The 127,375-nt window shown below is 47.1% G+C and overlaps 11 protein-coding genes and 1 long non-coding RNA gene across 33 annotated transcripts in view; 6 read left to right on the forward strand and 6 right to left on the reverse strand.

The window, feature by feature from the left end:
- Positions 1 to 1,226, forward strand: part of Resp18 (regulated endocrine specific protein 18) — a 5,737-nt gene extending 4,511 nt beyond the window's left edge. Inside the window, exon 5 of the mRNA XM_027941929.2 lies at positions 1,176 to 1,226. Within this exon, the coding sequence (XP_027797730.1) occupies positions 1,176 to 1,226 (51 nt within the window). The remainder of the gene's footprint in view (positions 1 to 1,175) is intronic.
- A 13,433-nt stretch (positions 1,227 to 14,659) lies between these two features.
- Ptprn (protein tyrosine phosphatase receptor type N) lies at positions 14,660 to 33,301 on the forward strand. Of its 2 annotated transcripts, XM_027941850.2 has the most exons (23): positions 14,660 to 14,780; positions 16,209 to 16,259; positions 16,471 to 16,584; positions 20,551 to 20,647; positions 21,629 to 21,887; positions 21,972 to 22,326; positions 22,730 to 22,864; positions 23,459 to 23,493; positions 24,134 to 24,408; positions 24,604 to 24,690; positions 25,032 to 25,111; positions 25,308 to 25,372; positions 25,987 to 26,205; positions 26,646 to 26,846; positions 26,946 to 27,093; positions 27,256 to 27,329; positions 27,559 to 27,636; positions 27,746 to 27,865; positions 28,896 to 29,062; positions 31,451 to 31,504; positions 32,114 to 32,178; positions 32,385 to 32,458; positions 32,686 to 33,301. In XM_027941850.2, exons 1-23 carry the CDS (start codon positions 14,666 to 14,668, stop codon positions 32,755 to 32,757), a joined length of 2,940 nt encoding a protein of 979 aa, XP_027797651.1. In that variant the 5' UTR covers positions 14,660 to 14,665; the 3' UTR covers positions 32,758 to 33,301. The 2 variants fall into 2 exon arrangements, with proteins under 2 accessions (XP_027797651.1, XP_027797650.1); XM_027941849.2 differs by lacking the exon at positions 24,604 to 24,690 and having other exon boundaries at positions 14,666 to 14,780.
- A 1,568-nt stretch (positions 33,302 to 34,869) lies between these two features.
- Dnajb2 (DnaJ heat shock protein family (Hsp40) member B2) lies at positions 34,870 to 42,083 on the reverse strand. Of its 2 annotated transcripts, XM_027941715.2 has the most exons (10): positions 41,990 to 42,083; positions 41,542 to 41,641; positions 40,896 to 41,005; positions 39,715 to 39,768; positions 39,428 to 39,550; positions 38,476 to 38,568; positions 38,160 to 38,262; positions 37,950 to 38,020; positions 36,897 to 37,103; positions 34,870 to 35,765 (listed from the first exon to the last, which is right to left on the reverse strand). In XM_027941715.2, exons 2-10 carry the CDS (start codon positions 41,604 to 41,606, stop codon positions 35,755 to 35,757), a joined length of 837 nt encoding a protein of 278 aa, XP_027797516.1. In that variant the 5' UTR covers positions 41,607 to 41,641; positions 41,990 to 42,083; the 3' UTR covers positions 34,870 to 35,754. The 2 variants fall into 2 exon arrangements, with proteins under 2 accessions (XP_027797516.1, XP_027797515.1); XM_027941714.2 differs by having other exon boundaries at positions 34,870 to 37,103.
- Positions 42,084 to 48,946: 6,863 nt separating this feature from the next.
- LOC114097738 (tubulin alpha-1D chain) lies at positions 48,947 to 53,620 on the reverse strand. Its single transcript, XM_027941728.2, has 4 exons — positions 53,603 to 53,620; positions 51,172 to 51,394; positions 50,698 to 50,846; positions 48,947 to 49,984 (listed from the first exon to the last, which is right to left on the reverse strand). The coding sequence occupies exons 1-4, from the start codon at positions 53,603 to 53,605 to the stop codon at positions 49,001 to 49,003; spliced, it is 1,359 nt and encodes a 452-aa protein (XP_027797529.1). The 5' UTR covers positions 53,606 to 53,620; the 3' UTR covers positions 48,947 to 49,000.
- A 6,730-nt stretch (positions 53,621 to 60,350) lies between these two features.
- Tuba4a (tubulin alpha 4a) lies at positions 60,351 to 64,015 on the forward strand. The gene is made up of 4 exons (XM_027942074.2): positions 60,351 to 60,459; positions 62,110 to 62,332; positions 62,629 to 62,777; positions 62,973 to 64,015. Exons 1-4 carry the CDS (start codon positions 60,457 to 60,459, stop codon positions 63,942 to 63,944), a joined length of 1,347 nt encoding a protein of 448 aa, XP_027797875.1. The 5' UTR covers positions 60,351 to 60,456; the 3' UTR covers positions 63,945 to 64,015.
- A 1,422-nt stretch (positions 64,016 to 65,437) lies between these two features.
- Positions 65,438 to 68,894, reverse strand: Stk16 (serine/threonine kinase 16). 3 transcript variants are annotated; one of them, XM_027942075.2, is made up of 8 exons: positions 68,788 to 68,893; positions 68,235 to 68,474; positions 67,466 to 67,685; positions 67,074 to 67,207; positions 66,783 to 66,903; positions 66,564 to 66,659; positions 66,018 to 66,139; positions 65,438 to 65,912 (listed from the first exon to the last, which is right to left on the reverse strand). In XM_027942075.2, the coding sequence occupies exons 2-8, from the start codon at positions 68,318 to 68,320 to the stop codon at positions 65,774 to 65,776; spliced, it is 918 nt and encodes a 305-aa protein (XP_027797876.1). In that variant the 5' UTR covers positions 68,321 to 68,474; positions 68,788 to 68,893; the 3' UTR covers positions 65,438 to 65,773. The 3 variants fall into 3 exon arrangements, with proteins under 3 accessions (XP_027797876.1, XP_027797877.1, XP_027797878.1); XM_027942076.2 differs by lacking the exon at positions 68,788 to 68,893 and adding an exon at positions 68,638 to 68,781; XM_027942077.2 differs by lacking the exon at positions 66,564 to 66,659 and having other exon boundaries at positions 68,788 to 68,894.
- Positions 68,895 to 68,913: 19 nt separating this feature from the next.
- Glb1l (galactosidase beta 1 like) lies at positions 68,914 to 79,343 on the forward strand. 4 transcript variants are annotated; one of them, XM_027942073.2, is made up of 18 exons: positions 68,914 to 69,073; positions 69,631 to 69,726; positions 70,282 to 70,420; positions 70,559 to 70,725; positions 70,966 to 71,116; positions 71,293 to 71,353; positions 75,873 to 75,967; positions 76,063 to 76,237; positions 76,326 to 76,384; positions 76,487 to 76,608; positions 76,700 to 76,740; positions 76,940 to 77,058; positions 77,351 to 77,425; positions 77,543 to 77,632; positions 77,767 to 77,880; positions 78,186 to 78,317; positions 78,536 to 78,751; positions 78,935 to 79,343. In XM_027942073.2, the coding sequence occupies exons 3-18, from the start codon at positions 70,352 to 70,354 to the stop codon at positions 79,196 to 79,198; spliced, it is 1,950 nt and encodes a 649-aa protein (XP_027797874.1). In that variant the 5' UTR covers positions 68,914 to 69,073; positions 69,631 to 69,726; positions 70,282 to 70,351; the 3' UTR covers positions 79,199 to 79,343. The 4 variants fall into 4 exon arrangements, with proteins under 4 accessions (XP_027797874.1, XP_071475700.1, XP_071475701.1 ...); XM_071619599.1 differs by having other exon boundaries at positions 70,294 to 70,420; XM_071619600.1 differs by having other exon boundaries at positions 68,920 to 68,957.
- Ankzf1 (ankyrin repeat and zinc finger peptidyl tRNA hydrolase 1) lies at positions 79,304 to 87,082 on the reverse strand. Of its 4 annotated transcripts, none has more exons than XM_027942072.2 (14): positions 87,034 to 87,082; positions 86,479 to 86,662; positions 83,828 to 83,940; positions 83,493 to 83,595; positions 83,196 to 83,383; positions 82,672 to 82,784; positions 82,433 to 82,580; positions 81,958 to 82,186; positions 81,606 to 81,767; positions 80,617 to 81,100; positions 80,347 to 80,458; positions 80,047 to 80,214; positions 79,832 to 79,917; positions 79,304 to 79,631 (listed from the first exon to the last, which is right to left on the reverse strand). In XM_027942072.2, exons 2-14 carry the CDS (start codon positions 86,630 to 86,632, stop codon positions 79,508 to 79,510), a joined length of 2,184 nt encoding a protein of 727 aa, XP_027797873.2. In that variant the 5' UTR covers positions 86,633 to 86,662; positions 87,034 to 87,082; the 3' UTR covers positions 79,304 to 79,507. The 4 variants fall into 4 exon arrangements, with proteins under 4 accessions (XP_027797873.2, XP_027797871.2, XP_027797870.2 ...); XM_027942070.2 differs by having other exon boundaries at positions 81,612 to 81,767; positions 86,928 to 87,056; XM_027942069.2 differs by having other exon boundaries at positions 86,928 to 87,055.
- A 180-nt stretch (positions 87,083 to 87,262) lies between these two features.
- Positions 87,263 to 96,954, forward strand: Atg9a (autophagy related 9A). Of its 8 annotated transcripts, none has more exons than XM_027942063.2 (16): positions 87,263 to 87,444; positions 88,369 to 88,426; positions 88,819 to 88,950; positions 89,071 to 89,114; positions 89,633 to 89,697; positions 90,454 to 90,615; positions 90,811 to 90,952; positions 91,793 to 92,541; positions 92,624 to 92,777; positions 92,882 to 93,061; positions 93,463 to 93,711; positions 93,904 to 94,082; positions 94,293 to 94,410; positions 95,126 to 95,348; positions 95,508 to 95,653; positions 95,920 to 96,954. In XM_027942063.2, exons 3-16 carry the CDS (start codon positions 88,848 to 88,850, stop codon positions 95,923 to 95,925), a joined length of 2,520 nt encoding a protein of 839 aa, XP_027797864.1. In that variant the 5' UTR covers positions 87,263 to 87,444; positions 88,369 to 88,426; positions 88,819 to 88,847; the 3' UTR covers positions 95,926 to 96,954. The 8 variants fall into 8 exon arrangements, with proteins under 8 accessions (XP_027797864.1, XP_027797861.1, XP_027797863.1 ...); XM_027942060.2 differs by having other exon boundaries at positions 88,372 to 88,426; XM_027942062.2 differs by having other exon boundaries at positions 87,263 to 87,429.
- A 177-nt stretch (positions 96,955 to 97,131) lies between these two features.
- Positions 97,132 to 104,275, forward strand: Abcb6 (ATP binding cassette subfamily B member 6 (LAN blood group)). Of its 3 annotated transcripts, XM_027941812.2 has the most exons (19): positions 97,154 to 98,181; positions 98,479 to 98,616; positions 98,977 to 99,157; positions 99,350 to 99,451; positions 99,632 to 99,815; positions 100,344 to 100,465; positions 100,961 to 101,070; positions 101,238 to 101,303; positions 101,463 to 101,588; positions 101,747 to 101,823; positions 101,909 to 101,972; positions 102,051 to 102,136; positions 102,334 to 102,391; positions 102,596 to 102,700; positions 102,987 to 103,161; positions 103,282 to 103,394; positions 103,626 to 103,720; positions 103,806 to 103,874; positions 103,999 to 104,275. In XM_027941812.2, exons 1-19 carry the CDS (start codon positions 97,633 to 97,635, stop codon positions 104,108 to 104,110), a joined length of 2,532 nt encoding a protein of 843 aa, XP_027797613.1. In that variant the 5' UTR covers positions 97,154 to 97,632; the 3' UTR covers positions 104,111 to 104,275. The 3 variants fall into 3 exon arrangements, with proteins under 3 accessions (XP_071475704.1, XP_027797613.1, XP_071475703.1); XM_071619602.1 differs by lacking the exon at positions 98,479 to 98,616 and having other exon boundaries at positions 97,155 to 98,181; XM_071619603.1 differs by lacking the exons at positions 103,626 to 103,720; positions 103,806 to 103,874; positions 103,999 to 104,275 and having other exon boundaries at positions 97,132 to 98,181; positions 103,262 to 103,394.
- On the reverse strand, positions 101,208 to 102,057 carry LOC117794697 (uncharacterized). The gene is made up of 2 exons (XR_004618547.2): positions 101,842 to 102,057; positions 101,208 to 101,600 (listed from the first exon to the last, which is right to left on the reverse strand). It is a non-coding gene; the product is annotated as an uncharacterized lncRNA (long non-coding RNA).
- A 115-nt stretch (positions 104,276 to 104,390) lies between the features above and the next one.
- Positions 104,391 to 107,208, reverse strand: Zfand2b (zinc finger AN1-type containing 2B). Of its 3 annotated transcripts, none has more exons than XM_027941857.2 (10): positions 107,145 to 107,208; positions 106,946 to 107,018; positions 106,573 to 106,667; positions 106,218 to 106,349; positions 105,936 to 106,087; positions 105,670 to 105,765; positions 105,533 to 105,593; positions 105,379 to 105,446; positions 105,017 to 105,089; positions 104,391 to 104,695 (listed from the first exon to the last, which is right to left on the reverse strand). In XM_027941857.2, the coding sequence occupies exons 2-10, from the start codon at positions 106,998 to 107,000 to the stop codon at positions 104,639 to 104,641; spliced, it is 789 nt and encodes a 262-aa protein (XP_027797658.1). In that variant the 5' UTR covers positions 107,001 to 107,018; positions 107,145 to 107,208; the 3' UTR covers positions 104,391 to 104,638. The 3 variants fall into 3 exon arrangements, with proteins under 3 accessions (XP_027797658.1, XP_027797659.1, XP_027797660.1); XM_027941858.2 differs by having other exon boundaries at positions 104,391 to 104,799; XM_027941859.2 differs by lacking the exon at positions 105,670 to 105,765.
- Positions 107,209 to 127,375: the final 20,167 nt, after the last annotated feature.

Genomic DNA, 127,375 nt, shown 5'->3' on the forward strand with positions numbered 1-127,375 from the left:
GTCCCTGCCTTGCTCTACTCTGTGGCCTGGGCAAGTCACCTGAGTAAGGCTCGGAGATATCTCCTTGTCAAAGATCCTTAGGATCTTTGAACTCTTCAGAATCTATACTGGAAACCACTCATCTAGTATTCCCACCTATATTTATAGATGAGAAATTGGGGCCCAGGATGGTTACAAGACTTAGTCAAGATTGCATAATGTTCATGGCAGGGCCAGGACTGGACCCAGGTCTCATGATTTCCAGTTCTTTCCCCTACATAGGTCCTGCTCTTCCTCTCAAGGACTGTAGCAGGGGTGAGGCTGTTCCAAACATCAGACGCCTCCATATTGCTTTCTTTGGACTAAGACTTAAACTATCAGAAGGTGAAATCCAGAAGATATAAAGGAGAGACATCCCAGGCAGAAATCATTGCAACCACAGATGCCCTAAGATTAGAATACTAAGGTATATCAGAGGAACAGAGAAAAGTCACTATCATAAGATGAAGTTGGAGAAGAAGGCCCAGGACTGATCACTTGAGGTCTCATGAATCACAGTGAAAGGTTTGGATATTATTCTAAGTACAGTAGGAAGTTAACTGGGGTATTTTAAGGAGAGGAATATTGTAACCTTACATATGATTTTAAAAGGCCACTCTAGTGATGTTGGAGAATCAGTGTTGAGAAGAGTAAGAATGAAAATGGAGAGGCCAGCTGACCTGGTCCAGGGAGATGGAGGTTGCTTGGACTTGGGTGGTCACAGTGGATCCAGGCACCATCCCTCCACTGGCCACACCCTTCATCTAGAGGCCACCTGCATTTCAGCCCTTCATGTTCTCCCAGGAAACCAGCTTCTACTCCCATAAAGTGGCAGCTGGGCTTCTTAAACCTGGATTGGTTGCCAGGGCAACATAATCAGAGATAAGTGACAAGGATCTACCTGTGGGGAATTGGTTGCCGTGGTACTTTCAAGAATGCAAACAAAGTGCTGCCATTCTTCTCCAGCCCCCAACCTGAGGGAGAATCACAGCAGGAAGAGGAACTATATGTGGGAGCCAAGGATCAAGCTGTCACTTGCTGGGCTGAGTCATTGCAAAAAAGAATTACTTAAATCCTACTTTATTGAAGCATTTGGAAAAGGAGGACATGTGAGAGGGACTAACACTCCAGGTTAATCCCTGTTTCTTCTCTTTCAGGAATACTCTGGGCCACTTCCTACTGCAGGCCACAGCCTTGTTGCTGATTGAGACCTCATATGAAGCTTTCCTTCCTCAGTGCCCTCACCATTGCCCTTCAGAGGGGCAGTTCTTTGATGACCCAAATATCATTAAATTATGTGATTCTTTCTGTGAGCTTGTCTTGAAGGAGAATTGGGGGGGAGGTGGAACTGGCCAAAGACTCTCAAGAGAGAGAAGTGGGGGTAAGTCCTTGAGGCTGGTAGAAGGCTGGCTTCTGTCTGGTTTTCCTTCCATTGGTTATTCCTGAAATAGGGAAGGTGGGACACAGCTGGAATGACAGCCTTCCCCACTTACATCCTAGCCAAGATGTGTGGTCCGGTTGTCCAAGTTATGGGGAAATGGGCTCCATATTTGCCACCAGTCATCCTTCCATCCCTCATGCCACACAGGCCTAGACCTGCAGTCTTATGAAGATCTTCACCTCCAGCCCTGACAGAGCTTTCCCATCCATTCTGCCCCCAAGGGTTAACCGAGCAGTGCTGAGATCAAAGTATGTACACATTTAACATTTAAGGGTAATTGCTGGTTTGCTTCTGATAGTTTAACATCTTAAAAAGGAGTGGGAGGACTGGGGATGTGGTCCAGTGGTAGAGCATTTGTCTAGCATGTTCTAGGCCCTAGGTTCAATCCTCAGAATCAATCAATCAATTTTTTCAATAAAAGGGAGTGTAAGCCAGGCATAGAAGTTCATGCCTATAATTCCGGCTACTTGGGAGGCTGAGGCAGAAGGATTATAAATTTTAGGTCAACCTAGGCAACATAGAAAGACCATGTCTCAAAAGAGAAAAGGCTGGAGGTATAGCTCAGCAGTAAAGTGCCTCTGGGTTGAATCCCTAGTACCAAAGCAAAATAGAACAGAAAAGAGAGTGGGAAATCTGATGACCCATGCTCAGCCCAACCGAACACGAGAAGGTTCTATTTGCAGAGCTTTATTTTCCTCAAAGCACTTTTATATTCATTGGATACTCATAGATGTAAGCAAACAGGCAGGTATCAAGATTGGACTGCTCTAAGGAATTGGGACATGGCCACACCACATCTCACCCAGTTAAACAATCCAGAGAAATTTACTGACTAGTTCTTGGTAACACAGAGTCTCAGTCATACCGCTGTGCCTACCCTCACTTCAAGGACATAGCTAAACCCAAAACTACTAGACCAGTCATATCCCTTTGTTCCCAGTTCTCATCAAATCAACTAACGATAGCCACTCATCCGTATTTCCCCCTTACAACTTTCTTTCTCATTCATTCTTGCATTTTGGTAAGCCTATGCTCCACTGTGCCTGATTCTATGAGTGTATTCGGTTCCTGTCCTCATAAAAAGATTGTTAAGAATAGTCAGGAAGGGCCATTTGATCCTATCAGCCTGGTTCCATACTCTCACCTGGCTATACGCTCCACCACCAGCATGTGCCAGGTTCCCAGAGCCACATAGATGGCCACAGCAAAGACGCAGGACATCACCAACCAGGTGAAGTCCCAGCTGGAAGAAAAAGAAAACCAGAAGTTCCCTGTTTTTAAGGCTGTGTCCTTCAAGAGCCAGGTGGTGGCAGGCACAAACTTTTTCATCAAGGTGAACACTGGTGGTAAAAACTTCATGCACTTGTGGGTGTTCAGGAGTCTCCCCCATGAGAAAAGCCCTTGACCCTGCTCACCTACAAGACCAACAAGGCCAAGCACAACGAGCTGAACTACTCCTTTCTTTCTTTTTTCTTATTGCTCAAAGAAGCTTCATTGTTTTATTTAGTTTCTGACTCTGGGCTTGTGCTTTCAACACTTTCACAACAATTTTCTGTTCCTCAATAAAGAAAGCACTCTTAATCCTGTCGCGGACACATTTAGCACACATGGAACCATCATAGGCCCTGCTGACATGTTTTTTGTTTGTTTGTTTGTTTGTTTTAGACAATCCCATAAGGATTTTACGTCTCACAGCATGAACCCCTCAAAGTCTGCCTGGGCACACACCACATGCAGATTTTGGTGCTTTCCCAACTTTCTTTGTATAAAGGTAAACAATTATATTAGCAGGGGTTTGGGTCAGCCTGGTTTTGTTAGAGGCTGTATAGACACCGTCCCCAGAAGAGTGAACTGACCTATTTCCAGTGTTCATTCTGAAGAGGGCCCTTTGTCCACATTACAGATCCTTACAGGTACTCTCTGTTGTCTACAGCATGTGTTTGGGACCATGAAAGGAACGCCATCTCTGTGCTGTGCCATCGCGGGGAACAGGGACAGTACGGGATTAAGCAGCTCCTGTTACCTGGCGGTTCCAAGTTTCATTGTACAGATATTTTTTTTCTTTCCAATTAATGATCTTAATTACTTTCAAGGAGAACCATACATATCTATTTTAAAATATGTATATTTAATGCCTTTATTTTAAAGAAAAAGAAAGAATAGTCAGAAAGGGCTGGGGTTGGGATTCAGCAGTAGTGCACTTGCCTGCATGTGCAAGGCCCTGAGTTCAACCCCAAGTACCACCCCCCCAACACAGAAACCTCAAAGAATAATCAAAGAAGTTAACCATATATACCATAGTGCCATTCAGGTAATCACAGGGTGGAGTTTCCCTGCCTCATATCCCCCGGCTCACATCTCTCCATCCACAGCTGACGATGGACAGTGCTACCACCTCCCCATCTCATGCCCTGGAACACCCTGCTTCTCATCCTGCAAGTTTTCTAGAAAGCCAGGTGTGTGCCTCTCTATGCTCCAAACAACCCTGAAGTCCCTGGGATTTAATACCCCCAGAGGCAACTCTCAACCAGTAAAGAACAAAATTTAGTGCAATTGAATCACATTGGACTGTTATCCAGCCCTCCACAGACAATTCTGAGGGGTATTCAATATGATTCTTCCAAGGGTCCACAGTGATACTCAGCCCCATTGCCCACTGCTGTAACCTGTTCAACCTCACACTTAATTTCATTGACTTTTCTTCTTTCTTTGCCTCAAAGGAAAGTGATTTCTGGGATCATCTCCCACACAAATTACCTGAATCCAACTTCTTATTTATTTTGGCTCAACCCAAACTAAACCTATTACATGCTAGACACTCTTCTAGACACTGGGGATACAGTTGTGGAATAAGGCAAAATGTTCACTGCCATGGAGTTTATTTATAAATCATTTTCTAACCATCTGTTATCAGGGAAAAATTCAAGCAATTTATCCGGCCCGGGGAGCATTCAGGTTCTTGTCTTATCAATTTCCTCAGTGCCATGGTGCTTTACCCCATTCTGTCAACTATTTGTACCAGCAATTCAGTCCTAATTGTGTTTCCCAAATGTGCCCAGAGGGTGTATGCTCCAGGGGCCCAGTATATGCCATTCTCTCTACATTACAAGTGCCCCCTCCCCAACAAACTTTGTCAATCTTATCCTAAAAATCTAAGTTCTCCTCTGTGACCTCTAAATGGCCTTCCCCACATCTCCATCACTGGAGCAAAGTGACAGTTTGCCATCTACAAGGCATGGAGAGGGACTTGGAACAGATTCTCCCTGTCTGCCCTGCTGACCCCTTGATTTCATATTGCCAGCATCCAGAACTGTGAGATCACAAATTTCTGTGGCTTAAGCTCAGTCTATGGCATTTTATTAAGGCAGCCCTAGAAAACTAATACAAGTGACTGGATTTCGTTGGAGAGAATTTAGATATATTCTACCTGGGAGAATAATGGTGCCACTGTACTCATGGTAGGTCTGGAACCTGAGGCTTTGCATTTTAAAGAAATTTTAGATGATACTGATACTATTAGTCCAAGGACCACACTTTGAGAACCACCATCTTAGAAAAAAATGCACACATAGGTACACAGAAGACATGTATAAAGATGTTCAAAACTGTGTTATACACAATAGTCCCAAACTGGAAGCCTATATATATCTATCAACAGTAAAAGAGAGGACCAGGTGATACAGCACTTGCTTAGCATGTGCAAGACCAGGGGTTCGATGGCTCCATAAAATTGGATAAAAAAAACATTTTAAAAAGAATACATAGTATATAATCCCATTTATATACAGATTTAAAATAGGCAAACTACCTCTTCTGGACCATATTCAGGAGTTTGGGGACTGAATAAAAATCTCTTTTTGGCCTTTATCCAGTTTTTTCCATTCAAGAAGAGATGCCACAGAGAATAAACATGGCAACACCCTGAGGCGCAGCACGACCCAGACAGCACTGCTGAATATATGAATTAGTCTTTGACAAGGGGTTGTTGTTCCATTAATTTAGGCAAGTCATTTGACTTGGAAGAAATATGATGCAAATAGGTCACATGTTCTAGTTGGTATCAGGTGGGATGAGTCAAACTAAATTAAATGAATAACTACTAAACTTGAATTGACAGCAATGAAAAAAAAATGCTGTTATCTTAAAACCATCAAAGCCCCAGAACCTTGGAGGTTGGCACTGTAAATCTTAGAAAAAACAATCAATTGGATGATGTGTCATAGTTTTCTCTTCCCAATAGGAATTCAGCCTTTTCCCTAGGTCCCAGTGCTAAGGCATTCATAGATATGGAGCTCCTTAATTGGATGGCAATGTGGCCTCAAGTATACCCAGTGGATCTTCCACCAAGTCTTCCCCAAAAGGATCCACAGCCATTTACAAAGTTAATCATACAGGGGCAAAGGATATACACAAATGCTTCAGGCTACTAGAAACCTGTTCTGAATGGAGATTCATCCACAAAAATATAAGATACCACTCTGAACACCATCAAGGTGAGAATCTATGGATGTCAGGTAATAAATGGAGTTGTGGTCACAGTCTGCCTTATGATAGTTTACTTGAATTGTGGACCCATCCTGTAGTCATGTCCTGTCTCCGAATGTATGGTGGGAATAGACATACTTAGTAGTTGGCAGAATCTTGTCTTTGATTATCTTACCTGTGAAATAAGGGTTATTTTAGCAGAAATCCCCACTGAAAGTACCTGGAACTACCTCCCTGATATGGTTGGATATGGCTTTTCCCCCAGAAGTTCTTGTGAAAGAGAGTTAGTCCCCATTTTGGTGGCGTTAAGGTGATGTAACCTTAAAGAAGTGGAGACTAGTGTCAGATAATTATGTCATTGGGGTTCAACACTCATGAATGGATTAATGCTGTTCCTTGGGAGTCAGGTTTAGTAGGAGTGGATTGGTTCCTACAAGAACAAGTTGTTATAAAAAGAACAAGCCTGGCCCCTGCCTGGTCTCTTGCATCCTCTCTTCCCATGTGAACACTTCCATATATACTTCCACCGTTGGGCTGCCATCCACTCAGAGGTCTTCCTTGGAGCCAAGCTGGTACAAGTTCTTTAACCTCTTGAACTATATAGGTCTGTTTTCTTTATAAAGTACCCAGCCTTGGGTATTTTGTAATAGCAATACAAAATGGACTATAACATTCTCCCTTCCAAAAATATGCACCAAAAGCAGTCCTGCATCCTAGAGGAATTTCAGAAATTAATACCACTATCAAGGACTTGAGGGCTGGGATTGTAGCTTAGTGGCAGAGCGCTTGCCTAGCATGTTTAAAGCACTGGGTTCAATCCTTAGCACCACGTATAAAATAAACCAATAAAATAAAGGCATTCTGTCCTCTACAAGTACAAAAAAAATTCTTTTTTTAAAAAAAAGAACTTGAAAGATACAGAGGTAACTATTCTTGTCACATCCTCATTTAATTTGCCCATATATGCTTTGAAATAGACAGATGAATCTTGGAGAATAATTATAGATTATAATAACCTTGGCTAGTGCAAACTGGAAATATGCTGTAAAAATAAAGGATACACTGATTTTGATTTCAAAAACTTATTATGAAAAAAGAAATGCAAAATATCTCAAGAAGTTCTTATACTGAGAATACACTGAACTAATATTTTGATATTATTTGGGTTAAATATAACATTTAAATTAATTTCAACTATTTCTTCATACTTTTTAAATGAGTTATTAGAAAAATTAAAATTACATGTATAATTACAACTATAGTTCCATTAGACAACACTGATTTAGAAAACATTCTTTCTTTCTCATTTTTATTAGGAAAAACAGAAGCACTTTGCACTCATATGACAGAGAAAAACACCATGTCCCAAAAATGTCTTTTTTGAAGTCTATATCAACCCTCCTGTTCTCTGTAAAATTGTGATCTGGAAAGATTGCTTTTACTTTGATATCTAAAATGGGTTGAATGTTTGTGTCACCCCACCCCTGACAAATTCATATGTTGAAATCCAAACTATGTATTAGGAAGTGAGCCTTTGGGAGGTAAATGGGTCCTGAGGGACTAGTGCCTTTATAAAAGATCTAAAAGGCTCTCTTTCTCTCTTTCCATTCTGTGAGAATAACAACAAGAAGTTGTCTGTCTGCAACCTGGAAGGGAGCCCTCACCAAAATCTCAACCAGCTGGTACCCTGATCCTGGACTTCCAGCCTCTGGAACTGTAAGAAACAAAATTCTATTACTTAGATGCCTTTTAATTTATAGTAATTTTCATAGCAGCCTGAAGTAAGACAATATCCCACATAAAATGACACTGGTTCATTACTTTGATGATATTGTGCTAACTGGATATGCTAAGCAGGATGTAGCGAGGACTCTAGATACCATGAGACACATGCATAGAAGAAGAACTTCAGGGAATTTCAGAGTCCTGCCACATTAATGAAGTTTCTAGAGGTCCAGTTGTCTGTGACATGTTGAGATCCCTCTCTAAAGTGAGATACATTGAGTGGGGGTGTACTTCAGTGGTAAAGTGTTTGCCCTGGGTTTGAACCCCGGTATCATAATCAATCAGTAAAGTGAAATAAGTTACTTCATGTTAGACAATTATCACGATTAAAAAGAGAAACAATACTCTTTGGAAAAGAGAGGTCCTCAGTGGTATTTGAGGAAATATATAGCACATTTGTGCTCAGACTGATTTACCAGTAAACCAACACACTTTTCATGTGGCCTGAAGCAAGAAAATGTTTGCAGTGGTTCCAAGTTTTAATGCAACCAGTATTTTTATTTAATTATTATGAATCAGTGATCCCAGTAGTATTGGAAGTGTCTACAGCAGACCAAGATGTTATATGAATCCTCTGGCAAAACCTAGTCAGATTATTATAGTGTACTCCTAATATTTTGGAGTGAGAGCATTCCTCTTTATTCTACCAGCTGTTCTCCATTTGAAAATCAGCTCCTAGTTTTCTACCATGCTCTTGTTTTAGACTAAACACCTGGTAATGGGACAATGAGTAATTAAGAACTTGGTATTATCTGACCCACAAGTCATAGAATTGGAGGTTCATCACAGCCTTCCCTTATTAAATGGAAATGGTACATATGAGAGGGGGCCCAAGAAGATATGGATGGAACAAGTTGCATGAGCAGGTAACTCAGACTCCTACTGCTTCATCACCTCTCCCACAATCTTATTTATGGCCTCCTGGGGAATTTCTTATGACCAGATGACAGGGGAAGAAACAACACAGGCCTAATTTAGAGACATCTGCACAAAATGCAGGCATCAGCCAGAAGTAGAAGACTGCTATATTATGGCCCAGTGCAGAAGTGTCTGTGAATTACATTGATGAAGAGAAATCTTCTTTGTGGGAATTTTTGTTGATATATCTGGCTTTCTACTTAGAACTGAAGAAGAGAAGATCTCTGAGGCATGGATCTATACTGTACAAAGCTTATGGCTAATAGGTTGGTTGACTGATCAGGGATTTGAATAGAACACATTTGAAGATCTGCAACAACAAGGTCTTGGATGGATCACTGGGAATGGACCCAGAGTATGACTACTGTCATGATTTCCTGAGTAAATGACCATCAGAGGTGCAGAGTGTGGAGAAGACTGTCAATAGTCAAAAGTATAAAATTATCTGTTTTGCACATACCAGTCATCTTTCCCCAGCAACTCTGGTACTTTCTTAATGAGCCCATGTACTAATGGATATGGTGTCAGGGGTTAACAACATGACTTCCCTCCCCAAGAATTATCTGGTTATAGCTACCCCTGGATACTAATTTGCCAACAGCAGAGAACAATGTTGATTTCCCAGAATTGCATATAAGCAACCTGGTAATATATTTTCATCCTGAATTCATTCCACCAGGAAAAGGAATAGGGGATTTATATTCTAGATATGGATTTGTCTTTCCTGTACATAGTACTAACTTATCATTAGTGAATTTGCAGAATGTTTTTATCATCCCTAAGAAAAGCAAGAAGTGAAAGTCAAAGTGGCCCCTCTCACTATAATACCTCAGAACCTCTGAAGGAATGCTTGCATCCCGTCTCTTGAATGATGACTTTTCAAGATCCTACTGCCCAAGGGAAAAAGGCTTTCACCACATTCATGGTAATATTAAATTGGAAGCTGAGATTAACTAACACCTGGCCACTTGGTGTTCCTCATATCACCAAACCCACAGGCTGATAGGGATGCCATTATATTAACCACAGTAATTGACTCCAATTACCAGGTTGGGAAGCTGTGTTACTGCTATAAAATGAAGGCAAAGATGATTACTACCGAAACCAAAGGAATTCACTTGGGCTCTATATTTTCTTTCCCCATAGTACTGGCTCAATAGAAAATTGTGGAAACCAAATAAAGTTATAGATGTCAAATATCAGATCTTGCAGAAATAAGGATTTATTTCTCAGCCCACTAGTTTAAAAATCCCATCTAGTCCCTTTGACCAGGGTAAGAAGACCATAATAACCCAAGACCAGGGGTAATCAAAATTTCACCAACAGTTAGTGATACACTCTTAGGTTATAACACCATAGTGAAAAACAAAGAAACTCAGTCCACAAAAGAATGGATAATGGTTACCCTCAGAAAAAGGCCATGTCTGGGGAACCAATCAGGCTTCTAGGGTGCTGGAAAAGTTCTAGAGCTTGACCTGAGTCACATGGGGTTTTGTGGTAATGTATTAAGCTTTTGTTTGTTTGTTTTGCACATTCATCTTTTATTTTTCACAATTTACAAAGTTTCAAAAAGTGGAAAAAATGGGGTAAAGTGACAAAGATGGCAGAGGGAATTTTCAAGAGTGAAAAGAAGACTTCCCTGAGTATATGTGAGAGTTTTAAAGGGTTTTTGTTGTTTCTTTTTTAGAACTTTGAGTTTTGAATAAAACTTGTAGAGCCCTTTTTCTAAAGGAAAAGTGACCTGTCTCTTCAACAAGACAATGCCAAATAAAACTCAAAAGTAAAATTTTATGAAAAATGAAAAACAGCATCCTAAAATATCAAACAAACTGAAACAAACCTAATTACATGTCAAATTGGTAGTTGTGACTGGTCAAACAAAAGAGTCATTTCAAATGACTTTAGAACACAGTATTTTGACACTATATCCGTAGGGGTTATATTTAATGACAAAGACAAACTGCCAAAAAACTTAAGCATTCACTGATTAGTAGAGTAACATTTGTATGGTTAGGTGTAAATCATTGCATATTGTAGGATTAAACATACAAGAGTTATGTTAAAGTCAGTAGGAACCCAAATCTTCAGTGTAGGATTAAAAAAAATTCATAAAAAATCCAGAGTTCATTAAGAATCATGGTGAAATTTTGTAAATATGTGTGTGTGTGTGCACGTGCACACACACACACATGCATGTCTGTGTGTCTATCTGTGTCTATGTCTTAATATTCCATCTCTGGTCTTTGAAAGGGACTGGAAGCAGCAGTCCCTCACCCCATCCACCCAGATTATGGTTTCTAAAATCAGCCCTTAATAAAATCTATAATGTCTCTTTGGAGGAATGGCTGCTTTCATGTCCGGACAGGGAATAAAAAAATATGAACCTGATGCATTTTGGAGTGGCAAAAATCAAGGTGGATTTTAATGATTAATGGGAAGTTTCAAAAGGACATCAGAGCAGGGCATGGTGGCACACACCTGTATGTCCAGTGACTTGGGAGGCTGAAGCAGGAGGATCACAAGTTCCAGGCTAGCCTCAGCAATTTAGTGAAACTCAGTCTCAAAATAAAAAATAAAAAAGGGATGGGGAGAAAAGGACTTAAAAACAGTATACTACAGGAACACAGCCACATCAGTTTACTGCAGCACAATTCACAATAGCTAAACTGTGGAACCAACCTAGATGCCCTTCAGTAGATGAATGGATAAAGAAAATGCAGGTAAATGGATGGAGTTGGAGAATATAATGCTAAGTGAAGTTAGCTAATCCCAAAAAACCAAAAGCCAAATGTTTTATCTGATATAAGGAGGCTAATTTATAGTGGGATTGGGAGGGGGGAGCATGGGAAGATTAAACAACTCTAGACAGGGCAAAGGGGAGGGAGGGGGAAGGAGGGGGTAAGAGGGTAAAAAAATGGTGAAGTGAGATGGACATTACTACCCTAAGTACATATATGAAGAAGACACAAATGTGTGAATATACATTGTATACAAGCAGAGATATGAAAAATTGAGCCCTATATATGTTATATGAATTGTAATGCATTCTGCTGTCATATATAACAAATTAGAATTTTTAAAAAAGATTTAAGGAAAAAAAAAGGGCTTGGGAGATAGCTCAGAGAGCATCCCTCGATTCAATTCCTATACCAAAAAAAAAAAAAAAAAGGAGCCATCTTAAAAGAACTTTCACTGGCTTATTCTAGTATAATTTTAATATTGAAAATAATTGCTGTGATTGATTCATATCAAATATATAAATAATAATATTCAATAAAAAATCATGAAAGTATTTTTTAAAACTTACTATCCACTCTTAGGGGTAACTATTATAGCAACTTATTACTCTGAAAATGGGTGAAAAGTAAAAGCTAAGAATATGTTCTACATTTCCAGTTGGGATTACATTTCAGATAAGTTAAGCCTAGTTAATAATGCCAATCCCTTTATGAAATATCAGCTAATAAATGTAAAAGGAAGGAAAGAGTAAGAAAAATCACTATTTTGCTACCTCTGGTGAAATAATTTAGTCAAAACTGATCAACTAGGTGAAAAAGTTGATGGGGAACTAGGTATTCTCATGTGAAACTATTATCCCATGGATTATATGCTTGTTACGTTAGGAAAACATAATTTAATAGAGATCTGGCTGGTTCTACCTCAAATCAGTGATCAATTTCAGCATCACTAATAGTGGGACAGGCAGACAACATGCACCTTTGGAAACGATGCAACTGAAGGTGTTTTTCTTAAAAAAAAAAAAAAAAGTGTTTAACCTGATCCAATCAAGGTTTCAGATGTAACTTCTAGTTTACAGAAAATCCAGGGGATATGAATGTTATACACATGGGGAATATAGGGAAATAAGCCATGAAGAAACAATCAAACCAATTAAAAGGTGAGGAGTTCTAAAGAAAAAGTGACCTGTCTCTTCAATAAGACAGTGTCAAAAATGTGGGAGGGGATCAGTATCAATGCTAATTTAAAGAGAATCAAGAAACGTATCTAACCAGGCAAGGTGGCACATGCCTTGATCCCAGTGATTCATGAGGCTAAGACAGGAGGATCGAAAGTTCTAGACTAGCCTCAGTAAATTAGCAAGGCCATAAGAAACTCAGTGAAAACCTGTCTCAAAATTTAAAAGTTGGGGAGCAGGGCTAGAGATGTAGCTCAGTGATGAAGCCCTTCTGTATTCAATCCCAGTATCAAAGTGAGAGAGAGGGAAAGAGAAAGAAGGAAGAGGAGGAGTAGGAGGAGGAAAGAAAAGAAAGAAATCTAGATGCAATTATGGCCTTTGATTGACTCCCATTTTGAGCAAAATAGCTGAAAAAGGAATTTTGGAGAAATTTAAATGTGATTGAGTATTAAATAATATTAAGAGAGTTACTGTGGTTATGTGAGAAAATGTCCTTGTTTCCTAGAGATACATATTGAAATATTTATAATGGAATTATGATGTCTATAATTTGCTTAAATACTAAGAAGAAGCAAATATGGCAAAATGCCAATAACCGTTAAGTCTAGATGAGATGGTATGAGTATTCACTATGCACACATCTCTCTCTCTCTCTCTCTTTCTCATATTTTACTAGAAAGCAAGACAGTAAAATGATCAAATTTGAACCCTAGAAAGCTCACTCCCTAGCTTATTGGGAGATAAGAATGGAAGCAGAAGACCAGTGGGATGATTACTGCAAAATCCACCATGAGTGAGAACAGAGGTCTAGGTAGGGTAGTCAGGGGGAAGAGAGGTGAGCTGATATGAGATACACTTTGCCATACTAACCATAAAATTGTTGATAGGCTCCAGATGGAAGAGTCAGAGAGTCAACACTAATAACAAAAATTACTACCTACAGGGGTGCAGATAGATAGGAGAATAACTTCTGATGCTCTATAGCACAGAAAGATAACTACGGTTGACAAACTAATTAACTATTTCAAAGTAAACTAAGAGAAGATTCTGAATGTTCCTAATACAAGGAAATAATAAATGTTTAAGGTGAGCTGGGGTTGTGGCTCAGTGGTAGCGTGCTTGCACGTGGGGGGCACTGGGTTCGATCCCCAGCACCACATGAAACTAAATAAATAAAATCAAGGTATAAAAAATGTTTAAGGTGATAGGTATGATCATTAACCGCTGTGTACATGTATTGAAATGTCACACTGTAGTCCATAAATATGTTCAATTACTATTTATCAATTAAAAGTAAATAAATGTTTTAAAACAAAGGAAAAAGTTCAAAAGACAATAAATACATTGTAAGCATTGTAAGGAGAGAAAAAAAGATAATATTTTATGTTGTATTCAGTACGTGCCCGTCCAGTCCTTGTTCCCAGTGATCCACATGAATTTAATTCATATAATTCTCACCGTCACATTGTGAAGTACTTACTAGTATTAGCCTCTCTGATTTACGCTGCTTGAGCACAGACAGATAAGCAACTTGCCCAAGGTTATACCCCTAGTAGGTGGCACCATTGGAATTGGAATCCAAGCACGCACGCCTAACCATCCCTGGCCTTAAGAATGACGCCAGAACCATTAATAAAGACACACGTAAGAGTTCCTTTCTATTCACTTTTATGCTCCTTGTTTTAGGATTTATATTCCCAGACCCACGTAGCTTCCCTGGCCCCCACAGAACTATAACCCATTTCGCCAATCTTGGGCGCAAGAGAGAGAGGTGGATGTGGTCCTTGAAGAGGAGCATAGTTAGGTCAAAAGGGGATAAGCCAAGTGGGAATGCTACTATTTGGTGGAGGAGGTGAAGGTTGCTTAGGTACCCCGCTAAGACAGGGCTCTTACGTCACGTATGACGCAAATAAGCGTAAGAGCCGGGGGTGGAGATGTCGTCACCACCCGCCTGCGGTTGGCCGAGTTGCCTTGAGAGGGGCAAGTAGACCCCGCCTTGGAGGTGGGTGGGAAGTGGCAGGCCCCGCCTTGGCTCCGCTGGAAGGCTCCCGCCAGCGTCGCTGTGACTCTGGCGGGGGATCCAGCGCTTGGAGCCTGGAAGGATGCGGCGCCCGCGGCGGCCTGGGGGTCCCGGGGGATCCGGGGGCCTCCGGCTGCTCGTCTGCCTCCTGCTGCTGAGCAGCCACCCGGGAGGCTGCAGCGCCATTAGTGCCCACGGTCAGGAGGAAACTTGGGGGGTGGGGGCAATATGGGGCTGGGAGCAAAACTCGGTGCGGGGGTGGGGTGAGGGAAAGTGTCGTGAAGGTAAGAAGCCCAGGTAGAATATGTGTATGGGATGGGGTGGAGGAGGCACAGCGCGACGAGGACACGAGAGGGACGAAAGGGGCGTAGGCCTGGAGGTGGGGCTGGGAATGTGCGGGCGGGACCTAAGAGAAGTGGGCTCAGGAGAAAATTGCTGGTTCAGGAGGAGAAATGGACGTGCATGGGGGTAGAGGGGCTTAAAGACGGGCTACAGGACCTCAGGAGCAAGTCTTGCCGAGGCACCAGGGAGGTGGTGACCTGTGGTGAAAAATGGGGGAGGGGGGGCAGGGAGGTAGGAAGAGGGAGAGGTAACGGTGATCTCTGGGCGATAAGAGCTGGGGCCCGTAGGCAACCCCTAGAGGATTGGGCTGGGGAAAAGGTCAGGATTTCTCTTTAAGTCTAGAGAGACCGGTTGCTGAGATCTAATCTCCTATAAGAGGGGCCAGCTGGGAGAGGGAGCAGAAGAGGATGAAGAGGGGAGGGTCGTTCTCTGTACCCCTCCCCACAGCCAGGCCTGGTGCTGACTCACATCTGTGCGGACAGAGGCTGTCAGCGCTGACTCACGGGCCGGGGGTGGGGGTGGGAAGGTGGCGCATGGGGGAAGGGGCGCAGCCTCGCCATCTGGCCCCCTCTTTCCCCACCCGGGCTTGGAGACCAACGCAGGGGTTCTTCCTGTGACGCTGTGGGTTAACAAGATGGAGCGGAGGGGTCAGGTCCTCTGGAGACTCCTCTCCCGTCAACCCCTCCCTCTCCCGCAATTCCCTCCTGACAAGCCCTTCCGCAGCTCCAGGCTTCAGCACCACGGACAGCGCAGCGGCACGGGTCTGGAACCGCTAGCCAGGAACACTCTGACCCTCTCCCTCCACGCGGGGGAGGTGCATTAGACTTTCCGCCTTGTCTGAGTTCCAGGCTATTAAACTTAGGAGGCTTTCGAAGATTTGGGGAAGTAAATTTTCCTTCTGGATTTGGCCAAAAACTCTCCCATAGTAATTTTATGAAAACAACATGATCCTCTAACACGACTGTCCCCGCCCCCGCCCTTGCCTTGGGCAAGTTGCTTTTCTGTCTGTGCTCAAGCAGCGTAAAGCAGAAAGGCTGCTGCTTCTCAACTCTCAGTAAAGCGACTGGAGGCTCTTAAGGATTCGGACTTTAAAATCCAGAGCCGGATCTCATGCTTTCTTCTGTTCAGGATTCTAGGCCTCTTCCCTACTCTCCTCCCAGATTAAAGGCTTTTTTAGAATGAAAGAATGGGCCCCGTCTGGTTTTCCTGTTTCCCTGCCTTTCCATCCATCCTACCATTCTGTGTGGGGGTGTCTGAGCTTCTGCTTACCTGTCCCTCTACAGGCTGTCTATTTGATCGTAGACTCTGCTCTCACCTCGAAGTATGCATTCAGGGTGAGTAAGACCCAGGCATAGGACTCACAAGACAGAGAGGTACAACAAAAAACAAGTGGGAGTCCCAGAAGGGAGGAGAGGGACAGTCTTGGGATAAGGAGCCCTGACCTTAAGGAACAAGAGAGAAGGTGGAGAAAGTGCTATTCATTGGCAACCTGGACTTTGATAGGTCTCTTGTTCAAGATTTCTGATACCACTTTTGTCCTCTCAGATGGCTTGTTTGGACAGTGCCAGGTGGGAGTGGGGCAGGCACGGCCCCTTTTGCAAGTCACCTCCCCAGTTCTCCAACGCTTACAAGGTGTGCTCCGACAGCTCATGTCTCAAGGTAAGATCTGGATGCACTGGAGGAGAGAGATTCAAGCTTGGTTAGATATGAGTAGGGAAGTAAGGGACCACCTGACCCAAAGACTTCTCTTTCTGAAATATTCTTGTCATGCCAACTTCTGGAAACTCACCTTCCTAGATCTTGCTGGAGAAGGGGACAAGAAAAGGATGTGATAAAATCCTAAAGACTGGCTGTTCACATCTGAACTCTGGACTCTAAAAGCACTGGAAGAAGCCAGCATCTGTCTCTTTAGGTCCAGTTTTACTCCCTGGGACTGTCTGAGTGTTCTCCACAGATTCTAAGGTCCTTAGGCAAGAGAACACCCCACTCATTCAATTGATTCATTCAGCACGTATCTATTGAGTATTTACTATGTGAGGGGGGGGGCAGGATGGGGGCATAGTTCTAGATGTTGGGGATGTAACAGGGAATAAAACAAAGATCTCTGTCTATTGGGGTTTATGTTTGGGGGGAAGAAACACTATATTAGTTAGAAAATAAATAGTATGCTAGAAGGTAATAAATGGATATTAGGGTAGGCTAGAAAGTGCCATAGAACATTACAGCAGAATAAAGGGACCTGAAATGGTGAATTAGAAAGCTGCACTATACATTTTTGAATATATGTAAATTTTGAACAGACTGTAAGGAGAAGGGAGAGTTTGCCAGGAGGTTATTCAAGGAAAGAGTGTTTCAGGCAGACCAAACAGCTAGGTCAAAAGCCCTAAGGCAGGAGCAAATTTTAGGAACACCATGGATGCCACTATAACTGATAGAAAAGTGATGGAAAGGAAAAATAGAAGTCACATTTGGGTAAGAAATGGGGGAAGGAATGTAGTCATTGTAGGGACTCAAGGGAATGTATGGCATTGGTTCCACTCTGAGTACAAGAGAAAACCATTGCAGGGTTTTAGCACAGTTGTGCATGATCTAACTTCTATTTTAAAAGGATTATTCTTGCTTCTGTGTTGAGAATACACAGAATGTAGAGAGAGTCAAGGTTTGAAGCAGGAAGTCCAGTGAAAGCTGCCATAATAACTCGGGTAAGAGATGAGTGTAGTTTGGACTAGGGCGATGATAAAATACTAGATATGGCTGTAAAAAGAGAAGTCAGAAATGACATCCACATTGTATTGCCCAGACAACTGAATCAGTGGAGATGTCATTAACTATGATGGGGGAAATTGCACACACACACACACAAAAAAAAACTTTAGGTAAAGTTGGGGGATGTTTAGTTTTTGATATGTTGAGTTTAACATGTCTGTGCAGGTAGGATGGAATTCAAACCTGTGAGATAGGATTTTGAGAGAGAGGACCAGAATAGAGTTATAAATTTGGGATTCTTTGGCATAGAGATGGCAAATATATCTATAAGGTAGATGGCTTAACCAAAGGATTGAGTATATATGAAGAAGAAGACTAAGGATAAAGCCCTGGAGAATTCTTTTTTTGTGTGTGAGAGTGGAGTGTACAGGGATTGAACTCAGGGGTACTCTGTGACTGAACCACATCCCCAGCCATATTTTGTATTTTTTAAATATCTTTATTTATTTATTTTTATGTGGTCTGAGGATTGAATCCAGTGCCTCACATGTGTGAGGCAGGTGCTCTACCACTGAGCTACAGCCCCAGCCCCCCTATTTTGTATTTTATTTAGAGAGAGAGTGTCACTGAGTTGCTTAGTGCCTCATTTTTGCTGAGGCTGGCTTTGAACTCAAGATCCTCCTGCCTCAGCCTCCCGAGCCACTGGAATTACAGGCGGGCACTGCACCTGGCAAGCCCTGGAGAATTCTAATAACCTTTTCCCTGAATTACATCATGAAGTGTCCCATAATACAAGGCCCGAATTCTGAAGGGAGAGGGAAGATGGAAGGAGGGAGTAGTCTCAATGTTCCCATTCATAGTTTAAATGTATGACACATTTTGATTAAACTTAAAACATTTGATATTCTAGTGCAAATATAAATGGCAAATTAGAAAGCTGCAGTGTACATTTTTGAATATATGTAAATTTTGAACAGACTGTAAGGAGAAAGAAGAGTTTGCCAGGACTTTAAGGCCAAAAATACATTCTCCAAGTCAACTGCTCTGTGTGTATGGCTCTGCAGGTCCAGTCCTCAGACTCAGACGGCTGTATCATCTGGAATCTGTTAGGACCTAGGTGGATGGCCAGTTTCCAGGCAGACTTTGTTAACTGTTAGAGTCCAACATGTACAACATGGGGGTACTGTGACCCAGACTCAACCACAGAAGGAAAGAGACTTTGAAGCTGAGCTTATTTAGGTTAAGAAAGAAGGAGGAGGAAGAGGGTGAAAGGGGAGGAGGAGGAGGAGCAGGAGAAGAAGAGACTTAGAATCGGAAGCTAGTGAGGTAGGAGGAGTGTTCAATGTCCCAGATGCCAAGTGAAAATCTACCAAAGAGGGAGAGATCAACATTGTCAAATGATGATGACAGGTTAAGAAAAATGAGATCTGGGAACTGGCCATTGGATTTAGATAAGCATAATTCACTGCTGACAATTCACTTTGGCGAAGTAGTAGTAAAATCCTGAATAGAGGGGCTGGGGCTGGGGCTTAGTGGTAGAGCGCTTGCCTTGCACACGTGAGGCACAGGGTTCAAGGCCCAGCACCACATATAAATAAATAAATAAATGAAATAAAGGTATTGTGTTCATCTACAACTAAAAAAAAAATTTAAAAATAAAATAAAATCCTGAATAGAGTAGATTGAGAGGGAATGGGAGGAAAGAAATTGGATAGAGTGTTGTAGATAAGTCTTTCAAGGAATCTTGCTACAAAGAAATGGGATCATAACTGAAGGGAAATGTGATGCTAAATAGTAGTTTTTTTAGATGGAAAAATATTGCATCATGTTTTTATGCTGATGGCAACAATTCAGTAGAAAATGGAGAAGAGGATGATGTAGGAAATAGGGGAGAATTTCGGGAGGGGTGTTCTTGAGTAGGTAAGAGGGAACAGAATCTAGTGCTCAACTGGAAGAATTAAATTTAAATAGGAGCACAGGTAGTTAATCAAATATTAAAAGGCAAGAAGGCAGATAGAGATGTTGGTAGATCCCAGAATATTTGTGAAGAGCACCACAGATTATAAACCCAGAACATGGAAGAAAAAATGGGGGTAGAGAGTGGGAGATTATTCTTTAAGAATGGGTGGCTGGTCTTTCCTGAGAGCAGAGTTTCATGGGGTTAAAGGGTCAAACAGAAGATCTGCTTCAGGGTAAGATGATGATTATAACAAATATGAGAATGATAATGATGACAACCCTGATGAGGAGAGGATGTAGAGGTTTAAAGCAAGTGTCCACTGATTTAGAGTTTTCTAAGCACTTTCATTTCCATGGTCACACTTGATCCTCACAATCACATTGTGAGCTATGTGATATTCCCATATGGAAACTGAGGTTCAGGAAAATAATAATAATAGCTATAATAATAGCGTTGTTGCAAGTTCATTATGTGACAGGCACTATTCTATTTAATATATGTTATTTTAGTTAATACAAAAATCTTAGGAGAGGGCCAGGATTGTGGCTCAGGGGTAACGTGCTTGCCTAGCATGCGTGAGGCACTGGGTTCAGTTCTCAGCACCACATACAAATAAATAAAATAAAGGTCCATCAACAACTAAAAATTATATATATACATATCTTAGGTGGTATAAATGCCCATCTTATGGAGGAGAGAATTGAGATAATTGAGGCTCAGCAATCTTCCCAAAATCACTGAATTTCTCAGTGGCAGAGGCAGATTCAAACCCAAGCAGTCTGACTGCAAAAGCTGGACCTGAGGGTGAGAAAAAGCAGCTCATATCACCCTGTGGGTCTCCAGCCTCCTCCACTGCCTCTCTGCTCTGCCAAACTCAATGCACTGCAGTGTAGGTGTTGTGCTTTTTGTGACTGGGCCCCCAGACTCCTCACCCACTCTCACCTATCATTGCCCAACAGGATTATCCTGGCATGATGACCTCACACAGTATGTGATCTCCCAGGAAATGGAGCGCATCCCCAGGCTTCGCCCCCCAGAGCCCCGGCCAAGGGACAGGTAGGCAGCCTTTCTCAGCAACCTTAGTGTATTGAGGCTGGAGGTGTGTGGTCTTCTTGATGGTGAAAAGGGAGGGGAAGGGAAGAAGAGGGTACCAAGGTCATCAGACTGAAACACAGATAAAAGAGATTCAGGAATGGTCACTCTCTGACATGCTCACATGCCTAGTAGGAGCTGGGTGCACCCTGGGGATCAAAAAAAAAAGTATTAAAAATACACTCAAAAACATTATTTGGAAGTGTTAGACCCTGTCTCAAAAAAAAAAAAAAAAAAAACCCAAAATTAGAAGGGCTGGGGTTGTAGTTCAGCAAAAGAGTGCCCTTGCTTTCTATTCCTAGTACCACCAAAAAAGTCATTATTTGATATTTTATAAGACTCATAAAAGAGTTATCTTAGGTAGATTAGAATTTTGTTGAAGTCACTTAACATTCAGTTTCATCACTATGTGGAATTGTTTATGGCAGGAGCTATCACCATTTTTCCATGGCTAGGACCTCTAAGGCAGTGTCCAGACCCAGCAAAGCGGAAGAAAAGCAATGAGGTTCACTGAGCTCAGAAGAAAGCATGCGGCAGGGGTGGGGGTGACAGGGCAGTCTTGAATGTTTGAACATACACAAGGAGAACCAGCACACAAGGACAACTAGGCACACTGCAGCCACAGTTCATCTTTAGAGGCTCAAGCTGCTTTTCCTGCTCCCATTCTGCCCTCGTCCAATCCTAGCCATATGCTTCCCTGGCCCCAGCAGCTCTGTTTGGGGACCTAGGCATGCTTACCAAGGAGGCAGATACCTCAACCCAGGCTTGTCTCTCTGACTTTCCCCATGTCCTTCTGGTGCATCTCCTGTCCCCTGAGGTCACCTCATTTCTTAAGAGGTCAGGCTTACTCTACTTGTCTGACCCCCTGCCCCCATCTCTTCCTCGTAAGCTCTCTATCCCCTTGCTGCATAAACCATCACACACACACTTTGCTTTCCTCCCCAGATCTGGCTTGGTGCCCAGGAGACCTGGTCCTGCTGGGGAGCTGCTTTCACAGGGCACCCCCACTGGTTCTTCCCCTGCTGCCCAGGGGCTTCCTCGACCTCCCATGGGTGGGGGTGGAGCTGGGGCAGGCTCCCCACTGTCCCCTCTGCAGGCTGAGTTGCTGCCTCCTCTCTTGGAGCATCTTCTGCTGCCCCCACAGGCTCCCCACCCTGCCCTGAGTTATGAACCTACCTTGTTGCAGCCCTACCTGTTCCACCAGGTGAGCCCTTGACTCCGGCCCTTCCCCACCTTCCATCCCTCCGTTCTGACTTTTTCCCTTACTGGTATCTCTGAATTTCCTCAGTTTGGCTCCCGTGATGGCTCCCGGAGCCCAGAGAGCTCATCAGGAATGGTCAGTGTTGGCCCCCTGCCCAAGGCCGAAGCTCCTCCCCTCTTCAGCAGAACTGCATCCAAGGGCATGTTTGGGGCCCATTCTGGTCACTCCTATGGGGACCTTCCTGGGCCCTCACCTGCTCAGCTTTTCCAGGATTCAGCATTGCTTTACTTGGCCCAGGACTTGCCAGTGCCCAACAGGGCTAGGACACCAAGGCTACCAGAGCAAGGGGGCAGCAGTCGGGCAGAAGACTCTTCAGAGGGGTATGAGCAGGAAGGACGAGTGGATCGTGGGGAGAAGCCTCCTTCCCCAGCAGTGCAGCCAGGTAACAGACCTCAGCATTCACCTCCCTGACTAAGGAAGCTGCTTTGGGAGAACCATGGGGTGCCTTCCTGACTACCCATACATCTGTTGAAGTGTCCCCAAAATCATCCATACATTTAACTAGTGTCTACTGACAAAGTGATCTCTGTAGGCACTAGCATAGATGGGAGTACTGTGGGGTGCGAACTGGATAATAATCTTCAGATGAAGAACTGAAATGCCCATAGAGGGCCTGGAGTTTGGTATTGGCTCCAGAGAGGTCTTTTCCCCAAAGTGTGTACAAGGGCTGGGAAGGGGATGGTATCAGTGTCCTATTATTTAAGAAAAATCACTTAAATGTGCTAGTCCACCCTCCCAGTCAGTTCATTCCATCATCTGCCCTAAGCTCTGTGTCTGGCCCCCAGCGGATATAGCCCTGCAGAGACTGGCCGCTGTCTTGGCGGGCTATGGAGTGGAGCTGCGTCAACTGACCCCTGAGCAGCTTTCCACGCTCTCGACCCTGCTGCAGCTGCTTCCCAAGGCCACAGGAAGAAATCCAGGTGAGTGTCCAAGCAGAGAGACCAGCGACTCCCAAATCCAAGGAGGCTTCTAGCCTCACCTGTCAAGACCACAGGGAGAAGCCCAAAGGGAAAGAGTCAGAGTCAAGGTCAGGGGAAGAGAGATTTTTTTGAGACACAGAGTAATTTCCAGCAAACAGCAGAGAGCAAGTGGTAGGGTGATGAAATGAGGAGTTTGATCAAGAAAAGACTAAAGGGTGGAAGTAATGGAAGAGAAGATATGGGCAGGGGGACTGGGGGAGACATGAAGAAGGGTGGGTCAATGCTAATGAGGACACGAGGAGTGCGTGGCCTGTGAGTAGAGGCCAAAAATTGATGGGTAGAGGGAGAACTGAACAAAGAATAGCTTAGAGAGATATGGCCAATGATGAATGGAGAAGTTAAGAAAGCAGTGCCTTATAAGGCAGAACCAAAGAGGAATGAGGCCATCAATAGAGTCTTGGTCACTAAAACAAGATCAAGGCCACGGCAGATAGAACAGGCTCAGGGGCTCCAGCCCCTTCTCCCACCTGTGTTGTTGTGTAGATGTTGTTCTTGGCCCTTTTCCGCAGACTCTTGTTTTTCCTATCTCTACAGGAGGGATTGTAAATGTTGGAGCTGATGTCAAGAAAGTAAGTTCCCAGCACCTCCCTGACCTGTAAATTTCCCATGGCAGTACACTCCCTTGTTGAAACCTAAATCTCAGAATCAGGACTTAGAATCTGTATCCTCCAGTCCCTCATCTTGGGCCCAGAGAGCTCACATTGTCTGTAGTTTTATATCAAGCTGTTGGCAGAGCTGGAATTAGAAACCAGAATTCTTGATTCATTCCTCTTTCACTAAAATCCTTTCAGACTATTCTCTGGGGATTCCTGCAGCAAGAGAAGAGTTGAGAGAAGGCAGGCTCCTGACCATCTGTAGCTGGAGGAGCTCTGTTCTCTCCATTTTAGGTGTCAGACTTCCAAGATATTGTAGCTGAACAAAAAGTCTTAAAAACATTGCCTGCTGTTCATCTTCTAACCTCACCCCAGCTTTTCTGGCTCCAGAAGTTCCTCCCACTCCTCCAACTCCATCCCATGGATAATTACAGATCATGTTTACTCATTCAATCTTTTATTCATTCATTCATCCACTTGGCTCACATTTCTGGATGCGCTGCACCAGGCCCTGGCTTAAGCTCCACTGTGGAAAGCTCAGAGTCCAGGGTGTGGCCCCCCTCCCACAAACCCCTCCACTGTAGGTAGTCCACACCTTCATTCTCTCTTCTAACAGACAATGGAGGAGCAGGTGCAGGGTGGAGACAGAGCAGAACCTCCACCCCCCACCCCCTTCCTGCCTGGGTACCCCACTGCCAGCCCTATCTCCAATAAAGACCAGCAGCTGCTGAGCCCTGCCTCCTCTGAGTCCCCCAAAGCTGTGAGTCTCCCCGCTACACCTGTCCTGCTGGAGAAGAAAAGTTCATTGGGCCAAATCCAGCCCACAGTGGTGGGACAACCTTTAGCTCGGCCATCAGCAGAGGAGTATGGCTACATCGTCACTGACCAGAAGTAAGGGCTCCAGCTCAGAGAAACCTTTCAGTCCCTTGGGGTTGGGCTGGCCCATCTGGCGGGAAGCAAAAGCAGAAATCCAAATGTGAAAGACAGGGAGGTGGAAGCAGCTCTGCATCCTTGGAGGTGGCTTGTTTTAAGAAAGTGACTGAGAATATCCCCACTTTCCTTCCTCTGCCTGCTACCCGCCTCCAGACCCCTGAGCCTGGCTGCAGGAGTGAAGCTGCTGGAGATCCTGGCTGAGCATGTGCACATGTCCTCAGGCAGCTTCATCAACATCAGGTGGGGCGGCTATCTTAATGGGGCAGTGGCAGGGGTCTAGAAGACAGCTTGAGCCCTGCAGTGGCTGGAGGAAAGGAAGACAAGTTCTGGGGTCAGACTCAGGGGAGGAAAGGAAGACAAGTTCTGGGGTTAGAGATGCTCCCAGCTGTACTGAAGGTACAGCCACACCTATCCTTGCTGCTGGTTCCATTCATTATCTGCCTGCCATCAGACACCACTGTGGGGGCATCCCTGACCTGCTCCAGCCCCATCCTTTAATGGGGAGAGAGCCAGAGTTGGCCTCTCTGTTAGAGCCTGGTGTCTAGGGTAGGTAAGGCAGTAACATAGCACCTACTTGGCAGTGTGGTGGGACCGGCCCTCACCTTCCGCATCCGGCACAATGAACAGAACCTGTCTTTGGCGGATGTGACCCAGCAAGCTGGTAAATACCACCCACAACCTCAAGCCCAGGCTTGACCCTCGACCCAGTATCCTAATATCCAGGCCCGGGGCTGATGCTCCCTTTAAATATCCCTGGCCCACATGCCATCTAGGCCCTACCTGCCACCTGGCATAGTATGACATGGGATGGAGACCATATAGGACTGGAGAGAGCCTGACCTGTGTCCTCTCTGCAGGGCTGGTGAAGTCTGAACTGGAAGCACAGACAGGGCTCCAGATCTTACAGACAGGAGTGGGACAGGTAGGCACTATCCCAGGGGGCTGATGTTGTCCACAAGAGATGGAGGCAAACTTGACAGTACAACTGAGCAGAAACCTCATTTATCTGGCTGGCCAGCCCCCCACCCCCCTTTTGCCAACCAGCCCCTCCCCGTGCATTTCCTTTTATGGCCAGCAGATGGCCCCAGTGGCCCCTCCTCCCTGTGGGACCAGCCTTTTAAAGAAAGGCCTATGCTTGGAAGAACTGAGATGCCCTTGGTCTCCTGCAACAAAGTCTCTCAATTCTAAGGGGAAACTTGGCACAGAAGAAACACAATACTCAAAATATGTTTGTAGTCAACATCTAACACTTATGCCTCACACTCCAGTATTCCATTCTGCTAGTTCCTTCCCCACTTCTTCCTGTCTGTCTTTATATGGAAATCTTTCTGAAGGAAGTCACCCCCAGTGTCTCTGGCACTTGAGTTGTCTGATGGGGATGAGAAGGAGCACCTGAGCCATTCTGACCTCACAGCTTTGCCCCAGGAAATGTCCTAGCAAGGATCAGGACAGGGGCATGGGTGACAAGCAGCACCTAAGTCCACCCCCCAACCCACACCACTACCTCCCTTCCTGATTCTGACTTTGTTCCTACAGAGGGAGGAGGCGGCCGCAGTCCTTCCCCGACCAGCCCACAGCACCTCTCCCATGCGTTCAGTGCTGCTTACTCTGGTGGCCCTGGCAGGTGTTGCTGGGCTACTAGTGGCTTTGGCAGTGGCTCTGTGTATGCGCCAGCACTCGAGACAGCGGGACAAGGAGCGCCTGGCAGCCCTGGGGCCTGAGGGAGCCCATGGTGACACTACTTTTGAGTACCAGGTGTGCAATCCCAGAAGGTTGTCAAGGGGAGGAAGAGCAAGGGGCTGAGGAGTCTGGGTCTTGCTTGGAGTGAAGGTGGGAGTGCAATGGCGAGCGAGTTGTCATCCCTAGGAATGTCCAGGCAGAGACTGAAGAGGGTCCAGCAGATGTTGTGAGGGAATTTCTGAATGAATGGGAATTCCCACATGCAGCAGATATTTCCAGAAGTTCATTCCAATGCTATGATTCTGAGGGTCTAGGATTTCACCCTGTAATATCTGAGGTTGTTATAAACCACACGCAAGCAGAAAACTCTGACAAGGATGAGGGCCAGGGTAGAAGATTCTACCTCAGAGGAGTTGGGTTCAAGGGTGTGCCTAGAGACCTAGACTTGAACCTAGGCCCCTGTTGAAAGGCTTCAGAGGACCCACAGGCCTCACCTGATTCTTCTTCCTCTGCAGGACCTATGTCGCCAGCACATGGCCACAAAGTCCCTGTTCAACCGGGCCGAGGGTCCACCAGAGCCTTCGAGGGTGAGCAGTGTGTCCTCCCAGTTCAGTGATGCGGCTCAGGCCAGCCCCAGCTCCCACAGCAGCACACCATCCTGGTGCGAGGAGCCTGCCCAGGCCAACATGGACATCTCCACGGGACACATGATTCTGGTCAGGACAGGGCTTGGGTCCTGAAAGGGGAGGGAACAGGATGGTGGGAGAATTAGGACTGGCGGTGTAGGCCAGAGCCTCGCTGTGGTGCCCCTGCAGGCATACATGGAGGACCACCTGCGGAACCGGGACCGCCTGGCCAAGGAGTGGCAAGCCCTGTGTGCCTACCAAGCAGAGCCGAACACCTGCGCCACTGCCCAGGGAGAGGGCAACATCAAAAAGAACCGCCATCCGGACTTCCTGCCCTGTAAGTGAGCCCTGACTAGGCTGGCCCCTGCTCTCTGCTGGGACCTCTGAAGGGCTGTGAGGAAAGTGCTGGGCTCCTACTCCTGGCTTAGGCTGAGTGGCAGAGGTGCCAGGACCCCAGTGACCAGAGGGTCATCTGGGGTGGGATGTCGGGTCTGTGCAGATGATCATGCCCGCATCAAGCTGAAGGTGGAGAGCAGCCCTTCTCGAAGTGATTACATCAACGCCAGCCCCATTGTGAGTGGCCCTGACTCCATCCTCCTCCTCTGCCCCATTTGTGTCCTGCCTTTCTTGACTTCATTCTCTGTGGTCACCTCCCACCTCACCCAAGTCCCTGGAATTGTGGGGCTGATATTCTAGTATGGAAATAAGGGCTTCTCTGTCTTCCCTGGCCCGGTCTCTTTGACCAAGCCTCTCCATAGTAGCAGTGCCCATTCTGGCTCTTGATGTATCTTCCTGCCCTCAGATTGAACATGACCCGCGGATGCCAGCCTACATAGCTACACAGGGTCCGCTGTCCCATACCATCGCTGACTTCTGGCAGGTGGGCTCTTGGAATGACCTCTGGGGATCAGGGGACTTTGTGGTCAGTAAGGGCCAGTCATGTTACAGTGGGAGGTTAGAGTGCAGTTTATTTGGGTCTCTGTCCACAGATGGTATGGGAGAGTGGCTGCACTGTCATCGTCATGCTGACTCCACTGGTGGAGGATGGTGTCAAGCAGTGTGACCGCTACTGGCCAGATGAGGGCTCCTCTCTGTATCACGTATATGAGGTCAGCAGGGTCCCCACACCAAGGAGAAGACAAGAGTGGAGTGGGGCAGATGAATGATGGCCTGCCTAGTCATTCATGTATTTATATGAATATATGTGCATAGACACATATATGTACATATATATATATATATATATGCACACACATACCTACATATACATATATGTCTGCCTGTATGTCCTGTCTAGGGTCAAAAAAGTGTTTATAGGGACTTAGAATAAAAGTATAGAAATAAAACCACTGAAACTGAGATAAGAAGCTAAGAGCCATGATTATGTGCGACAGAGAAAATAAGTATACCCAAAATCAGAGAGTAAGACCTACTTTAATTGAGTCTAACTGAGCTCTGAGTTTCCCAATGGCCAAAGCAAAGAAAGAAATATCACCAGTCACACATGTTGCTTACGTAAAATAGAAAAAAAAAATGTGTTCTCATTGGGTGAGAAGATAGATAGGTATGGGGGGAGGAGACAGAGACAAAGCAGGGGAAGGCAGTAGAGATTCCAGACAAATGGGAGACAGTGATCCCCTGTAAGACAAGGGATCTTAAGAACACAATAGAAGTTGCTCATGGCCAGATAATCCCGGATAGTACTTTTTTCATTATCAATGAGCACTCTATAGTCTTTGTTCTTTATAAGCCTTTTGTCGGTCCTGCTCATGGGTAAAGGAAAAAATTGAATAGAAATATTATGAAATTTCATCAAAGTTTGTGATCGACTAGCAAACTTTGGAAGACCTGTGAGAAGGAGCAAGGAGAGGCTCCAACCTCTAGAAGTTAATAGTAATAGTTGTTCTGGATGGAAAAGTCACCAGTTGTCCTGAGCAGTAGATAAACGACATAGGCTGCCAGGGTTCTTGAGGACAGCTAGGACAGGTGGGGCGGTGTGGAGTGGTGCATTGCCTGAAGAATTTCTGGAGCGAGGTGGGGACCCCCCCCCCCCGCCCCGAGGCCCGGGTTGCGAGGGATGCGTGCGCAGCCTGGAGGCGGGAGCGTTCCTGCGGCGCTCAGGTCCCACGGTCCGGGCAGGTGAACCTGGTGTCGGAGCACATCTGGTGCGAAGACTTCCTGGTGCGGAGCTTCTACCTGAAGAACGTGCAGACCCAGGAGACGCGGACGCTCACGCAGTTCCACTTCCTCAGCTGGCCGGCAGAGGGCACTCCGGCCTCCACCCGGCCGCTGCTGGACTTCCGCAGGTGAAAAGCTCGACAAGGGGCTGGACTCCCTCGTGTCCCCTTCGCCCTCCAGCTCCTCCTGGTGCCCCAGGTCTAATTTGGAGCCTCGGCCCTTGACCCCTGCCGCCCGCCCACCACCCTCTCGCCCAAAGCCATCCCCAGCCCGTGACTGGTCTCAGTCTGGCCAGCTGTGTGCTTCTCCCACCCTCTCTTTCTCCCTGCCTCTCTGTGGCTGCCTCCTAATTTCCCAGCTTTCCTGCAAAAGGGCAAACGTTGTTTGTAGCTGCCCTCCCTGTCTCCGCTCCTCCACTGGACTTTGCTTCCTGCCCTGCCACCCTGCAAATTTCTCCCACCTTCCTTCTTTCCATCCCTCCCTCGTGGCCACTATCGATTCTGTGATCTGCAGCTAGTATTCTCACTCTAGATGCATAGTTACAAGGGGAGCCGAAAAGCAGCTGAAAGCCAAGGGCAAGAGTACAGAAAGGACTGAGACTGTCAGAGGGAGGGCAGTAGGGTGTCTGCCTTGGGAACTCCTTGGAGCAGGGGCAGAAGCTAACTGAGGAGGGCTGGGGTCGTAGTTCGGTGGTAGAGCACTTGCCTTAGCATGTGTGAGGTCCTGGGTTCAATCCCCAGAATGGGGGAGAGGGAGAGAAGCTGAGGGACTCAACCTGTTGTGACACTGGAACCAAGACCAGGCCAGAACTCCAGCGTCCCCTGCCCTTCCCCAGCCAGGCAGGTGGCTGGGAAGCAGGGCCTCTCTGCCCTGCAGTTATTGTGTGTTGCCAGTCTCTTGCCAGGCTGGCCTGGGTCTCTGGGCAGAGAATCAGAGCTAGGGTGGGGACCTGGGTATACTTTTTGAACATGAGGACAACTAGAGTCCCTGGATGGGAGCATATCTAAAAAGCAATGCCAGGGTGTTGGAGCTATTTCCATTTTTGACCTTTAAAAATCCTGATCAGGCTGAGGGTGTAGCTCAGCTGTGGAGTGCTTGCATAGCATGTGTGAGGCTCTGGGTTGCATCCCAGCACTGCCAAAAAAGTTAAAAATCCTGATAGGACCTTACATCGATCTGTTTTAGGGCTGCGTATATAAGCTAAAGGTTTGTAAGCTAGGCTAGAATTATGCAAATTCGGTTGGAATGAGACATCCGGAACAAATTAATCATTTTGGTGAAGGCCCACCAGAGGGAAGGCAAATTAATAAAGGAAGTCCTAGAAAGTGACCCTGGGCAAGTTTCTTGGCCTCCCTCTATTCTCTTACCTGTGAAATGAGGCTGATGACACATACTTTAGGGGACTATTACAAGATTTAATAGGATCAAACATGTAAAATCTAGTTGTACAAAGCAAGGACTCAGTTAATTCCAGATACTATTTATGATCATTATTATGAACCAGCTGAAAACAATCATTGTGACCCCCATTCAACCCCAGCCTTCTGATGCACCCACCAGTATGCTAGAAAGCCACATGGACTCCTGTAAAACCATTCAAAGTCCCCTGGTCCCTTAGCTGGAGGATCATTAAGTCCCAAGTTCCTCCTGAAACAATCTGACCCCTAAGAAGTTCCTCCCTATCCTGAGGGTATTAGGAGTCTGCCAGTGACTCTCAAAGACAGAAGGTTATAAGGGATGATGGAAGATTAGATAAGGCCACTGAGGGAGGGAGAAACCCCTGCTCTTTGCTGAACTGTGGTCAAGGGTAGAGAGAAGCATCCAAAGTCCAAGTGGACCCTAAGCCTGAATATAACCCAGACATAGAATGCCCGGGCAGAGGTGAGGTTGATTCAGGGAGACAGGCGGCAACCCAGTGTTCAGAGATGAGTGGTTTTCCTCCCTTGGCCAGAGGAAGTGTGTGCCCAGTGTGACCTGATGTCACTGCTGGTGATGACCATTAGGAGTCTGAATGAGGAGGGGTGTGGTCTGGGTATTTGTAGAGGATGAGCAGAATAATGCCCTAGAAGTTACCCCTTGGATTCTGGCAGAGGCAGCTATTAATGTTATTGTGTGTTGTCATGATTAGTAGCTATCATTTATTGAGCACCCACTGTGTGCCATATCTTGCACTTAGTCCTTTACATAGATTTCTTATGTCATAAGAACCCTAAGGAAAAGATTACTATTATTATATCACCCACTTTACAGGTAAGAAATTTGAGGTTCAAAGAGGTTAAATCCAGGAACATAGCTTGGGCACATAGCTCCTAAGTGACAAGTCAACCCCAGTGCCACCCACACAAATTCTTGATTCTTTGCCTCCAGCCCTGACTTCTTTCTCCAACCCTCTTCCCACTGCCCTGGCCATGGGGGGGCGGGGGGGGGGAGGCAGACGATAAGGCCAACAGGTATGTTCTGGGCTCCCTTCCTCACTGCTGGTGCCCAGTGGTGCTCACAGCCATTTCTCATTGCAGGAAGGTGAACAAGTGCTACCGGGGCCGCTCCTGCCCCATCATCGTGCATTGCAGGTTGGTGGGGACAAAAAGTGCAGGGCAGCCCAGGCTTGGAGAGTCCCCAGGCTGGAGTCTTCCTGAGTCCCATCCTTCTTTGGCCTTGCTCCCTCTGTACATCTCCCATGCACATTGCCGGCCCGTCCCCTGAAGACTGGCACACTCTAGTCCACAGACTAAATCTGGCACAGCCTGTTTTTAGTCTTTTTGTTTAGTGGCCCGTGAGCTAAGAATGGTTGAAGGGGAAAAAAAAGAATGTGACAGAGACTCTCTGTGACCCTTTCCACAGAAAGTTGGCCAAACAAAAGCCTGGCCCCTGGTTAGGGAGGGCTGTTCCCCCCACCCGCTGGTGTTTCCTCCACAGGACTGACCTATGGCTCTCCTTTTGGGTTGTCCCAGTGCCCAGGGATACCCCACAGTTCACAGGCTCCTCTCTCTTGGCCCAAGCCCCAGGGCCCAGGCACTATGACCTTTCTCTCATCCGTGGCTCACTAGCGCCCTCCCCGGGCCCACCCTAATGGATCAACCAGTGTTGTCTCCAACCCAAACTTCCAGGCCTCCTCCACCCCTCTCCCCCATTCTGCTGGGCCCCTCTGTTAAGCCTGTCAACAATTCCTCCTGTTACAGTGATGGTGCAGGGAGGACTGGCACCTACATCCTCATTGACATGGTACTGAACCGCATGGCAAAAGGTAAGGACCATCCCCACAGTGCTCGAAGCTCTAGGGCGGTGGCTTGAGGCTCCCCAGCACCAGGTGCCTGGGAGCTTATGGAGGAGCAGTCTTGTCAGGCTTTGCCCCATCCTCCACACCACCCCCCACCTCTGGATGCCCCGGGATTTCTTTGCCCTAGCCTCCTCTGGACACCCCTGCAGCCTGGTGTTCTACCCTTTTTCCAGGAGTGAAAGAGATTGACATTGCTGCCACCCTGGAACATGTCCGTGACCAGCGACCTGGCCTTGTCCGCTCTAAGGTGACTGTGCCTTCCTGCCCTGACTCTAGCTGCCACCCTTCCCTAGCAGCCATGTCAGCCACCCTGGGGACAGCAGCAGCAGCCTGCTTCTCCCTTCTACCTCTGGACTTCCCTAGGAGGCTCTCCTCCCAAGAAACCTGCCCAGTACCCCCATCTGTGGAAAACCCCTCAGGGCAAAAACATAGACCAGGTCTCCCCATGACTCTCCTGTCATTGCCCTTCCCTAGGACCAGTTTGAATTTGCCCTGACAGCTGTGGCAGAGGAGGTGAACGCCATCCTCAAGGCCCTACCCCAGTGAGACTCCCACGCCCCCTAGTGGGCAGCCCAGCCTCCGTTCCTTCTGCCTGTGTGAGCATCTATCTGTATATCTACTCCTCAGCCCTAGCCCACCACCTTGGTCCCTCTGGGCCCACCCAGCCCTTCCAAGAGCAGTGTGCAAGGGAGGAGAAGTGGGAAGGGCAGGCCTGTCCAGCTTCACACATGCCAGAGTTGGGGTAGCTCCTGGGGGAGCTGGCAGTGGCCAGGAGGAGAGGAGAGGCCGTGGGCAGCAAGCCTACCCAGAGCCTTCTCCTGCCTGAATTCCCTGGCCCCTCTTTGTGGTTCTGGATGCTCCCGACACCTCCGTGTATTTCCCTGGCCTGCTGTGTGGACAGAGCAGGGTGGGGTGCACCAGCTTTCCCAGCCCTGCTACTGCTGGCCTGCCACCTTGACCCCCACAAGAGGACTCTCCTCCCTGCCCCCAGGCCTCCTCTCTCTACCCTCCCACCATGTGCCAATCAACCTCTCTCCCTCTGGCACAAGAGAGCATTTCTAGAAAAATCTACTTTTGTATCAATGTGAATAAAGTTAGTGTTGTCTGTGCAGCTGCAACCCTGACTCCTTCGTGTTTCTGTTTGCTCTGCTTCCAGACCAGCCTCAGCCCTGGTCCCAGCTGAGCCCTTTCCATCTCTCCTTAGAGGATGGGACACTGCAGCCTGGAGGCTCGCTTCCCTCCATCTGATCAGTGGTGTGTTAGGCGTACATAACCACCAGGCAGTCCTTGTTTACCCTGTTTCTAGGTGGCTGGCAGTCTCCAAGGTGTCTCACGTTTATTAACTTGATCTTCACAAGCCACCACCCAGGATTAGCCTCTTTCGAAGATGAAGAGGCTGCAGCATGGCCCTGGCCCAGGTGGTACATCCTTGTAAGTGGTAGAGTTAGGACCAGACCCAGCAGCTTGATTTCCCTGCTGTCTTCCCTCTCAAGTCTGGGCAGCTGTTTTGTGCACTTTGTCCTGGGGAATAACTTTCATATGGTGCAGGACTGAGGTTAGGCCCTGTGAAGGTCACTCTATAGCAAACTCTGACAGTGGTGCCAGGAAGACCTCTTTACCTAGGGGGGTGGGGTGAGGGGGGATTCTTCTCCCTTTCTGTCCCACCCCAGCTTCCAGGTACCTCCCTTATGAAGCATTCCTTCTCCCAGCAGTCCTCACCTGTGTGCCAAGAGGTGCCCTTGGACAATGATGGTGGACACAGAGCCTGAGGCCTGGGCCACATAGGAGTTAGGACCACTTACCCATGTAGAGGCTCAGTCTCCCAGAGCAAATACCATCTGCCAGAGTGGGAAGTGAAGGGACCAGCCAGCACAACACAGGCCCCTGCTGTCCGTCCACTCTGCCAAGGTACAATCCAATGTGCTCAACATCTCAGGGCGGAAGCAGGGAAAACAGCCACTTTCAAAAACTTCTGGCAGACTCTTTCAGGATAGAGGCTACTTCTTTAAGAAAATACATCATAGGCCCTTCGGCTATCGAAGTTAAAGCTAAGAGCCTCTCCCAGAATGCATGGAGGTGGGTCCCACTGCCCTGCACCACAATGCAAAGGTGCTTGTGCCATGGCTGGAGAATGGGGAGGGTAGCCAGCTCTCTGCTCCCTGGACCCAGGTGGCTTGGGGCCTGAGCTCTGCATGGGAGGACTCTTACTCTTCTAGACACCCTGGCTCACACCTCTGCTGTGAGGCAAGGACCCTGCTGAGGGGCTTAGTAAAGGGACCTGGAGGTCTGGCTTAAAGTTTTCACCAAAGTCCTCAGCTTCCTGAGGCTCTCATGCTTCCAGTCTTAACTTAATCTGGTCCTAACTGTGCCTGTGCTGTGCAGTATTGGTGGGTGGCTCCCTTGTAAGAGGAATATCCACCATGGGGAAAACTGATTGTGGGACCTCAAGAGGAAAGGGCCAAGAATGTAAGCATTTCTCAGGGCCCCACCACAAACTGGGGAGGGCAATTTGGTCAACCTGGAGGAGACTTCTGCTGCCAACTGGCAAGGCTTGCACCTGCAGCTGTTTGGGCAAAAAGGAGGTGAGGCCTGAGGTGTCACCCATTCGTCCCACAGGGTTCCTCATGAGCCACCTAGGAAAGAAGGAACACAGCATACTACCAAGCTCTCAAAACAGCTTTATTGACTTCCAGTTTCCCTCCTGTCTTGAGCTCAGCCCAGCTGGCTTTGATAGGTCTCTGAGGCTCAGTGCTACAAGGGCTGATGACACCCCACTCCAGCAGTCCCCTCCCTAGCCTTGGGCTCCCCAGGCAGGGAGGAGGAGAGGCAGCTCATCTGTGATGTTGGAGAGAAAGAATGGGTAGCAGGGTCAGAGGCCAAAGAAAGCCATTCAAGCAGCAGCATGCCTGGCGTTCCTGTCACATGCTGCTAGGGTGGCCTCCCCTTCCAAGCTCTGCCAGCCCACGCCCATCAGCCTTCCATGGCCATGCCCTGCTTCCTCAGTCTGCTGCCCCCCTGGCTTGTTCCTCAGACCCCAGTCTGCCTGCAGAAAAAGAACCTCTTTCAGACATTACAGGTCCTTGACCTGCCCACTCCGACCCCGGGGCCAGCAAGATGTCAGGGGAACTGAGGCTCAGGTCATTCCCCCTTCATCCACATTCTAGCCTGCCAGGAACAAATCAAAAGACAAGATCTCCCAGTCTAGAGCGAGTGACAAGCTGGCCAGCCCCAGAACTACATACTCCAAGAAGCACAGATCTGTAACCACGCACCACCTCCCCTGGCTATGTTGAGCAGGAAGGTGGTCGGGTGCACTGCATTCTAGGACTAGTAGTCCCCAAAAGACAGCAGCAAACACTCAAGTTAGAGAGTTCACAGGCTAAGACTACTGATGCCTCCCACCCGACCCCCACCCACTACCCAGGCCCCAGTTCTACACTCAGGATGGGTGAGGGAGAGGAATGGAGTGTCCCCTCCCAATGCTTGGGGGAGGATGCTGTCCTGTTGGAACTGTGCAGCGACTGTGGATCCTGGACATCCAGCTCAGAACACATCTGGGGAGAGAGCGGGGGCGGGTAACAGGAGAGAGGGTCAGCAGCAAGCTGTGGAGGATGGAGCCAAGCATGCACACCTGGGCTGGCCCTGTGGCCTTTCCCTGAGCCCTGATGCATGGTGGGAAAGTAGTATGGGATCCAGTCCCCACCTAGGCCTCCCCCTGGGTCACCTGGCCCTACCCCACCTCTCCAGGGTTAGCCAGCCTCACCTCTGCCTAGTCCCAGGGCCGGGGCAGGCTGAGGCAGCAAGAGGAAGGGAGGAGGAGTGGACTCCGGTTCCAAATCTGGATAGCTGAGAGGCTCCCGCCCCACCCCGCTAGCCTCCCCAGAAGACCTCATGGCCCCACTGGCCCCAGCATCTTCCTGGGCACACTGAGGCTTCTCGGGGAAGGAAGAAGAAGGGAGTCCTAGCCAGACGGCAGTGAAAGCAAGCGATGTGGCCCGCAGGGAGTTGCAGAAAGCAGAGTAGGAGAAAGGAGAGCAGCACAGAAGGGAAGCACAGAGACAGTCAGAGCTCAACACTGCACAGAAACCAGCGGGGGCTGCAGCTGGACACAGAGCGGAGACGCCGCTCAGCCTGCACTGCTCCCCAGGGTAGCTGCCAACTCGGCTCAGAGCACCCCAGGCCAAGTCCTCCTTCCTTGACACAGTTGGCAACACAGGTGGCAGAAAACCTGGGCACAAAAGGCCCAACCCAAACTACTAATGCCACTCAGAAACTCCCCATTCAGCAAGTGAATCTGGGCTCATCCTCAGCCCCTTCCACAGCCCTGATGCCCCGACCCTGGGCTTCACCCAGGGACCTATCAGCCCCAGGCTGAGCAAATAAATTCCAAATCCACAACACCAGAGTGCAGCAGGCCTGGGAGGGAAATGTGGAGGGACATGGGCTGCTTTAACTCAGGCCATGCTCCACTCAGCTCTCCTGACAGCCGGACCTCAAGTCAAGACCTGAGTCAAGTCAGGCTGGGCCTGGTGTTCAAAGGATGTGGCAGCGAGAGGCCTTCTCCTCTGGAGACGGGCTACGTTTGGTTGCCTCACCCTTTGCACCCTCATGGGTCCCCCCCACACCCAGATCTTGGTGCTGGACCTTGGGTTGCCCCTGCCGTTGTTGCTGCACCCCCCGCCCACCTGCCGGCTTCTGCCCAGCTGCTTCCATCTCTGATAGACTGTAGGCCATGGCAAGCTGCAGGTCCTCATCATCCTCAGAGAGGTCACTCTCAGAGGGACGTGATACAGGGGTTGGCCGGACCTGCATGCCCCCCGACCTGGAGGTGACTGACTGTTGCTGCTCCCGACGGCTCAGCTCCAAGCCCAAGGCCAGGTCATCTGGGACACCTGCAAGAGTCACCACCAACATGAGGTTCCAGACTCGGGGCCCATCCCTCCACACGGTGAGGACTGGGCACCATGCATCAGCCCCTAGGGCTCGCCTTGAGCAAGTTATGAAACTTCCCTGGGCCTCCCTTTTCTCACCTATGCAATGAGAATGCAATCAAGCCTACATATGCAAATCATTCCAGTGATTAATTAAGACAACAAGCATGGGGTTACAATGGGGAGGAGGGGAGCAGGGTTGGTGGCGTCTGCTCTGGGAATCCTGCACCCAGAGTTTGGTTACTGGTTCCTTTTATCCCTTGCTTGACAGGAAGGAATCTTGCACAAGGAGCTACTTGAAAGTCAGGCTCATTAACCATGCTGTGACTTGGTCTCCTCAAATAAAATTAGGCAAATACCACCTGCTCTGCTTGTTCTCATGGATGCTTTAAGAATACAGGAGAGGGCTGGGGTTGTAGCTCAGTGGTATAGTGCTTGTCTAAGCACGTGTGAAGCACTAGGTTTGATCCTCAGCACTACAAATGAAATAAAAGTATTGTGTTCATCTACAACTAAAAATATTTTTTTAAAAAATACAGGAGATACTGGATATGTGCTAATGCTTTAAAACTATAAAGTTCTCTGTAAATGTAAGGCACTCCACTAATGTGATAGTGATTAGCTGTATTGCTGAGATCTGTTTACTCTTTCCCCCTCTCATGGCCATCTCTGATCCTGAAAATCTGGCCTGTGGCTGACATTAGGGCCCAGCCCGCACAGGAGTTCAGAGAAGAGCCATATGGGGAGGGGGCTGTAGGGGCTGAGCTGATCTTCCTGCAAGTTCTGGGTGGTGGAGCCACTCCTCACCATTGATGGAGACTGACTTCAGCTGCCCATCCTCCTCCACTTCTACCCGTTCCTGCCCGTTCTCCATGATTCTGTGGGAGACAGCACAATTCTGGTAGAGACTCTGGCCACCACAGTGAACAGGGCAGATTTTCTATGGTACACACAGCTCTCACCTCCACCCCTCAATCTCAGACCTCTCACCCACATGGCCCTAGAAGGAGCTCTCACCTGCGTGTTGTGATGCGGCGTCCTTGAACAAAAGTGGTGGATGTGGAAACAGAGCGAAAAGCACCAGCCCCAGGACTGAAGGAGAAAGACGAGGAGGAGAAATCTGGCATTGGGATGAAGGAGGCAGAGGAGAAGCTGTTAGGGGAGGCTATGCCCTGACTGCCACAAAAACACCAAAGGCCAAGGACCTCAGGCCTCTCATACAGCTGCCCAGAAGCAGGACTCTACATACAGGGCACAGGCTTGAAAAAGTGACAAGATGAGGTAGAGATTCCAAGACTCAGAGCTTCCAAAAGTGCGAAGAGACAACACTTACCAGAGTGCCCAGGGAAGGAAGAAGAGAAGGTAAAGAAGGGGCCCGAGTGTCGAGTGCCTCGACTCTGAAGCTCTGAGAAGGGGCCCAGGTCATCTGCAACAAGAAAGCAGATCAACCGTTACTAGGGAGCAGATTTCCCCCCAAAGTGTGTGAACTTGGCTTATAAATCTAGAAATACAAACTGCTAAGCAACTGGGTACTTTTCTGATTTTTTGTTGTTTTTGGCTGAACTTCTCCACAAAATAAGTTCCTTTTGAAGGTAGTATATGAAAATCCTCACTGGTTAGTTCTGTTCTTCCTTTGTTCCTTCCAGAACAACCAGTTCTGGAAGGAATGAAGGAAGAAAGGAAAGAAGGAAGGGAGAAACATAAAAGGAAGGGCAGATGGCTCCTTCCACATAGGCAATTAAGGATGATGTGATGATAGGCAGGAATGGCAGGGAGTCCTGGCTTTTGCCATTTGCTGTGTGACTCTTAAGCAAGCTATCTGTGCCTCAGTTTATCAATTTTTATTTCTTTCTTTTTAGTTTATACATCTTTAAATGGGGATTAAAATTACTCACCTCTAAGGTGGTTCAGAAGAGAACTGGGGATATAAAATACTTGACATTAATCTTTCAAAACCTAGTATATGTTGTTATGGGTAATGCTACTATTATTGTCACATGATACTTTGAGTCTTGCTCTCATGGCTGTTATTGTGGAAGTCTAACAATGTGTTACTGTTGTTGTCATTTAATAAGACCAGTCTGTAAAGTGTCACTAGTGGGTCACATGAGTTCTGGCATGTGTAAGGTTCTGTCCCAGCTCTCACTGGACACACACCCACTGCACAAGATCTTTTGCCTGTGGAATTCAGCTTCTCAGTCTCCTGCCTAAGGGCCTCCCAGCTGACAGAGGTCAGGCCTGAAAGGGGAAGCTGAGCCATTCTGAGCACATCTGGGTCCACTCACCAAAAAGTTCTGCAAAAGGGTCTCCACTCCCGAAGAACTCACGGAAGACTTCTTCAGGACTTCGGAAGGTAAAGGTGAAGCCAGGCCCACCACCACCACTTTCTGCCCGAGAGGGACCAGATGCTGGAGGAGACACAGCATGAGAGGGAAGCTTAGGGTGTGTGTCTCACCTCAAGACAAAGATGCCACCAATGGCATGGCCAGGAGCCTCACAGAAAGCTTTTCATGGCAGGAGTCTGCCCTCCCCCTTCCTCCCTGACCCACTTCCATCCCCAGGTCCCGCCTACCTGCCCCAGTCAGCCCTTCTCGGCCGTAGCGGTCGTAGATCTCCCGCTTATGCTCTGAAAAAAGAGACCTGATTACTTCTCCCTCCCTCTGGGATGATGGCCCACCCTTCCAAGCTAGCATAGCCCTCAAAAGATTGCCCAGAGACTGAAGTTTTGGGGAGCAGAGTGCAGGAGGGTATTCAGGGCACACAGGCTATGGGTTTAGCCCTTGGCACAGCTGGTGCCTCATCTGTAAAATGGACAATAGCTACTACCTCCTAGGGCTATTGCAAGGATTAAATGAAATAATTTATGTAAACTGCTTAGCACCATGCTTGACACATAACGAGCGCTCAATAAATGTTGGGTAGGAGCTGGGGGTATAGCTCAGTGGTACAGCGCTTGCCTAGCACCCTGGGTTCAATCTTCAGCAATGCAAAAAATAAACATCAGCTAATTATCACTATGTAATTATTAGTCAGAACTTAGCCTGAATGTCAATTCCTTAGAGAGACCTTCTGAGACCACCATAACAAACCCAGGTGCCCATTATTCCCTACCACAGCACCCTGCTACTCTCCTTCAAAATGCTCTTCACAAGCTACAACTCTGTGATTATTATCTATCTTTGCTGACCTCAGGACAAGGGCAATGCCTGCTTGTCCGCCCCAGTACCCAATTAGCGCCTGTCACTGTAAAATTCTAATCAATAGTTTTCGAATGAATGAATAAAAGACAGATTCAGGGTCAGGAGTGTAGCTCAATTGTTGAGTACTTGCCTAGCATGTGCAAGGACCTGGGTTTTATCCCCAGCACCACAGAACAAAACATAAAAGGCACACCTGGACTCATTCCAGCTCTGTGAGACCCTGAGCAAGTTTTTTCACCTCTCTCAGCCATGAAATGGGAGTAAGAAAACCTGCCTCACAGGTTGCCCGAGAGGACCCATGGAAATTATCAAGGCCTGGCACGAAGGAGGCTCAAATACATTGGTCACCTGTCCTGCTCCCTTCCCAGGTCAGGACCCATGCCACTCTCCAGACAGTAGGGAGGAGACAAAGCTCTTCCTATGGAAGGGGGCACTTAAATGCCAAGTTTGAAAAATGGAGGCAGGTGGCAGAGGGATGGCTTTGGGAAGGAATCTGATGGGCATGAGTAGAGAGAAAGGATGTGCTGGGCCCTGTCCTGACCCAGGGCCTTACTGTCAGACAGCACTTCATAGGCCTCAGCCACCTCCTTAAATTTCTTTTCAGCAAACTCTTTATTATCCGGGTTCTTGTCTGGGTGCCACTGTAGAGCCTTCCGACGATACCTGCAGGAAGTGGGTGCAAGGGGAGGGTCAGGCTCTTCCCACCAGGGAACTGAAGCACCCATCCATTCTCCTTTAGCCCACCACTGTCCTTTCACAGCTTGTACCCCAGCCCACCCCAGCTGCAGAGGCTGCTCTGTTCCCATCTTTTCATGGAGCTCTTCTCTCTCCCTTCTGTGCCAGGGCTGGAACCACATGATGAGTAGATATTAATGCCAGAGTGAGAATGCCCCTGCCCTGACCCTAACTGAACCAGCACAGAACACTGACCCTCCTCCTAGAGTCTGGGCATCTTTGAGCTGCATGTGGAGAAAGCCCACATCTAGAGGAGGGGAGTGGAAGGGACGGAAGGGAGGCACTGGAGAAGGACCCACAGTGTAGCTTCCAGCACGACTTGGTCTTTCTCTGAACTTCCTCCTTCTATTCTTGCAGGGGTCTCCTTGCTCCTGCAGGTATCACTCTGAAAGGCCCCATGGCACTGGGGGTGGGGGGTGGGGCAGGGAGTGGGAGGTTTTCTGATGCACAGTGGAGGCACTTACGCCTTCTTGATGTCATCAGCGGATGCACTTCGCGGCACATCTAGAATCTCGTAGTAGGATGCCATGGCAACTCGTCAGTCGTCAGGCAGGCCTCTCCGGGCTGCAGGAAAGAAGGAGTCAGGCAAAGGGTACCAGCAGCCCCTCCCTATGGCGGAGACCCCCGGGGAAGGGAGGCTCTCGAGGTGGTAGCGGAGCCCGCGGGGCGGTGCTTGCAGCCGGCAGCGAGACTCCTTCCGCAGCCTAATCTGCCCCCGCAAGCCGGTGCCCAGGGCTATCTGGATGCGCAGGCCCGGGGAGCCCTATCAGAGCCCCCTAAATTCAGCACCCTGGGTCGGGCCCCCGCCTTACGCGGGCCGGCAGCACCTCGGTGCCGGAGTCCCGCCCCAGCCCCCCGCCGGGAACCGTCTGGCACGGGCGGCACGGCTCGCGGCTGCTGCGTAGGACGCACCCGGCCCAGCTGTGCGACAAGCATGCGTCAGCTGCACGGAAACTACTAGAGACTGGGAGAAGGCCGGCTCCACCCGTCACACCGAAGGGAGGGCGACGGCAGGGGCTGCTGGGAGATGGGGGCGGAGCTTGCTATTTTGGGCAAGCACAGCGGCTACGTCATCCCCAGGTGCGACCTGGGAAGCTGAGGCCAGCGCAGTCCATCCAGGCGTGATGCACTCGCGCAAACCGAGGCAGAAGCAGCCCACGAGCAAGGTGGTTGGCCCTGGTCCCGATGTCTCTCGGCTGTAACATTCTGTAATCCATTGGAACTCACCCGGAGGTCACGGCTGCCTCCAAGACCCACCGACTCGCCTAACTCCTCCCCTTCTTCGGATCCCTGTTCCAAGCCCTGGCCTTCAAAAGAGCCTGCCCTAACATTCCTTGAGTAGGTCAGACCTGCCTTTTACAGCGTCTCGCGGCATTTCCCTCAGCACGCTTGTCAGAGCCACAAATTAGCATTTATTGGTTTGCTTATTTGATTCACAGTCACCTCCCCCACTAGAATGTAAATTCCACAGGGCAGAGATTGTGTCCTTTTTTTCACTAGTAAATAGGGCAGTAGTCAGTGTTCCAAAAGATCCGTTGGATAATTAAATAATCAACAGATGCAAATCCCTTGGTGACAGTTTGACACATTTGGGAGAGGTGAGGTTATAGGAGACAGTAAAAAGAAACTCCCCAGATTCAAGGTTTTTCTTCTCAAACCGATGTTGGAATAGCCCTGTTCCACCTCAAAAATGATTCTCGGGTTCAGGCCTTATGAGAAAGTTAGAGAACCTTCCAGAAATGGCTCTTACTAGGTACTATACAGCCAATCCACAAGCATTAGTTGCAGATCTTCTACATACTAGATGCTGCCAGCATGTATAAAGAAGAACACAGGGATTGGAGCATAGCTTTGTGGTAGAGCACTTGCGCAGCATGCATGATGCCCTGAGTTCCATACCCAGCACTGAAAAAAGAAAGAAAGAAAAAATAAAAGAAATAGAGGAAGAGGGAGAGGAAAGGAGAAGGAAGACTAAAACTTGATATGATAACAGCCTATCCCCAGGGCTTTTGGAAACAGACCTGGGTTTGCAACCTGACACTGCTCTGTGACTTAAGGAAACCTCTGTGGGCTCACTTTTTTCTCTTTTAAATATAGGTAATGCCTAGGGTTGTTTGAAAGTCAAATGGGTCACAGTACCTATTCTGTATCATTAGTACAACCATCTCTGTCATCACAGTTGGCTCAAGGAGTAACTGTTGATAAGTCCAGAAAAGTGTTTCCAGATGGGTGACCCAGGAATGCTTCATCAAAGATAAGGGCTTGAGCTGGACATGAGGGAAGAAGGTGGTGTGCATTTGTCCAGTTTTCCTGGCTGTCCATCACCAGAACCTCCTGCTTACATTTGGGGAATTCCCATCTACATTTGGGGAATTTCCATTGCACAGTCCCTGCCACATGGCCATCTGCCACAAAAGCACCAGGGCTTGCTCTCTCAGACTTCCCAGCTCTAACAGTGGGAAGGGCACGCAAAAGATATAAGGTCTGCCAAGCAGGTGCTGTAACTGGGACTTTAAATCTGGAACAAGTCACCAAACAGCAGGTGTAGGTAGATGACAATCCATTTCTGCCTGGTGGTGACTGCCATGGGGCCTGCAGTGGCCTCTAGTGTCTGGAGAAGAAACTGTCAGCCTCAATTATCTGTTGTAAGAGAGGCATGGGCACTGAAGTTGGTGGAGGGGCAAATATCTCCTACACAGGTGGCCAAGCTTGCCTGTTTGCTGAGCCTTGTTTTCAAGCTCTTGCATTGATTCTGTGTGCTACTATATTTATGGAGGCAGGGAAGGGGTGTTGTTTTGTTGCTTTTATAAATTTACCAGAGTTCCTTTCTGCTGTTTACAACAGGAGTCTTGACTGATCCAAAGACTGAGGACTCAGATTTTGTATAAGAGCAAAATGTAGGCTGGGTCACTTGAAAATCTTCCAAGCCATTGTCTTTATCTTCTTACTTCTCTCACCTCTACAGACATTTGCCTAGCACCTCCCGTATATGTGAGATGATACAAGGGTAGAAATTCAAAAGGTTTTAGTTCCTGTCCCTGTGCTCAGGGAGATGAAAATCTAGTTGGAACATAGTCAAAGGACATTGACAAATGACAACCAAGAGAAATTATATTGAATGCATCTAGCAAACAAAGGGTTAATTTCCTTTGTCCACAAATTCAACAAATTAATAAGAAAAAAACAAACTGCAATCTTTTTCAATGCTGGGGATGGAACCCAGGGCCTCACACATGCTGGGCAAGTGCTGTATCCCTGAGCTGCATCCTCAGGTCTCCACTGTAATTTTGAAAATGGGCAAAGGGCACAGACAACTCACAGAAGAGGAAGCACTAGCTTCAAAATACATGAAAAGATGCTCAATCTCATTCATAACAAAAGAATTATAAGCAAAAACTGCTGCCAGTGACAAAGGCCTGTAATCCCAGGGGCTCTAGAGGCTGAGGCAGGAAGATTGCAAGTTAAAGTCATCTCAGCAATTTAGCAAGGCACTAAGCAACTCAGCCAGACCCTGTGTCAAAATAAAATACAAGAAAAGGGCTGTGGATGCGGATTAGTGGCCAAGCCACCCTAGGTCCAATCCGTGGTACTAAAATAAACCAAACAGTGCAACGAAATACCTTACTTTACTTTGTGTGTGTGTGTGTGTGTGTGTGTGGTACCAGGGATTGAGCCCAAGGGCACTCTACCACAAAGCTATATCCCCAGCCTTTGTATTATTTTTTTTTTAATTTTGAGATAGGGTCTTGCTAAATTGCAGAGGCTGGCCTCCAACTTTGAATCTTCCTGCCTCAGCCTTTAGAGTCACTAGGATTACAGGCAAGTACTACCACATCCAGCTACTTATTGAATGATTGACAAGGATCAAAGAGTATAAATACATCATATGAGCAAGGCTCAGATGTTCTCGTATGTTGGTAATGGGAAGGCAGGTAATTTGGTATAATTTCTGTTAACTTTTTTTCCTGGTCACTTTGTGGTGCTGGGAATTGAACTCGGGGCCTTGTGCATGCTACACAGGTGCTTTACCACTGAGCCATGTCTCTAGGCTTTGGTATGCTTTCTAAAGAGCAATATGGGGTACAACAAAATTAAAAGTGTGTGGTCTTTGATCCAGCAATTCCAATTCTAAGAATTTATGGTTGTATATAGGTGCAAAGAAGTATGTTCAAGATTGCAGCATTCTTTTTATTAGGATAAGATTAGAAATAACCTAAACACTTATTATTAGCAAACTGTTTAAAATGACAATGGTAAACTGTGTGATGGAATATTTTCAAAAGCATGAGGCATCATTACATGTACTGATAAAGACCATCTTCTAGATTGTTAAATGAAAAAACAAGATGTAGAACACAGTGTATATTAAATGTTATATATACACATGAGAGGTATTTATATGTCTCTAAAAGAAAACACTATCAAAAAAGTTAACAGTGGTGTCTTCCAAGAGGAGAACAAGACAAAGGAGATTTATCTTTGCAGTTCACAGATTTCTTTGGTACCTTTTGAATCCTGAAGGATGTGCACATAATGTCTATTCAAATACATATAAAATTTAAAACCCTAGTTTGGGAACTAGGACATTAATAAGAAGCCACATGCTACTGTACAAGGCAGCCCATGCCAAGGGCCAAATGAGTGGTGGAGACAGATGGTAGGGGCTGGCAGAATCCAGAGGAGGGAGAGGTCCTGGGGGTTGCATGGGTTCCGGATGGCTGTGACCTAAGCTGGAATGAATTGCAACAGTGAGGTGGGGAGGGGAAGGTGGCAGTCCAGAAGGAAATGGTGAGGACGAAGCTCCAGAGACACACATGTTCTTGACACAGCAGAGGTGAGGGAATAAATCTGTTGGGTGGGATCCAATGCTGGGAAGCTGCCTCTTGTGTCTGTCTGCAGGAGGTAATTGTATCCTGGCTTTAGAAGTATCAGGGATGAAAGCATTCCCCTGCATTGAGAGAGTCCCCAGGAGCCAGGCTGGGTGGCGCTCCCAGCTGCCACCTCCCCATACCACACCCAGTCTAACCCAGGCTTGCCAGTGCCTGCCAGCATGCATACACTGGGATGACTTTCGGAGTCTGACAAGAAGAGATAGCCATACAACTGCCAGGGGTGGGTTGGCTGATACAGTAGACAGGAGGGGAGATTGGCTGCCTCTCTGATACCAAGCCATATTGGCAGATGACAGTCCCAGCTTTCTCTCAGCCATCCCTCCTGGTCTCTCCCAGGCCCTTACCCCACCTCCTATGAGATGTCAGAGGACCCTTTCCAAAGGATACCAAAAGCCCTGCTACCTGTCCCCAGAGAAGCATCTGTCCTAATTTAGGCCCGGAAACTTGGCTCCTGCCCCCTCCCTTGATGCCCTCCCCACCCCCAGATCCTGGGCAGGGCAGAGTCAAGCATCATTCCCTCCCTGCCCTGGAGGTGCCTGAGTCACTGTCTGGGCATCAGGCACCTGGCAGGCCAGAGGAACCACTGTGGGCAGGAGGGAAGACATCTGAGGGAAGGTAGGCAGCAGCACAAGCTTTAGCTTGGTCTGATCTGAGTTTGAATTCCTCCTCCTTGCATTTACTAGCTGAGTAAACTTGGGTAAGTCACATCACTTCTTTGAGCTTTAGTCCCCACCTCTATTCAAGTAACAAGTTCCTTCAACAATACTGAGTGTCTAATATTATCAATGAGGAACAAGGCCTTGCTCCCATGGAGTCCCCCTTTTGATAACATAGTAACTGTACCTATTTCAGAATGCAACAAGACAGTATGGACTCAGGGCCTTGCGCATACTGGGTGCTCAACAGATGGCAGCAATTTCTTGGGGTTTGAAGGACTCCCAAAGTAACCTTCCTTTCCATCCCAAATTTGAAGCTGGGTGAGGGAAAGACACAGGAGTCAGATGGAGATTTTAAAATCGGCATTTTTTTTTTTTGTAGTTGTAGATTTGTAGATGGACAGCATGTCTATATTTTATTTGTGTATTTTTTTATGTGGTGCTGATGATAGAACTCAGTGCCTCCCACGTGTAAGACAAGTGCTCTGCCACTGAGCTACAGCCCCAGTCCACTAAAAATCAGCTCTTTTAGTAGAGAAAAAAATGGATTGAGGGTATAGCTGTGTTATTCAGCCAAAATGGGTTTCCAAATATGCTCTCTGAATTAAATTACCCCCACCTCACTACATGACACACAACTGCAGCCTCTCTGTTCTGAGAACAGAGCCCCTTAAGTGTAAATCCTGGAAGAAGAGTTGAGGACACTTGCTGCCTCTGAGTAACTCCCAGAGAGAAAGGAAGCCACTGGGCTGGACATGCCCATTTTCTCCTCTAAATCCCCCACCATCCTGTTGCTTTCACTCCATTTTCTATTACTAGAAAGTACTTGTTGGGACAAAAATGACAAGGACAGGAGAGCAAGGAGCTACTCCTTGAATGTCATCCTGGTGCCGGGCCTCATGGCAGTCGGTGTTGGTGATTCACCTGCTTTCTCCATTTCCCCACCTTCCCTACCCTGCTCTGTACCTCACAGGGCTGCATGACCTTTGTCCCCCTTGCCAAATGGCGTCGAGTTTTAGCCAATGGAAACCACTGGCTGGAAATTGAAGATGGGAAGAAGGAAGAAGCCAGTACCCCTGCTGTGGTTCCAGTTCCCACCTGGCAGTCCCAGATTCAAGACCCTGGTATTATATCTCATCTGTTGCTTCCTCTACCTGAGAGACGACAGTACCTTCCTGATGTCACTAATTTTGAAGTCATCCTCCTAGCCTTCCATCTTTGGGAGGTGGCACCAAGCCTGGGACAAGGAAGCTGAGGGTGACACTGAGAATTGAATATCCACTTGTTAGGGTGACATGTGGATGACTCTAGTTCCAACATCACCAATGGTTAAACCATCCCTCAACCCAGAAGGTGATCCAAGAAGTCCATATGAGAAGACCTAAGGACCACCATCGGGCTGGAAGTAGGGACTTGAAGCTGTACTTGCATAACACATAGCATAGGATTAAGAAAAGGTCACTTGTTTTATTTTATTTATTTATTTGTAGTACTGTGGATTGAACCCAGGAGGCTTTAGCACTGAGATCCCTAGCCCTTTTCATTTTGAGATGGGGTGTTCCTAAATTGCCCAGACTGGCCTCAAACTTGTGATCCTCTCACCTTAGCCTCCTGAGGTACTGAGATTACAGGTATGCACCACCACACCTGGCTGGTCACATGTCTTATGAAAAGTGATGAGTGTTGATGGAGATTATCAGAGGTTAGCCCTTCTACTAGCCATTTCCTCTTTGTTGGTGCTACTATGTTACTGCCTGACTGCCAACTTCTGGACTCTCTGTACATTGACCTCCTCCTGGCAAAGGCCTCCAGACTGAGCTGCAGCCATGTCTGACTGCAGCCATGTCTGACTGCTCTTCTGCATCGCTCTGGGCCTTCCAGTGGCCCAGCTTCTGTTGAAGCCCTGGGTGGACTTCATATTGCATGCTCCACAGCACCATGTCTTCCCCTAGGGTTTCCTATTGACTCTGCAGCCCAAGTATGTACAGCCCAGAAGTACAGGGAACTTGATATTTGATGTGGTGAAGATTTAACTCACAGAAAAAAGAAAGCAATTCATAACCTCCTCCACCCTCACCTGCCCGCTCCCCTAAGGATGGCCTGAGATGTCATTTACATCACTGCATCTTCTCTAGGCCAGGTTTGCCCTCCTTTCCTGCCACACTCCCCACGGCCCCCATTCTGCTCACTGGAATTATAGTCTAGTGAAATCTAAAATCAGATCTGCCTTCAGGGGAGCCCAGGCTAAAACATCAGCCTTCCTTTCTCTCTTGAAGGAGAAACCCCCCCTCCCTTGTGGTTTTTCCCAAGAGAAAAAGACATTTATGAGACAATAAGGCCACAGTACTTTATTTAGGACAGATACAGAGGATCTTCTAATATTCGTCTCCTTCCTCCTCCTCTCCCTCCCCTTCCAGGCTGTCCATTCCCACCTCCTCGTAATCCTTCTCCAGGGCAGCCATATCCTCTCGAGCCTCAGAGAACTCACCCTCTTCCATGCCCTCACCCACATACCAGTGCACAAACGCCCTCTTGGCATACATCAGGTCGAACTTGTGGTCCAGGCGGGCCCAGGCCTCGGCGATGGCGGTCGTGTTGCTCAGCATGCACACAGCACGCTGCACCTTGGCCAGGTCACCCCCAGGCACCACAGTGGGAGGCTGATAGTTGATGCCAACCTTGAAGCCTGTGGGGCACCAGTCCACAAACTGGATGCTGCGCTTGGTCTTGATGGCAGCAATGGCGGCATTGACATCTTTGGGCACCACGTCTCCACGGTACAGCAGGCAGCAGGCCATGTACTTGCCATGCCGGGGGTCACACTTCACCATCTGGTTGGCAGGCTCAAAGCAGGCATTGGTGATTTCTGCCACTGACAGCTGCTCGTGGTAGGCCTTCTCTGCAGAGATGACTGGCGCATAGGTGGCCAGGGGGAAGTGGATGCGCGGGTAGGGCACCAGGTTGGTCTGGAACTCTGTCAGGTCCACGTTGAGGGCCCCATCAAAACGCAGGGAAGCTGTGATGGAGGACACGATTTGGCTGATGAGGCGGTTGAGGTTGGTGTAGGTTGGGCGCTCGATGTCCAGGTTGCGGCGGCAGATGTCATAGATGGCCTCGTTGTCCACCATGAAGGCACAGTCTGAGTGCTCCAGGGTGGTGTGGGTGGTCAGGATGGAGTTGTAGGGCTCCACCACAGCTGTGGACACCTGAGGGGCTGGGTAGATGGAGAACTCCAGCTTGGATTTCTTGCCATAGTCCACAGAGAGCCGCTCCATCAGGAGGGAGGTGAAGCCAGAGCCGGTGCCCCCTCCAAAGCTGTGGAAGATGAGGAATCCTTGCAGCCCTGTGCACTGGTCAGCCTGTCCAGTGAAGAAGAAGAGAAATGTGGGGTATAATGCACCGTTGACAAATGGGAAAGACCAATCTGTGCTGTTTCAAAATCCCCAAAAGCTTCATGAAATCCTTGGAAGACTTTTCCAAAACCACGAGAGATCCATGTGGAGAGGCCTCCCTCTTTCTCCTCTTTATCCCTCTTCCTTTCTACAGTCTCCTGAGGCCTTTCACACACAGCTCTCTTGAATCTTGTGACATAGTCATTTTTTGTCATAACTTGCCAGTACACCCAGCTTCACACCCATGTCCCCTGACTTAACTTCAGATGTTTCTGGAGGGCTTTTCTAATGAATCAATAATTCAGGACCATCCTTGGAGGAAGCCAAAGAAAATCACAGAGCCTTGGGATAACATTCTTTTAACCCATGATTTTCATGATGATATTCTGGGAATGCTTATGGGTCTCCATAACTTGGCCAGGCAACCCACCGACAAGTTGCATTAGGGGTCATTGCCTAGCACTGGGCCAGTCACTATGGAAAATAAAGAAGACCCCAGCTCCAGGCTGGAACTACCGTTGGCCTCCACTGATCAGAGCAGGGGCCTTCCTCATTAGTCCAAGTCCTTTTGTTTAGGAGGCTCTCCCAGGGGATGAAGCTGTCCTTCCCTAGTCTGGTCTCCAGAGCGTTTCACATCAGGGATCCAGATTCACCTGCCCTGGCCCTCAGCCATTCCTTACCAGCTTCCGAATCCGGTCTAACACCAGGTCAATGAGCTCCTTTCCAATGGTGTAGTGGCCTCGGGCATAGTTATTGGCAGCATCTTCCTTGCCTGTGATGAGCTGCTCTGGGTGGAAGAGCTGGCGGTAGGTGCCTGTGCGAACTTCATCTGCAAGGGGTAGAGTTTTAGGTTCCACCTCCTTTACAGTCCAACTCCCAAGTCCCAGGGTACTCATAGGGAATGGGGTGGGGTCCCAGATTCTACCCTAGAATCCAGAAGAGCTGCATCCAGGCTGCTGAGATTACCCTCCCTGAACATGCTTTCCCATGACATGGAAAAGGATGTGAGGTGGCCTTGGAACTCAGGATCTGAGTGACAATGATTCTGTAGATCTGAAGTTCTAATTGGCTACAGCAACTGGGAGGCTATAACCATTAACTCCAGTCCTCTCCAGTGGTGGAATAAGCTATGGTAGGGACTGATCATCACTCACCAATCACTGTGGGCTCCAGGTCCACAAAGACTGCCCGGGGCACATGTTTTCCAGCCCCAGTTTCACTGAAGAAGGTATTGAAGGAGTCATCTCCTCCCCCAATGGTCTTGTCACTGGGCATCTGCCCATCTGGTTGGATTCCATGTTCTAAGCAGTAGAGCTCCCAGCAGGCATTGCCAATCTGCACACCAGCCTGCCCCACATGGACTGAGATGCACTCACGCTGAATGGGCAAAGGGCAGAGAACAACCTTAGGAGTGTATGGTGCCTGGACACCATTCTTCCCTATCTTCCTTGAATGGTTCTCTGGCTGAGAGCCAAGTTCCTGGACTTTGCTACCCTTGCCCCACCTCCCATATCTACACATTTACTGGTGGCATTTAAGACCACCAGGCACTAGTTGTGGGGTTAAAACTCTCAAAGGAAGCAGATGTGGGCAGATTGAAGATTATACAGCCTTGCTCAGTGACTAAGCTTCTCAATAAGGAACATGGACCGGATCAGATGAGTCTGGCAGAGCATGATAGTCAGTCCACCCATGTTCAGAAAGAAATGAGAAGCCACTGGTAAGGAAAGCAAGGGAAAACATGAACACTAAATTTGATACTCTCTGGCAGAGTGGGGAGTGAGTGCAATTGGAGAGGGAATCTATGGTCAAGCTTGGTGTTCATTACATTATGTTATTCTTTATATATTTTTGCATATCTGGAATATTTCATACTTTTAATGAGGATGCTTTCTCCTTAAATTTAACACATCACTGACTTTTAAAATATGAAATAAGGACCTTGACTTAGGATTTTCAGATGACAGGAATGAATTCATAAGTAATCTGGATCCCAGCCTTATGAATTCTCCACTTGTCTTGAGCAAGAATCTTAAGCTCCTTGTTGGCATGCTGCCCTGTAAAATGGGGATGATAACAAAAACTGACTCCTAGAAAGAAAGAGGTTTGAATGGAAGGACTCATGCAGACTGCCTGGCCCATTGCCTGACACATGCTAGGGTATGCCATTATATTTTAAGTTCCCACCCCCAATTCCTGGTTTCATGATAAAAGAAGGGAATAAGTTGATGTAGGGATTCAATGACTCTGAAATGTCCCAGGTTCCAGAGAGAAGGCTGACTCAGTCGCCTGTCACTAGTAAGACTAGCATGGCTACTGCACCTTTGAGGCTGCCCAGACTTTGTCCACAAAACCAAACACCACCCTGGCCCTCAAAACTGCCAGTATACACAAGGTGTCTCTTAGGGAACAAGGCTTCATACTCTGGGGCAGCAGGTTTGGGACAAAGAACTCAGTCTCTGGAGTTACACAGACCTGGCTTCTCTGATGGCCTCTGACAAGTTACTTCATCTCAGCTTCCTAGTTCCTTTTCCTTTTTTTTTTTTTTTTTTTGGTACTAGGGATTGAACCCAGGGGCACTTGACCACTGAGCCACATCCCTAGCCCTATTTTGTATTTTATTTAGAGTCAGGATGTCACTGAGTTGCTTAGTGCCTTACTTTTGAGAGGCCAGCTTTGAACTCACAATCCTCCTGCCTCAGCCTCCTGAGCAGCTGGGGTTACAGGCATGCGCCACCATGCCCAGCTTCCTTTTTCTTGATAATAAAAATGGGACCATCTCCCACCTTGCAGGCTTTGATGTGTTTTTTAGGGCCTGTTTAATAAGCACAAGTTAGATGTCAGGCACTGCGTTATTCCCTCTTCATACATTAACTCCTTTAATCCCCACAGCAATAGCCTTGGGTGGGTACTTTTATTATTCTCATTTCACAAATGAGGAACTGACCCTCAGGAAAATTAAGCAACCTGTTTAAGGTCAAGAGTGAAAGTAGCATCTTCAGAGTACAGACATCCTGGCTCTTAACTGCTCTTCTACCCTGCGTGGCAGGGAGACTATTGCAGATATCAAACGTGCCCCATGCACAGCACAGCAGCTCCAGATAGATGGAGCACCTCCCTCTTCTCCCTCCCTCTCCCATTGATCTGTAGCTGAAATATGGAGCTGAACAAAGGCACGGGTGGCAGAACTAAGAGAGAATCCTGAAAACAGCAGCTTCTGTGGAGAACATGTCACCACAGCAAAGAAAGGGAACCAGAGCCCAAAAGGGAATCTATGGCAAGACCCAGGGTTTGGAGATTCAGCCAATATGGAAAGTACCTATGCTTTCTTCTCAAGTCCTGCTTACCACATGCTCCTCACCCCTAAATTCAGAGCCCTTCAGCAACCCTGCTCCTGAACAAGGCTCAGATGCAACCCTGGAAACTGTTGTCCTTTCTTTCCTCACCCTTGTATATACCAGCACACTTAGGGGCCACACTCATACCCAGAAGTCTCATTCTATCTCCCCGCTTCACCTCAAGCTATAGCCCAGGGGATACCTGGACTCCCAAAATTCCCTCACAGCAGCCATCTGCCCTGCTCACCATGTTGCCTGGCTGGGGGCTGCCTGGGGTCCTCTGTCTGTGTGGCTGCTGCTTGGTAGAAGGCAGGGAGGATCTGTGAGAAACCCAGGGCTGCGGCCTCCTTATACTCTCTGGTTGCTCTCATGGGGGAGTGTTGTTAGAAACGGCCCCAGGAGGGCTGGCCTGTTGACTTGGTTACAGCACAGTAGGCAGGCACTGAGCCTGGGCCCAAACAGGAGCCAGCTAGGGTGAGCAGAGGAGGGGCCAGCACTGGGAACCCCGCACAGGTATCCAGGTCCCTGAGTACCTGGGTCCGTTGCCAGTCACTTTATTCCTTTTCTGATTACAGCCCAGCTCTCACAGGTTGGAGAGGATTTAGAAATTAAGCCCCCAGAACTCGAACACCACCACTGCCTCCCTTCCCCCAGGACTAGTGAGACCTGAAGTAGTGTGGGTGGGACTAGGAAGATAGCTGCAGTCATCCAGAAATAATGAGTCCTTAGGCAGGAGATCAAGACTGGGACATTCTGGGTGCAAAGTCCGAATATCATAGAACATAGAGAACTAGGGTCAAATAGGGAACCCTGTGCCGCATACCTACTAGTTCATAACTTCTTTTGGCCTCAGTTTTCTTATCTGTAAGACTGTGAGTTTTAGGAGTTTAGGGAACAGCAGCAATCCCAGACTAAGCACCTCAAAGGAGATAAACTCTCTCAGGTGCTTAGTCTGGGATTGCTGCTGTTCCCTACAGGCAAAGCAAGATGAGTCTCGAGGCTGTTCTTAAATGTTTCCCTAAGTGTACTGCAAGTCATGGCTACACTAGCCTAGCCCTTATGTCCCCTCAGGAGACTCTGTATTGCCTTGGGAAAAATTCTGAAATAAAAAACGTCAATCTCTGGGCTGGGGATGTGGCTCAAGTGGTAGCATGCTCGTCTGGCATGCGTGCGGCCCGGGTTCGATCCTCAGCACCACATACCAACAAAGATGTTGTGTCTGCCAATAACTAAAAAAATAAATAAATAAATAAATAAATAAATATGTTTAAAAAAAAAAAACAAAACGTCAATCTCTAGCATGTACCTCCTGCTTTATACACTGCTCCCCCAACCCTGTGCTCGGGATTGAACCCAGGACTGGTGCCTGCTAGGCCAGTGCCTACTACTTTATAGTTCTTAAGGCAGCTTTGTACCTTACCTTCTTTGAGTCTCTCAACAACTTTGTGAGGTAGGCAAGGTGGTCCTCTTATTCCCATAATGAAGAAAAGGAAATTGAAGTCTCAGTGTCTGCCCAAGGTCACATGGGGGTTCATTATCAGTGAAATTAAGATTCATCTGAGACTCTGGCTGTGCTTTCCTTTCCACATAGCAGAGCACTCACTACCCTACATCTCAGAAAAAAAAAAAAAAAAAAAAGCCATTCTTGTTAAGGCAGGGTATGGCAGACCTCCCCAGGAACCTGGCCTGCCCTTGTCCCCACTTCTTTCCTGACAGGGGCTTGATTTTTTGTTTTTTTAAGTATTCACCCTTCTATTCACTGTTCAAGAAAAATGGCTTCCTCCAAATGCATGGGTAAGTGGAGATCAGTGAAAACCATTCATGGTTATTCTGTTCCTTCCTTCCAGCGACTGGAGACACAAGGAGATGTCTGCTAGGGTGCGTTTTCTGTCTTCCTTTCCTTCTTTCATCCCTTCCCCTTCCCCTTCCCCTTCCACCCCTATTTCACCACTGTCTGTCTGTCTCCCTCTCTCCCTCTGTTTTTCTTTTCTACTTCAGTGGGTGCTTTAAAGAAAGGCTTTTCTTTCTGATAAGAAGATATGTGGGAAGAAACCCCCCTTAAGAAAGTATCCTATGAGACCATGATACTTAGAGCTGCTGCAGTCATCTTTATGATCACACAGGAAAATACCACCAGCCCTTGAGGATGCAAGAGCAGACAGCTGGAAATACCGGAGGTATTGGTGACATCACTGAACCAACTCTGGGACTGCCCTACACTCCAATTTGTAATGGGATAATGAATATCCTCCTTGTTTAAGCCATGGTTATTTATGTTATCCATTGTTTGCAGCCAAAAAAAAAATAAAAACCCTCTTATAAAGATGAGGGTAGCAATGGAGAGAAGAATATGATGCTAGGTTTTAACTTAGCACTTGGGTGCAGGGCGATGTTGTTCACTCAGACTGGGATGTCCAGAACAGAAGAGGGTTTGGCAGGAAGCAGGTGAGGGTAGGAAATTGAGAGCTCCACTGTGAATATGCTGTTTGAGATGTCTAATGGGCTCTCGAGTGGGGATATCAAGAAGGCAAACAGACATATGAGTCTGAAGTTCAGAGAGAAGTCCAAAATGGGTTACGCATCTGAGAGTCATCAGGATATCTGTGACATCCATCTTTGTTTGTTTTTGTGGTCCTTGGGATTGGACCCAGGGCCTTTCATGTCCTAGGCAAGTGCTGTGTCACTGAGACACCCCCAGATATATCCATTTCTTTTTATCCTTTTCTTTCACTGTTGCATGAGAATTTATACACTTTGGTTCTACTTTTTCCCCCCTTTATACTGGGGATTAAACCCAGAGGCACTTAACCACTGAGTTACATCCCCAGCCCTTCCTTTATTTTTTATTTCGAGACAGGGTCTCGCTAATTTGCTTAGGGTCTCATTAGGTATTTAGGCTGGCTTTGAACTTTTGACCCTTCTGCCTTAGCCTCCAACATTGCTGGGATTACAGGCATGTACCACCATACCCAGCAGTTCTATTTCTTTTTGAATAATTCTAGAAGTGTTACAATAACTTTTTATTATGGACATTTAAACACATACCCCAAAGTGAAAGTAATACAATAAAATTCTATATACTTATCGCTGAGATTCAACAAGTACTCCTTCAGGGAGAAAATTTTTAAAAGAAAATAAGAATACTTGGGATTGGGCTGTGGGAATCTCTGTTTAAGGTAAGCTACCAGAGATCACCAAGAAGGAGTGTCCAGTGGCTGGGGCTGAAGCTCAGTGGCAGAATACTTGCCTAGCATGTATGAGGCACTGGGTTTGATCCTTAGCACCATATAAAAATAACCAAATTTTAAAAAGGCATTCTGTCCATCTATAACTACAAAAAAGAAGGAGGAGGAGGAGGAAGAGGAGGAGGAGGAGGAGAGGTCATGACAAAAACAAGGAGCCATGAATAAAGAATTTCAGGGGCTAGGGTTGTAGCTCAGTGGTAGAATGCCTGCCTCACACACATGATACTCAGTACCACATAAAAAAATAAATTTTTGATACTCACATACATGATACTCAGGACCACATAATAAATAAATAAAAATTGTATCCATCTACAACTAAAAAAAAATTTTAAAAAAAAGAATTTCAAGGAAAAAGGATGTTCTACCATGTCAAACAATGTTGTGAGAAGCTAAGATAAAGATGTAGACACATTCTTTGGAGATTTGGTAAGATTGAGATCACTAAAGACCCTGGATAGAACATCTGAGTGGAGCATGTGAGCCAAGGCTTCTGGCAAGTGTTGAGGAGTGAAGATGGTGACAGTAGGGACACCCACTCTCAATGGTTATTATATAAGAAGGAGGACGACTGTTAGAAGTTCCAGTCAGGACAAACTTAAGGTTGCACAAAACTACAGCTCCACCTGTCCAAGATGGAGGTGGTGAAGACAGTTTAAACTTCAAGAACCTTGCTGCTCTGATCCAAGGTGAAAATGAGACTATGGGAAGGGGTTAGAAATGATGGAGGTAACAGCAGGTTAGGAAAGAGGGAGAGAGAACCAATGGATATCCACATGGAGTAGATGGACTGAGATGTGATTTGATGGGAAGAGTGAAGAAACACTCTACATTCTGTACATGTATGTGAATGTCTAAACAGTTTGGACCATTACCTTCATGGTCACAGAGCTTATGGCCCTAATTCAAGAGATCTGTATACATCCTGAGAGGACAAACCCACACCCACACCGAAACCCACAACCCCCCCCCCACACACACACACACAAACATACATACACAATCAGAAGCAGCATCAGCATTCTACTCACATGCCTTGTACATTTCTTCCTGCCTCCTGTTTCTCCATTTTCCCAGCTAGAGGGGACTGCTTAGGGGTTGTAAACTCCTAGCTCAGGAGTCAGGGTAATATAAACCAGTGTAATGTGTGTTGAGTGTTTATCATTTTCAGTGTCAGAGAGGTATCAAAAGTGAAAAGGACTGGTGAATTGGATAGGGTAGGAGTTTATCTCCTACCCTAAGAAGATAACCACTATCAACTCCATTTGTTACTGTATTGGTTTCCTATTGCTGCTGCAATGAATTACTACATACTTAGTGCCTAAAACAACAAAAATTTATTATGTTACAGTGATGAAGATCAAAAGTCCAAAATAGGTCTATGGAGTTTAAAATAAGGGTGTTAGAAGGGAAGATTCTAGGGAAGACTCTGTCCCTTGCCTTCCATCTTCTACCATGGCCCATCTTTAAAGCCAACAATCATGTCATTCCAGTCTCTGCATCTGACCTCTTCTGATTCTGACCGTTATGCTTCTCTCTTTAACTAATAAGGACACTTGTGAACAGTGGGTCCACCAGGATGCTTTAAACTAATCTCACCATCTCAAGATTCTCACCTTCATCTCATCTGCAAAATATCTCTTCCTATAAGGAAACATAGTAACAGGTTCCAGGAATTAGTATGTGTCTTGGAAGTGGGGTGCACCATTCTGCTATTGCAGTTGATAAATGGGAATGCAGGTTTGGTAGGACCAGAGGCTCCAGTTCTTTTCAAGATAGGCTGGACATCAGGAATTTGATATGAATACAGAAAAAAGTTAACACAGTTGGCCTGAGACTGATGTCCTTAGAAAGAAGGATGGTTCATTGTGCTTTTCTTCTAGGAGTCTGGAATTTTGGTATATGCTAGACCGAGGTGTTTCTGTAACAAAACCTTTTTTAAAAAATCTTGACTACTGAGTCTCTACTGGGTTTCCTTAGGCAGAATCACTGCAGGAAGATGTTACTGCATTTATATTTTGGAGGAAGAGTATGCTTTGTGTGAGCCTGATGGGAGAGAGAGGACACAGATTCCTGACTCTGTCTGCATCTTTCCTTTATGATCCAGTTGTTCATCCTTACTACATTGCTGTAATAAACTTTTGCTGTGAGCACAACTATACATGGGGTCCTGTGAGTTCTTCCAGTGAATATCCTAACATGAGGGTGGTTTAGGGTATCCTTCAACACAGTAATTCCTGATCTTCTCCTATTCTAAATGCTATGGTGATTAACAACATAAAGGCCAGAAAAAAACTTTTCTGAGAGGGAACTGTGTCTCTAAGTTGCCAAGCTTCAACTTCTGTCTTCTTAAAGTTCTATCCTCATTTTAGCCCTACCATAGGTCAAACATATTAAGAGTTTTGCCTGAGATAATGCAGGTCTCACTGTGTTCATTCTGCTGGGATGGAGTACAGAAGGAGGAAAGAGGGTGAAGGAGAGCCTGCAAGATCTGTGTCGCGTGATCACCAATCCTCTGCAGAGGTCATGACCCCATTTCCCAAGGAGCCCTCCTATGAGCCCTTGTTGGCTTTTTTTTTTTTTTTTTTTTTTTTTTTTTTTTTTTTTTATGAAGAAGACTTCTTTTTCCAACTAGATGGCAAGTCCACTGCGAAGACAGACTTTGTCATATTTCACTGTATTCTTTTCTACGCCTTGCCTAAGTCAAATGCCAATTAACTATTTTGTTGATAGAAAGTTTCTGTCACTAGTTATGGGATTGTGTTGCATTGTCAGACAGCCCTGGCCCTGGGAAAACAGGATAGGAAGAAAGGCAGTAATCGTTTGTCCTGGAAGATGGATTCTTAAGAACCAGCACATGTACCCATGTGCTTGAGGAAATTCCCCAATGGCGAGAGACAGAAAAATGTAATGCAAGTCAGGGAAAGCAGAAATCACTTGAAAAGACGTGACCTTGTAAAAATGGAAATGAAGTGTACAAAGTAGGAATGGCTTCTGCTGAAAATGCTAAGGTATCAGTGAGATTAAGTCACTTGCCCAAGGTCACACAGCACAATCTGAATAAGATTCCAGGTCCAGAGGGCTTCAGGTCCAGCGCTCCAGGATTCTGGAGGCCACAGTGATTGCTCACCAATAGTGACCACGCTAATGAAGGGGCCACTGATCAGCTGGCGGCCGGAAAGCCTCAGGAGATTCCCCAGGGTCGATCCTCGCTGACAGGATGCGGGTTCGGTGCTGCGGGAAAGTCCAAGGACTGGGTACCCTGGGACTCAGGCTGTGCAGCTCCAATCCTGGGCCTCCCATAAGTGTGGGCCAAGGCCCGTCGTCACCACCGGGACCAGCAGGCGGCGTGCGACTAGAAGGGGTACAGCTGAAAGGAGCCTCCAGGGAGGCGGGGCGGAAAGGGCCTTGGCGATTTTGATTGCCGTCTGCAGCCAGGAAGATTTCACCCCTTACACCTAAGTCAGAACAGCTGAACGAGCGGCGCCCTCATGACGCAGGTGCAAGCGAGACGCGCAGTGTCACCGCACCCTGCATCCCTGCGCGTGTTCTCTGGAGCCTGGGGTGTCAGCTTAGAACGGGAATCGAAGGGTTAAAGTTTGGGCGCTAGTGCTAACCCAAATCTGACAGGTGAGGTACCCAGGAATGGCAAGGGGCGGGCACCCGGCGTAGTCCCACCTTCGGGACCGCCTACCCTATGAGGGCGTGGCCTCTGGGTCACCCAGCCCCTAGTGGGCGAGCGGAACTCGCGGGCCCCGCCCCCTGCCTATAAGAGCGGTGCGGCACTGCAGCTAGCGCAGTTCTCACTGAGATCCGTCACCCCGACTCTACGTGAGACGCACCACCCGGACTCACCATGGTGAGTGGGCCTCGCCGGGATTGCGCCCGTCCTGTCCCCAAATTGTCTTTCTCCTTCTAGGCAACTTTCCTCCAGGGATACTTGGGACCCTACGCCCAGCGTTCCGGGTCTCAAGGAGGTACAAGGGTTTTGCACTATCCCCAGCCCCCCTCCGGGGGTGACTTTGGCCTGGTGTGTTGACCACCTTCAGAGGCTGCAGATGGGGGGGCGGCCGGGTGGGATTCTCCACTAGCAGAGAGGAGCCCTCCTAGCAATGCCCTCCTGTCTCCCCAATCGTTTGTGCCCCAATCCTCCTGAAGGGAGCCAAAAGGTCCTTTCCACCGTGACCCGCTTGGCTGCCCCTGCCCCCAATCCCCCCCCACCCCCATCCCCAGTCGCTGCAACTGACAGAACACGTGCTTGGCTCAAGAAGGTGGAAGGGGTCAAGTTACTTGGTGCCGCATCCCCTTTTCCTACCTGGGTGCATCCTCGCACCCACAACCCCCTCCGGTGACTCAGCACCCCGCTTCTGAGCCGGGAGGGGTGGCGGGAATGGGGTTCGGCCTCTTGAGGCGAGCCAGCCTCTCTCCTGCGGGTGCGCTGAGGACTGGCAGAGACAGCTGGCATTGAGCGACAGCCCAGACAGAGGCCAAGTTGGGGGGAGGGGAAAGCTGTGTGTGTGGGGGGGTGGTATTTATAGCCTAGGAGCGGGGGCCGAAACTCAATCCTCACTAGGAAGTAACTGGAAAGACTCCTGCGGGAAAGCGGATGTAGGGCCTGGGTACAGGATGGCGCTCACCCTGCGTGGGGCAAGGCGGGTTACCTCTGGGGCCTCACCACAGGTTCCGCTTCCTTTTCTGGGTATCTGGAAACTGTCACCCCGCCATTTCGTTGTGGAAGGGAGGTGCGCGAATTTGGTGCTGCAAGGGTTAAATTTCGGACACTTAATGGCAATACCTAAGTCATCGAATGCCCCAGTGCCCACAACCCTAATTGCCCGCCCTTACTTTCTATGCTCACCAGCATTATCGCTGCTATTTCCGTGAGGGCTGTCGCGGTGGATGAAGGTGGTGAAGACATGCAGAGTGCGGGGGTGGATGTGGGGAGAGGAGCCAGATGGGATTGATCCCCAAGGCCAGATGGGATTTAAAGGTGGGGAGAGAGGGCATTTTGATGACTAGGGTGGTCAGCTGATCCAAAGGCTGAAAGACCTCTGCTTCCACCATAAAGAAGGGGAAAGAAAGGGTTATAGGAAATTCAAGTTTCTCCCGAAAGCAAAATATTAAGTGGGGAGGCCTCTGGCTAACTCTGGAAAACCTGGAGAAGCGGGTTATGGTTAGCAGGGATTGGGAGAAGCTGCAGCCTCTGCTGGTCTCATGCACATGCCCTTTCTGTCCTCAGTGTCCTGTCAATGTGACAGGGTCATGCTGAGCCATAGCTCTCACTTGACAAATTTCCCACTGTGAAATAGACTCAGGAGTTGCCTGCCCTCCCTGTTACCTCCAACTAGGGAGTCCTATGTAGGAGATCCTGGGGAGGCTGCCAGCCTAAGCCTCCCTTCTTGCCAACTGAATCATCCCAGCTGGTTATAGGATGGGAGAGAGGAACATGAGGTGAGGACTCGTGGATGTGGCATTTACGATGTGCCTACCCCTCTCTTTATCCCTCTAGCGTGAATGTATCTCAGTCCATGTGGGACAAGCAGGTGTCCAGATGGGCAATGCCTGCTGGGAGCTCTACTGCCTGGAACATGGGATTCAGCCTGATGGCCAAATGCCCAGTGACAAGACTATTGGTGGAGGGGACGACTCCTTCACCACCTTCTTCTGTGAAACTGGTGCTGGAAAACATGTGCCCAGGGCCGTTTTTGTGGACCTGGAGCCAACTGTAATTGGTGAGTAGAGGGGGCAAATTTGAGGAAAGTGAAGAGTGACTGAGAGAGGGTGTCTAGAGTTGACTTTCCTGGTCCTGAAAACTCCTATCCCTATTTGAAGCTAAAGAAGGCAAGCTGACCTCAGGCAGGCAGGGCTGTAGCAGGTCTGAGTTTCTCTCACACTATGGTATCTCAGGCTGGCAGAAGGATGAGCTAGCTCTTCTCTATATCTGGCCACAACTACCACCCAAGGGGAAGGTCCCTGCAGAATGCAGCCTTGTGGTTTTGTTCCAACAATGTGGTTTATCCCTTTCCAGATGAGATCCGAAATGGCCCATACCGACAGCTCTTCCACCCAGAGCAGCTCATCACTGGGAAAGAGGATGCTGCTAACAACTATGCCCGTGGTCACTACACCATTGGCAAGGAAATCATTGACCCTGTCCTCGACCGGATCCGCAAGCTGGTAAGAATTTGTCATGGAAGGGAGGGAGTTTTTTTCATCCATTTCAGAAAATATGTGTTGCAGAATGTGAGCTTCTATGGAATACAGATTGGTCTTTTTCTTGACTTCTCAAGATACTTTAGGCTACATATAGCTACAAGAGAGAGTTCCTTGGGTCCTTCCCCTACTTATACTGCTTTCTTTCTTGACTTCCAGTCTGACCAGTGCACAGGACTTCAAGGCTTCCTGGTATTCCACAGCTTTGGAGGGGGCACCGGCTCTGGCTTCACCTCCCTCCTGATGGAGCGGCTCTCTGTGGACTATGGCAAGAAATCTAAGCTGGAGTTCTCCATCTACCCAGCCCCTCAGGTGTCCACAGCTGTGGTGGAGCCCTACAACTCCATCCTGACCACCCACACCACCCTGGAGCACTCAGACTGTGCCTTCATGGTGGACAACGAGGCCATCTATGACATCTGCCGCCGCAACCTGGACATCGAGCGCCCAACCTACACCAACCTCAACCGCCTCATCAGCCAAATCGTGTCCTCCATCACAGCTTCCCTGCGTTTTGATGGGGCCCTCAACGTGGACCTGACGGAGTTCCAGACCAACCTGGTGCCCTACCCGCGCATCCACTTCCCCCTGGCCACCTATGCGCCAGTCATCTCTGCAGAGAAGGCCTACCACGAGCAGCTGTCAGTGGCAGAAATCACCAATGCCTGCTTTGAGCCTGCCAACCAGATGGTGAAGTGTGACCCCCGGCATGGCAAGTACATGGCCTGCTGCCTGCTGTACCGTGGAGACGTGGTGCCCAAAGATGTCAATGCCGCCATTGCTGCCATCAAGACCAAGCGCAGCATCCAGTTTGTGGACTGGTGCCCCACAGGCTTCAAGGTTGGCATCAACTATCAGCCTCCCACTGTGGTGCCTGGGGGTGACCTGGCCAAGGTGCAGCGTGCTGTGTGCATGCTGAGCAACACGACCGCCATCGCCGAGGCCTGGGCCCGCCTGGACCACAAGTTTGACCTGATGTATGCCAAGAGGGCGTTTGTGCACTGGTATGTGGGTGAGGGCATGGAAGAGGGTGAGTTCTCTGAGGCTCGAGAGGATATGGCTGCCCTGGAGAAGGATTACGAGGAGGTGGGCATCGACTCCTATGAGGATGAGGATGAAGGAGAAGAATAGAACAGCTGTCTGGAGCCTCCTTACTATGTTTATTGCAAAATCCTTTCAAAATAAAGTTTCCTTGCACGGTTTCTTGTCCCCTCTGTGAATACTTGAGCTTCTGCTGCCTTCCCCTGTGTGCTGCTGCTGCTACTGCTGCCACTGCTGCCCTCACTATTTGCTGCTCATGACACTTTTCCCTTCCATGGCTGAAGGTGAGACTTGCCAAGGGGCCCTTTCCAGGCCCAGGAATCATGACCCCAGGGACCCTGATATTAGGTCCTAGGGGGATCCAAAAATAGGGAGGAAATGACGACCAAATCCCCCTGGACCTGTCTATCCTGTCACAAACTATTGAAGGATATGAGTCTTCACTTCCTTACAAGTAGGAGTTTAAATCCAGTAGTTTCTGTGTTGGAGAATGGACTGCCACCCTATTATTCCTGCTGCTTCTGCATCCACCAACTCTGGAAGCAAGACTTGGGCAAGGCTTTGTTGTGCATTATTAGAGTTTGGGAATGGGGCTGAGCTGGCCCGAAGTTCCCAGGCATGGAGTCACATCATAAGCTTGGGGGGTGGGAGGGAACAAGGGCGATTTGGAGTTGTTTTTGCCATTGCACTTCTCAGCAGCTTTGCATAGCTTACTGTCTGTCTTGCTTTGCTGGAGCTAGGGCTGTGCCATTAAAAGTCAGGTCGTCTCCCTGTTTGTGCTTTCTTTCAGCCTCGGCCTAACACTAGCTGGTGGGAGCCTCCTGCCAGGGCCCTGGGGGAAAATTCAAACTTTGCTAATAGGCACCCCAGGACCCACACTGACGTCAGTATGTGGCGGTGGGCATGGTGGGGGAGGAAGCTTCAATCTCAGGAGCAGGAGATGCCAACCTGCCCTTGCCACCTCTCCCTGGTGATTCAGGGACACTGTGCCCTTCCCTGGGGAACAGGTTTTAAGCCCAGCTAAGGGCAGGGCCCCTGTTTACTCAGCAGACCAGACAGGAAGTGGCTGCTGAATACTGCCACACCACACTAGTCTCATTAATTATTAACTACTACGTGTGAGCTAGGAAAATCAGGGAGATGTGGCCAAAATGGTTGCCAGCTCCACTCCCCTTGCCCCAGGCTGAGGATGGGAGACCAGTTATGTAGCTGTCTGAAAGCTTCCCCAGGTGTCTCCACCCAGAGGCTCTTGGCCTGGCAAACCGGCTGGGCTACTTTAACTAAGTAACCCACCCCTGGGAGTGAAAGAAGAAAAGAAATAGTTGAGTGTGCTTTTAGGGGTGCTGATCCCAGTTCTTAGCAAAGGCAGAAACTAGCTCAAGTCAGAGCTTTAATTTTACGACTAAAACAAGCTAGGAAAAAAACTACCCACATATCAGAAAAGGACACTTGCCTCCTGTTAAATAATACAGAAACACCTTTGCTGACTACACCATTACCTCTTTCCAGGCTGTTCCCTTGGAACTGGGCAACCAGACTCTGGGCCCCTTGCAACTCTTCTCTGCCTCTAGACACACTGGGAATAAGATCCACACCAACCTGTTTTCACTTTATTTTCCTGTTTATACATTCTCCTGCTTCCAGATTTGAAAGCAGAACATGATGTGAGCCCAGCAGTCCAGCTCAGAGTTGTGCGCCATATTTTTCTCTGTTTCACTTTCTCCCCCAGCCTCACCACCGGTCAGGCCCCTTGCCTATGTACTGGGGTAAAAGAGCAGAGAGAAGACTGAGATAACGATCCTCATCCCTGGTACCCAACTGTCAAGAGCAGCCCTGGATAGAAAGGAAGAACTTCCAATGAGGAATAAGAGCCTCTTTCCAAGGCACATGGAGCCATCTTAATGTGGCCACTGGTTAGTTCAGATTTGAGTGGTGTGCTGGCCTGGAGCTGGGGGTTGCATTGCCTCCAATTGACTGAGGAGGAGAGGAATGTGAGGGCGTTGCTGCAGGTCCACAGTCATCATGGAGGCCAGCAGCTGTCGAAGTGCTGAAGAATGCCTGTGAAGGGAGGAGGGCAAGGTGAAGGGAGGGCATCTAGCCCCCTTGCTAAGGTCCAACTCAGCTTACCCTGGGGAAGTCTGAAATGCTCCTCTAAGTGCTCACCTGGGGCTTTGTGGGATGCTGAGTTGGTTCTGCACAGCAAGTGCCACACTGTCACCTTTCTGAAACACCATGTCATAAGGGCCTTCCCCAAACATCATGGCATAAAGCACACAACCTAGGGACTGAGCACAATGTGGTTAGTCCCTGGAAGGGAACTGATGGAAGTGACATCTCTCCCCTTCTGTGGTGAAAAAAGACTACAAAAGCTAAAAAGAATATTCCAACCTGAGCCAGTGGTACTCCCAGGGCCCAGAGAAACTGCCAGTTAGCCAGAGGCCTCTGCAGTCCTTGCTGAGATACTGCCTTCAGCACCGATAACGAGCAGTAACTACCCAGCTCAGTGTGAGGGATTATACCACTTCCTGAGCAACTGAGTATAGTATCAGTGACAGTTACCAAGAAGGAAATTGAGGGGTATGGAGACATACTGTGGTTCCTGGGGCTTCATGCAACAGAAACCAAACACTTTCTACTGCCCCTCCCCACTCCACAGCAGGTACAGAGTTGCACCCCTCCCACCCAGAGTCCCACCCAGTTGCTTCTCACCCAGACATCAGTCCGTTCATCGATGACACAGTGGCTCTGCACAGAGAAGAGCTCCGGGGCCCGGTAGGAGATGGTGCACCGCTGGGCTGCCCAGTCCTGGAACAGTGGTCCCAGAGCTCAAAAGTGGGGCGCAGGCCACAGTAATGTGACTGAATTTGGGCATGCACCACAAGGAATTGGGAATGGGAAACAGGTGGGCAAAGGAACCTAGAGACTTACCTGTAGGGTCAGAGCCTGGCGGGAACCCTCCACTTGGATACATGCTTGATTCATGGAACCCAAGTCCATTAAAACTGGCTGTCCCTCATCTCCAAGCAAGATATTGGTGGGCTTCAGGTCCCTGGAGTGAAGTGAAAATGACCAATAAGCATTCCTGGACAGGAAGACTTGGAATCCCAGGGAGCAAAAATATCAAGGGGGCTTTCCTTGGGAGGAGAGTGGAGACCTCCTGGTTGTCTTAGTGAGGTTCTTCCTCTTAGCTCAGCATGTACCTGGGGCTCTCCCACTGACCTGTGGGCATAACCTTTGGTATGAATGGCCTCAAGGCCTCTGCAGATACCCAACAGCAGCCGAAGGATTTGATCCTCAGTCAGGAAGTTGCCTTTGTCTTTCAGCCTTTCTATCTCATTCCACAGCGTACCTCTCTGCAACACAAGTTTCCTCAGTTGAGATTTTCTGAAGTCTCTGTTCCCTGGGCCTAATCCCTGTCCTGTGTGTCAAAGCCCACCTATCCTTTCATCACACATACCTTGAAACCCACAGTCCCACTTAGACTCCTTTAAACTCCAAATCCAAAGTGGTCAAACCCTGGACATGGCTCCTGTTTCCCAACATGCTTGACTGCTCACAGTCTTCAGTAGGTATCTGCTGCAACCCCCTCCATAACCAAGAGACTTTCTGACCTTGAAGAAAGGTAGCAGCAGCCAGGCCTCATGCTTAGCACCCCGCTCTCTCAGACAGTAAGCCACGAGGCGAAGAATGTTGGGGTGGTGGAAGAGGCGATGCATGTCTGCTTCCCGCTGAGCCTCCTCCCGGTCCTGCTGCTCGTGACACAGGATTCGCTTCAGGGCGTAGAAGTGTCCGTCATGTAACCCCTCCACTAGGTCCACATAGCTGAACCCACTGTGGGCCAAAGGGGTCAGTGAAGGACCATGATCATCTCCCACACAGCTTGGACCCAGAGGAATTCCCTTGGGGAGGGGTGCCTCTCTCATTGCGTAGAAACCCTCCCAAGATGTGGCTCTAAGAGAAGTGTGAATGAGTTTCTCAGGAGCAGGAACACAAAAATTGTTAAGGTCCTGTGTTCCTAACAATGTTCTGCACATGATAGAAGCTCAATAAATATAAAGTAATAGCCAACATGTATATCAAGTTCTTATGAACTGGGTGGGACACCTATATACATTATCTAATTTAATCCTCACAATTACCTCAGTGAGGTATGATAATCATCTCCTTTAGGTAGATGAAGAAACCATGGCTCACCAGGGTCACACAAGGTGGATCTAGAAGGCCTGGGTCCAGAATCCACTTTCTTGACCCATTCAGCTAAGGCTCAGTCAGATGAGGTAGATAGGATAAAATCCTTGTGCCCCTATCACGTGCAGACCCTATGTAGTCCCTCAGTGACCATAACCCTGGGGGCAAGCTAAGTGATTTCCAAACACTCACCCCTCCCCCAGTTTCTGGATGAAGAGGTAACGCTTATTGTCAATGATGACAGTTCCACGAGAGCAGACACACAGGGCGTGTCCCATAATGTCTCAGTCATCCTTCTCAAGGACAGACTTTGGCTGCCAAAAGGTTCGTCCAGAGTGAATGGGCTCTTCTAGGTGATGGCCTGGGGGCCCAGCGGATCATGCTGGAAAGAAATCGACCGCAGGTCGCGGGTCCGGCATAATCCAGATGGCCCTGAAGTACAATTGCGGACAGCTCAGGCCCAGGTCTTGGAACTTAGATTCCCGTCTAAAGAAAACAGACCCTGGCGACAGCAGCTCCAGAAGGCTGAGTCAGGTGCCCTAAAGCCTCTGGCCACGCAGCGACTACCAGGTCGCTTCCTCCAACCCCGGCCCACCTTTGGACGGATCCCGCTCCCAAGCTCTTGGGGCCGCAAAGGCAAGGCACAGGGTAGCTCCCGAGGAAGTGCGAGGCTCGGGTCCACCTCCGGCAGAGCCCACCCCGGGCTGCGGAGCCCAGGGTCTGCCAGCCGCGACTCCCCACTGACCTGGCTCAGGCCGGAGCGAAGCACCAGGGACCGGAAGTAACGATTACATCATCAGTCCGCGCCGGAGTAACGGTCCACCGTATCTTAGCAACTGCTGAGCATCCGGAGGATGTGAGGGCGCGGAGCTGAAAGGCCCCGGACCGCACAGACCGACGGGTCCCAGGACCCGGGTGAGGGTTCTCCACTTGGCCTTCAGTAGGGGTCAAGACACAGGCACTTGCGCCAAAGGGGGGCAAAGCTGGGCTCTGCCCGAGGCCCCCAGGACCTCCATCTCCCAATGTCGGAGGTAGGGGGCCTCACACCTCCGCGCGCTGGGGGAGAATGTGGCCTACTATGTATGGTTCAGCCCAGAGAGGGATCCAGGGAGGGGCGGGTGCGGGTGGCCCGACCCCCTGGAGTTCTTGTCCTGTCCAACCTTAAGGACTGTGGCATGTATCCTACTACCCTAGAGTCAGTGATTAAGAGCTCAGACTGGAAGCAGACAGTCAGTTTCTAAATCCAGTCCTAATAGCCTCCTATCTGCATGACCTCTGGCAAATGACAACCTCTCAGATCCTCACTTTTCCCTAGCTGTAAAACAGATATAATGATACCTAAGGTTAAGTGTATGAACTATGAGGTCAAACTGCATAATCCAATCCCAGTTCTACTAAACTAGTTGCATGACCTTGGATGGGATACTTATTTCCATCCTCCAGTTTCTTCATCTGTAAAATGAAAATAATTATTTCACGGAGTTGTTTGAGATATAAAGTGCTTAGCCCAATATCTGACACATAGTCCTCAAGTATCAATAAAGAGCAATAATAATCATTGCTTATTACCCTGGTTCTCACACCTCAGGTTTGGAACTGTGAGGCAGAAGGAATAGAAATTCACAAAGTACAAGCCTTGGCACCAAGCAGTTGTTTGTGACATCTCTTGTCTAGACAAGCAGGGGTAAGTTGGAGAGTGCCCTTCCGAAGAAATTATAATGGCTCTATTTGCTCAATATGGTCTTTTGCTGAAACGGGGCTCTCTACGGGAATGGTCCGTCTTGTAACTTTCGGTTCCCTGCTTCCACATCCCTGGTCACCATGGAGATTTTCCTAATGGGTTCCTTGATTCTGACATCCATTAATCTAGATTTAACTTGTTATATGTCAAGCCCTGTGCCAGACACCGAGGATCCAACGACAAGACACTCCTGCTCTCAGGGAACTCGGTCCAATAAAGCAGTGCTTCTCAATCTTGAATATGTTTAGGATAGCCTGGGAATCTTGTTAAAATACAAATTCTGATTCTATAGGTCTAAGGTAGGACCTGAGATTCTGCATTTCTAACAAGCTCTCAGGTGACGCTGATTAAGCTGGTTCGTGAACTGCACTTAGAGTAGTAAGATGTAGAGGATTTTTACAAACTAATAGAGTAGTGGGTGGCTGGCTGCAGGCGGGGTACAAAGTCCCGGGTAACCTCCTGGAAACTTGAGGTGGTCTCCGCCCCTTGCTTGCTGAGGTTCCCTCCCAGGAGTCCAACACGTGACGGTCTGACCGACGGATCAGACTAGAGGAGCCCCGTGAGCGTCATGGCTCCCGAGAAGCCGCTCTGCCTTCCCTTCCTGATGCTGCCGCTCCTGACGTTGTTGCTGCAGCAGGTAAGATGAGAGGGTTGACTGACGGATGAAAGTCAACCACCAAGCGGCCAGCAGGGCTAGTTTCATTTTCCTCCGCTTTTGGCTGACGCTGACCCTCACTCCAAACGTCTGCTGAGCACAGGCTTTTCCCCTTTGCAGGCAGACCCTCGGTCGTTCGTAGTGGATCGGGAACGTGGCCTGTTCCTCTTGGACGGGACCCCGTTCCGATACGTGTCTGGCAGCTTGCACTACTTCCGGGTACCGCGGATACTGTGGGCGGACCGGCTTTTCAAGATGCGATTGAGCGGCCTCAACGCCGTACAGTTGTAAGAAGTGCTCGCGAGAGCTACATGGGGCGGGGGCGGGATTTACTTTTCCTACCGGTTCCTTCAGATGGGTCCTGGCCTGAAGACTGGCTGAAAAGAGGCTAGAACTCCCAGACTCCTAAACCAAGGGGCGGGCCAGGACCTGCTTCCTAGTGCTGCTGGAGATTCCTGCCCGCCTGAGCCCCTAGTCCTCCCTGGCATCTCCCCATCTCGGGCCCTGTTAACCTCTTACTTTCTCAGTTACGTGCCCTGGAACTTTCATGAGCCAGAGCCTGGAGTCTATAACTTTAATGGCAGCCGCGACCTCTTTACCTTTCTGAACGAGGCAGCTATAGCAAACCTGTTGGTCATACTGAGACCAGGACCTTACATCTGTGCAGAGTGGGAGATGGTGAGTTAGTTGGAGGAGGGACAGAACAAAAGCTTTCCATGTGTTTCTAGGCTAGTCCCCTCTGCCCTCACTGTAGGGGCATGTCCAGCATTATATTCAACTCTCTCCTTTCTTACCTCCCCACTACACCCCAGGACAGCAAAACCTACATGCTTTTTTGTCTTTGTTTGTCTCAGGGGGGTCTCCCATCTTGGTTGCTTCGGAATCCTAAAATTAATCTGAGAACCTCAGATCCAGGTGAGTTGAGACAAAAGATTTAACACAGAAAAAAATCAAACAAAAAGGCGGATCATTTGCGTGCCTCAAACAGAAGAGACCATCCTTAACTTGGAGATTATTCATTCAAATATTGTTTCCTTCATGCCCAGCAGGACACTAGAAACTGGCACCAGACAGACCTAGTCCCTGTGCAATAGAGGTTATAACATAGTGGAACAGACAGATCAAAAAACAAACAAACAAAAAAACATTCACCACTTGTAGATAAGGTTATTAGCTATAAACAAGGAGTTAAAGACAGTGGGTAACAGAGATTTTCTTATTTGCAGGGTAGTCAGAAAAGGTTTTTCTGAGAAGGGAACATTTTAGTTGACTTCTAGGGAAGGGAAAGCACTGGTCTTTGTATAAGAGCGAGGCAAGAATATTCATGTCTGAGGAAGGTAGATCAGCATGGTGGAGTACAGTGGGGTGAGGGAGATAGTTATATGACATGATATTGAAGACGAGACAGATAATTGGTGTAAGTCCTTATAGGACTTATGTGGGGTTCTTAGTTTATTCTCAGTAGACAGTTACGTTAAAAAAAATTAGCAAGGGATATGACATGACTTGATTTTTTTGCTTGTTTGTTGTACCTGGGATTGAACCCAGGGGTGCTTTACCACTGAGCCACATCCTTTTTATTTTTGAGACAGGGCCTCACTAAATTGCTGAGGCTGAATTCAAACTTGCTATCCTCCTGCCTCAGCCTCCTGAGTTACTGAGATTACAAATGTGTGCCACCAAGCCCAGCAGATCTGATTTGTTTTAACATTACTTAGTCTGGATGTGTAGAGTGGATTGAGGGGAGCAAGGGTGGAGAAATCAATGGAGATATTACTGTAGTTAGAACAGAGAAGAGAGTTCCTGGATTAAGATGACTGTGGTGGAAATGTAAAGAAAGCAGAATTGAGATACACTGTGGATACAGAAATCTGTGCCTGGTTGAAATCCACTTCTTTTGTATCCCATGATATCCACTTATCTGGTCTCTGCCCTTGGTTCCCAAGGCAGTGACCACTCAATCTTACTCTCTTGTTGACAGATTTTGATTGGAACAGGATGGGTGGGGCAGTGTGAGTAGGAATGAAGCATTTGGCCAATTAAAGTGGTGATGCTATTTCCTGACACAGGGAAGGTAGAGGAGACTAGGGGAACAACTTAAGATGCCAGAGAGCTTTATGCCAAACCCAATTGTCTATAAATATATTTAAAATGATAAATTATTAATGAAACACCAACATGCAGTCCATTTTGCTCAAGAAAACCAGCAACTGGCTGAAAATTTGTTTTCCCTTTTCATTTTAAAATACATACCTGCCTTAACCTTCAGAGGATTGATATAGAGTTTTGAATTATACTTCAAACAAAAAAAGGATAAATATTGAAATAATTAAACATCTTTTATCCATTGTGAAATCCATGATTTCCTCATCCCCTTGACCAATGAATGGCCCTCAGCACAGTTGGTTGCTCTGTCCTTTGAAATACACTTATTTTTGGTACTGAGGATTGAACCCAGGGCACTTTACCACTGAGCTACATCCCCAGTCCATTTTATATTTTGAAACAGGGTTGCTGAGGCTTGCCTCAAACTTGTGATCCTCCTGTCTTGGTCTCCTAACTTGCTGGGATTACAGGTGAATATTTACTGTATCTCCCATGATACCCACTTATCTGGTCTGTGCCCCTGCTTCCCAAAGCAGTGACCACTTAGTCTTAATCTCTTGCTTGTCCTTTTCTGTTTTCCTTTACTACAAATGCTGTAGTGTACACAGCTATTCTTGGATGCTTTTCTTTTCTCTATTATCATTCCCTAGGTGATTGCATTCATTTGTATGATGGGATTAAAATCCATCTGATAGCTGATGATCCTGAAATATGTATCTCCATAGCCAGGACCTTTCTCATGATTTCAACACATACATTCAACTGCCTATGTGCAGTCTCCATTGAGGCAAATAAAAGGCATAATGATACAATCTTTTGGTAGTGTTTTCCAAACCAGCTTTCTTAGTCTTTTTATTTCAGTTAATGGCAACTCTACTTTCCAACTGAGCAGCATAAACACTGTGGTAAATCCTTCATGCTAGTCTTTCCTGCACATCTCACATTTAATCCATCAGAAAGTCCTGTCAATTTTACCCTCAACAACATTGAATTTAACTGCTTTCTCACCACCTCTGCCATTCCCTGGTCCAGAGGATCTCTCCTCAGCTGGCTTATCTTATAGCTTCCCAAGTGACTTCCTTTGTTCGCCCTCTCTCCCATATAGTCATTTCTCAATCCAGTGGCCAGTGTGATTCTATTAAAATAGATGTTTAAATACACATCATGAGATTTCTCTGCTTAACCTCTACAATAAAATTTCATCTCATTCAGAATATAAATCATGTATTTCTTAAAATGATTTACTAGGTCCTATGTAATTGGCCCCAGTCATGTCCTTCATCTGACCCTCTTCTTGTTCATGCTGCCTCAACCTCCCTGTCCTCATTGCTGTTCTTCAGACCCACCAGCCTTGGGTTGTGAGGCCTCTGCCTGAGGTCTTCCCTTGATCTCCCTGCTGAAATCACCTCAGCGGTGCTTCCTGGCCACTCTTTAAATTTTAAGTTCTCCCACTCCATTATTTTAGACCTTCTTTCCTGCTTTAGTTCTTGTTCTTGGCACTATATATTCCCTTATTTATTTCCTTAATTTATGGTCTGCCTACATCACTAGAAATTCCACAAGGGCAGATGTTTTGTCTGTTTTGTTCCTTTATGTATCCCTGGAACAGTGCTTTGTGCATACTCAGCACCCATAAATACTTGTTGAATATGTGAATGTGATTTAATATATGCTTGGATTAAAATATGTAGTACAAATTTGGCTTCCTTTATATGACACATAAAGTGTAATTAAATGGTTTAAGAATGGAACAATATCCTCCAAAATGTCTTTCATTGAATCCACCTTTGAGAGTCCCTGTCTTTTGCTTTGTCCTCAATGATAGGGATGCAACATTGAAGGAACCCTCCAGATAAGGTTCCTATTCACTAGTTGGGAAATTAGCAAGAAACAATCACAGACATAAATGTTCAATCATAATTTGTCAAGTTACTTAGAAGTATGAGATAATGTGAGAGTGTTTTAACAGGAGATCTATCCTGATCTGGGATATCAGAGGCTTTCTTGAGGACATTGATTGCACACACCTGTAATCCCAGCGACTTGAGGGTGGAGTGAGAGCATCGGAAATTTCAAGGCCAGCCTGGGCAACCTAGGAAGACCCTGTCTCAAAAACTTAGAAAGGCTGGGAATATAGTTCATGGTAGAATGAACCTGAGTTTGGTCCCCAGTACCAGAAGAAAAAATATTGAAACATGAGTTGGAGTTGGTTAGGTAAAGGAGGGTGGAGGAAAAAGTGTCAGGCAGAGGAAACACTGTGCATGAAGATCTTCAGGGTGAATCACAAAAATAACAAGCAGGAGTTGAGAATTTTAAGGCACAATGCCTAGTATAATGATCTTCCAATTACCAACTTAAAAAAATCATTTGACTGGAAGGTGCAAGTCAGATGCTCTACATTGTGAATTCCCATGCTACTTCACAGAAATCTCAGGCATAAGTGGATTACATAATAATAGTTCCAGGGGCTGGGGATGTGGCTCAAACAATAGCGCGCTTGCTGGCATGTGTGCGGCCCGGGTTCAATCCTCAGCACCACATACAAACAAAGATGTTGTGTCCGCCAATAACTAAAAAAAAATAATAATAATAGTTCCATACTGTGTATTTAGCCTTTTTCATCCATGTGTTTGTTTCCTTTTTGTTTTGGTTTGGGGGTACTGGGGATTGAACTCAGGGGCACTCAACCACTGAGCCACATCCCCAGCCCCATTGTATTTTATTTAGAGACAGGATCTCATTGAGTTGCTTAGCACCTCATCGTTGCTGAAGCTGGCTTTGAACTCAGGATCCTCCTGTCTCAGCCTCCCGAGCCACTGGGATTACAGGCCTGCGCCACCACGCCTGGCTCATCCATGTATTTTATTTTTAATATATATTTTTTAGTTGTAGTTGGACACAATACCTTTATTTTATTTATTTATTTTTATGTGGTGCTGATGATCGAACTCAGCGCCTCGCATGTGCTAGGCGAACACTCTACTGCTGAGCCACAACCCCAGCCCCTCATCCATGTATTTTTAAGAAACAATACTCTATACCCATCATGTGCAAGGTCCTGGGTTCAATCGCCAGAACCATGAAAACAAACACATGTACTTTAAAGTTTCCTATGTTTTACTTCCATTGACATGCAAATATATACGTGCTTAGGGTTGAGAGTTCTAAGAGTCACTACTTCCCAGAGTTTTTTTTTGGGGGGGCAAGTGGGATGGAACCTGCAGCCTAGAGTAAGGGCAGCACTGAAGTTGTTAGCAGGGATGCTGGGGATGGGGGCCATGGAGATGGTGGTGGCCTCTAATGAGCAGAGTGCCTCTCCTTCCTTTAGACTTCCTTGCTGCAGTGGACTCCTGGTTCAAGGTCTTGCTGCCCAAGATATATCCATTTCTCTACCACAATGGGGGCAACATCATTAGCATTCAGGTACAAGTGGGAAGTTGACTGGGCACGGGGAAGAAGGTGTAAGGTGTTTTTAACCTTCTCAACCACATAGTTCCCATTTCCCTTTCCCCTGGCAGGTTGAGAATGAATATGGTAGCTACTGGGCCTGCGACTTCAACTACATGAGACACTTGGCTGGGCTCTTCCGTGCGCTACTAGGAGACAAGATCTTGCTCTTCACCACAGATGGGCCTGACGGACTCAAATGTGGCACCCTCAAGGGACTGTTTGCTACTATAGACTTTGGGCCAGGTCTCCTGAACAAGGGTTTGCAGTGGAGTCTGGGGAAGGGGTGCCTTTTCTGTACTGTTCATCTTTTACCCTTGCTTCCTTCCTGCAGCTGACAACATGACCAAAATCTTTGCCCTGCTTCAGAAGTATGAACCCAATGGGCCATTGGTGAGGGACCAGAGGGAAGGGGAATCAAAGCAAGAATCATGGATGGTAATAGGTCCAGCTTGGTTTTCACCTCTTTCATGGCTTTTTCACTTCATATTCTAGGTGAACTCTGAATACTACACAGGCTGGCTGGATTACTGGGGTCAGAATCACTCCACACGGTCCATTGAACCTATAGCTAAAGGACTAGAAAACATGCTCAAGTTGGGAGCCAGTGTGAACATGTAACTGAAGACAATATGAACCTATTACTGGGAGATGGGGATGAAAGTTAAGATTCAGTGGGTCAGCTTTTACCCCCTCCCCCCAATTCAGGTACATGTTCCATGGAGGCACCAACTTTGGATACTGGAATGGTGAGTACAGATTGTCCCCTGGGACAGAAACAGGGAGGTAACAAGGAATTAGAATCTAAGGGCTGGATAGACTAGGATGCCTAGAAATTGGATATGCCACCACTGCCCGCTCTGATGGCAAAATTCTCTGCATGAAGCTCTTTGCTTAGTGCCTATCCTCTGAATGAAAGATATGTTAATTAAATTGGTTCAACCCTAGGTGCTGATGAGAAGGGACGCTTCCTTCCAATAACTACCAGCTATGACTACGATGCACCCATATCTGAAGCAGGGGACACCACACCTAAGCTTTTTGCTCTTCGAAATGTCATTGGCAAGGTGCCCTTTTATTAATCGGGGAGAAGGTCGTGCCCAAATTGTAATGGGATCCTCCTATAAACTGGTGGTGGTTTTCTGGGCCACAGAGCTGAGTGTCCCATGGAAGCATTTCCCAATCACTCAAATGGTACCACTTGACTTACACATGAGTGAACATTATAGTGTCTAAATTAGAGAGTCTTTATGACCAAAGCCCTTCCCTGGGTCCCAGGTTAAGAACCTTGTTCTAGGGTCTTGGAATAGGGGCTGTTTCTGTGGTTTTCCTATGGCTCCTGAGAGAATTTGGGCTCAGTTCCAGGAAGTTCCCTTGGGACCTTTACCTCCCCCCAGCCACAAGATGATGCTTGGACCTTTAACTATGCACCTGGTAAGTTCCTCCCCGTCTTTTCTGATTCTATACCTTTACTTTCTAAATATCTACCTTATCCTGCCCTTGATCCAGAAACCTCCCTCTTATTCTGATTCTTGCCTCTTATTTTAACAGGATGGGGATTTACTGGGTTTCCTAGATTTTCTGTGCCCCCAGGGGCCTATCCATTCAGTCATGCCATTGACCTTTGAGGCTGTGAAGCAGGTAAGACATATATCTACATCTGGTGGGAACAGCAAACTCTCACCAGCTATAGTGAAAAGTTCCTCCTAGCTACAATTTCCCTTTAATGTCCTTTCTTATCTCAATTTATCTTAAACTCATTCTTCCATATCCAGGACCATGGCTATATGCTGTACCGGACCTATCTTTCTTATTCCATTTTTGAGCCAACACCATTATGGGTGCCAAATAATGGAGTCCATGACCGTGCCTATGTGATGTTGGATGGGGTGAGAAACTAATTCCAGGTTAACTTGTGAGATCCAATTTCCCCCTTTCCCCAGCACCCTATAGCCTTAAGTTTTCATCTTTACCCTTTCCTACTGCCTGCTCACATCTATAGAGGGTACAGAATTATAACCTGGGATGAGGAAGAACTTGATTAAGGATGGAGTTCCAGAATGGTGGTGGGTAATTCACAGTTGGCTACATTTTCCTTACTCTTCAAATAAGTGTTCTAATGTGGTTCTCTATGCAGTGGCCAAGAACTAAATGCTGAGCCCTTCCTTTCATAGATCCTGTCTCTTATCCACAGGTGATCCAGGGTGTTCTGGAAAGAAATACGGATAACAAACTATATTTGATGGGGAAAGTAGGGACCAAACTGGATATCTTGCTAGAGAACATGGGAAGGCTCAGTTTTGGGTCTAACCACAGTGACTTCAAGGTGAGTTAGTTTTGTTTCCCAGTACACTTATTGACCAACTCCTCTGGAATGACCAGAGTCTAACGGAAGGTAAGGTACAGCCAGGTCTTTAAGAGTCAGAGAAATAGTGGCTTGTGGGGACCTGAATTTGGCCACTAGTTACATCCTAGAGCTTGATTAGGGACAGTAAATAAATTTACAGGCTTAGTAAATAATGACTTTTCCTTTGCCTCCCACAGGGCCTGTTAGAGCCACCAATTCTGGGGCAAACAATCCTTACCCAGTGGATGATTTTCCCTCTGAAAGTAGATCATTTTGTAAAGTGGTGGTATACGTTCAAGTTGCCAAAAAGACCACAGCCTAAAGATCCTTCTGGCCCCACCTTCTACTCCACAATGTTTCCAATTTTAGGCTCAGCTGGGGACACATTTCTCTATCTACCTGGATGGACAAAGGTATTGCTAATGGTGGTGGTTGGTGGAGGATGTCTTTCCCAATATCACCCAACCAGACCCTAAAGAAAAACTATGAAAGGAGGGGGAGCAGAAATTATTATTTTGATGAGAAACCCCGAAGAGGATGATTCTATCCCTTGGAGAGCTGATCTTTGCTTTTCTCACTCTCTTATTGCCAAACAGGGCCAAGTCTGGATCAATGGGTTTAATTTGGGCCGGTACTGGACAAAGTTGGGGCCACAACACACCCTCTATGTGCCAAGACCCCTGCTGTTACCTAGGGGAGCTGTCAACACAATCACCTTGCTGGAGCTAGAAAACGTCCCTTTACAGCCCCAAATCCAGTTCTTGGATAGGCCTATCCTTAACAGCACTGTACACAGGACACTTTCCCTCTCACCTGATGTACAAAATGACTCTGAACTAATGGAGTTAAGTGGGCACTGAAAGAAAGATAACTCTTGGACCTGGGACATGGAGTGGGCAGAATCCTTTGGTGCTGGCCATGGTAACCAAAGGCCAGAAGGCCTCTGAATGTAAGTACAAGTACAGTTTTCTTGCCAAACTTTTTATTAAAATTCCAGAGACAGTACCAGCTCCATACACTTCTGTGACCCTATCTTTGCCCTGGTTCCTGAGTATCCCTCACCCTATTCTTCCAAATACTCTCTGGCTTCATGGGGAAGAAGAAACCTAGGGCTGGAGTCAATATGCCCTCTCAGGGCCTACATTTGGCCCAGGTGAAGCTGTAGGAGGTCAGGAAGAGGGCTTCCCAGCCTGACAGCGATGGTCCTGGAGGCAACGTGTGGAGCAGAAAGTGAAGTCAAGGTAATGAAAGGGAATGAGGCCTTGGAGGGAAGTCCCACAACTCCAGCAGCGTCTGAACAAGAGGAAGAAAAATGGCAGGACAGGTTCCCCAGAAACTTTCCACTCCAAGCTTTTTGCAACTCTCAAAGGTTCCCAGAGTATCTCAAATCCCCTCAGCAACCCCTCTGAAAATCATGTAGACCATCATTCCACTTGCCCCAAATAGTCCCTACAACATTAGAGTCCACTCTGACTCAAACCCTAGCCCCATACCGAGCATTGATAACTCCAGAGTCAGGGATTGGAGGAGCAGGGGCTCCCAATTGGGCAGCAAATCGGCGCTCTGCAGCCAGAGCTCTCTGAAAAACACAAAGTCACATTGCAAACAAGACCCAGCAGTGAACAGCATGCCTGAGAAACAAGAGCTGCACTATGGGGAGTGGGTGAGAGCTCTAAGGAAGTGTCGCTATAGAAGAGCCTGCCCTCACCTTCTCTCTGTCACTGAGGGCAGCAAACCTCCACTGCTCTTCTTGCTCTCGCTCTTCCTGCTCTCGCTGCTTCCGCTGCTGTTCCTCCCGTTGCCGCCGGGCTGCCTTCTGCTCCCTTTTCCGTGTGGCCTGCCGTGCCTCCATTTCTGGTGTCAGTGGCCCTGGTACCTGGGGGATTTTTCAGAAGATATTAAGTAAGACCCACAAAAGCTATCCTTGGTTAAAAGTGCAAAGGAGTAGAAAGGACCTGGCTAGGACCTATGACACCTTCCCACTCTGCATCTCCTTCTTCTAGCTGACCTGAGCCTTCTTGTAATCATAGGCATCCGGATTCTTCTCCATGAACCTTCGGAACTCATTACGTGTTGATCTGTCAGCTGCTACCATATAAGGTGGGCGGGCTTGGGAGTCCCTATGTACAAAAAACCACAAAATGGGTTCAACTTGCCTCCTGTCTTTCTCAATATCACCCAACCAGACTCTAAGGTTATATTGTCAACTAAAGAATGCAACATGAGCCACCAAATTATCTTCTCTATACCCAAAATGGCTCAGAGTGGAGACACTTACTGCACAGTGGGGTTGCAACCTGCCTCCAGCAGCAGATGAACCACTGAGCCTCTTCCAGCTGCAGCTGCTGCATGCAGGAGAGTGAAGCCACCAGAGCCCAAGGGGGCATTGAGTAAGGACCTAACTCTAGGGTCTGTAGGCTCAGCAGCTAGCTGGAGCTTCAGCATTCCAATGTCTCCAGCTCGGCAAGCAGCTAGAAGCACATTCCATAGCTCTGGCTGATCAGGGGTCTTAGCCTTATCCACCAAAGGCCTCAAGGGGGCTTCAACTGTCTGGTCTGACAGAGAGAAGGGCTCATTTTCTTGAGGTTTCTGGAGAAGAGTTGTATGTGCCCCAGTCTCCTGGTCTCGACTTCTCTCTTTATTCCGTTTTCTTCTTCTCCGCTTAGGCAATACTTCAAACTCTCGAAGATCCAGTGTCTCCCGAGTTAATTCCACTAGCTCCAATTCTACCCGGGAGCCATCTTCTCCCTCTGACCCTGAACCTAGGGAGAAATATGACAGGTTAGATCCATCTAAGGAATAAGCAGAGAGTGAGCTGGTTCAGATGCATTTATGTCTATAAAGAAATGATCCAGACTGTCCTAAAATGAAATTTCTATCTTGTCCCGGAACTATTCCTATGAGCAGTCCTAGGATTGTGCACAGAAGAAAACATGGCAGCAATCCTTGCCCCAAACCAGCAGCATCCAGCCAGGCAGACAAATAATGTGAGACTTGTGCAACACACTGAAATATCTACTCCATGATAAGATTTTCTAAGTACCAGGGATATATATCCATGAACAAAAGAGATAACAGGAGATCTGGAAAAGTCAAGTAAACATGCCACAGTGATTGCTATGACACACCTTACTTTATACAGATACTGGGGTGTATATGGATAGGTATATGTGGTGTAAAAACCGGAGATGGGTCAATTAAAAGTGATTTTGCCACTGTATTTCAAAGACAGACACACAAATAGACTTGATAACTGCCAGATGGTACCTATACCCTGGTTGGATAATTCCTCCATCTTCCCTAGTGCCTCATTTTCATCACTGGGGACCTTTCTTCTTTCTTCCTCAGCAGCCTTCTTCCTCTCCTCTTTCACAGTCTTCCAGTATTTCTGAGGTGAGTACAATCTGATTGTCTCCTGAGGGTTGTCTTCTGCCATAAAACACAAAATCTTTCTCAAACTTAGTTGAGGAAAAGCCAGCCCAGGTTTCTCAGTGAAAACATACCTGGGCTATTGTTCCAGGGTTAGAAAAATCCTCTGGATGCCCACAAGAGAACCAAGGCTTGAGCTGTAGAGTACTGAAAGGTCTAAGAAGCCTAAAGATTGGAACTGGAGGCTTACCATAGACATGCAAGGTGGTCAGCTTAAGAAACACACGCTGGACCTCATGGAATGTGGGTCTGCGGGTGGTGAGGGGGATAACCCAAAGTCGGGGATCCTCCCTCTGCAGAGGTGCCCCATGGCCTCCAAAGAAGAAGGAACGGCCAGAGCGGGGGGCATGCAGCAGGATTGTCTCAGCCTCCTCAAGTGCCTTGGCCCAGGCTGGCCCTGCCAGCAGATCCCGAACATCCTAGAGAAGAGAGTAACTCCACTTGGCCTATATTCACTTACTATTTTTAAATCTTCATCCAAAGATTTAAAAAGGAGGAAGAACTAAGGTTCCTGGAGACCCTTATTCTATTTTGTCTACCCAGAAATAATGAAAACTGGAAGGATATGAGAATCCCAAACCTCTCTACTGTAACATTTAGCAAGTTGAAATGAGAAGCAAAAAGAGTGATTAGTGGACCAACAAATCTGGGAGGTCTAAACTCACTGTATACAGTGTGGCTTCATTGTAGCGCCTCAGATTGGCTCCAGCAGAGCGTGTTGGCCCACCCTGGGCATCTCGAAGCCCCTGGGCTGTGCCCCGCTTGGCCCGCACGGTGTAGCGGTGAAAGGTTTTGTGTATCACCACTTCTTTTCTGTAGACAGCATAGACTCAGTACTGGAGAACAGCTGGTGCTCCCAGGTTAGCAGGATCTATTCCAGCCTTGCCCCATGCAGCACCCTCACCCTTGAAAAATGGCACCAGCAAAGTGCCCAGCTGCAGCCAGGAGCACCACGCAGCACCTGGGACCTCCATTTTGCAGGTTCTGTAACAGCAGTTCTGCCTCTTCTGGGGGAACCTGCATGATATATGAAGCAGAACATAGTTTTATTCATCAAGGACAAGAAATCAAATGCTAATGCTAAGTGTTTCACAATAAATTATTACCTCATTTATTACAACCACCTTGAGCTTTGTTTCCATTTTATAAAGAAGGACATCTCAAGTTTGGAGAGGTAGTGGTAGATATACCACTTGGATAAGTGGTATATCCACAATTCAAACAGACTGATCTGTTTCCAAACTGAATTCTGTAATACTTGACCCTAGCACAATTCAGGCCAGTTTCAATTAAAGACTGCTGTCCATGTGATACCCAAGCCCAAAAAGAAGGATGTGGGAAGAAGTGATACACTAACCAGCTAAGGAGAAAACTAAGCTGAGCATACAAAAAGTTGGGGTTGACCACATAACTTGTGCAGACACTTGCCTTGTGAGGGCCTAGAACACAACGGTAGGCATAAAGAAATTGGCCATGGGCATTTTGGAAAAGAACTCGATGGGCATGGAAGCCTGGGGATTGGTTGGGCTTCTCAAATTCAGCCCTCTCCTTGCTCAGTGTCTGCAAGTCCTCTTCGCTATCTGAATCTTCTGATCCTGAGATGCTGGAAAGATCTCCTAAAGACAGACAACATGGGACATAAAAGTTTGGTACCCCATTTCTAACCTTTCTTCAAACTCCTTATGGCCTTCTTACACCCCATGTCCTGCTCCCACCAGGCATCACCTGTGGAGCTCTGCTTTTCAAAGTCCAGGGCAGACAGGAGAGGCTTGTTCTTGAGACGTTGCTTTAGGTTAAAGCGATGCCAGTCAAGCTTATAATGTTCTCTCTGGTACAAAGGCAAAACGGGAGGCAGGTGGTAGAACATGGCCCAGCCTGGCCCTATGTACTAGCCAAGACCACTCATGAAACTCCAGAAGTGGGACCAGGTAACACCAACTGCTTTAGTGGTAAAGCACAGACCTTTAATAACTTAAGGCAAATCAAATGTCTACTTCTCCCACCCCCCCCCCCACCTCTACTTTTGTTCCTAACATCCAGCCCTATATCCTGGCTTTTACCTGTTCCTGGTGGTTCTGGAAGGTCTGGTCACAGGATGAACAAAATAATTTCTCTGAAATATCCACAGGACCATGGAGTCCTTTTCTTTCTGGGCTTGTTCTCTCCCCTGAACCTAAATAAGGGAAGGGTAATTGAACTTCTAAGGGGCTCAAATTCATAATGCCTGGATTTAGTCAATATCTGATATCCCAACAGTAAGACACAAAAGAAAGAGATGGGCACACGCCTGTAATCCCAGCAGCTTGGGAGGCTGAGGCAGGAGGATTGCAGGTTCATAGCCAGCCTCAGCAACTTGACAAGGCCCTGAGCAACTCAGCAAGACCCTATCTCAAAATAAAATGTAAAAAAGGGCTAGGGATGTGACTCAGTGGTAACACCCCCCCCACCCCCCCCTTCAATCCCTAGTACAAAAAAAAAAAAGATGGTATGACTTTGCCTTCAAAATATTTACAATCTAATAATCATGAAATCAGTTTATACAATCAATAGGCTTCTAAAAAATTCAATAAAATAAATATGTCAAATGTTGTATTTAAAATAGCCAAAGGGATTATTTACAGGAATTCTGTAGAAAATAATTTGTGGTAATGTTAAAATTTTCTCTTTTTTCTTTTTGTTTTAGGTGCTGGGAATTAAACCCAGGGCCTGGTACATGCTAAATTCATGCTCTATCACTGAGCTACACCCCTAGCCCTTGAATTTTTTTTTCATTTTATTTCATTAACTGCTACATACTGCATGTTACATAACACTGCAGAACGTTCTAGAAAGGGTGAATGACCATAAGTTATTATTAAGAAAAATTTTCCCTTAATCAATATTCTCCAAACTTTTTGACACATAGTGATAATAATTCTGGATTCACACCTATCTCTTTTTTCATCAAACTCCACTGATATGGATTAACAGGCAACCCCTTTTTTTCTTGCTTCTGCTAGTGAACTTGTGGATGCACTCTCAGTTGCCACTCCCCGGAAGAACAAATATGCACCCATAAAGACAAGTCCAGGGAGAATCTCAAACCACATCTCCACAAAGTTAACTAAACCAAAACACTATTATCAGGTCCCTTAAAAGTGACTGGGCTTCAGCTCATATCCCCATAAATCCTAGAATTATTATCGCTGTTGTTGTTATTCTTTTGTAGTACTGGGTGTGCATTCATGCTAGGCCAGCACTCTGTCACTGAGCTACAACCAGACTTTAATAACTTAAACTTATTTTTAAGTGTACAAAAGCCACTCCCCTGCTGGGTCCTGTGATCCATGCCTGTAATCTCAGCAGCTTGGGAGGCTGAGGAGGGAGGATTGCAAGTTCAAAGCCAGCCTCAGCAATTTACTGAAACTATAAGCAACTTAGCAAGACCCTTTCTCTAAACAAAATATTAAAAAGGGCTGGGGACGTGGCTCACTGGTTGAGCACCCGGAGTTCAATCCCTGGTACAAAAAAAAATAATAACAGTCACTCCCTAAGTGCCACTTTTTAAGATTACAGTTCAATTAAAAGGGCAGTTAATCTAAAGAGAAGTGTAATAAAACACATAGCCAAAGACAAACTACAATTATATGAAACTGACAATAAATTGTTTAATATTTAGCACAAAGAGATGCTTTTGAAGCCAGATTTAAAGATAGGTAGTTAGTGTAGTTAGGTAAATCGGGTCTAATATCGAGTAAAACGGAGAATGAAGGCCATATTGAGAATGGAGTCCAGGAAAAGGGGAATTGAAAATGTCCCCAAGGCCCAGAGCCCATCCCAAGGAAATGTTAATGAAGCAGCTCCCAGCAAAATGTGGAGATGCTAGTCCAAAAGTCCTTCCTGCCCAGATTACTCCTTCGGCCCACCTGTCCCCCACCCTTTGGGCCTTCCCCCACCTAAATTCCATCACTGCAAGATAACAGAACTAAGGCCCACCTGTCCCCCACCCTTTGGGCCTTCCTCACCTACATTCCATTACTGCAAGATAACAGAACTAAGGACCTGGAATGCGAGAAAGCTGAGAGAAGACCTCCCCCTTCCATGGATTCCACCTCTTGGGTCCCCTTTTCCTCGGGGTAGAAGTCTTTTCTGCTGTCCTTAATAAAGCTTCTACTTTATAAACTTGCCTCAGAGTGCTTCTCTGGTGTTATACTTCAGCATTCGGGGAAGCAAGGACTTGTCACCGGTAAACGGCGGTAACACTTTGATTGGAGTTCAGTACAATTTGGAATACACCTAAGTATTTTGAAGTGTTTTCAAGGGAGTGGTGTTAAATGTGACCAAACATATGCAACAGTTAAAGTCTTGTTTGGAGAAAACTTCGGGGCCTGTGATGGAAATTACCCAGAGACTAGTGAATTTTAAGAAAAACTGTATCCAGTAAAAAGAGTCACCGTGAACTCCTAAGCTGAGAAATACCATTAAGAAAGTGTTCCTGGGCTAGGGATATGGCTCAAGTGGTAATGCACTCGCCTGGCGTGCGCGGGGCGCTGAGTTCGATCCTCAGCACCACATAAAAAAATAAAGACATTGTGTCCACCGAAAACTGAAAAATAAAAAAATACTAAAAAAATTCTTTCTCCTCTCTCTCTCTTAAGAAAGAAAGAGTTCCTAGCACTCCGAAGAGCCCTGTGACGTTCCACATGTGTCTACCCCAAACTTCTCGGGATACCTGAACAGGAAGTAGCCAGAGCCCCGGCCAGAGCTTCCCCGGGAGCGTGGCTCACCAGGCTCAGGCCCCGAAGTACTGGAACATCCGCGCTGAGGTCAAAGAGGGAGACCGACGCCGGAGCTGGAACCGAAGTCGCAGCTGGAGCTGGCGACATGGCTGAACAGGAATTACTTAGAAGCAGCTCCTGGAGCAGAAAAGGGAGTATGGGGGGGGGGTTATTAAGAAACTGAGCTCCCCAGAAACCACTGCCACATCTCATGCCTGAATTGGTCTTCTCTATGGCGCAAGGCCCATAGGTTCTCAACCTGCTAGAGGATACAGCTCGGCGGTAAATACATGGCCCTGGTCTGTTTCCTCAAACCCCTAGCCTCGGGCCGCAGGGGTGAAATGGGGGAACATCCAGCTCCAAATCGAATTTAAGTTAAAATCACTAAGATTGCCTAACCGACCGCTCTTTTGTTACTCGAACGGCGAGTTCCAGCCATGACTGAGTCGCGTAAACTTGTCCCCGCCTTCAGAAGCTGCACCAAACAAGCCCCGCAACAGCACAGCCACCTTTTGAAAGTCGGATTTCTGCAACACCACAAGAATCCCGTCACTACGGATCAGCGAAAAGGACAAACATCCCCGCCCGCCCCCGAGTCCCTCCCAACCTAGAGCGCACTATTGGTCCTCTGACTTCCAAGACCCTCCCGGTGTCCTTCGTCCCGCCCCTGGACTCGAGAATTGGCCGATGTGTCTCCTCCCCCCTATTTTCATTGGCCAATTAGGCTGCAGATGACGGTGAGTGGCAGACGCCGGGCCTAGAGCTCCGGGTCGGACCGAGCAGAGCCGAACAGACCGAGCCCCTGGAATCGCCTGGGTCGCGGTTCCTGAGGTGACACGCGAGACTGGTTATTGGAATCCCCGGGCCCAGGCCGGAGCTGGCCAAGAGTGCCCACGGAGCTCCAAGTGAGCTCGCAGCGGGTAACGGGGGAAGGGGCGCCGCGGGCGGGGCGGGGGCGCGCAGTCAGAATGTTTTGATAGCGGGCGCGCGGAGGGGTGGCGCGCACGGGCGGCGGGGACGCGCGTGAGGTTGTCCGCTGTTGGGAACCGAGCCCTTGGCCTGGGGCCGGGCGACCCTGGGGCGCGTTGTGCTCAGGTCTGGGTGGCTGGGTGTAGGGAGGTAACCCAGTCCACCCGGGCGTCAGCTGTAGGTCGGGCTCTACCCCTCCAACATCCGCTGGAACCCCTAAGCCCAGGCCCTGCCTGCTGGGGATCCATGGGTCCTGGGTCTACATTGACCTGATGAGTGGTGAGTTCGCAGAGAGGCAGGGCTGCCACTAATCCAGGAAATCCCACTGGGGCGAGGTGGGGCCAGATCCACAGTCCCCAGGGTCTGCACTGACTTGGTGAACACCACCTTGTCCATGCCTGGCTCCAGGGACGTAGGGAATCCACTTATTCACCTGGGATCTGGGGTTTACACTAACTTGGAATTTCCTGGCCAGAAGCTATGTCTGTGTGCGAAGGAAGCAGGTGAAGGGGTTGACCAGAAAGGTCCTTTTCAGATAACACTTTTATTTGGGGTTTTGTGGACCCTGAGGGGCATATCTAATTTTTTAAACTGAGATGGGGCAGTGGAGGAAAAATCTAGAGGGGCCCCCAGCCTCTGGCCAGTACTGACTCAGTCTCCACAGGGTCAATAAGTTGCTTCTGGGGATTCTAGAGGTGGATGAGTGACCCTCTATAGTACAGCCAAAGGAGATCTCACAGTCCTAGACTGGAAGGGGCCTTTTCCCCACTGCAGCCTCCCTGTCCTCCTCTTAGTGGAACTTGGGTGCATGGGAGGGTTGGTTTCTTTTCTGTCCCCATTCCCCACTCTCTGGGGCCTGACGCCTTCTCCTCCAGCAGCTGTCAAGCCAGGGCATCCAGGGCTGGAGTGGAGCAGACACTGTCCATGGAGCTGGTAGGGCCATGTGCTTATCTCAAATCTTTGTTTACAACATGCTTCCAAACTGCTAGTCTCTGGGGAGACCAGGGATTCCAGGAGGGGTAGGGGAGGGACCTTGCTCTCTATTGAATAGAAGATGAAATAGCCTGCTCCCCACCAAAGGAGCAGATTCTGGCTTCAGACCAGGGAAAGTCTCTGGGAATGACTGACCACGGTTAAGGGCATCCAGTCCCTAAGCTTACTACTCTCCTTGGGTTATTACTCTTGCTTTGCCTTTGAGCCAAGGAGACTGGTGGTGAAGACAAAACCCAAGGATTCTTTCTCACTCCTTCTGGCCTAGTAGACAGGGCAACAGGCAGGCAGCACCTGGGCCTGAACCAGTGTCTCTTTTTCCTCATCACTGGCAGGTGGACAAGGTGGACAGGGGGCTGCGGTGATGGCGCAGTTTGACACTGAATACCAGCGCCTGGAGGCATCCTATAGCGATTCCCCTCCAGGGGAGGAGGACCTGTTGGTGCATGTTGCTGAGGGAAGCAAGTGTGAGTTCTTGGGTACAACAGCCAGAGCTGAGCCGAGGGGGGAGTGGGTAGAGGAACATTGAGAGAGTGAGGGGCTTTTGTTCCTTCAGAGCTCTGACATCTCTGCTCCTGTGCCCACAGCACCTTGGCACCACATCGAAAACCTTGACCTCTTTTTCTCTCGAATATCCTTTGTGTCTCTGTGTTAGAGCTCTGGGACCCTTAGCCCTTTTCTGAGCCAGGTCACTGATGGGATGCAGGGGTGGGTTCAACTGATCCCTGGAAGAAGAAATGAAGCCCATCCTGAGGCTGAAAGAGGCTAGTAAAATAATGATTATTAAAAATAATGATATGCCACATTTACCAAGAGCTACGTGCCTAGGTGCACTTTGTGGTGTTAATTTATAAGGAACTTTTCTAAGATGATCCACCTTTCTGATGGGATGTTAATAATCATAATAATTACTGTCTTTTGACTCATTCTTTGTCATTTCTGTGTTAAATACTTTGCATGCATTTTCTTATACCTAATAACTCTGTGAGACATATTGCCATTCCATAGTTGACAAAAGTTTAGAGAGGTTAAATAACTTGTATAAAGTCTAGACCTTCAGAGCCAGGAACTTAAGCTCAGGTGCATGACATCAAGGTCTAAATGTGTAACTGTTGTCTTTACTGACCACTTTTTCTTAACAATTAACACGTTTATAATCTTCATCAGAAGAATGGCTTCACGTGTATGCTCATTGGGGAGATCTTTGAGCTTATGTAAGTATACAAAGAAATGAATGATGTCATGAATGTCATCTATCTTTCCTTGCTCTAACCCTGACTCTGCTTGCCAAGATCTCACAGTCCTAGACTGGAAGGGGCCCAGGCTCCAAACTCTACAAGACCAGGTGTGATGCCAAAACTTATAGCTTCACCTCTTGCAAGAAGAGCTTTCCAGGTCCTGTCTCTTCTATGAAAAGAACTCACACCTTGATCATATCATCAGAGTTGCAGTGGATATGCCAGGTTCAGTCAGGATGTCTCAGAGGTAGCAGCCAGTTAAGAGCCTCTGTTCTACATTAGTTGTACCTTAGACCTGCTGCTGGGCACAGAGCCTTCTAAGGGGAAGAAGCCATACAGTGTTGCCAGAGGGGAAGGGTCTGAGAAGCCGTTTCTCAATGAGAAAAGAGTTCACATCCCCAAAGAGCTTCTAACTACCATCCAAAGGGATCAGGGGCTAGATTCGAGAAACCATAGTTATAAAACCTCTGCAAGTTAAGTCTGGTGGTGGTGACAGATTATCATAAAGTGAGAAAGCAGAATGATTCTGTGGTGCCTAAAGCTAAGAGTGAAAAATAGGAGCCAATTTGGGCCTGAGAATGTCCCATGAGGTTGAACAGAGACAGCCTGTTAGGAGTTCATCGCCTTTGATTTCCTTTCTTCTTTGGCTGCTTCCAAGCTCTCTCTTGTTCCACTTTATTTTACTGGTGCCTCTCTGATTCTCAGACTGCATCCCTCTTCCCAACTCTCTAGGCAGTTTCTCTTTGTGGTTGCCTTCACTACCTTCCTGGTTAGCTGTGTGGACTATGACATTCTATTTGCCAACAAGATGGTGAACCACAGTCTTCACCCTACTGAGCCCGTCAAGGTCACTCTGCCAGATGCCTTTTTGCCTGCCCAAGTCTGCAGTGCCAGGTGAGGCTGTAGGTGAGAAGGCACTGGGGTCTGCAATTCTTCTAGTAGGTAGGGAATGGAGTGGAGTATGAGGCAGCAACTTGTACCCCAGATGCAGACTCAGGCTCGGCCTAGCAGAATTTTTTAGGATAGCAGAATGTCTCTAAGACTCATTCTTCAAGGACCACCCCACTTCACCTTCTCTGTCCCCATTAGGATACAGGAAAATGGCTCCCTTATTACCATCCTGGTCATTGCTGGTGTCTTCTGGATCCACCGACTTATCAAATTCATCTATAACATTTGCTGCTATTGGGAGATCCACTCCTTCTACCTGCATGCTCTGCGCATTCCCATGGTAAGATTGGCTTTGGATCATTAGCACCACAATGTAAGACATCATGGGAGGGATGAGGTGTATTCTGAGTATCACATGTCCGTCCAGATTCATCATTGGCAGGTGTGCTAATCAGATTTCTATTACAGTTACAAAATATCTGAGATAATCAGCTTATAAAGAGAAAAGATTAGCTGGGCATAGTGGTACACATCTGTAATCCCAGCAACTCGGAAGGCTTAGGCAAGAGGATTGCAAGTTCAAAGGCAGCCTCAGCAATATAGCAAAGCCCTAAGCAACTTAGCAAGACCCTGTCTCAAAAAAAAAAGGGCTGGGAATATGGCTCCATGGTTAAGCACTCCTGGGTTCAATCCCTAGAATGCGAAAGAGAGAGAGAAGGTTTATTTTATTCCACAATTCAGAGGCTTCAGTCTATGGTTGGTTGATCCAGTGGTTTGGGGGCCTGTAGCAGGGAAGTACATCATGATGGGACACGTGGTAGAAGATGCCTTTTCATCTCATGGCAGCCAGGAAGCAAAGAGAAAGTCAGGGGTCCCAGGTCCCAATATCCCCTTCCAGGGAATGCCCCTGATGACCTAATTTATTCCTATTAGGCCCTACTTCTACAAGGTTCCACCACTTGCCAATAGTGCCACCAACTAATGGGAGACCAAACCATTAACACATAGGTCTTTGGGGAACACATTCTAGATCCAAACTAGAGCAATAGGTCAGGAAGTATCTGATTAAAGGCTCTACTTGGCTAAACACATGACCCCCGAGCCACATCTATACAGGGTAAGGGGTCGGGCTAACAACTCCCCCTTCCATACCTTGTTTCTTCCTCATCCCACCCCGCAGTCCGCCCTGCCCTATTGCACGTGGCAGGAAGTGCAGGCCCGGATTGTGCAGACCCAGAAAGAGCATCAGATCTGTATCCACAAGCGTGAGTTGACAGAGCTGGACATCTACCACCGCATCCTCCGTTTCCAGAACTACATGGTGGCACTGGTGAACAAATCCCTTCTCCCCCTGCGCTTCCGCCTGCCTGGCCTTGGGGAGGCTGTCTTCTTTACCCGTGGTCTCAAGTACAACTTTGAGCTGATCCTGTTCTGGGGACCTGGCTCTCTGTTTCTCAATGAATGGAGCCTCAAGGCTGAGTACAAACGTGGGGGACAACGGCTAGAGCTGGCTCAGCGCCTCAGCAACCGCATCCTGTGGATTGGCATTGCCAACTTCCTGCTCTGCCCCCTTATCCTCATCTGGCAGATCCTCTACGCCTTCTTCAGCTATGCTGAGGTGTTGAAGCGCGAGCCAGGGGCCCTGGGAGCACGCTGTTGGTCACTGTATGGCCGCTGCTACCTCCGCCACTTCAACGAGCTGGAGCATGAGCTACAATCCCGCCTCAATCGTGGCTACAAACCTGCCTCCAAATACATGAATTGCTTTTTGTCACCTCTGCTGACACTGCTGGCCAAGAATGGTGCCTTCTTTGCTGGCTCCATCCTGGCTGTGCTTATTGCCCTCACCATCTATGATGAAGATGTATTGGCTGTGGAGCATGTCCTCACCACCGTCACACTCCTGGGAGTCACGGTGACCGTGTGCAGGTGGGTCAGGGCAGCAGGTGGGAGCAAGCAGACTAACCTTCCAGGAAAGGTTTGCATCTCACCATGAGCTTGATCTCACTAGGTCCTTCATCCCAGACCAGCATATGGTGTTCTGCCCTGAGCAGCTGCTCCGTGTGATCCTCGCTCACATCCACTACATGCCTGACCACTGGCAGGGTAATGCCCACCGCTCGCAGACCCGGGACGAGTTTGCCCAGCTCTTCCAGTACAAGGCAGTGAGTGGAGTTGGAGTTAGGGCCTGCTAGAGACTGACTGGTAGCTTGGTGGTGAGGCCGAGCTCCTTCTTGCTCTCTTATGACCTTGGTCCCTTTCCTTTTAGGTTTTCATCTTGGAGGAGTTGCTGAGCCCCATTGTCACACCCCTCATCCTCATCTTCTGCTTGCGCCCACGGGCCCTGGAGATTATAGACTTCTTCCGCAACTTCACCGTGGAGGTGGTTGGTGTCGGAGATACCTGCTCCTTTGCTCAGATGGATGTTCGCCAGCACGGTCACCCCCAGGTAGCAGGAGAGAAGAGGGGCAGGTGGACAGGGATGATGCCAGTACATAGTGTCTTTGGACAAACTGCAAAAAGTCACCCTTTCTGAGCCAACAAAAAAGGCAGCTCTGCCTCTGGCCAGCCCTGCATCAGTACTTGGTACTATTTAGGACACCACTTGGTAACCAGCAGCCTGGGCTGGATTTCAGCCCTGTTTTGCACTATTGACCAAATTCCCTTGAGAAAGGCACAACACAAGCAACTGACCCAGCATGTTGCTACCCTGGGGTGGGCATTAGGGTCCCTGGACAAGATATGACAATGCTTTATGGTCTCTGTCCTCCAGAAGGGCTTACCTTGCAAGAGGTACAGGTAGAGTGCCTATAAGAGGACAGGCTTGCTTACTATGTCTTCCCTGTGCAGTGGCTATCTGGTGGGCAGACAGAAGCCTCAGTGTACCAGCAAGCTGAAGATGGAAAGACAGAGTTGTCACTCATGCACTTTGCTATCACCAATCCTGGCTGGCAGCCACCACGTGAGAGCACAGCCTTCCTAGGCTTCCTCAAGGAACAGGTTCAGCGGGATGGAGCAGCTGCTGGCCTTGCCCAAGGGGGTCTGCTCCCTGAGAATGCCCTTTTTACATCCATCCAGTCCTTACAATCCGAGTCTGAGGTATGTTCTGGGGGACTGGGAAATGGGCAGAGTGGACTCCTCTGGAGTCGGGGATTGAGGCTATGGCATGGAATGGAAGGTTTCCTTCTGTCTGTTTAGTCTAGGCCATTGGGCCCTAAGGTATAGAATACTAGGGAACCTAGAAGCTTCTCCCCTGCTCTGAGAATTCTTCCCATCCTTTTTTTTTCATAGCCCCTGAGCCTTATTGCAAATGTGGTAGCTGGCTCATCCTGCCGGGGCCCCCCACTGCCCAGAGACCTGCAGGGCTCCAGGCATAGAGCTGAAGTTGCCTCTGCCCTGCGCTCCTTCTCCCCTCTGCAGCCTGGGCAGGCTCCCACAGGCCGGGCTCCCAGCACCATGACAGGCTCTGGGTGAGTAGAGGTGGACCAAGATGGGAGGGTATGATAGTAGTCCCAGCAACTTGTGTGGGCCTAAAGAGTGTTGATAACTAGGGCTGGGGATATAGCTCAGTGGTAGAGCACTTCCCTAGAGCACTGTGTGAGGACCTGGGTTCAATCCCTAGTACTGGGGACAAAAAAAAAATACTGACAACTGCTGTCTGTCTGTGCTGGGAGGGACAGGGTGGATGCCCGGACAGCCAGCTCTGGAAGCAGCGTATGGGAAGGACAGCTGCAGAGCCTGGTGCTATCAGAATACGCATCCACCGAGATGAGCCTGCATGCCCTCTATATGCACCAGGTGAGTGGGCAGCTGGAAAACAGAACAGGAGAAATCAGGCATGGGTTCTCATCCCTTCTCTGCAACTTACCTGCTCTACAATCTCCATTCTCACATATACCATCTTAATACCGTGTTAACCAAGCATACTTTCAGTGCCTTCAGTTACCTCTGCCTAGAGTTCATTCCCTGATATATCCAGATGCTCCCTTCTCCTCCTCCTGTTATTACCTACCTCCTCCTGAGACTTTTCTCTGACCACTCTCAGTAAAAGCTTCCCTTACTGCCTTCCTGTTCTGTATTTCACCATGGCCTTTGGTACCATCTGACATACTGTATTTTTTCCTTATTTGTTTATTGTCTATACTCTGCCTAGCCACTACCATCACCAGTGTATAAACCAGGGGCTGCTGGCTTTGTCTATTTTGTTTACCAGTATGTCCCAATACTTAAAAGAGTGCCTGACACTTAGACCCTTGATCAGTTTGTTCTTGAATCAAATGAATGGGTAAAATGGGAGTCCTTACCACCTATGCACAGGCTTTTCTAGGAGTCTGCTGAGAACAAACCTGTAGAGTATCAGGCATCTGGCATATACTACTATTAACACCATATGTGCCCTGGGTGAAGGATTCTAGGTGAAGGGGGTGCAAGTGGGAACTGGCTGATACCATGATGGAGGCAGTTGTTTCAGTACCCTCTGTCCCCTCAACTAATAAGCCCCTCACTTTTGCAGCTCCACAAGCAGCAGACCCAAGCTGAACCTGAGCGGCATGTGTGGCACCGCCGGGAAAGTGATGAGAGTGGAGAGAGTGCCCCTGAAGAGGGGGGAGAGGGCGCCCGGGCCCCTCAACCTATCCCTCGCTCTGCCAGCTATCCCTGTGCTACACCCAGGCCTGGAGCACCCGAGACCACTGCCCTGCATGGGGGCTTCCAGAGGCGCTATGGGGGCATCACAGGTATCCATCTGGGGATATGGAAGGAGTAAGGTTGCAGGGAAGCGTAAGTTTTTAGGGGAGGAAAGAGATCAGAAGGATGGGGCCCAAAGAGGCCAGTCCTCTGAGCAGTCCTTGAACCCATCTCCTCTTTCCTGTTTGTGTTCTTATTTGTCTGTCCAGATCCTGGCACAGTGCCCCGGGCTCCCTCTCACTTTTCCCGCCTGCCCCTTGGAGGGTGGGCTGAAGATGGGCAGCCAGCATCAAGGCACCCGGAGCCTGTGCCCGAGGAGGGCTCAGAGGATGAGCTTCCCCCTCAGGTGCACAAGGTAAGAGCTCTAGGGCTTGAGAACCACTACCAGAAGTAATAACTTCCAGGCTGAGGTGGCGGCTTCCCATGTGGAGGAACGTGTTCCCACTCCGTGCACCCTCCCCTCCAAGATATACTCCCCTTTCCTTACTCACCTGCTCTGAAGTCAAGGGCTTGCTTTTGCTTATCTTCCCAGGGAATCAAATTTCTTTTTCCTTTATATCTAGGCTCCCATGGTGCAGATATTTAAAACTATCTCCATTGCCAACCATTTTCTCTCCACAGGTATAGATAAGGCTGAGAAAGTCCTTATGCCCCAGGATGGAGGCCACCGCTGCCCTGCCATCCCATCCACTCACCATGGGAGGGCTCCTCTGAGTGTTGCCTGGCTCCACATGTGTGGTATTTGTGTGTCTGTGCCTGGCCAAGGGAGGTGCCAACACTGGGCTTGCCACAGCCCCAGGAGAAGAATTTGTGGCCTAGGAACTGGGGGCGCACAGAACTCTAGCCTCAACCCCAGGACCCCCTTGGCTCAGAGTGTGGTGCTAGAAACTTGTCCCCAGCCCAGCCCCAGTACTGCCACCTTTGCACCCACCCCTGCAAGTCTCCAGAGGGCTGCCTACCACAGAAGCTGCCAAGCAGGAAGAACCTGTGCCAACTGTGGAGTGGGGAGGTTGGGCCTGGACCCTTGACCCTTGCAGTCTACCCCCAGATGAGCAGCTCAGGCTGTGGCCCTTACCTCATCCCTAGTTCTCACCCAGTGCTACAGCCAGCTCACCTCTCTTCTGCTTCCTGCACATCACTGGCATGTGTGTGCTGCTTGCTCCCCTTCCATTTGGCTTTTCCTTTGCGTTGGAGTGGAGGCCCTAGCTCCCAGCTCCCTTCACTCTATCTTTTGACACTAAGAAAGGTTTCTAACTTGCAGGAGCAGTATGGAAATTCTTTGCTGCCCTCTGCAACTTTTAGGATGGGCCCCTGGGAGATGAGGCCTTCCTGGGCCCCCATTGCTGCTTATTGTATCCCTACCCCCTGCACATGGACCGGACAGGGCTGGAGTATGACCTCAACCGTCTATATCCCAGCAAGAGAGCTCTGGCCCCCATCACGCTGTTCCCTAGAGGGGGATGGAGGTGGGATGGCCTCGCCCTAGGCTTTGGGCTGCTGCATTGCATGCTGGGACTCAGCTCCTACCCTATATCCCACCCTCACCCAACCCTGGTCCGCAGCAGCAGAGTGGTGATCTCTGCTGTCAGCGCTCACAGAGGAACGGGGTGGGGACCGTGTACAGCTTGATGACCCTCAATAAAGAAGGGACTTTGACCTGGTCGTGGCTTATCTCGTGCAGCTAGGGTCCTGGAAACAAGAGGAGTGGGAGTGGGGTGCGTGCGATTCCTCCTCCTCCCTGGAGACCAGGCGGGATTTGGTAGCAAGTGGGCCCAGGCCTCAGCTAGAATACACCAAGCTGAAGGCCTGCTTCTGACCCACAGTTCGGTGGAGGTCAAGGTCTGCGTCAGACGTGCAGTCAGATTTCCCGCCCTGAGCACATGATCAAGTTGGCTCCGCCCCTCTATTTTGCCCACCTCGCGTGCCTCGTTCTTCCCCCGCCCCCCGCCTCCAGAGACATTTGGCCAATAGGGACTCTGTATAGGGGGATGGGGCGGGACAGGGTGGAGGCCGCTGCGGTAGAGGGCGGTGCGAGTCTGATGTTGGGTTTTCTGTGCGCTAGCACTTGGCCGGAGGGTCCTGGACTGCGGGCGGAGGGAGCACGGGCGGAGGCGGCGTACGTGCCCTGCGTGAGTGCGTGGTGGCGGCGCGTGCGCGAAGCGAGTGGGCGGTGTGGCAGGGTCCATGTGTGTCCATTCCCCAGACCCCCGCAGCTTGGCTCCGGGTGACTCCATGACCCCAAGATACCCCGGCGTCCGTGCCTCTCCCTGAGCGGCCAGTCCGGTTCTCCGGTCCCACAGTGCTTGCAGGTTCGACCAGCAGCCACATATTGTCATGATGATTGTGGGCAACTACTGTGAAGCCGAAGGGCCCGTGGGTCCGACCTGGACTCAGGGGGGCCTGAGTCCCTGCTTCTTCTTCACGCTCGTGTCCTCGACGCTGATGGCCCTTGGGACTCTGGCCTTGGTGCTGGCTCTTCCCTGCAAGCGTCGGGAGCGACTCGTTAGCGCGGACGCTTTGTCTTGGGGGACTGGTCCCCACATCGCTCCTTACGGGCTGCAGCTGCTTCTGGCCACACTTCAGGTGGCACTGCCACTGGCTGGCCTGGTTGGCCGGGTGGGCACCGCCCGGGGGGCCCGGCTACCAGGCTACCTGCTGCTGGCTTCTGTGCTGGAGAGTCTGGCCAGTGCCTTTGGCCTGTGGCTGCTTGTGAAGGAACGGAGCCAGGCACGGCAGAGTCTCGCAATGGGCGTCTGGATCAAGTTCAGGCACAGTCCTGCTCTCCTGCTTCTCTGGACGGTGGCGTTTGCAGCTGAGAACTTGGCCCTTGTGTCTTGGAACAACCCGCAGTGGTGGTGGGCAAGGGCAGACCAGGGTCAGCAGGTGAGGGACCTTGTGGAGAGAATGGGAAGCACTAATGGCAGGGCTTGGGAAGAAGTACTGCATGTGTGGACTTACTGGCTCCATACTTTAGGATGGCTCTTAAAAAAAGAAAGGAGTGACCAGTGCCTGCTGGGTGCTGATAGCCAGCTGGTGGGGCGTGCCTGTGCTGAGTCACTGTGGTTTTTTTTTTTTTTTTTAAGCCTGTTAGGTGCTGGGCTCCTGAGGAGGGCTCAGTGTTATGAGAAGTAGTCAACGAGATTTTAGTGTCATTCACATTCTGTGCACATTTCATTTTAGGTTCAGTTTGGTCTGTGGGTCCTGAGATATGTGGTTTCTGGAGGGCTGTTTGTCCTGGGGCTCTGGGCCCCTGGACTTCGTCCCCAGTCCTACACCTTGCAGGTTATTGAAGAAGACCAAGATGTAGAAAGGAACCAGGTACACCTTATCTCCTGAGTCCTGAGATGTGTGTGTGTTGTGTACATGCGTGTATGCACTCTGGGTTTCCGTCCCAGGGTCTCCTGAATGCTAAACGTGCTCTACCGCTGACCTACATCTCCAAGTCCTCTGAATCCGGATGTCTATCTTTATGTAATTCCCTGTCATCATTCCCTCTCCCCATAAAGAGTTAGTTCTTTTCCCAAACATCAATTTGTGACCCAGTAGTAGCTTTCTAATCCCATAAGGGATTGCTCAGACACTTGGGAGCTATATACCCATACATTTTTCCATGGAACATTTTTGGCTAGTGAGTTTCTTTATCTCTGAGCTTCTCTCCTCTGTGTGTTATTATCCTAGGCTGGCTCGACAGAACAACAGTCTACTTGGCGAGACCTTGGCAGGAAGCTTCGCCTGTTGAGTGGCTACCTATGGCCTAAGGGGAGTCCAGCTCTGCAGCTGGTTGTACTCATCTGTCTGGGGCTCATGGGCTTGGACCGAGCACTCAATGTGTTGGTCCCCATCTTCTATAGAGACATTGGTGAGGGGGAGAAGGAATACAGCTTAGCCTGCTGGTTCTTCCTTAGCCTGGTGGATGAGGTGGCTCTTACCTAGGAAGATGGGACAGAGGGAGGTGGGACAGTGGGAGCTAGGTGGTCAGAAAAGGACAGCTTGGGGCAGTTTTGCCTGAAGCAAATCCCAGGTGCCCAAGTGACCTTTTTTTTTTCCATAGTGAACTTGCTGACTAAGAATGCCCCTTGGAGTTCCCTGGCCTGGACTGTTACCACCTATGTCTTCCTCAAGTTCTTCCAGGGTGGTGGCACTGGCAGTACAGGTGTGTGGGACCCTGTACTCATCCTGGTTGGCATCAATCCCTCCCATAGGCATTCCTTACTCCTGTGCCTCACTGAGGATTCCTTTCCCAGGTCCCTCTGTGCTTTTAGACCTTTCATATCTTAGTGTTGGGCTGACATCCTTCAGCCTCAAGCCCTATTGAGGCTTCCCTGCTCCCTAGGCTTTGTGAGCAACCTGCGCACGTTCCTGTGGATCCGGGTGCAGCAGTTCACATCGCGTCGTGTGGAGCTACGCCTCTTCTCCCACTTGCACGAGTTATCACTGCGTTGGCACCTGAGTCGCCGCACTGGGGAGGTGCTGAGGATTGTTGACCGGGGCACATCCAGTGTCACAGGGTTGCTCAGGTGCCACACAAGTGGAAAGGGCATTGGGAGGGTGGGACCCTGAAGCAGGGGTAGAGGAGCTATCAGAATAGACCTTGCCTGAGCTGCTACCCCTCTCACTTGGTTTATGTTTTGTTTTATAAATCATAAGGGTGATATATACACTGCTGTCATAATAACTTAATGCAGACAAGAAGAGATCTCAGTTATATCTGTGCAGACTCACAGAATTAATATACTGTGGAAAATGTTCCTAAATCAGGTTTTTAGGACATAGGTGTTGTTCTTAAGAGTTCCTTTAACAAAACCTCATGGGGGTATATTTTCATCCATGCATGAAGATATCCGCTACTCACCATAACTGATAACTTTATAGAGAATTCTGTGATTTGGGCATGCCATGGTTTATTTAGCTGTGTATCTCTTGAAAGACATTTAGATTGATTCCAGTCTGTTGCTGTTGAAAACAAAACACTACACTAAAACTCCTAGAGGTAGGGTTGCTGGATGTGAGCCACCAACCTTTTGTCGCTTGACTTGCCCTCTTAGCTACCTGGTGTTCAACATCATCCCCACGCTGGCTGACATCATCATTGGCATCATCTACTTCAGCATGTTCTTCAATGCCTGGTTTGGCCTCATTGTGTTTCTGTGCATGAGTCTTTACCTCAGTGAGTACTGCTGGGTGAAACCATCTCTCTGAACTATCTAGGGCTTCCTTGGCATGAGCATCACTACCCACTGTGGGGAGGCTGAGGATTGGTGGACTTGATTAGGATATGGCTCTTCCTGGCATGGTGGGCAGGTTTCCTGCTCTGTCACGTTGAACCTTAGTTCACCCTAGATGAAGGACCAGGGAGGGACATCCTTGTCACATTAGGTCCCTCCAGTGGCCTCAGGTCAAGGAGAAACTCATTTATGCAGTAAAATGCATTTCGCCTTTACCTCAAGAGGTTTTCCACTCATAGGCCTTTGAGTAAGCTGCAAAGATATCTTACACAAAGCTCCTCTCCTCAGCAAGCTTAAGGCTCTCTTCCTCTTGAGTCTGGGTCCCAGGGCCCTAGTATAGGTTTAGTATGTATGGCAGGTAGTGGACATTAACGCTTAGTCTTTGTTGTTGAGGATGATGACTTATTCTCCCTGCCCCTTACCCTGTCACCCTCCAGTCCTGACTATCGTGGTCACTGAGTGGAGAACTAAGTTTCGCCGTGCCATGAACACACAGGAAAATGCCACGCGGGCACGAGCAGTGGACTCTCTGCTAAACTTCGAGACAGTAAGGGAGGCCTCAGGGGCAGTGATGAGAGGCACAGAAATATGGAGGAGGGTGGCTAAGACCACTGGGGTGATGAGGACCTAGGGTTATTGATATCTGGAATCAGGAAGGGGGATTAGAAATCGGGATGAGTGACCTGAGCGCTGTGTGCTGTTTGACTTCATCAGGTGAAGTACTACAACGCTGAGGGTTATGAAGTGGAGCGCTACCAAGAGGCCATCATAAAGTATCAGGTGAGGATGTGAGGTATGGCCTCCTAAGAGCAGCACGCTGGTCATCTGGGTATTGTCAGGGCTGAGAGTAGTATAGTCCAGGTGGTGAGATCGAAAGTTGGGATTTGGTGATGGTCAGGGTGTATTTGACATTCCTCGCTCCTGTGTCATTACCTTCAGGGTTTGGAGTGGAAGTCAAGCGCTTCACTGGTTTTTCTGAATCAGACCCAGAACTTGGTTATTGGACTTGGTCTCCTTGCTGGCTCCCTCCTTTGTGCATACTTTGTCAGTGAGCAGAAGCTACAGGTGAGGCAGAATCTGGAAAAAGAGAATGGGGTCAGGGAAGAGAGGGGCCTGGGGCCTGTGTCTGAGCCTCCAGGCCCATGAATGGGAAGTGGGCAAGGCAACAGGAAGAGCAACCTGCAGACCCCCTATAACTTGTCGGCTTCCCTGGGTCTCCACAGGTTGGGGACTTTGTGCTCTTTGGCACTTACATCATCCAACTATACATGCCCCTCAACTGGTTTGGCACCTATTACAGGTAATTGCTGGCTCTCACCTGTTTGATGTGTGTGTTGCTATTTCCCAGCTCCTCAGAGGAACCCCAACCCTCACCCTTCTTGCAGGATGATCCAGACCAACTTCATTGACATGGAGAACATGTTTGACCTGCTGAAAGAGGAGACAGAAGTGAGTGGAGAGAGGAGTGGGGCTTTGTTGGGTTGTTTCTTGTGTCTGGAGAGTTTTTCATTGGCTGCACTCTGCCAGGTGAAGGACCTTCCTGGAGCAGGGCCCCTTCACTTTCAAAAGGGCCAGATTGAGTTTGAGAATGTGCACTTCAGCTATGCTAATGGGTAAGCCCTCCTCTTTTGCCTTCTTTCCTTTCCCCTTATCCATTTGCACACTGCCTTCCTGCCCCTGGTCCTGCTCTGAACCTTGGCTTTGCAGCTTACCACTACCAAGGAAGAGAGCCTAGGTGGGGGAGGGCAGCACCCGGTAGTGGCTCTAGTAATTGGAATAGCCTGCTGACCCCTCCCATACTTCTCTGCAGGCGGGAGACCCTGCAGGACGTGTCCTTCACTGTGATGCCTGGACAGACACTGGCCCTGGTGAGAAGACACCCAGCCACTTGGCCCATACTTCTTGAGCTTCTCTCATTCAGTGCCTGTGGCTCATGACCCGGACTAGGAGTCAGAGCCTTGTTATAATGCAACAGGAATGAATGTGATAGACTTCATGGGTTTTGGTTGCCTGTTGGAGCCTTAAAAGACCTGGGTGGACCTGAGTGTTTCCCTGTGTTTCCAATGCAACAGGTGGGCCCATCTGGGGCAGGGAAGAGCACGATTTTGCGCCTTCTGTTTCGTTTCTATGACATTAATTCTGGCTGTATCCGAATAGATGGGCAGGACATTTCACAGGTAAGGTTGCTGGGGACAAGACCATAATTTAGAGGCCTGTGTATAGAATACATGATACACATCTTCTGTAGTGGTCCAGGAAAGCAAAGCAGTGGCAGCATATTTATTTCTATGGATGGAGAGAGGTGAGAGAGGGTGAATTATTTGCCCACCCAGCTAGCATTTGCAGTGGTGATGGCAGGATTCCAATCTTGGACCTCTTAGCCCTTGTGCTTCCTGCCATCCCATTCTACATCCCAGGCCTAGGGGATCTCACAGGGTGTGATATATAGTCTTTTGGCCCCAGGTGACTCAGACCTCTCTCCGATCCCACATTGGAGTTGTGCCCCAGGATACTGTCCTCTTCAATGACACTATTGCCAACAATATCCGTTATGGCCGTGTCACAGCAGGGAACAACGAGGTAGAGGCTGCTGCACAGGCTGCAGGCATCCATGATGCTATCATGACATTCCCTGAAGGTGAGGTACCTCTGCAGAGTCCCCTCCCCTGCCCAGTGTAGTCCTCTTAATGCTTCTGATCTCTGGTTACAGATACTAAGTTTATTATATGTGACTTGAGGGAGGTGGGCATATCCACAGGGTACGAGACCCAGGTGGGTGAGCGGGGACTGAAGCTAAGCGGTGGGGAGAAGCAGCGAGTTGCCATTGCTCGCACCATTCTCAAAGCTCCAGACATCATTCTGCTGGATGAGGTGAGGCCCAGCACCCTTCTTCCCTCTGTTCTCCCTCTCTGTGCCCAAGCCACTTCTGCTAGGCATTTTCCCACCTGCCATAGGCATCACCCATCTGTTTCACCAAAACCCTTTATGGTTCTCAAGCCCAAACTCTTTTATTTCCTGAGCCTCGGGTAGCAAGCAGCCTGCATCCTCCTCCCATTGGGATCTTTGGGTGGCAGGGACATTTTACCCAGACCCTCTCTGTAGGCAACTTCAGCCCTGGATACGTCTAATGAGAGGGCCATCCAGGCTTCTCTGGCCAAAGTGTGCGCCAACCGCACCACCATCGTGGTGGCACACAGGTACAGGACTACCAGACCTGGGTGGCTGGCAGTGTGTGCCACTTCTGGTGCAGTGGCAGATAACTGATCTCTGAGTTTTTTTTAGGCTTTCCACTGTGGTCAATGCTGATCAGATCCTTGTCATTAAAGATGGCTGCATCGTGGAGAGAGGACGGTGAGGATGAACAGGGGAGGGGCTTCTAGAGGGGGGGTCCCTTGCCTGTCCCCTTTTTCCTCTCATCCCACTTTCTCTACAGTGAAACTTACGGTTGGTGCTTACACTTGCTTCCTCACCCCAGGCATGAGGCACTATTGTCCCGAGGCGGGGTATATGCTGATATGTGGCAGCTGCAGCAACAGGGACAAGAAGAAGCCTCTGAAGACACTAAGCCCCAGACCATGGCACAGTGACAAAAGTTGTGGTTTCTTCCCTCTCACACACTAACTCGGGAATAAGATGTGTCCCTTTTCCCTGGCTTATTTCATCCTGGTCAGGGGTTTGGTGCTAGCTGTTATGAGGGAAAGGGGCCTTTTAGAAAAGCACTTTTTGGGAAAATAAATGTGTGGCATGTGCGAGATCACTGTGGCTTTGTCTGTGGGGAATTGTGAGGGACCTCTGTTCTTAAGTCAACAGAGCATTTCTGACATTTACTGTCTTGGTTAGAGAAGGAAAAGACACACATCACTTGGATATCTTATTAACTGCCAAGGTCTTTATTCTTTCCAGGCCTCTCCCTGCCCACTACCTATGTGGGGCAGCCCCCAGGCAAGGGGATGACATAATGAAAGGGGCTGAGAGTGGGGCTTGGCTAGCATCCACCAAGGGCCCAACCAGAAAATGGTTCTCAGTTACTTTTTTCCTGCAGCAGAAGAGCTAGCAGGACCTTTCATAGGCTCAGCTCGGCAAGCCTTCTGGTGCTCCTGGGAGCGGCCTCCGCCTCACTTCTGCTTCTCTCTGCACTCCAGGTTGCTGTGCGCCTCCTCTCTCTGTGTACCCTGGAGGTGTGAGGGCCACAGTCCTTCTCAGCTGAGCCTCCCTCCCCAAGCCCAGGACCCTAGCACAGGCTGCAGTTGGACGGCTTCAAGCTGCGGCTCTGCGCCTGGAGCGAGGGGGAGGAGGAGGAGGAGAGAGGGTAGAAAAGTCAAGGAAAAAAGAGGAAAGGCCTCATTTCAGAACTTAGCATGGGCTGGGGTCACACTAAAAGCAAAAGGATAACCATCATCCCAGCACTCTCCAGCACTTAGGAATACCCCCTATACACAGCTTCTTACTCCCTACTAGCTCAGGGCCTCATATTTATCACACTGTCCTCATACCTGCTGCCGTTGGTATTCTGCCTCACTGGCAGATAGTGCTTGAGCTAAAGCCAAGTCTTCTTCCTCCTGAGAACTAAGAGAAACAACTTGAGTTGGATGACAGTAATATCTAAAATTCAATCATCCAGTCTGCTAGGCATCATGGTGCTGAGCACCTCTAGGTATTACTGCAGTCTTCATAGCAATCCAGGATGGATGCCAGTATTGTCCCCATTGTATAAAGACAATGAAAGAACTGGTCAAAAGTTATCTTGAGCCCAATTTCTTATTATCTTGTATTGGGTCAGAGAGGTCTCCCCTCCCTCCAGACTGAAACCTTGCCTATGTCCTACTCTCTCTCTTTCACCAGAGTAGATAGATACCTTGGGATTTGGGGTTTGGTCTCTGCCAGAGATAGTTCCAGGGCACGTTGCAGAGCCTCATCCTCACTCTACAAAGGAAGATATAAGACAAGTTTCCTTGGACATTACTCTCTACCTGGGTTTGCTTCTGTCCATCCAACCTTGCCCAACTCACCAAGCCATTCTGCAAAGTAATCACTGGAGGGACTGTCCGGGACGGAGATTGGGTTGTGGCTCTATGGCAGACATATAAGAGGCTGAGATTAGAGATGTGAAGGGGAAAAAGGGGAGGGGAGAAATGGGCAAGCCTACCTGCTGGGAGAAGTAGAGGAAGGTAAGGTCCGACTTGGGCTAGGAATGGTGCTTGCAGAAGAAGCCAGACCTTGTGATCTGGAAATGGCAGCAAGTCTGTAGGGAAACCAGTCTTGGCATTCCTCTAAGAACATGCCTTACCCAGGAAATCAGAAAATGAGTTCCTCTAGTTTGAAAAAGAAGCTAAAAGATTCCCTTGGCCAATGAGGACAGGGTTGAAGCTTCCCAATTTGTAGTAATAGAGATCGAATCAGTTGAACAATTACCCTGCCTTGCTGGTTGGGTGCCCCTCCCCAGAGCAATCATGGTCCAGTGGGTGTCGGTGCTTGATGCAGAAGTTTCGGCCACAGCGCTCACAGGTCAGTTTCATCATCTCCCGCTGCCGGCAGCCAGAGCGTTCACACTTGTTGGTGAAGATCTGAGGTGAGTTGGAAAAGTTTAAGTCTGAGATTCTACCCCTTCTCCAGCCCCATCACTGGAGTTCACTGTTTAGATTTGCAGGCACTGGTAATCCCAGCTGGATCACAGTTAACCCTTCAATCACTGACCTTGCGTTTTTGCTGTGCTGGATCAGAGCGACAGTCTCTGTCGATGTGCTCTCCCACAGCCCGGTCAGGGGGCTCCCCTCTGGCCACAGGCACAGGTACATTACACAGGGGACACACGGGTACCTGGATATCCTATAGTCAAGGGGCAGGAGTCAGTCTGTGGCCCACTCCCAGTGCAACAAATCTCTGATCCTGAAAGAACTTTGATATACCCCCCCACTAGTGCACAAGAAAACCCAATGCTCCCCAGTATTGAGCCTCAAAAAGACAATAACAGGGAAAATGTAGGGCAGATTCTGAGATTCTGAATGCATTCACCATCTGCCCCCTCTCACCCTCACGATCGCCCCCTCACCTTTTGGTAAGCGGATCCACAGTGATGCTGGGCGTAGGCCACGTGGTCTGCACAGAAGATGCCTGAGCAGGCATCGCACTTGAGCGGCAGAAAATCTGCAGGAAGTGGATCGGATTGTAGGTCTAGCAGGACCTGGCTGTCCTTTCTTCTCACTCAAGGCTGCCACTCGGGAAGAAAAACGCCACCCTATTGGCAACACACTGCACCCCTTCCCTAGTCCACTACCTTTTGCCACGCCCCCTCGCCACCGCCCCCAACTTCGAGCTCCGCCCTTCTCTGACATTGCCAGCCCCGTACCCCTCCCTTCTCACCCCACCTGCAGTCCCAAGCCCTTTTCTGCTCCGCCCGCCTCCCCGCGCGCTCCGCCTCTCACCCAAGCGCTGACAGCTCGGCTCGGAACAGTGAGCCCCAAGGTCCGGGAACTCCATTGCCGGGCCGGGCGGAGCCTGCCGGGGTAAGAAACGAGGGCTGAGCTTCCCTAGGACCCTCACTCCGGATCGGGACCACCACCCTGCACTCAGGAGGGGGCTCCCGGTCCCGCCCCTTCCTCTCCCCCTCCCAGCCAGCGTTACCAGAGCCTCTGGGCTGCCGGTCCACCGCTCCCACTCTTCCTTGGGCGCGCGCGGGCGCGATGACGTCATCACGCAGGGCGGCCCGCGTCCGGCCCGCGCAGTCTCTGGGCAGAGTCGGGAGAGAGCCATCAGAGCCCCGCCTCTCGCCGTGCAGGTCCAGGAGTTGGGTTCCAGTCTGAGGTCCGTGGGTTGCCGCGCACCGGTCTGGGATCCTGAGCTCTGCCGTAACTCCGGGAAGGATCTTTCTCAGTCCTCAGGGATGAGCGGAAGGAACGGTGACGGCGAGGACAAATGCTCTTTTGGGGACAAGGGCTGGCTGGGATAGTCTGGAATCAGGCTTTTCACAATTTGGTCTCTGGCCAGATTCTCATTCCACGCCCTCCCGCTGGCCATTTCATTCATGTCCAAGGTTTACCTACTCTTCAGGAGCTGACAGCTCTCATAATTCTTTGCAGTGCAGATCCCTCTCCAGAACTACAGATCCCTCCTCCAGGTCTCAGCTTTGATGCCTTCCTCTGAGACTTCCCTGACTCTTCTCATTCTGAGCGAGGCGCACTTTCTATGCCATCTCTCTTCCAGCATCCATAGCACCTCACTGTAATCAGCTCTGCAACCCCTGCACACATAAATATACTTGGGAGTTGGGGACCATGTCTATTCTGTGTCAGGTCCCAACACCTAACAGTGTCTGTAAGAGATTTCAGACTTGTATGTGAAGCCAAATCACTACGGAACTATTTTAAAATGCAGATTCTGGGGCCCAGAGCTTCTGAATCAGTAGGAAGCACGTGAAATAATTCATTTTATTTTTTGGTACTGGAGATTGAACCTAGGGGCACTCAACCACTGAGCCACATCCTAAACCCTTTTTATTTATTTATTTATTTTGAGACAGGGTCTTGCTAAGTTGCTTAGGGCCTCACTAAATTGCTGAGGCTGGCTTAGTACTTGGGATCTTCCTGCTTCAGCTTCCGGAGCCGCTGGGATTACTGGCTTTGGCCACCACGGCCAACACATGAAGGAGTTCTGACACAGATTACCCATGCACCACATTTGGAAAACACTAGCTAGAATATTCTTAATGTATCTGGAATGTTTCTTGAATGAAGTGTGGGCATATTAGATTGGTTGCTGCTTTTTTAGGAGCCCCAGTTTGAGTCTTTCCAACCTCAGCATACTTTGCTGCTTAACTGCCTCTGACTCCTCCTGTATGGGGTAGTTGTTTCTCTCCCTCTCTCTCTTTCTCTCTCCCTCTTTGTTGTTATTATTATTATTATTTTGGTAGTGTGAGGAATTGAGCCCAGGGCCTCACACATGCTAAGCAATCACGCTACTACTGAGAGCTATATCCTCTTCTTTTGAGTTGGTGACTCCATCCCCCCATAAATCTAGGCATGGGGATAAGTTAACAGAGGAAATAAGCTCAAGAGTTCAGTTGCCCTCCAGAATGGAGAGATAAGCTAGGCTACAATTGAAAGTGAGGGCGAGGCCAGGTGGCGAATGCCTGTAATCCTGGTGGCTTGGGAGGCTGAGGCAGGAGGATCTCAAGTATAAAGCCAGCTTCAGCAACCAGCAAGGTACTAAGCAATTCATTGAGACCCTGTCTCTAAAATAAAATAGAAAATAGGGCTGGGGATGTGGCTCAATGGTCGAGTGCCTTTGGGGCTTAGCGTAACACACTTGCCTGGCATGTGTGAGGCACTTGGTTTGATTTTCAGCACCACATATAAATAAATAAAATAAAGGTCTATCAGCAACTAAAAAAAAAAAAAAAAAGAAAGAAAGAAAAGACAAAGAAAATGAGGAACCAGTCTCTTAGTCTTTAGTCTTTCAGAAATGCTGAGGCTGTGCTTTGAAGTGGACTCATGGCCCCTGTCCACTGTAGCAGCAGCTAAAGTCAGAAATGGGTCTGGCAGATATGACTGCTGCATCTAGCCAATGAGATTCATGAAGATATGACAACTACAACTAAAAAATAAATACTTAAAAAAAAAAAGATTGAACCTGTAACATACAAGCCATCTGCCATATAACCACACTGTCATAGGAACCAAGAACCAGGAAAAAAGACTTTTTTTGAGGTGGGTACCAGGGATTGAACTCAGGCACTTGACCCCTGTGCCACATTCCCAGCCCTACATTGTATTTTATTTAGAGACAGGGTCTCACTGAGTTGCTTAGTGCCTTGCTTTTGCTGAGGCTGGGTTTGACCTCAGATCCTCCTGTCTCAGCCTCCCATGCCGATGGGATTACAGGCGTTTGCCACTGTGCCCAGCTGGAAAAGAGACTCTTATCTACAATACCTCTGACTAATGGGACACTTGAGCTCCATAAAAAAAAAAAAAAAAAAAAAAGTTGATATTGTAGCTTACACCCATGGATTTAAGTCATGTAATTATGTGACTCTTTTTTCTCCTCTCAAAGTCTATGAACAAAGTATGGCTAACCGCCATCACTCACTGATTTCACTTGTTTCTTTTAAGATTGTTACAAGTCATTTCACTAGATTAATCCTATTGCTCAAGATTTGTCAGAATCTCTGGTCACAACTTGAAGTCAAAGCTAATGACATGTTGGAGACTCTATCCAGGTGTGCACTTAAGGGTCCTCTGCGGGGATTCAGCTTTGGCACCAGCCCCTTAAAAGGACAATTTCTAGGCTGGGGTTGTCACTCAGTGGTAAAGTGCTTGCCTGGCATGTGTGAGGCACTGGGTTAGATCCTTAGCACCACATAAAAATAAATAAATAAAGATTATGTTCATCTACAACTAAAAAATATTTTTTTAAAAAAGAGAACAGTTACTGAAGAGCTCAGTGTTCATAAATTCTGAGAGTACCATTTATGAAATTCAGCATCCATTCTTTTAGATTAAAACATGAAATTGGTAATATTTGACCATTTTTATACTTAAATTGTTTTCCCAATGTGGTTTAACTAATCTACGCATCATATGTTACTGACAAGAATTATTTTTTCTGACCTATCTAATCTTCAGCCTGCTAGGTGTCAGAGTGCAGACATAAAAGCAAACACTCTCTGTGTGGAAGTGTGATTTAAAGTCCATTGGGGCTGGGATTGTGGCTCAGCGGTAGAGCGCTCGCCTAGCATGGGTGGGGCCCGGGTTCGATCCTCAGCACCACATAAAAATAAAGGCATTGTGTTGTGTCCATCTACACCTAAAAAAATAAATATAAAAAAAAAAAAGTCCGTGCACCATGGGGTTGGGGATGTAGCTCAGTGTCAGAGCTCTTGCCTAGCATGCATAAAGCCCTGGGTTCAATTCCCAGTACTGTAAAATAAATAAATAAAAATCAGATATACTAAATGTCTATGTACTTTATCCTCAGACATTTAACTAACAGGGCAAAAGAAGAGGGTACTAGGTAGGATATATGTTAAACTGCTATAAAAGAAACTCAAAATAACAAGAGCTAAACAACAAACAAGTTTAATTTCTTGCTTGTGTAATAATCCAGGGCTGGTATGACAATATCTGTCAGGAACCCAGGTGCCTCCTATTTTGTTACTACTCCATCCCTATGATTGTTTTTGTACCTGTGGTTCTAGATAAGGAAGCAGAATGGGCGGCGGGGGTGGGGGGGTGCAGGGAGGACACACTTCTTCCATTTAAGGGCCTGACCCTAAGTCTGCATTAATCACTTCTGCACATCTTGCACTGGCCAGTGTTTAGTTGATATGATCTACCTGGCTCCAGGGAAGTAGGAAATAGAGTCTTTAACTAAGTGGCCTCATGCCCAGGTAAAATTTCAATGATTGTGTCAGTGAAGGAAAACAGAGTTGGGAGACAACTAGTGTCATAAAGGCATCTAAAGAATGACTTTTATGCTATGTAGACCATCCTAAATTTGAAATAATAAGACGGGTGTTAGGTCATGTAAAGTCACACAGCAGCCAAAATTGTGAAAGGCATTTATGTTAGCTCATGTTTTTTGAGGATAAGAACAACAGGATTCAGTGCCACTTTGTCAATATCCTACTGTGGCACACTGTGTACCCAGCAACCACTTCCCAGCTCCCTCCCTTAAGGATAAAACACTGATTTTAATCATCATACACCAAGCATTGATGTTTTGCAACTCTCTTTACAGCCCCAGTGATGTCTTTAAATGATTTAAGTTAGTGTTGTTTAAGCTTTTTTAACCATTACCCATATTAGGAATTGCATTTTATTTCCAACACACACACAGACACACACACACACAAACACACACATGCATGGTCATGAAATTAGTACTTGACCTTATGTTTGATAAAAATGCTGGTTGCTATACACTGTTGACTTCCCATCTCACCTTCCCATTAATGAGTTGCAACCTGTAGTTTGAAGAAAAAAAATGTTCTAAGCCAAAACTGCCCTCATTCCCCATGGGTAAAGCATATGGGTATGAAAGAAAAAAATACTGCAAGCTTTCTCTCTCTCTCTCTCTCTCTCTCTCTCTCTCTCCCCCTCCCACCCCCCTCAGGTGCTAGGAATCAAACACATGCTGTACCACTGAGCCATACACCCAGTCCTTTGTTTTAATAAACAAATATTAGATTTTACATAATTATTTTCAAGTCAAACTGTGATCAGCTGGATTCAAGAACTGCACTTCTTCATTTGTTTATCTTAACATTCGTCAGCAGCTTTAGAACTGAAGGCTTCCCGTTGGGGGACCTTGGAATGGAGCAGACATAATAAAGTCAAACACTGCCCCTCTCCCTGCTCCAGGCTACCAACGCACAGATAATCAAAGGCTTGGAGAACTTGAAAACAAAATTGTTTGCAGCTCTCTCTTGAGTATAAGCCAGAATTGTTTTTTTCCAGTGCTGGGGATCAACTAAGGGCTTCACACATTCTAGGCAAGCACCCCAAGCACTCTGCTACTGAGCTACATCCCCTTCTCCAGAGCCAGAATATTTTATCTTCCATAATTTACCTCACCTCAGAGATCCCATGACCACCAAAGAGAGTGAAGGTCTCACATATCTCTTCTCTGGCAAAACATTTTCTGACTAATGGGTTGTAGTCCAGATAGCTATTTGCTTTGACTAAGAGCCCAGGGTGCTCACCTGTAATCCCAGCGGCTCTGGAGGCTGAGGCAGCAGGATCTCAAGCTAAAGGCCAGCCTCAGAAACTTAGCAAGAACCCAAGCAACTTAACAAAAGCTTGTCTCAAAATAAAAAGGGAAAAGTGTTTGTGGGGGTGTGGCTCAGAGGTAAAGCACCCCTAGGTTCAATCCCTAGTACCAAAAAACAAACAAAAACTCCAAGCCTTTCTCACTGGATGTTACTGACTTCCCCAGATTTAAGAAGAATGATGCACAAACCAAAGTCTCCATTTCCCAATACACAGTTTAGATTTCATTTCCTTGCCTCCTGAAGAAAGGAATAAAGGAGGACACTGAGGGAAATCCAATAACATTTTGCAATTTTTGCAGCTGTTCCAAAAGATATCAATTAACAATTGAACAGTGCTTAAGTCTCTTTTATTGTAGATCAACAAAGCATACCCAGACCTGCTAAGCAGCTTTGTGCACTAGTTCTGGATAACTGACCTGCAGTCTCTTTCTCGAACAACAGACATCAGCTTCTCTACAAATAAGCAGGTGCAGTCATGGCCAAACATCTCTTATTTCAGCCTCAGCAGGTTTAAAGTAGACAAGGTCAATGTGAGGATGGCCAGCAAGGTTGTCTTGGCCCCAGTCCTACACATACTGAGCCTTGAGATTAGGTTACTTGCTTCTGGAATTAGGATCTGAACCCAGGTTTTTGTATTGACATAAACCCTATGGTCTTTCTATTATACAACATCATCTCCCGAAAATCTATTCTTTTAACTTTCTGAACAACTGGAAGAGGACGTGTAAGTTATGATTTTCCTAAAGTGTAGAAAATCACTTCATGGGTTATCAATAATCAAACACCTACCAGCAGAAGGTACTTAAATATCTAAGTGAGATAACCAGGATGGGGAAGCTCTTTGATTGGAGCTGACTTCAGGTCCCAGGAGATTAATAGGGCAGCATGGCTGTGCCTCTGCTGAGGTCTGCCTTGCTTTCTGGGGTGTGATATACAGTCTTTGTGACAATATTCAGTCATTTGTCCTCAGGTGCCCTAGCTCTCTAGGGAATTAATTTAGACTCCTACTTTAAGCAAATAGTTCAAATTCATCTGACTTTACAGGCTACAAAGTGATTTTGAATGTTCAATTCAACCCAAATGTTATATTAGGCCTTGGGCATAGGGAAAGCAGATAATTTATGATCCTTGGTTCCAAGTCATTCAGCTTATGTTAATATAGACACAGAAACAACTAATTCAAAGTGAGGTGGTCCTGTGTCTGTCATCCTAACTATTAGGGAGGCTGAAGCCTGAGAATCACAAGTTCAAGACTAGCCTCTGCTACTTAGTAAGACCCTGTCTCAAAATTAAAATTTTTAGAAAGAGCTAGGGATGTAGCACTTGCTTAGGATGTGCAGGGTCCTGGGTTCAGTGCCCAGTACTGGGGAGAAAAAAGTGAGACATGCATAATGCAGTGGTTTTCAAATGTTTTCAACCTTAGCTAGGAGTGATGACACACCTGTAATCCCAGATACTTGAGAAGCTGAGGCAAGAGGATCACAGGTTCAAGGCCAGCCTGGGCAATTTAGTGATAACATCTCAAAATAAAATAAAAAGGGCTGGGAGGAAGGTAGCTCAGAGGTAAAATGCTCCCAGGTTTAATGCCCAGTACTGCCAAAAAAAAAAAAAAAAAACTGTTTTCAACCTTGACCCACAGTAAGATAAACAGTTTACATGTCCTACCAATATAAATATAAATGTTGCTTAATGTCTACTGAATTAATTTATGACCCACTGATTTCATGACCCCCAGTGTGAAAACTATACTCTAATAGATATGCAGAAGGTTATGGGACATAAATGGGAGCAAGTAATGCCCCGAAATGAGGATGGGAGAACACAGTGAGTGTTCTGCATGAAGACAAGATGACAAAAGTATTCTGGCAGGAGGAAGGGGATGCAAGAACTTTCCAAATGTTATAGCTCATCCTCACATATAGAGCAGAGAGAAACCTGGTCCACGAAGGTGGCAGATAAATATTCTGATAAATATGGCCAATTGAATGTAGATATTTTATGTGTGCTTCCTCCCCAGTCCACATCGAAATGTTAGGAAAGGAGTAAGAAGAACAGAAATGAAACAATCCAGGGAAATATGACAAGACCATTTTAGAAGCTGGAAAGCTAATCAAAGAGGGATAACTGATTGGGGAATCTAAGGACACTGAACCCTAAGTATCAAGCCAGTGTAGACAGAGGAATTGGAGTGGTGGGAAGTCTCAGGAACTGGGAATATAACACCTGTGAAGGTGGGCTGGGAGGAAGGGGCTGAAAACAGAAGGGTGTTTAAAGTTTGTCTTAGTCTTGTGTTCTAATAACACAATACACTGAGTAAATTATGGAGAGGTTTATTTTGGTTTATATTTCTGGCTCAAATTTGAGGGACCCACATCTGGTAATGCCCTTTTAAAAAAATATTTAATTTTTAGTTTTAAGTGGACACAATATCTTCATTTTACAATATGTGGTGCTGAGGAATGAACTCAGTGTGGTAATGCCTTTCTTGCTGGCAGAGTCCCGAGGCTGTGAGAGACAGGAAGCACAGGAAAGACCAAACTGGCTTTTATACAGGCCTCCTCTTATTTTTTTTTTTATTGTACACATAAATTTAATAATAGGTTTACACAGAATGCTAAGAGCATTTTTCTTCACACCTCACAGAGGCGTGAAAAATACAGACTTTCTATTAATATTCATACCCACAGTACATCCAAATCTAACTCCTAAATAGATGCATTACAATTTGCTTAGAATTTAAGGGCTTAATGGCAAAACTCAGAGGAGGAAAGAATATATAAATTTATTTTACATAACTGGCTGAAAAATAAATTTGAGAGATAGTAAATAAAATTTAATATGGTCTCATATGCCCTGAAGAAGGTGGTGCCCGACTGGGAGGGGTAATCACTATGCCCAAATAATCTCCTATTTGGAACTTATGCAACTGCAACGTCATGAAATTGTCAGTCCTCTTCCTGCCTGACATGGTGCTGCCACTCTCCTTGATAGCCAGGTCTTTTAAGATCCATAAAAACAATTGCAAAATTGAAATGTGTTCCCTTCTTTTTAGCTTCTGGGTAGACTTCTTTTACTAATCAAGTCAGTTCTTTCAAAGTTTCATCCGTTCAAGTATAAATCTGCAGCTCACTGGAGGGTACATTTCTGCGGGAGAATTCATCCATTCGGTGGTGGCCGCCTTGTTACTGGTGGTCAAGACTCAAAGTAGCAACGGGCATGTCTTCTCTGGGTCAGTTGGCTTCTCTGGCTATTTCTTAATTTCCTCCTGGGTAAAGCGTGATTCGCCATCTTCCGAAGGCTGAAGGGCCTGTGAGACGCTCGCCTCTGGCAGCCAGCATGTGTACCAGCAGACCCACTCTTGAGATAACCCATTTAATGAATGGATGGATTTATCTATTCAGGAGAACAGAGCCTGTTTTAGTCAATTTTGTGTGCCTTGACCAAAATACCCAACAAGAACAACTAAAAAGAGGAAAAGTTTATTTGGAGCTGTGTCACCAGCGCTTATTATTGATTCAGTCTGAGATGCAGTTAGATTTAATCAAACCCATTTTATTGATGTTCATCACACTTAAGACACATCCTAATTCTAAGTCCTAACTGAGTCTACACCCAAGGGTCCCAGATGCTCACTTGTGACGTGTCTTAGGTCCGGGTCTCTGGAACTCAATCTGGGCTGAAGGGGTCTGGTGCAGGGAGTACAACAGCAACAGGCCTTCTCTCTCAGTCTAGGTCCTGTTAGTCCTGTCGCCCCCCCAGAAGTCTGGGTTTTTAAATCCTAGTTCACTTGTGCTTGCAGCTGATAATTGGGTGAGGTCTGGGGTGTACACCCTGGGTGTAGACTCTTACATCACTAACTTAAGTCTAAGTTCTGCAGTTTATCTAAGTTTTGCAGTTCACCTTATATCATGGGCACATTGCTTATAGTCTTTTATCCAACACACACACACACACACACACACACACACACTAATTAATAGAACCAACAGTCAATAATCCTTTAATATTTCTGGTATTCATATCAGGCTGACATTTTCAGAGGTCTCAGTCCATAGATGACCCACTCCATTGCTCTACCCAAGATGTAGCACATCATGGGGAAGGAGCCCAGGAGAGTAAAGATGTTCTACTTATGTTGGGTTCAGGGAAACAGAGAAAGAGGGCATCCTTTCAAGGTATCTGCCCAGAGACCCACTTCCTCCAACCATGCCCAACCTTATAAGAGTTACCACCCAATCAGTCCATTCAAACTAGGATGGACTGATTAGGTTACAGATTTCATAATGTGATCAATTCATCTCTGAGTATTCCTGCATTAACACAGGAGTTTTGGGAGCTTATATCCAACCATGAGAGAGCCCTAATTAGCTGGTAAGGATCCTACTTGACCCTATTCATAGTATCTCATAATAGGGATTAAATTTCTTCCCCCGCCCCTTTCTCTCTCTTGCTGGGAACCAAGCCCAGGGCCTTGCCCATTTAGGCAAGTGATTTACCACTTGTACCCCCAATAAGGATTTAATTTCAGCATAAGTTTCAGAAGGGACAAACCATATTCAGACTGTAGTATAGTCTGTCTAATGAGCACTTAGATTCTCAGATTCCCTCCTCTAGCTTAGAAAACAGGTTATTTCTCCCTCCTACCCCCAAAGAAGGCAGGAGGCATACTCTCTGCACAGAGTAAACCAGACGGGGCTCCTTGGATGAGTGAGGGTGGACAGGAAGAGAAAACACAGCCTCCTTTCACCTGGCTTCAGAGCACTGCCACCCAAGCTGGAGACTGGGGAATTCTTCTCTGGGGAGCTGCCAGACAAAGAGAAAAGATTCATGGATACTGGCATTGGGGGTTCTCAACAAAATGGTTGTCTCTATCACATCTCCCTGCAGGGAAGATGCTGAAAAAAACAAGTTGGAGAGAACATTCAGTTGGCCTTTAGTTGTTTTTTTTTGTTTGTTTGTTTGTTTGTTTGTTTTTTCCTTTTTCTTCCTTCTTTTCTTTTTGGGGTGCTGGGGATCAAGCCCAGGATTCAAATGCAGTAAGCATTCTGTCACTGACCTACATCCCCAGCCCTCAGTTGTCTTTAAAGAAGTGCCTCTGCTTAAGTATAAAGGAGGAAACCAGGGTTTGAGGTAAGTCTACTATGAAAGAGATCAAAGTCAAGAAACAGGGGCTGGAGTTGTGGTTCATAGGTAGAGTTCTTGCCTGGCATGTGTGAGGCCTGGGTTTGAGCCTCAGTACCACATATAAATAAAGAAAACAAAAAAATCCATTTCAACTAAAAAATATATTTTAAAAAAGTCAACAAACAAATGGGGGAGGGGACCAGCAAAATGCAGGAAATGCTAAAATATAACTATTATAATAATGATGATAAATATAACATTAATAATTAACATAATATCTTCAGAGAGCAGATTTTTCACCTAACACCCAGGATCAAGAAACTATAAAAAGGGATACTCAGAAGATAAGGAAAGCTCTTATCAATGAAAAATTCAGAAGAATGGTTGCAATGTAAATTTTATGTTAAATAATTTTTTAGTTGTAGAGGGACACAATACCTTTATTTTATTTATTTATTTTTATATGGTGCTGAGGATCAAACCCAGTGCTTCACAGGTGCTAGACAAGTGCTCTACCACTGAGCCACAACCCCGGTCCCTGCAATGTAAATCTGAGAAAATATTTTAGAAAACAGAACAAAAATACAAAGAAATGGGAAAATATATATCAGAAAACTAGATTATTGGTCCAGGGATTTCAAAATTTTGTCAATAGTAATGGCAGAAAGAAAATGGATGAGAGAGAAATTAAAAAATAAAAAAACAAGAGTCTAGAAAACCATAAGGAGAGCTACTAACAGAAGAGAGAAGTCCTGCAGTGAGGGACATCCAGACATTTTTTTCTTTAATTTTTCCTCCCAGTACTGGGTATTGGATCCAAGGGTACTCTACCTCTGAGCTATATTTCCAACCTTTTAAAAATATTTTATTATATTTATTTTTATTTGTTTTTTTAGATATACATAACAATAGCATTATGTTGAATGTTATATTATAAATGCATGGAATATAACTTATTCTAATTAGAATTTACTTTATTTTATTTTGAAACAGGGTCTTGCTCAATTGCCCAGGCTGGTCTTGAATTTGAGATTCTCCTTTTCAGCTTCCCGGAACAATGGGGTTACGGAGGTATGCCACCACTGCACCTGGCTTGGATTTTTTTATGTTCTGTGACATGAAACTTTAATATCTGAGTATTCCCACCTGTATGGTCCTTGCTTAGCATCTAGATTGCCATCTTAAGTGACAGCCACCATTTTAAGAAAAATTTCGCTTTCCTACCCAAGGGCATTCTGAGAAAGGCTCACTACTCCCTCATGCTTACCCAACCCTTCACCTCCCGCATTGGGACCCGCCCAGCTCTAATCTCTGAGCCTGCCCCCTGAAAGTCCTGAATCCCAAGCCTGTTTGGTCTCTTTCTGTCTATGGAGAGATGTGCCTTTATTTGTCTGACAAATAATATCTTGTGTGTATCTCTGCCTGATTTCCGTCTTTCATTTGTTGCTCGCCCATCTCCCGGTTCTTTGCTTTCTTTTCACAACCTTCTCCCTCCAAGAAGATGAGGCATTGTGTTTCTGGCAGCTTCAGGCCTTGTACTGATGAGAGCCCCAATGGGTTGATCTGGGAATCTGAGAAAGTAGAGCTTGAATCATATAAATTGGAAAGGACTGATTTAAATATGAAAGTGAAGGACGGATTTGGAAGACTGGGATACAGCTTAGTGTAGAGCACTTTGCTTGCCCAGGATGCTTAAGACCATGAGTTCCATACCCCAGCAAAGCAACCAGGTACAAGTGCGCGCGCATGCGCGCGCGCACACACACACACACACACACACACACACACACTTTGGAAGATTGCAGAAGAAAGGGTTGACTTGGAGAAGGGAGACAAACAGATGAAATTCGGAGACTTTCTGGGAGACAAAAAATGGAGGAATGGTATTGTGTTGCTTGAGGCAGTGGGAGAAAAATGGGGGGAAAGAATGGGGAGAAATTCAGTGTTTCAGGCTTTTTGCACGATTTTATTAAAGTGTGTCAGTGCTTTTCAGTGTTCCAGGACTATTAGATTGTAAGACTATGTTGAGCCTGGCTTCCAGGAAGCTTGTTTGCAACTTCAAGTAGGTTGCAGGAAATGGGGGCATGGCTTGTCCTGGATGGTTCCCTTGTTTTCACTGGATGAATAGGCCAGGGTGCAGTCTTTCACTCAAACCCCACACTGTCTGAAAGGTCTCCTATTAAGAGAAGCAAAGCTACCTGGACCCTCTTTCCAATACACTCCCTATCGTTCATTGGGAATCTGTCTTCAAGGAGTTCAAGTCTTCCTTGCATTCTACCCAGGTCCCCAAACCTTGTTTTCACATGTCAAATGCATGCTCCACTTCCCAGTCTTACCTCCTGAAAGGCTTATTGGTTGCTTCTGTTTTCCCTTATCCAGGATTAGCCTCATCCTTAATTAAGCTGAGGTGGTCCCTGGACATGCAATCCATCTGGACTCCTTCCCCTGCCTTGGGGCTAGACACCTGTACTTTCCAGGGGCCTGCTATTAGCTTCCCTGACCTTGGTCTTGAAGAGTGAGTCAAGAGTTGACCAGGTGGTGGGGCTGGGGATGTGGCTCAAGCGGTAGCGCGCTCACCTGGCATGCGTGCGGCCCGGGTTCGATCCTCAGCACTACATACAAACAATGATGTTGTGTCCGCCGAAAAAAACTAAAAAGAGTTGGCCAGGTGGAAAGTAAAGTGCAAATGCCAAAGAGGAAGAATAAGAATTACTATAGTTGCTCTGTGGTTCAAATATATAATTAGGGGAGGAAATGGGGAAAGACATTAATAGATATGGAAAATGAAGAATCCCCAAAATAATGTGGCTGAGAAAAGGGGAGTAAAAAAGAAAGCCATGCACTGACAGCTTTCATCTCCCAAGACAAATGTTTCCCTGGTGCTAATTGCAGGCAGGAAGGAGATGTCTCATCACACTAAGGTGATAGCCTCTGAGGGGCATTGACCTTTCTTGGAGTAAATTCTCTCCAGATGTAAAGCATAGACCCCTGACCCAAGAACTCAAATTACTAAGCACTCAAACTGACCCCTTCACTAATTGATAGAACAAGCCCAAATTCCTGAGTGCCCAAGAAAACTGATATGCTCACTAGACTACTTCTCAGGATAACCTATATAAGCCCAGTCCCTTCCTTTGTTCAATGGCTCATTTTCCACCATTCCCATAGGTGTCATCCCATTCCTGAATAAAGGCTGAAATGATCTGTGAAGTTTGCGTCCAGCCTGGTCTCATTGTGCCTGGTCTCATTGTTCTAACAAGCTGATCATCTAGGTAATTTTCATATTATTTTGAAATGTATGTTTATAAACATCTGTTTACAGGTGGCACAACAAGGCTTCAGATGCACCTCTTGATTCCAAGTTTAGTGGTCTTTCTATATAGTTTAATTTAGATCAGTAGTTCTTAACCAAGGGCAATTTTGCCTCCAGTGAACATTTGGCTGTCACAATAAGAGCACGGGCTAGAGGGTGCTACCAGCTTCTACTGGGTGGCAATCTGTCAAAGATGTGGATAAGTATTCTATAATGAAAAGGAAAGCTGCCACCACGACCACCAAAGAATTATCTGTCTCAAAACATAATAGAATTGATGCATTAAAGCCCTGATTTAGATGAAGTTTAAATCTAGAACTATTCTAGCTGGTATTCTATAGGTGGTAACACCTGTAGTTCCACCTACTCGGGAGGCTGAGCAGGTAGGATCCCTTGGGCTCCCAAGTAGGACACCAGCCTGGGCCACATAGCTGAGACCTCTAAAACAAAACAAAACAAAAACTATAGCTAATCTGAGTTCAAATCCCAGTGCCAATAATTCCTAGCTGCCTGAGATTAAAACTCAGAACACAATGACTTTACTGGCATCTCAGTATTTATTTTACATAAAACAGCTACTTATTTATTTTGAAAATTTTTTTTGGTATCAGGAATCCAAGGTTTATTGCATGCTAAGCAAGTGCTCTACTACTGAGCTACATCCCCAGCCCAGTAATTTCATTTTAAAGCAAAATATTCTGCACTTTGAAAAGTAAAATTGGTATAACTCTACTTTGTGTACAACCAGAGACATGAAAAAAATGTACTCTATATGTGTACTATTCTTCTGTATAATATTATAGAATAAATAAGTAAATAAAAATAAATAAATAAGGTAAATAATAGTAATACCTTTGAAAACAAACCTAAAAATGTAGATTTAAAAATATAAACATTAAATATACATTATTTTAGTTGGGTACAGTGGCACACGCCTGTTAATCCCAACGACTTGGGAGATTGAGGCAAGAGAATCCCAAATTGAAGGCCAGCTTCAGAAATTTATTGAGGCCCTAAGCAACTTAAGGAGACCCTGTCTCAAAATAAAAAAATAAAAACTGCTGGGGATGTGGCTCAGTGGTAGAGAGCTCCTGGGTTTACTCTCCAATATCAAAAACCCCATGTTATTTTTAAATGAATTATTAGCATATAAAAGTAATATTATTTTATTATGATATTAACACACATAATTGACTGCACAGAATAATGGAATTCACTGTGATATTTCCATCCATGCATATATTGTGCATTGATCCTGTGCATTCACTCCTCTTCTGCCCTTTTTCCTTCAGTACTCTTCCCAGTACCTAGTAAACTCTCTCCTATTTTCAGGGCATTGCCGGGTTTCTATTCTCAGGGGTCACTCCAGTTGAACTGGGCTGACTGGGCTGCACGAAATAACCACACAAGAGACACAAATACCTTTTTCTTTGGGGTCGCTGTGACAGCTCCTCTGACCTTAAGGGTGGGCAGGAAGAGAGAGAGCGTGAGAGCACTAGCTGACCCCTTTTATTGAGGAGAAGCTATTCAAATGAGGCAAGGGGTCAGGTTTCAGGGGGCTGAGTCTATCTTCATGATGTCCACTGTCAGCAGGTTGACTGACATCTGGGTAGGCCACACCCAAGGGCACAGTAAGAGAAGGGGACACACACAAGGCACTTTCATGGAAGATTCTATCCTAAACAGGGCAAGGGGTTATATTACAAAGGAACAGGTGAGCATAGCTCCACCCATGGGGCTGTAGCAAGACACACCCATGCACGAGACACCGACCCTGGAACCAAAGAAGGGTGGGGAAAGCTCTGCCATATTTCTGTGACTGAGCGCCTCAGCACCCAGCCGGGGAGTGTGACTCAGTCACGTGCAATGTTGGTCTCCCACAGAGCATCTTTCATTTTTTCGTTTCTACAAATGAGAGAGAACATGCAATAACTGTCTTTCTGTGTTTGGCTTATTTTGCTTAACATGATGTCCACAAGTTCCATCCATTTTGCTGCAAATGACAGTATTTCTTTTTCTTTTTTTAAACCAAGAATTGAACCCAGGGGTGCTGAACCCCTGAGCCACATCCCAAGCCCCTGTCCCCTCTTATTTTTTAAGACAGGGTCTTGCTAAGTTACTTAGGGCCTCACTAAGTTGCTAAGGATGGCTTTGAACTTGCAATCCTTCTGCCTCAGCCTCCCAAGCCACTGGAATTACAGGCATATGGCATCATGCCTAGCCAGGATTTCATTCTTTATGGCTGAATAAATATGTGTGTGTGTGTGTGTGTGTATCTCATATTTTATCTCTTCATCTGTTGATGAGTAATTAGGCTGATTCCCATATCTTAGCTATTATGAAGAGTGACACGATAAATGTGAGCATGCAGATATCTCTTTTGTATACTGACTTTATTTTCTTGGAAGTATACCCAGGCATGGGATAGCTGGATCTTATAGTAGTTTTGTTTTAATTTTGTTTTGTTTTTGCAGTACTGAGGATTGAATGCAGGGCCTTGTGCAAACTAGGCAAATGCTGTACCACTGAGCTATGTCCCCAGCGCTACTTTTTTGTGAGGAAACTCCATACTATTTTCCACAGTGGCTGTTAATTAATTTACATTCCCACCAATAGTATATAAGGGTTCCTGTTTCTCTACATTCTCTCCAGCCTTTGTTATTTCTTGGTTTTGATAACAGACATTTTAAGTGGTTTGAGATGGTATCTCATTGCAGTTTTGATTTGCATTTCCATGATGGCTAATGATATTGAACATTTTCCACCTTAGGACTAGGAATTGAACCCAGGGGTGTTATACCACTGAGCTACATCCCCTGCTCTTTTTGTTTTTGATTTTGAGACAGGGTCTCACTAAATTGCCCAGGCTGGCCTTGAACTTGCAGAGGCTGGTTGGGATTATAGGCATGCACTGGGATTACAGGTGTGCACCACTAACTTGAGCATTTTTTCCATATGTTTTATTGACAGATTTTTGTTTTTAATTTAATTTATTTATTTGGCACCAGGAATTGAAACCAGGGATGCTTAAATACTAAGCCACATCCCCAACCCTTTTTTGTATTTTATTTAGAGACAAGGTCTCACTGAGTTGCTGAGCCTGGCTTTGAATTCAAGATCCTCCTATCTCGGCCTCCCCCACTGCTGGGATTATAGGTGCACACCAGTGCACCGGCCTTATATTTCTTTTTTTTTTTAAATATTTCTTTTTTAGTTTTCGGCGGACACAACATTTTTGTTTGTATGTGGTGCTGAGGATCGAACCTGGGCCGCACGCATGCCAGGCAAGCACTCTACCGCTTGAGCCACATCCCCAGCCCCTTATATTTCTTTTTTGAGAGAAGTGTTTATTCAGATCATTTGCCCATTTTTTAAGTGGATACTTGGTTCTTGTTGTTAAGTTTTTTGAGTTCTTTATATATTGTGGACCTTAACCCTTTGTCAAATGAATCACTGACAAATATTTCCTCCCATTCTGTAGATTGTCTCTTCACTCTGTTGTTTCCTTTGCTGTACAAAAGCTTTTTAATTTGATGTAATCCCATTTGTCATTATTTTGCCTTTGTTTCCTTTTGGATCCTATCCAGAAAACCATCACCTATACCAATATATTGAGGTGTTTCCCCAATGTTTTCATTTAGTAGTTTTATAGTTTTAGATCTTACATTTAGTCTTTAATCCATTTTGAGTTGTATAGGGTGAGAGATAGGGGTTAAGTTTTAATTTTCTACATGTAGATATCCAGTTTTCCCAGCAACATTTGTTAAAGAAGCTGTCCTTTCTCTATGTTTTTGGCACCTTTATGTAGAATCAGTGGGCTGTAGATATCTGAATTTGTTTCTGGGTTCTCTATTCTGTACCATTGGTCTGTTTGTCCGTTTTCATGCCAGTGCCATGTTGTTCTTGTTACTATGGCTCTTCAGTGTGTCTTGAAATCAGGGATTGTGATGCCCTCAGTTTTGCTCTTTTTGCTCTAGATTGCTTTGGCTATTCTGGGTCTTTTGTGCTACCAAATTAATTTTAGGAGTTTTTCTAATTCTGTGAAGAATAATATTGTTATTTTGATGGGGATTGCACTGAATCTGTAGATCACTTTGGATAGTGTGACAGTCCATTTTCCATCACTGTAACCAAAATATATGATTAGAACAACTTAGAGAAGAAAAAGTTTATTTTGGCTCATGGTTTCAGAGATCATTCCATGGTCCTCAGACCCCATTGCTCTGGGCTCCAGGTTAGGTTGAGCATTGTGGCAGAAGGGCTGTGGAAAGGAAAGTCTTCATATCATGGTAGCCGGGAAGGAGAGAGAGAGAGAGAGAGAGAGAGAGAGAGAGAGAGAGAAGAGGAGAGAAGAGAACAAGAACAAGAGCCAAGGACAAAATACATAATCCTCAAACCACATCCCCAGTGACCCACTTCCTTCAGCCATGCCCCATCTGCCTACAGTTCCCACTCAATAATACATTCAAATTATTACTCCATCAAATGAATTAATCCATGGATTAGTTTATGGCTCTCATAACCTAATCATTTTGCACCCTATGTTAACACAGGAGTTTTTGGGGACCTCATATCCAAACCATAACATGTAGTATGGACATTTTAACAATATTAATTCTTTCAATCCGTGAACATGGGAAGTCAAATTCTTTCTTCAGCATTTTGTAATTTTCATCATAGAATTCTTTCACTTCCTCATTTAAGTTTATTCTGGGTATTTTATTTATTTATGATTATGCTATAGGGATTGTTTTCATGATTTATAAGCCAATTAATTTTACTGTATAGAAAGTTTCTGATTTTTGTATGTTGGTTTTGTGTCTTGTTACTTTACCATAGATATTTATCAGTTCTAACAGTATTTTCACTGGATTCTTTGTTTTTTTTTTGTGTAGAATCATATCATCTGCAAACAGGGAACATTAAACATTTTCCTTTCCTATTTGTATGCCTCTTATTTTTCTCTCTCTTATCTAATTGTTCTGGCTAAAATCCCTAGTACTATATTGAATCAGCTGTGAAAGTGGAGGGGCTTGTCTTGTTCCTGATCTTAGAGGAAATGCTTTCAGTTTTCCCCCATCCAACATGATGTTGACTATGGGTTTGTCATATGTTGAGGTATGATCCTTTATGCCTAATTTGTTCAGGTATTTTATCATGAAAGGAATGGTGAATTTTATCAAATGCTTTTCTGTATCTGTTGCAGTGATTATATAATTTTTCCTTGATCCTCTTTATGTGCTGTGTTATGTTTATTGATTTGTATATGTTGAGCAATTCTTTCATCCCTGAAATGAAACCAACTTGATCATGGTAGCATGATCTTTTGCTGTTCTGTTGAATTTGATTTGTAAGTATTTCATTTAGAACTTTTCCATTGATCTTAATAAAATATATTGGTCTATTTTCTTTTTTCATTGTGTCCTTCTCGGGTTTTGATAACAGGGTAATGCTTACCTCACAAAATGAGTTTGGAAGCGTTCCCTCCCTTTCAGCCCTGTGGAGAAGCATTGTTGTTAGTTTTTCATTAAGACTTAGATAAAATTCAAGTTTGGTGCAGTGCCTCATGCCTGTAATCCCAAGTGACAAAGGAGGCTGAGGCAGGAGGATCACAGATTTGAGGCTAGCCTGGGAAATTTCATTGGGTGCTGTCTCAAAAAATTAAAAGGCTTGGAGATATAGCTCATTGGTAGATCACCCCTGGGCTCAATCCTTAGTACCACCCTCAAAATAAGAAGTTTGGTAAAATTCAGCAGTAAAGCCATCTGTTCTTTGGCTTTTCTTTGGTGGGAGACACTTATTACTGATTGATTCTTATTGTTATTGGTCTATTCCATTTTTTAATATCTTCTTGGTTCAATTTTTGAAGGTCAAATGTGTCCAGAATTTGTCTGTTTCTTCTAGATCATCTAATTTTTTATCATGTAGTTTTTCAAAATATTCCCTAATGATTCTTTGACTTTCTGTAGTAATGTTTGTAACCTCTGCTTCTTAAAAAATATTTTTATACAATTGTATAAAATATATATTTTAAAGTGTGTACACACACATATACATATACATATACATATGTATATATATATATATTTGGTACTGTGGATTTAACTCAGGGGCACTAGACCACTGAGACACATCCCCAGCCATCTGCTTTTTATCTCTCTCATTAGTCTAACTAAAGGTTTGTCAACTTTGTGTATTTTTTCAAAGAACAAGCTCTTTGTTTCATCGATCCTTTGTATTGTTCTTTTAAGCTCTTCTACTTATTTCTGCTCTGACCTTTTTTCTTTACTAATTTTGGTTATGGTTTGTTTTCCAAGACATTGAAATGCATCATTAGGTTATTTTATTTTTTTATTCAACACTGACATTTTATTTTCTGAAGTTTTATCATTTTTACAAAACAAAACAAAAAGCAGGTATCAAAAACAGCAGAGTTTATAGAATTTCTGCACCAGTTTTCATATAAGTCAGTGATTATGAAACTGGTAGCCAATGTAAATACTAAACACAGGCTAATTTCCCTCTTGGTCATATGCTTTCAGGTGGTTTTTTTGGAGCTACTCTGAAATAATAGCTTTTTATAAGCACCGGCCACTTTTTGAGAACCGATTTGGTTTGTCCAACAAAGTAAACAATTTTTTGCTGTGTGAC

This window comes from Marmota flaviventris, chromosome 11 (assembly GCF_047511675.1).
Source record: "Marmota flaviventris isolate mMarFla1 chromosome 11, mMarFla1.hap1, whole genome shotgun sequence".
In the NCBI taxonomy this organism is placed as follows: Eukaryota; Metazoa; Chordata; class Mammalia; order Rodentia; family Sciuridae; genus Marmota; species Marmota flaviventris.

Coding starts and splice junctions, on each gene's coding strand:
- Ptprn (XM_027941850.2), top strand. CDS start 14,666: ATGCGGCGCCCGCGGCGGCCTGGGGGTCCCGGGGGATCCGGGGGCCTC. Junction 16,260..16,470: donor CCTCGAAGTATGCATTCAGG/GTGAGTAAGACC, acceptor TTGTCCTCTCAG/ATGGCTTGTTTGGACAGTGC. Junction 24,409..24,603: donor TACATCGTCACTGACCAGAA/GTAAGGGCTCCA, acceptor ACCCGCCTCCAG/ACCCCTGAGCCTGGCTGCAG.
- Dnajb2 (XM_027941714.2), bottom strand. CDS start 41,606: ATGGCATCCTACTACGAGATTCTAGATGTGCCGCGAAGTGCATCCGCT. Junction 41,006..41,541: donor GCTGATGACATCAAGAAGGC/GTAAGTGCCTCC, acceptor CACTTCCTGCAG/GTATCGTCGGAAGGCTCTAC. Junction 39,769..40,895: donor CTATGAAGTGCTGTCTGACA/GTAAGGCCCTGG, acceptor CTCTTTTTTCAG/AGCATAAGCGGGAGATCTAC.
- LOC114097738 (XM_027941728.2), bottom strand. Junction 50,847..51,171: donor CCTGGAGCCCACAGTGATTG/GTGAGTGATGAT, acceptor TACCCCTTGCAG/ATGAAGTTCGCACAGGCACC. Junction 49,985..50,697: donor TAGACCGGATTCGGAAGCTG/GTAAGGAATGGC, acceptor TTCACTGGACAG/GCTGACCAGTGCACAGGGCT.
- Tuba4a (XM_027942074.2), top strand. Junction 62,333..62,628: donor CCTGGAGCCAACTGTAATTG/GTGAGTAGAGGG, acceptor ATCCCTTTCCAG/ATGAGATCCGAAATGGCCCA. Junction 62,778..62,972: donor TCGACCGGATCCGCAAGCTG/GTAAGAATTTGT, acceptor CTTGACTTCCAG/TCTGACCAGTGCACAGGACT.
- Stk16 (XM_027942075.2), bottom strand. CDS start 68,320: ATGGGACACGCCCTGTGTGTCTGCTCTCGTGGAACTGTCATCATTGAC. Junction 67,208..67,465: donor TGCTGCTACCTTTCTTCAAG/GTCAGAAAGTCT, acceptor CTTGTGTTGCAG/AGAGGTACGCTGTGGAATGA. Junction 65,913..66,017: donor AGCATCCCACAAAGCCCCAG/GTGAGCACTTAG, acceptor CTCCCTTCACAG/GCATTCTTCAGCACTTCGAC.
- Glb1l (XM_027942073.2), top strand. CDS start 70,352: ATGGCTCCCGAGAAGCCGCTCTGCCTTCCCTTCCTGATGCTGCCGCTC. Junction 76,238..76,325: donor TACTATAGACTTTGGGCCAG/GTCTCCTGAACA, acceptor TCCTTCCTGCAG/CTGACAACATGACCAAAATC. Junction 78,752..78,934: donor ATCTACCTGGATGGACAAAG/GTATTGCTAATG, acceptor ATTGCCAAACAG/GGCCAAGTCTGGATCAATGG.
- Ankzf1 (XM_027942069.2), bottom strand. CDS start 86,963: ATGGCTGGAACTCGCCGTTCGAGTAACAAAAGAGCG. Junction 83,596..83,827: donor TCCAGAACCACCAGGAACAG/GTAAAAGCCAGG, acceptor CCTTTGTACCAG/AGAGAACATTATAAGCTTGA. Junction 81,101..81,605: donor ATTATCCAACCAGGGTATAG/GTACCATCTGGC, acceptor ATTTCTCCCTAG/GTTCAGGGTCAGAGGGAGAA.
- Atg9a (XM_027942063.2), top strand. CDS start 88,848: ATGGCGCAGTTTGACACTGAATACCAGCGCCTGGAGGCATCCTATAGC. Junction 89,698..90,453: donor GGGGAGATCTTTGAGCTTAT/GTAAGTATACAA, acceptor CCAACTCTCTAG/GCAGTTTCTCTTTGTGGTTG. Junction 90,953..91,792: donor ATGCTCTGCGCATTCCCATG/GTAAGATTGGCT, acceptor CCCACCCCGCAG/TCCGCCCTGCCCTATTGCAC.
- Abcb6 (XM_027941812.2), top strand. CDS start 97,633: ATGATGATTGTGGGCAACTACTGTGAAGCCGAAGGGCCCGTGGGTCCG. Junction 103,162..103,281: donor TATCATGACATTCCCTGAAG/GTGAGGTACCTC, acceptor GCATATCCACAG/GGTACGAGACCCAGGTGGGT. Junction 103,875..103,998: donor TGCATCGTGGAGAGAGGACG/GTGAGGATGAAC, acceptor TCCTCACCCCAG/GCATGAGGCACTATTGTCCC.
- Zfand2b (XM_027941857.2), bottom strand. CDS start 107,000: ATGGAGTTCCCGGACCTTGGGGCTCACTGTTCCGAGCCGAGCTGTCAG. Junction 106,668..106,945: donor GCCGAGCTGTCAGCGCTTGG/GTGAGAGGCGGA, acceptor CACTTCCTGCAG/ATTTTCTGCCGCTCAAGTGC. Junction 104,696..105,016: donor CAGAATACCAACGGCAGCAG/GTATGAGGACAG, acceptor TCACACCTCCAG/GGTACACAGAGAGAGGAGGC.